A 139,017-nucleotide genomic window follows, 5' to 3' on the forward strand; every position below is an offset into this window, starting at 1 on the left:
ATATATGTCACTAAAATGACAAATAAGGAGCAGGTAAACAGCAACTAAAATCCAGAACCTAGTGCATAACAGAATTAAATTAATGATATATACAACGACCATCGGATTTAAAAGCCAACAAAAAACCCGAAAAATGGAGCTTCCCGGCCTCTGCATAAAAGTGATGCACACAATTATTTTATTGCAAAATTGTATCATTCCACAAATCACGGAACGCACAAAGCGGCAAAACTAAGCTAAGAAAAGCAAAAATCCTGAAGGCGTCTATGCATCCCAAAGTCTACCAGCAATCCGCCAGCCAGTCTGATTTGAGATATTCCGTGCGACCATCTCCATCATGTGCACCTAGAAAGTGAAAGCTCCCACTTGTCCACATAGAGGAGGAATGACCAAAGATGGATCAATGTAGATTGTTTTATGCATTTTTTTTAACAGATTGTTTTGTGGTAGCAATGTTCAAAAGCACACGTTATGTAATTTCTGAATGCACGAGATAAACTATGAATGATCTATGATACCTCCATGTTTCGGTAGATGACTTTTTTTTCGAATGTGTTTCAGCAGATAACAACAGGGGGCTTCTCAAATAAAGAAATTCAGTAAACTATGATTGATCGATGCACGAAATACTTAAAAATAAGCCAACTATTTTTAAGTGCTGCAAGGCTATCATGTGGGGGCGTACCTACCAGCGCAGGGCTCGCCCTGCTAGAAGTCCTCTACCCTAGTTTGTGTTTAATTTAATTGCTTGCTAGTTAAGTTAAGAAATAGGATCTAAGTTGGAAAGGTTTTGTCCCGTAGAAAGTTACGTACCCTGCCGGCCTGATCGAATTAGAGTTCTTTTCTTCTTTCCCAAGTTGTAATTGGCTATTTATAGCCCACCCTAGTCAATCAATAAAACAAGCAGAATAATTAGTCTAATCTCTCATCCCCTTCCTCTGCGCCCTGCGCCTCTCTCTCACCCCGATCTCCAGCCATAGGGCGGCGTGGCTACCGGCCTCACCCTCTAACCTACCACGACTACAACCTCCGTTCCAATCCACAGCTTCCTTGTTCCCAAGCACGTGACAACTTGGTATCAGAGTCATCTTCGATCCCCGCTGCTGCCATGAGTCAACCTCCGCCCCCTCAAACCCTAGCCGAGCTCATCACCAAACAGCAGACAGATCATGATGGTGTGGTGGAGGCCCTCAACAACTTCGCCTCCGACTAGCAACTCGATGCAGACCAGTGCCGCGCAGATCGCCAAGCGGACGCCGCCAAGCTCAACGCCTCGATCAAGCAACTCACCGAGATCTTGCGGTCCGTTCAGAAACAGGCCGCTAAAACTGCACAACAGCAGCACGCGCAACACATGGCCATCCAACGCCTCGAGCAGGGCGGCTCGGAGCTGCGGCTGGGAGGCCCAGGCATCATGCCCACGTCCGGCGACAGGTCCCAGGCGGTGGATCTGACCCACAACTCTGAGAGCAGTGACCGGCCCCCACGCCTTTACAAAATCGATTTTCCCACGTTCGATGGGGAAAGCGATCCGCGTCCATGGCTGACGCGATGCAACTTGTTCTTCCTCGGTCAGCGCACGCAGGAGTCCGATAAGACATGGCTAGCCTCCTACTCATCTCACTGGCGTCGCCGCATTATGGTACGGCGACCTTGAGACCAAGATCGGTCGCCCATCCTGGGAGACGTTCCAGCAACTCCTCTCCAACCACTTCGGGCCTCCCACACGTGCTAATCCATTTGGCGAACTGATCTCCCTCCGTCGATCAGGCACGGTGGCAGACTACACCAAGCGCTTCCTCGAGCACCTTTCTCAGATCCCCCCGATACCCGACTCCGAGGAACGGGACATCTTCACCAACAACCTGGGTGACCCCATGAAGACTCGGGTCGAGATGATGAAACCAGCCACCTTGGAAGCGGCCATGGACCTGGCTGTCTCCTTCGAGCACCACCACAACGTATCAGCGGCTACGACGGTCTTCGTGTCCCGGCCGGCTCGTCAGCTCCTCGCCCCTACAGCACACTCTTCTACATCCAGTCCACGGACGACGACACCGACGACTTTGAGGATTGCGACGAGGACATTCAAATCTCCCTCCTCGCGGTCACGGGCGTCCACACTAGTGACACCATGCAGGTCCCCGTCCGCATTGGCGATCGCAAGCTCGTCGTGCTGATCGACTCGGGAAGCACCCACAACTTCATCAATGAGGACATCGCTGCCACCGTGGGCGCCAATTTCTCGTCAGGCCGTCGCCTTCGTGTCACGGTCGCCAACGGGGACCACGTCACCTGCCGCGGCCTCCTACGGCACGCTGCCATCGTCATCGACAAAGAGCACTTCGTCGCTGACCTCCATGCCATCCCATTGGGTGGCTTTGACGTCGTACTGGGCACACGTTTCCTCAAGACACTCTGGCCAATCATTTGGAATTTCTCTCGTCTCTGGATGTCTTTTTGGCATGCTGACCACCGTGTCGAGTGGTACGAACTGGCCACTCCGGGACGCCCAAATCACATCCACGTGTGCGCCGGTCGTGAGCTCCTCAACAGCCTCCTCGCCGACTACACCGAGATCTTTGATGACCCCACGGGCCTGCTGCCGCCGCGAGTCCATGACCACCACATCCGATTGGAGGCCGGCTCCCTGCTAGTGGTTGTTCGGCCGTATCGCTATCCAGTACTCCAGAAGGACGAGCTCGAGAGGCAATGCATAGAGATGCTAGAACGTGGTCTCATTCGTCGCAGCACATCGGCTTTCTCCTCCCCGGCTCTGCTGGTGAAGAAACGTGACGGCACTTGGCGCTTCTGTGTTGATTACCGAGCTCTTAATGGCGTCACCATCAAGGACAAGTTCCCCATTCCCGTCGTCGACGAGCTGAAGGGCTCCCGCTTCTTCACGAAGCTGGACCTGCGGTCAGGTTACCACCAAGTACGCATGGCCCTAGAGGACATCCACAAGACGGCGTTTCGTACCCATGAGGGGCTCTTCGAGTTCGTGGTCATGGCGTTTGGTCTGACGAACGCTCCAGCAACGTTCCAAGCGTTGATGAACGATGTGCTCCGTCCTTTCTTTGGCCACTTTGTGCTCGTATTTTTTGATGACATTTTGATCTACAACTCATCTTGGTCGGACCACCTTCGTCATGTCAAGACCGTCCTGGAGGCCTTGAGGACTCATCAACTCTTCCTCAAGCGCTCCAAGTGCTCATTTGGTGAGGAATCAGTTGTGTACCTCGGCCACGTGATTACGGTTGACGGCGTCGCCATGGACAGCGCCAAGGTTTGGCCGTCGTCGATTGGCCACAGCCCCGGTCAGTCCGTGCCGTGCGCGGCTTCCTGGGCCTCACCGGCTACTACCGCAAGTTCATCCGCGACTTCGGCGTCATCGCGGCACCACTCACGGAGTTGCTTAAAAAAGAGGGCTTCCTTTGGTTGGAGGAGGCTGGCCACGCTTTCTTCGCTCTCAAGACCACCCTCACCACGGAGCCGGTTCTGCAGCTCCATGACTTCACCAAAGCCTTCACGGTGGAGTGCGATGCGTCCGGGTCCGGTTTTGGCGCGGTGCTGCACCAGGGTGCAGGTCCGATTGCCTACTTCAGCCGGGCTATCGCTCCTCGTCACGCCTCCCTTGCGGCATACGAGCGTGAGCTGATTGGTCTGGTCCAGGCAGTGCGGCACTAGAGGCCGTACCTCTGGGAGCGCTCCTTCATCGTCAAGACGGACCACTATAGCCTCAAGTTCTTGCTCAACCAGCGCCTGGCAACCATCCCCCAATACCACTGGGTGGGCAAGCTCCTAGGGTTCGACTTCACTGTGGAATACAAGCCGGGCCGCCAAAATATTGTGGCCAACGCTCTTTCTCGCCGGGATGCGCCTGCAGGCCACGCCTGTGCCATCACAGGACCGGCTTTTGACCTCTTCGATGCCCTCCGCTAGGCGGCACAATCTGATCCAGCTTTGATGGCACTCCGTGAGCAGCTCCAGTCGGGCGAGCTGAGCGCCCCTTGGGTTCTCATCGACGGTATTGTTACTTTTTGAGCACCGGGCCTATGTACCGCCATCTTATCCATTGATGGCCGAAGTGCTGGCTGCTGCCCAACACTCCCACCACGAGGGCATCCAAAAGTCGCTACACTGTCTCCGTCAGGATTTTCACCTCCCTCGGGCCCGCGTGGTGCTCCAGGATTATATCCGCGCATGTGAGGTGTGCCAACGTAACAAAACTGAGCAGCTTCATCCAGCCGGTCTACTTCAGCCCTTGACAGTCCCTTCCCGCATTTGGGAGGATATTTCCATGGATTTAATCGAAGGGCTGCCTAAGGTCGGTGGCAAAAGTGTCATCCTCACCGTCGTCGACCGTTTCTCCAAATATGCACACTTCATACCACTGGCGCATACCTATACCGCTGAGACGGTGGCCAAGGCGTTCTTCACCAACATTGTTCACCTCCATGGAGTGCCTGTATCCATTGTGTCAGATCGTGATGTGGTGTTCACCTCGAATTTTTGGAAGGCCTTATTCGCAGCTTCGGGCACCCGTCTTCACATGAGCATGGCTTTCCACCCGCAATCTGATGGGCAGGCCGAGGCTATTAACCGGGTCATCGCCATGTACCTACGCTGCCTCACCGGTGCTCGGCCTCGCCAATGGCTCCAGTGGTTGTCATGGGCCGAGTACTGCTACAACACATCCTACCACTCGGCTTTACGGGATACGCCGTTCCGGGTGGTCTACGGCCGCGATCCTCCATCGTTCCGCGATTAAATTCCATGGGAGATTCGTAATCAAGCGGTGGAGCGCCAAATTGTTGATCGTGATTAGTTCTTCCAAGACGTGTGTGATCAGCTCCTTCAGGCAGTGCAACATTACAAGCATCACCCCTTGTCTTTTGACATTGGTGAGTGGGCTTGGCTGCGCCTTCACCATCGGCTACAAGTGTTTCTGGGTTCTGCAACCGAGGGCAAGTTGGCTCCTAAATATTATGGCCCTTTCTAGATCATCGCCAAGATTGACTCGGTGGCCTATCGTCTGGAGCTACCAGCCCGTGCCAGCATTCACGATGTATTTCATGTGGGTTTGCTCAAGAAGTATCATGGGTCACCGCCGGAAGGACCGCCGACACTGCCTCCCCTTTTCCACGGCGTGTGCAGCTAGCGCCCAGCAAAGCCTTGCACGCCCGCCTGTGCAGAGGTCTGCATCAAGTGTTGATTCAATGGGAAGGTCAGTCTGCCGCCAATGCTACATGGGAAGACGTTCCGACATTTCGGGCTCACTATCCAGGCTTCGAGCTCGAGGACGAGCTGTTTCATTATGGAGGGGGAGATGTCATGTGGGGGCGTACCTACCAGCGCAGGGCTCGCCCTACTGCTGGTCCTCAGCCCTAGTTTGTGTTTAGTTCAATTGCTTACTAGTTAAGTTAAGAAATAGGATCTAAGTCGGAAAGGTTTTGTCCCGTAGAAGGTTACCCTGCCGACCTGATCTAATTAGAGTTCTTTTCTTCTTTCCCAAGTTGTAATTGGCTATTTATAGCCCACCCTAGTCAATCAATAAAGCAAGCAGAATAATTAGTCTAATCTCTCATCCCCTTCCTCTGCGCCCTGCGCCTCTCTCTCACCCCGATCTCCAGCCATAGGGCGGCGTGGCTACCGGCCTCGTCCTCTAACCTACCACGACTACAACCTCCGTTCCAATCCACGGCTTCCTGGTTCCCACACACGTGACAAAGTCTCATTCTTTAAATGAGCTAGCTATCTACATTCCCCTTTTGTAATTGCTGTAACTAGGATCCATCACATTGAAACTTAGTTGGCAAACATGTTCAAAAAAATTGACACAGAGAACTAAGATAAGACAAATAAATCTATCACCTCGAGAAGGATTGCTAACTGTAACAACTGCATTTGATACGTACTGCTTTGATCAGTTATTTCTCTGAATACCAAAAGGAAAAGAAAATATATAACACCCCTGCTTCCTGTGTCATCCGAAGATCCAAGCATCAGATTTATTCGGCATAGGCCATAGCAGTTCCCATATCCAATATGCTTCGATTTTGCTCTATTATAGTTATCATTACCCACGAATTCAAGAGCGTATCACATTTCTACAAAGAAAAAAGAAAAATAGCTAACTATTTGTACTCTAAACTAAATATGCTCAGCAGGTACTCTGAACTTGGAATTTGTTAGCTTCAATGGTTAGATGAGCTCAACATAGGAAGATTGAAGTAGTGTCTTGCATTCTGAACCCCAACTAGGAGGTCTTAATTAAACATGTCCAAACCCCAGTATCATGCTAGCAAGTGCATGGAATAACTCATGTGAATCCTATGTCGGCCAGAAGCAAAGTTTACATGAGTAACACTAGCATATATATAATTCATGTTAGCCTAACTAGATGCAACTGAACCTTTGGAGTGAGGACGAAGAACCTACATATGCATGATCGGACTACATTGGAGCTTGGCACCACTTATCTTTCTTATTCAAGTCTGACAGGAGAGGAAGTGTGTGTCTCCCTGACAAAACCCACCTACTCACTCCGTCCAATAAAAGATGTCTCAACTTTGACTAAATTTGAATGCATCTATACACTAAGTCTTGTTTAGATACATCCAATTTTGACAAAATTGAGACATCTTTTGTTGGACGGAGAAAGTAGGTGAAAGAGAACACCTTGTGATGCTGCTCAGCTAACGCAACAACCATGCGAAGCTACTCCAGCAGGCTCCCAGGATTGCAGCAAATGATGAACTAGCGTACTAGAAAAACGAGCACCACATAACAAACATTGGCTGCAAATTCAAAAGGTTTACAGACTTGTGTAGCAATTACAATAAGGTAGAAACAAAAATACAAAATAAGCTGTTCCCATCTCATACTAGTTTCATAAGGTACATGACGGATGTCCATTGCCAAAGAGCACTTGAGAACTTTGAGAGCAACCAGAGCATTTAAGCTAGACATAAGCATATACTAACGTAGCTGAACTAGAGGCGCCTGACACAAGCACTTTGCTGTCCAAAATACTTATTCCTGATATAAAGAGGAAATAAATAATCAGAAAATGGAAAATGAAGTGTGACAATGAGCTTATTTCCACAGTTGCATATGCTTACCCTTTGTTTATATGTACAGGCACCAATAGACCTCAGATCCCTCAGTAGAAGCCAGCAGACATGGGCATGTCATCGAAGGTCCAAAGGTCGACCGCATCCGGAGATCCATCACAGCTTAGCATGCTGTCAATTGACTCATCTGAACCACTGTCCATCAGGAACTTCATGTATGGTTCCAGGTCGGCGATATCAACGTTAGCATTACCCATCACAGGTGGTAGTGCTGCATTATTGGCATTGTTCTGGAGGAATGCAGATTCATCGACCTCTGTCGAAGTGGGAATGGATGCAAGCACAGATGTTATGTCAGGGGTCTTGATATCATTCTCCCAGCTAAAGTCTGAGCAACTGAAGGAGTTACTCCCTTGATCAGAGGAAAGATTCATGAATGGAGCCTCAACTGCATTCATTACAGGCATGAAAGACATGTTCTGTGGCTGCAAGAATGGCTCATGTAAGCTGTAGTCAACAACAGGGTAGGAGTGCGCATTTGTGTTGCCCATGGTGTTGACTATGGGCTTCTCCTCAGTGTTGAATTCAGACACCTTCACAAAGGTAGGTTCAGCATGGCGCTGAGAAGTGACAGGAGCCTCTTCGGGGAAATTGACCTTTGCCTTCTTGCCACGAATCCTGCGTGCTTCAGCATCATAAGCTCTGGCAGCTTCCTCAGCAGAGTTGTAAGTGCCAAGCCAGACGCGGACACCCTTACGAGGATCTCTGATTTCAGCAGCCCATTTACCCCAAGGGCGGCGTCGAATGCCCCTGAATTGGTTCTTTCTCTTCCTTTTAGAGGACCCTGATGCGCGGCCATCAGCACCAGCACTAGTTGCATTTAATCCATCTGAATGAAGCAGTGAGATCAACATAAGAGATCCACTATTCCATAAAAGTAAGCTCTACTATATGGTAGACTATGAGCATACAGCATTAATAGTTGATTAGATGATTAGAGCATGAAATACTTTTTAACACAAGAACTGTATGACAAATAAAAAAATTCATGAGAGAGAACTGATGACCAGCCCAATCAGAAGGTGGAGAAATTTAAAAAGAAATAATCAGAACAAGCCACTGCTACAACACCTATCTTCATACAAAAATTACAACCTTCTCTACAACCAGCGTGGCTGTGGCATCCATCACTTATTTTCCCACATCTCCCAGTCAACATGACAAAAAAATAAGTTTTGACTGGAGTTAGGCAAAGTTCTCCCACAAAAGTAACGAGGCTAAGTCAATTTAACATTGAAAAACTAATTAGATGCAATCTGGGGAAGTTCTCAGAAAAAAGCCCAACTCCTACGGGTGACGTATGGAAGCTCGATCTTAAGAATCCAGGGAAGTACTCACATCATATCATAGAGATGATTACTGATACTCACCAGTCGGAATTTGGGTTGAACATTTAAAGAAACCTACCTTCCTAGTGAACAAATCGGAAAAGAAAACTAAGCTAATCCACCACCAACCCACCTATGAACTCAAATATACTCCCTCCCAAGGCATGAATATGAGGAGCAAATCTACGGATCCACAGACCAGTGACCCAGAACACTAGATATTTCTCAGGACGAAACCAAGGAAACCAACCCCTCTATGTCTCGCCCGAAGGGACCAACAAAGCCACACAGATCGACGCGGACGGCGGAACCAATTCCTTTTTACCTCCGGCGCTGCCGTTCCTGCTGGCGAGGGAGGGCTTGATCTCGTCGCCGAATCCCACCTCCACCTCCCCGAGCTCCTCCTCGAACCCCTCGAAGCCGGCCTCGAACTCTTCCTCCTCGAACTCCTCCTCGGGCACGCGCCGGGGCCTCCCGCCGCCAACGCCCTTCCCCCTCTTCTTCTCCGCCGGCCAGAGGTGGCCGTCGGTGACCCGCCGCGGCGGCGGGATGATGTCGGAGAGGATGGCCCCGCCGCACATGGCTGACGACTCGCGAGAGCGGGACTACCCACCGCTAGAGGAGCAGTAGAGAGCAAGCAAAAACTGCAAAGGAAAACGCCGCTGGGGAACAAGACGGAGGAGATGCGTGTGATGTGTTTGTGCTTGCGCACTTGGGCTTGCGGCGAGGTAAGTAAAAATGGAGTCTTGTGTGGCGCGCATATGTACCTGCCACGGTGGGTGATTTCAGTGAGGTGACGGCACGGGGACGTGGATTGGTCGGGGTGGAGACCGTCCGATGTGTGGGATCGACGGCTGAGATCCAGTGTCACTGACAGGGACAAACTTCATTGGAATTTCCATCAGAGAGTTTGCTCGTATCCAGACAGTGTTGGTACTTAAATTTGACTAAATATGAATGTATGAATAATATGTGATGAAGGGAGTAGTATGCAGCATGACATGGCATGCCAACAAGAAGATTCTATTCAACTCAAACTTTCTTTTCCTTGAGTCTATAAATATATAGACCATGTTCCTAAAGACCATCTCTCTTTCCTTGAGTCCTCAATTCGTGATCAACCATATTGTGCATGCATGAAACTTTACAAAGGTCAACAATTTTCCACGGAGTGTCAAAATGTCCGCGCCAAACACCATGCTTTATTACGGGCACAGCCCGACCCGGTGTCAAATTTCGCATGCATTAGGTGAGTGAGTTTAGATGAGAAGATGATCAACGTTTTACGGTGGACCTAGTTAGTTAGCCTAGTCTAGCTGCTGGTGGTAGTACAAACAAAATGTTCGATTACACAATGCCACACGCCTCCACGCCTTTGTTGGAAAGAAAAGAACTTTTTCCAAGGGGACAGATAACAAAGTGATAAACTCTAGCCAGGGTTGATTCATCGGTATCTGTCTAGCTAGGTACTGTACGGGGTACGTTCTTCTCCTTTGTTTATAGGGGTGGCCGGTGACCGGGAGAAGTGGGGATCTGGGACTCGAGTCTCAAACGAAAGCTCTGGGCAAGTAGGCGGAGGGAGAGTGAGTCCTACTGTCCTAACACGGGATTCCTCCGTTCAGCGCACCGGGGGAGGGGGACAGAGGGAAAGCCGCACGTACATTCACGAGTGCGCGTGGCCACCACGTTTTTTTTTTTTTGGAGGGGAACGCGTGGCCACCACGTGCTTGCCCGCCGTCCGCCCAGGTTTTTCACGGCCCAATATTAATTTACTAATCACCTCGCGCGGACCCACTCAAAAAGAAAAATCACCTCGCGCGGCCCCCGGTGACACCCCGGCCGGTGAAAAAGGCAAAGCAAAGCGATACCCGGAGCCGTAGACTTGCACGTCGGAAGAGAGCACAGCGGCGAGACGTGACGCCGCAGCACCCGATAGTGCAAAAGAAGAGAGCCTCGGTGTCGTGTCGTCCATCGATCGAATCAGATTTACTGGCGTTCCGGAGCGATGCGACGTCAAGATCTTTCTCGTGGCTGCCGTGGCCCCGTGGGATCTTTTTATTTGCGAGGAGCACCGATGCGTATAGTACAGCCAAGTGACGACGAGCCATATATCATGGCATTTGGTTCCGTGAGGCTGTCACGTACCTTTAGGTGGATCGATTGCCCCGATCCTTCGTTTGGCCGTGTGCTGTGAAGCGGCGCAGATGGCACGGGGTTTTTGCCGAAAGCGTATCGCAATAATTGAATGTGCATGATGGGGCGCAGTCGGGCAGATTGCCGTGCATACATACCCATGTCGACATTCCGCCGGGGGGACGATGTTTAAATAACTCATCCGGAGATCGATTTGATTGATTGGATGATTAACTTAGATTAATTTACATTTTAGTTGGGCAAGGGGAGGCGAATTCTGGAACGACTGAGTGGTCTTGTCAGCGCCACAGCTCAGCAACAACTTTGCCTTTGATTCATCGGACTTCTCAAAAGGAAAGAAAAAAAAGGGATTTAAGTTAGATTCCATAAGAAATTGGGATTAAATGAATGTATTCTACGGAGTATAGAATTTTCACAACTCCAATCCTTTGATTCAGAGAGCTCCGACGGAAAAGAAAACTAAGAGTTAGGTCGGAGGGAGATAAAACTTTGTGTACTATGAGCAAGATGTATGATAGTAGAGTACTTTTTTTTTTGGAGCGACCATAGAAGTACAATTGATCAGGAAAACTAAAATAAATACCAGAAATAAAAACGAAAACTACATTCGAAATGAAAAGAGCCCGTCGTTGATGCCTTGTTCTTCCTGTCTCTGTACGCTAAATCGGCTATCGGAGGCAAGGATAACAATCTGACACTAGAATGGTAGGGTTTTCTTCTTCTTCTTTTTTTTGCTGCTAAGGGCATGTATAATGGGGTGACGTCAGCTTTTTTTAGCGACGCCACATAGGATAATATCTGACGTGGAAGAGAGAGAAATGAAAAAAAAGGCACAAGCCTTCTCTTAATTAAAAGATGATTTCTTCACACAAATGATAAGGTAAAGATTAGACAAATTTCCCATTGTACTGGATTTTGCCTTCTCTTAACATTTATTTAGTTAATTTTATTCATATAATCATTAATTCCAAGATATAACATCAAGAGATAACCCAGTGTACAACATATTTTGTTGTTTTTTTAAATGACGTGGAACACCTAAAATAAGTCAGTGTTATCAATCATTGTACATGACCTAAGGATTACGGGGATCGTGGAGCTTGGGGAAACCATAGAAAATAATCAGACAGGGTCCATCCCTAGTTGTCACGCGGCCGGCCCACTCTTTTAGGGATGAAATCGGCCCACCTAGGTAATACAGAAGTACAAGACTACCAGTTGACTTGAGAGCCCAGCTTCTCTTCTGGAGTCTTGAGAAAAAAAAAATATGGTCCGATGTACCTAGGAATGATATTCTTCGAGACATGCCGAAAACAGGAGAGAGAATTGACCCACTGATGAGGTTGTGAAGTCACAAGCCCAATTTCATAACAGTTGGAGAGCCCACAAATCCTGGAAAGTAGCCCAAGCTCGACCGTAACTTCCTTGAAACTACCCTAACTCCAAATCACTATGAACAGAAACAGAGCCATACATGCAAACCAAACAATCCTACATCCAGATCCTCCAAACGATATTTCAAAGCTTGAGATGATACGATATACAAAGCCGTCCCTTGATCCCTTCCAAAGAAAGAAAAGCACAAACACATCGCCACCCACCCTATCCAGGCAAAGAGGACTAGGCTAGCACACAGCTTTGCTCATATCTGCCCTGTACTTGAACGATCGACCAAACACACTGATGAATGTTCCGACGCAAAGACCCACCGTATATCCTTTGCCGCTAAGCATAAGTTTGGACTGACTACTCGCAATCCTCGCATGATTAGTTGACCCACTCGAACACTCCTTTTCTTTCCGAACATGTAAAATGGGGCTGATTTAGGTATCTATGACATATAGTTTTGTTGAGGTGGAGGAAAAAGATTGAGAAAAAAAAGTAAGATGTCTGTGGTTTTACAGACAATCTAATAGACAAACTATAGACAAATTATTTAACATTAGATGCCTGTTGTTTATATTTTATAGTAGAGATTTTTTAAAGGGACAAGTGAGAAAAATCCGCCGCCTCCGGAACCGTCAGATTAGCCTAGACGGCCGTACGATCATCCCATGCAAATCGCCGCACACGCGCGAGCCACGTTTGCTGAACTGACTCCCTAGGGCAGCACCATCGTTTCGGCCGCGCCAGTCGCCGCGTGGCCACGGTCCGCACCGCCTCCTGTTCGCCGGAGCACCGGTCATGGGTGCGACGCTGCCTCCCGTTCGCAGCGTCGCAGGCCGAAGGTCGCGGCAGTGCGGACTGCCGATTGCAGCATCTCTGCCCGCGAACGTCGTTCGCTGCACCGCCGCCACCTCCCGTTTCTGGAGCACTAGCCTCAAAAACCGGCATCGCATTTCGTTTGCAGCACCACCGGCTGGCGGTCGCAGCAGCAGGGGGTGCCAATCGCAGCATCTCCGGTCGCCGGCCACGGCGGCCACCGTCGCTGCCTCCCTTCGCAGCACCTCCGCCTTCCGGTCACAGCAACGCCACCCTCCGGTCACAGCACCTCCAGCCGACGCTCGCAGCAGCGCCGGCTGCCGGCCAGAGCACTGCCACCGCCTCATGTTCGCAGCACCGCCGCGGGTAGTCTCAGCAAAGCCGCCGCCGTTCGCAGCAGGGCAGGTCGACAGTCGCAACACCCTAGGCCGCCGTTCGCAGCAGTAGGGACTGCCAATTGCAGCATCTCCGGCGGTCGGTCGCGGCGGCCATAACACCATCGTCGCCTCCCTTCGAAGTGCCTTCGCCTTCCGGTCGCAGGAACGCCACCCTCCAGTCGCAGCTCCAGCCGACGTTCGTTGCGGGCGGGAGATCTCTGGGAGAGAGAGATCAGGTTGGGAGATCTCTGGGAGAGAGAGATCAGGTTGGGGGATCTCAGAGAGAGAGAGAGAGAGATGAGTGGTGGGGGGTGAGCGGTGGTGGTCGTGAGGACATGTATGCGTTGGGAGATATTTCTGGAGAAATGTGGGACATGTGGAGGACGGGGAAGACGGCCGATGCTAGCGTAGAATCAGTCGGTCTAACAACATCGTTTCTCTTTTTTTTAAACAGCTTACAGACAGACCAATATATGTATTATCTGTAAGATTGTCTATAAACCACATGCAAAACACTATAGATGGTTGGGTATCTGTACCTTTGTACATGCGGTGGCGACGAACGAGGGTGTTGGGATCGACCAAACCACAAAAACCGTGGAATGTGATGCTGATTATCGTGTCTTCTACCGACTGTATCCAGAAAAAAAAACACTGAAAAAGAGAAAACAAATGCACCGCGTCACACTTTTTAATTTGAGAAAAATCACGTTTTAGACACCTGCTCTGAAGACCAAAGCCTGCCCTGCCTGCCACCACTTGCCCTCAGAAACCGGCGGTGGAGTTGGAGATGACTACTAAAATAATTGCTGGAGAAGTCCTCCGCTAGCTTTAGTCAAAGATTTCAGTTAAGGCCTAGTCGTTCGTTAGCGCAAGCAGGAACTTGCGGCAGTTGCAAAACGTACGAGACGACATGCAGAAGCCAAAGCCGATCCGATGCCAGAATTGCCGGGGCACGGCACGGGATGACGGGACGCGTTTCCTGCGTGCGTCTGCGACTTTTACCGCGTCTTCCTCGCGGGATTAACGGTGGACTCGGACCCGTGCTACGTCAAAAAGAGATCGAGGAGATGTTTAATCAAGCTACTGCTAGCCTTGAAAAAGACACAAAAATAACACTCCATTTTCAGATCAATTAATTTGGACACCCTTGTTGATCTCAGATAACCCGACAAAAACATGCGCAAACGGCTCAACAGAACGAGATTGCTCTCTTCTCTTTTTTCTTACTTCTTCCGTCTCATATTAAGTGACTCTAGACGTATTTTACTATATAGATACGTACATATTTACACAAATTTGAATCATTTAATATGAGACAGAAAGAGTACAAGAACGAGATTATTCTGATATATGGCCATGCATGCTAAACACAGTCATGATGTTAGTACAATCTTCAACCTTTCAGTAGCTAAAAAGGGATTAAGGTTTGATGATGAAGCATTTGGTAGACGACGCCACTTGTTTTCTCGGAGGAAAAAAGCGAGGGGGCAAAAGGGCGTCCCCGCGGAAAGAAAAGAAAACGTCACGACGACAGCCTTCTCCTCAAGGTGCTGCCAAATGTGGGTCCGTCGGGGAACGCAGGAAATACTAACACGGGCCCCGCTGGCACAGTGACGTCACAACCTAACCTAGTCAAAACTCGCGCCGTGACGTGGAACTGTTCTTCGCGATTTTCATTTGATCCGCAGCATTGTTATCTCGTTTTAGCCCTCAGCGAATTGCGAAATTTATTATTCTGGGAGCAGTTTTTTTTTTTTGCTTTACGTCTATATTAATACGTGAATATATTTCTCTCAAAATAATGTGAATGAATTGTAAAGTTTGTGCAGCTATGTCTTCTATGAAAAGAAATGATAGGCAATCTCCGCGCACTGGACCTTTTTCTTTGGTTTTTAAAAAGGCTAGGATTAGACCCTCAATGATACAAGAGATTGAATTTGCCGTGGATATTAACTCCTTCTTAAACTGCTGTGTAAAAATCTCCTTTCTAAATACCTTGACTTTTCTGGCTGGCCAAATTTTCCACAAAATAATTACAAATGCAAATGGACAAATAGTGTCCTAAACCCCCCAAAGGCGTCAAGGAGCAACGGATTGCACAAACCCAAAACTATCCACGTAACAGCTGCGGAATTATATCCTCAATTTATACCGTGTTAATTAGGAGGTAGTATGAAAATGAATGTAAAAGAAATTGAACGGTGGATTTTTACATGATATATATGAATATTTCTTCGAAACAAAATTAAGGATAGTTTTCAACTGCAAGCCCAAAACAAATAGCACATCGGTACTCCATTGTGTTGTGGTCATGTGTAGTTGTTCTTGTGTTACATATACATCTAGTTCGTGCCATCCTAGGTGCAAAACAAACGCACATTAGTTAGTCCACTATGCATGGTCCTGTGCCTATGCTTGTGTTACAGCATCACATTGTGCGATGTCACATATATCTAGCCCTTCGGCGATTTCATTACAGGGCCATACTCCCAATAGTACATTGTGCGATGTCATGTGGCTATGCTTGCGTTACAACATCGCATATATCTAGCCCTTCCGCGCTAGTTAGTCAATTGTGTGTTGTCATGTGGCTATGCTTTCGTTGCCATATACATTGTATGTTGCAAGGTCCCCACACCTCCCCGCTCCTCCCGCCTAATACGACAAGGTCTTGTGACCATTGAACATAATGAGCTACACTTTAGAAAATGATACATGTGTGTGCTTGCCAGCTAGTTCTCGATACAATTAGCGCAAAATCACACTTCTATACAAAGCAAAAAGAAAAATTGCCTCTAAATTAGCCTTGAATGGCGCAAACTTGAAGCTAAGTAAATTACATGGTGCAGTGCCAATTTTACGTGAAGGCATGGTTTCCAATGCGATCACGGGAGCAAATCATATAACACACTTATTAGTCTATTGTGCGATGTCATGTGGTTGTGCTTGCATTACAACATCATATATTTCTAGCTCGTGCCTTTTGTATGGGAAAAACAAATGACACACTGTTTGGTCTACTTTGTGTCGTCGTACGCTATGCTTGCGTTTCCATCCATATTGTCCGTTGCAAGGTCATACCTTCCGATACGACAAGGTTTTATGTCCATTGCATTTAATGAGCTATATTTTTGAAAATGCCAGTGGTATGTGTACGCTTGCCAGCTAGTTCTCGGCGTGGTATACACGCCGCCGAATACCAGCGTAGAATCACAATTCTATAGATAGTGAAAAAGCATAAACACCCTTGAATTTACCTTAAATCAAGCAAACTCGACGCTAAACAATAGGCAATTGTGGCGAACTAAATAATCGCATGATATCTTGCATCAAGAAAAAAGAATTTTAAAGAAAAGAGAAGCATGGAAAAGAAAAAAAAAACTATGTTCTTCCACCCAATCCACCACCCTATCCAACCCAAAGCCAAAAAGAGCCATACAAAAATAATCAGAAAGGGGTGCACTGATTCAAGAAAAAGCGCAGCACCAACAGCTGTGCCCCCTGCTACTGACTGCATTTGCATTTACACCCTCCTGGCCTGGGCCATCAGTCCAACGCGTCTTCAGTCTCCTACCACAGCAAGCCAAAGCCTCGCCTTTCTCCTCCTTTTCCGCCCAAACCGCAACTCCTCCTCTCCCCTGCTCTCACCTCCGCTCTCTCCTTTCGGCGTGTCCAGCGCCAGCTTCGGGCTCGCGCCCCTGCCTTCTCGCGTGCCGTTTTCTCCGCCGTCTCTCCGGTGAGTGCTCGGAATTTGGTTCCGCTCCCTTCGCTTGCCTTTCGGTACAATACAAGGTTGTGCATGAGTTGCGTCTGCCGTGTTTACTGCTGGCGCTGTTCTTTCTGGGTCATCCATGTGCGCCTTGGGAGGTTAAGGGGTGTGTGCTTAGTTGATTCCGGTCTCTTCTGCCGCTGCAGTGTGGCGATTGGCGTTTCCGGGTGGGGTTTTAGTTGTGTGGCAGGGGAAGGGGACGGGGGTAATGTCAGAGAGGGACGATCATGTGGGTTCGATTTCGATGTGCGTGTGATGTTAGATTTTGTTTTTTACCTCCTATTCCTGATTGTTCTCAACCTTGTTGTTTGCATGTTTGTTTTGTTTCATGGAAATCCTAGTGGGAGGAATTTGTAGGAAAAGGCGTTGTTGTATGATGGTTCTGAGTACGAAGATGTAAGAATCTGCAGGACGATATTTATTTTCAGAGCGGATATGATCAGACGCTTTTCTTTTGTGTATAGGTAGTATAATGGTTTATTGGCTAAACCGTTTTTTTTTCTTTTTCGCAAGTTACAAATGCATAAAGGTGATATTTATGCCTTTCCTTTTGCTTTTATTTGTTCTCGATAGCCTAGCTCTGAGTTTCGTGATGGAAACTTGGGAATTTCATATGTTGATGTAGTGTTACAGATACCATGACAGTGAAAGTTAGACTTGATGGACATTTACCTGTAGCAGTTAATGTATCAGCATAACTGCCTGGACAAGGAAAAGAGCCGGCTATAAGTACTAGCTTTCATGACAGGAAGCTATCTTAATAATTAATAAATCTAAGAAGGTCAGACTCCTTGTATCGAAAAAAATGGAAGACTGTTAGCCTGCCGTGCTTTTATCCTGGCCGAGTCTGAATCAGTTGCCACTTTCTTCTAAGAGAATCAGCTGCCGAGTTGACTGTAGAATAAAGCAGTAAAGTCTTGCTCATTTGACAGCGTTGTCAAAGGAGAATCATTTCATTAACAGATTTGAATTTAGGCTTTGCAGTTATACTTCAAAATTTCATGTATGTTTTATGAAGTACCAGTACATAACGTCAGATTAAATGTTTGCTTTCCTTATATATCGTTCATAATAACTATCATTTGTTCTTTCTCACTGACACATGGGTCCAGATTAACTACTCTTGGCATATAAGGAATTTTCAGGGAAAAAACTTCCATGTATAGCTGCCTTGTCTTTTTTTTTTCTTCTGAAATGTATCTTTTATAGTTTTGCTACCACTACTAGCATGTAATAACTGTTTGCCATAGCCCTGCAGTCTGCACGGGAAACATATTCCAAAAAGTTGTAATTCTCCAGCTAGCGCTTCTGTAGAAAATGTCTTACCACCGGCAAAGTGTTTCACCCTCAGAAGATTTTGTCAACTGCATGACGTAAATAAAAATATGTACCTATTCATATATATCATTTCAAGATCTTTAGCTATATAACGAGATAACATATTACATGTAATTTCTTTATAGAAAATTAAATCTTTTGCATATTTTTTTGGCCCATGCATGTTCACATAACGTGCGATTTGTGATATCTGACAGCTGTTATTTTGCTGCACAGGATTTGTTCTCTAGAGATCGTTTTCAAAGTTCTTTCAGCATCTGAGGGGGGAACTTTGTAAAAAAGGAACCATTTGGCAATCAAAAAAGATCTAATAAAGATCAAATTACGTTCTGTTTTAATGGAATGACAGGATCGTCAGTTGCAGGCACTAGCAGTATCAGGAAGCCACTCTTTTAGTAATACTTCTGAGCAGAGGTTCTGAAGTCCATTTTTCAGGGTGCAAGGATGGACTACTCTGCTGGTTCCTTCTTTTCATCATGGCCTGCCAATTCTGCTTCTGAGAATTATAGCTTTGTTGATGGTTCAGTGGGATCATATGCAGAAGAAGGAAGCATGAAACCTGCAGGTTATTTCATGAGGGCTGGGTCAGATCACAATTTAATGTTCAATGAGCATGAGAAGAACCCTACTGTGCTTACAAATGGATGCTTGCCATACAGTGCCCAGACTGATCTATTATCTAGCGAGATTCTATCAACGGGTAAGCCTTCAAACAGCATTGTGGAGTTTCAACAATTTCAGGGCAATGGCAATCTGCAAAGTAATTTAATCCCCCAAGGGACTCTTCACTGCAATCCAACACCTGGAACATTTGACCCACCGTTGGATACCTCTGGCCTTCTAGAACTACCTCATGCATTATCCAGTTCAATTGAAAGTAATGATAGTGAAATTTCGGCTTTTCTTGCGGATGTACAAGCTGTTTCTTCAGCCTCAACGTTGTGTTCCACATTCCAAAATGTTTCTTCATACATGGAACCGGTGAATGTAGAAGCTTTTGGTTTTCAAGGGGTACAAAGTGCGGCTATGTTCAACAAAACAAGCCATTCAAATGGGAATCTCCCAGTATTCGATAAGGCTCCTGTGGCATCGATACATGTAATGCTCACTGCAAGGATAATATAACTATGAACATATTGGTGCTACTATTACCTATTTCATTTTGTTAAGTTTTGTTTTTGTGGTAATACAGGATTGCAGAGAGTTTCTGAATGGTAGCATCTCCTCTTTTGCTACTGCCCAGCAATCACAACTAGCTACCGGTGGTTTCAAGGCTGAACAACAGGTTTTATTTTTTAGAGCTCTGCCACTAAACAACAATTTCTTCAACTGCAACTTACTGTTCATTCAAAACTTTACTGATACATTAATTTCCGTTGTTCGTATTCCAGGAGCAAAATACGATGTGTAATATTCCTCTCCCTTCTTTCGTTTCTGGTGGTCAGATGGCAGTTACTGAAGCACAACAGGCACTGATTCCTTCGAAGTTTCTCTTTAGCATTTGTAATCATAAGCAGTGTTCCTTTTATTTTCTTTGACTGAATTCATATCTAACTGAGTTGCACTCTGTCTGCAAATACTCAGATAACATCGCTGGTCCATAACAACAAAAGTGAGTACCCTGTCCCTATTGGCCATTCTTCTGATGTGCAGCCCCAAGCAAATTCAGCTCATGGAAATAGTGTTAGCGCGAAGCCACGATCAAGGGCTCGCCGTGGACAAGCAACTGACCCTCATAGTATTGCTGAACGGGTGAGCCTTCTTTTCAGCAATTTACTTCAGAAAAATCAAACCATTCCAAAGTTTATCTGAATTGGTTGAGTTTTTGTCTGTGTATGTGCATGCCGCCATATCCTAGCATATAGTTTTAAGTGAAATATGTGTTATGGTGCAGCTTCGGAGAGAGAAAATTTCTGAGAGGATGAAAAATCTCCAAGAACTTGTACCGAACTCCAATAAGGTATTTTTTTCCCTATACAGAAAATGCAGAAAATTTTCTTCCCCTCCTATTCAATATGCAGTTGCTATGACAATCATAATATTTAGTAATGAGTGCACCGGGAGCTTTAATGTTTAATGAAGTCAGAAGATATTGAGATATGTTAATAAGTGGTTGCAACAAAATGTGTAGCACCATTACTGTTATCCATGGATGGATTTGAACATTGCTTAAATTTAGTGGAATTGATGTTTTCTTAAGTTTCTTGGTCAGCTCTAGAATCAAATATATAAATTTCTGGAAATTTCTAACCGATAATTAATCTTTTGACTTGACCAGGCAGATAAGTCATCAATGCTCGATGAGATAATTGATTATGTGAAATTTCTTCAGCTTCAGGTGAAGGTAAGGACACAAACAAGTTTCTGAGAAAACCAGAAGTAACCTTCCCTGACGGCTGTTGTTCTTCCTCATTTTCTTTTCTTTGAAACAAATCTTCTTGGTTTCTTCATTACAGGTCTTGAGCATGAGTAGGCTAGGAGCTCCTGGAGCGGTTCTTCCCCTCCTCAGAGAGTCTCAAACCGAGGTACCAAACTTTCTCATTTCTCTAATTTTTTTTACAGTGAATAGCTCTGTCGTAGTTGTATTAGGCTTCAGATGTTGTAGAGTGCTACAGTATAATGGTAGTGGGTAAGGTTAGAGGGGTAGAAGAGAAGCATATGTAAGGAATAGATGTTCATTGCTTCCTGAAAGACTAAATGGACCTGCCCTTGTATACGACTTGAACTTAACAATAACTCACTGGACTCTAGGACCAAACAGACCTACTGCTCCAACTATTATCTGCTAGACCAAACCGACCTAGTCTAACTCATTGGACTCTGGTCTGACTTTCTGGTGTCGATGTCATCTGTTTTCGCTTTACACAATGTTTGCCAGATCAGGTGGATCTTGGCTTTTTACTTGAAATGCCTGCAGCTAGTTTTAGTTTTGTTTTCGCAAAAACTAGAACACTGTAATAACTGTTGGCGGTTTCTCTAATGGAAATCGGTGGGGAGACCCACTGTTTAAAAAAAAAAACTCATTGGACTCTGCGGGACCAGACAAATAGGACTGCAGAAGCAATGTTCAGGACATTGTTTTTAAGTCGACGACTAGTTCATGACGGTTTTGCAGCCCTGAATCAGTGCAGTGACCAAAAGCAGAGTGCCAAACAAAGGAAAGAAGGGTGCACAAGACACTGAAACCTAACCCTGGAGATATATGTCAGCTATTTATCTTTTGTATGTGTAATGCCCACCAAAATAGTAACATGCACTATATGACTTGAAAACCCTGTAGTCGGTTATGCTTACATACTATTCAATAGCAGCCTTTTGGGAAATTTATCGAGGTTATGATTAGATTGAAAGAACAACTATCTGAAACTGGTGTTTTCTAGCTACTTTGGAATCATGTGTTTTATTTGTAGTTACAATGCCTCAAGCCACTTCATCTATGATATGATGGCTTATTGCAGGAGTCTTCATGCTCCACTTGTACTGTAGTTACAATTTAGAATATTTTTTCCAGTGTTTTCTGTTTTCTTTTTCTGATACATGCTTTATCCAAGTCCTTGCTTTTTTTGACAATGCCTATGTACAGATGCACTAAATTATTACACCGGCACACTTCCTGCAGGGCCATAGCAATTCTTCTCTGTCAGGGACAACCACTTCACAAGGCCTACTGGACGTAGCAAACCCAGAAGACAGCGTAGTGTTTGAGCAAGAAGTTATAAAGCTGATGGAAACCAGCATCACCAGCGCAATGCAGTACCTCCAGAACAAGGGCCTGTGCCTGATGCCTATCGCTCTTGCTTCAGCTATATCAAACCAGAAAGGCGTGTCTGCTGCTGCAATCCCTCCTGAACAGTGAAAACCGGAAGCGCATAATGCTCGGAAACAAGTGCAGAGATGTCCCCAGACTCCATAGATGTTAAAACAGACAGTAGGAAGTTATCTAACTAAGCCAAACTTATGGCCTAATCTGCTAGTTTACTTCTAAGACAGAAACCTATATAGCCTTTTCTCTGTTCTGTTTTTTTGACTTAAAAATATTTGTACAGAAGTGCTGCCCAGGGATGGGCCTGCTAAATCTGCCTTTTCTCTGTTCTGTTGCACATCGGCTGCTGCGTATTCTTTTGTTTTTTTGGATTGCATCGACGTGCTAACTGGGTCCAAGTGTATTGGCACCTTGGAATCTTAGATCTATGCCGTTTATTATATTGACTATTTTGCATGCAGAGCACAGCTACATCGATTCAGTTTTTGCTTTGTGGTGCTATGCTCCTGTGCCAGCAATCAGCATGAATCCAATCATCAAGCAGGTGACGTGGACTAGTGGAGGGCTGGGCTTGAACGGGCCGCTGAAAAGGGCAGTTGCTTTCAGTTAGCCCCAGGACGGCATAATTTGGGTGTGTTTGGTTCATAACCAAACCCAACCCTACCAATGTTTTGGTCATGACTAAATATTTGGTTTTCATTTGAATTGTTGTCAAAATTTTGACGAGTCAATGATTCATAATCAACTTTGGTTCATTTTTGTTGTGGACATTGGCCAGTTCTTCAGCAAACAAAATACACTCAAAATATTTACTGACAAAAATTTTATGAGGTAGGGATGGGCTAAAACCAAACAAACCGTTAAGCACCATCGCCCAAGCGGGTTTTGTGAGTCACAGGCGAAGCCGTTATCTCTACCTGGCTGAACAAGTACTTTGCAGAATGACCAAGACAATTCTAGCTAAGCTAGTTTTTTTTCCTTCGAAAAGTATGGGGCCAGTTGCCAGTTAATTAACGGGAAACCGGACAACAGCCGGTACAACACTTCCAAGAGTCGACGTAGAAGGCAATACTAAAACACCAAGAACTGACATGGTTACCAAAACGCACTCCACTAGAGCAATCGAGAGGGGAAGACCGTCATCGATATCATCACATATCATGCCTCTCGAACTGGTGACTCCGACTTCACCGCAAATAAGCACAAACAAAGTCTTGGTCGAGACAGTCGCCAGCTCCAGGGACGTGTGATGACCAGAAGACTTGCATCCCATCAACTCACCTGCCAGTTAACCGCCGTCCACCTGTTCTCAGAACATAAAAAGTAAATCGCCGTCGGTCCGTCCACATTGACATGACCGTTTGAGCCACAATCATGTGACACCCAGAACCGTTTGCATCACAACAAAGCTGCACGCCATGAAAGTTAGAGCGGAAGACAAAATTTGTGTACAGGTTTACGTGTAGAATCTGCAACCTCATTGTCAACTTAGAACTGCTCTTTCCGATCAATGATTTTACTTTCGCAAAAACTCTTCAGAGCCTGTTTGGAATGGGTGACAAAAAACAAAGACGCGCAGGCTTCTGCCACAGGAAGCAATGCAATCATTCTACGGGGGCAGGATTGAAGTGGCCAACACGGCCGAAACAAGTGTGATTGTGATCTGTGACTCGTCACCCAACATTTTCTGATGATCCATGCCCACCTTTTGGCCTCCACTCAGATCGCTCTTGGTCTCCATGGCTACTTATAGCAACGTCTAAATGCACTATTAGTAGCTATGACGAAGACACACCTAGAGGCTGAGATCAACCAGCTATTTTTATTTTCAGGGAAAAAAACAGCAGTTTAATAATTAAACACCTGAAAATGAAATCATGGAAAATACTACTTTCTTCGTTCCAAAATGAGTTACTGTCAAATTTTCTAAGTTTAACCAAGTTATGACAAAAGTTAGTAATATATAATATATCAAATCAATACATTATGAACACATATTTCATGACAAATGTGATTTGGCGATGTAGATGCTAATATTTTTTTCCTATAAATTTGATCAAATTCAAAAAAATTGCACACCTTATATGTTAGTACAGGGAGTATACCGTTGCTCTTGCTGCAAATAATGGAGGTAGATTGTGGTATCGTGCCTTTTTCGTGTAAATAAATGCGAGCAGGTGCGGAGATACACATAGAACAAATGGTACCAAGACATAGACCCATACTTTCAAGTCTAGTAGAGTTAGCTAAATTATAGCCCTAGTCTTTAGAAATTTCTAGCTCCACCACCGAGTACATGTCTAATATACTTTCAAATTAATACACTATTGTGTGTCACACAAAGCACATATTATTACTCCATCTGCTTCTAAATATAGAATGTTCTAAGTTAAATCTACCTGATATATATAACAATCTTCAACATCTACAACTGTAAATCCGTCATGATGTACATCTTCATATTATATTTAGTTGATGTTGTAGAGATTGATAGATTTCATATAAACTTGATCAAACTTTAAATTCGTGACTTAAGACAAAGATAAAACATATCTTAGAGAAAGAGAGGTAGTAATCGCTAACTGAAGCTCGGAATCGGGCAAGTAATATATTTTCCGATGATTGTCATGAGCATCCTTTTGCATCTTTAGATCGTACACACGCTGAAGGGCAAGATGACCATCCTTCCCCTGTTTTCTAAGATCATCGTCCCCTTGCTACCTAGTGACACGGTCAGATGGCAAAGTAATTGTTTAGTACTGCTATACATACATCATCGGATAAGTCTAGCCATTGCTGTCGAGGTGATCAAGGATTATTTATTTCTGAATGCGATTAAAGGATATTATTAACATCTATGATGATAACGTTTTGTGAGGCAATGGGCGGGGCCACCATCGACCCCAACAAGGCAAGACGATGGAGCCGCGGCGACAAAAAACAGCATTAGTTTTTTCTTTTTTTTTCATGAGTCGACATTGCTTAAATGCTAAATCTACCGATGGTCACTTAGATACTGGCTCCCTTTCTAAGAGCAACTCCAATGGGATACTTTAAATTTTGTCCCCAAATGTTCTCTTTTTAGTCATTTGGGGGAGCAAATAAGCATGTGTCCGCCTCATGTCCGCCCTCATCACCCAACTACATCTCCCAAATTTCTCTCTCAAATTAGATTTTCCTTTTATTTATCCTTTCTTCTCTCATTTTACATTTTCTTTTCATTTTCCCATCTCTTGTTGTGGGGCCGGAGCGGACAAAAGAGAGCATCTGAGAGCATCTCCAGTGGCATCCCCCAAAACTATCACAAATGTCCTATTTGAGGGATATGAACATTTTGCCAAAATCATCTCCCATTGGCATCTCCTAAACGGACAAAATGCCATGTTTGTCTGGACACATCCTCCAAACTTGCCCCAAATTTGGGAGAGGTTTGGGGTGTCCGGACATTGTCCGGTGCTCTCTTTTGTCCGCTCCGGTCCCACAACAAGAGATGGAAAAATGAGAAGAAAAAGTGAAAAGGAGAGGAGAAAGGATAAAGAGAAGAAAAAGTTAATTTGGGAGAGGAATTTGTGGGGTGTGGTTGGGTGATGTGGGCGGACATGGAGAGGACACATGTCCACTTGCTCTCCCAAAAGACCAAAACAAGAACAATTTTGGACAAAATTTAGGTGATCCCATTGGAGCATCTCCTCCAATGGCATCCCCCAAAACTATCCCAAATGTCCTATTTGAGGGATATGGACATTTTGTTCCCCAAATCATCTCCCAATGGCATCCCCTAAACGGACAAAATGCCATTTTGTCCGGACACATCCCCCAAACTTGCCCCAAATTTGGGAGAGGTTTGGGGTGTCCGGACATTGTCCGGTGCTCTCTTTTATCCGCCCTGGCCCCACAACAAGAGATGAAAAAATGAGAAGAAAAAGTGAAAAAGAAGAGGAGAAAGGATAAAGAGAAGGAAAAGTTAATTTGGAAGAGAAATTTGGGGGATGTGGTTGGGTGATGTGGGCGGACATGAGGAGGATATATGTCCACTTGCTCCCCCAAATGATCAAGAAAAGGACATTTTAGGACAAAATTTAGGGGATCCCATTGGAGTTGCTCTTGAAGTTGCTCTCAGATAATGTCCGGACACCCCAAACCTCTCCCAAATTTGGAGGATGTGTCTGGACAAACATAACATTTTGTCCGTTTAGGGGATGCCATTGGAAGATGATTTTGGGGGCAAAATTTCCTTATCCCCCAAATAAAACATTTGGGATAACTTTGAAGATGTCATTGGAGATGCTCTAATACCATAAAGACATAGAAAGGGGGCAAATCAAAAGTCATGCAAGTTGCACCAGGATTTCAGTTCAGATTATAGCAAAATGTAGAGAGCAAGGAACTATGTTATGTATGTGTTCTCGGAAAAAAAAAAGATTATGCAGTTGAACCATATGAGATTTTCCTTTAAAAAAATTCATATACTAAAGCCACAATTAAGGTTGCGAGGCAAGATGTCACGTTAATCCACGTCATCCAAACTTATATTTAACGATTAAAATTTAGTAGGATAAATAATATATTTGTAGGACTTGAACCTGAGTGAGCTATTTCCACCACAAGAAACACAAGAAACCATACCATCTGAAATAGGCTCAGTTCACACCCACTAATGTAACTTGGCATAATCTAGTTGTGCGAATGACCAATCGACCAATTCAGCATATTAGTCCTTTTAGGTATAGAAAAGTAGCTGACAAGTGATATGAAGTTTAATTCTAGATACAAAACTAATATCACCTCAAATGATCAACAAATCGGATGCAAACATTGATTGACTAGCCGACTTATGCTTGGAACTTTTAGTTGTGGATTATAACTAAAATCACATAAAAATAAGATTTTACTCCCTCCAATCCACAATAAGTGTCATTGATTTATGAATCAGAGGGAGTATCTCTTTTTGAAAAAAAAATGTTATCTCGCAATCGAATAAGACTCGGCTCTATATACTTCCATACTTCTAGGCTTTTTTTCAGGCCAGAGTTATATGTATCTATAGCAATATGGATTATAAAATGCAACTTCCTTGTAACATGCAACAGTCCAAAACTAATCAGACACCTATAATTGAAAGGACATGAGATACACCAACTTGCAACTAAAAAAAAGAAGCCTTGTTGCTCCTTGCTTCCTATGATCAACAACCCCTACCCTATACGGCTACAACCAAGTACCAACACCTCGAAACGTCAGGACTCTAGTCTGTGGCCAGCCTCCCCTTCCCAAGAAATGCATTTAGAATTCTAGCATATAGCCACCAATTCAGGCCTCTGCTGAGAACAAACCCAGATTCCTCACCAAGCACCAAACACAATGGCTTTCAGAAGCTCCTGCTATCCTCACTCTTCTTCCCCCATGGCCGCCGCTCCAAGATTCGGCGCAAGGAAGCCAGCGGTAGCCTTGAGCTTCAGCGCCTGCGCAGCAGCAGCCCATGGCTGCAACCCATCACCATCGAACCTCTCCTTTGCTGCAGCAACCAGCAACAAGGTACTGCATATTGCTGCACTGATCATCCATCTTTGTGCATGATCCAAGAAGATATCATGGCATCTGCCTGAAAAATCGGTGATGTGATCGGTTAGGTGTTTGAGGACCAGATGAGAGGGATCGTGTGCTACAGGGATGACAAAGGGGAGCTCGTCTGTGAGGGCTACGACGAAGGCCCGAGGCTCGGAATGCGGTTGCCGGAGAAGGCCTGCTTCCCATGGTGAGTTATGGGATCATTAATTATTTTTTCCTCCTCTATGTGCTACTGCTGTGTAGAAGAAAGAAGGATTATTATTGTGTTTGTTGGCTGATGGGAAATTCTTGTGTCTGATCAACCTGAAACTTCCTCCTCTTGTGTTTCTGAGAACAGGCCTGTGGGAGTTCAGGTCACCGATTTCATCCACCTGGCAACTCTCCAGGTCTTCGAAGACGATGCCAACATTCGTTCTTCAACGCGAGGATGATCTGAAGAGGCAGCTCTGAGATGATCAAGGGAACAAGTAAGAAGAGCAATAATTGGAATAATTGGGAGCACATCATGTGTGCCAACTGCCCACTGCCGTGCTTAACTAGCATTAATACTACTCTATTCTGTAAATAACTTGCTTTATCCTCCAAAGTACTTATGGTTTCCTTGTATGTATAGCATACAGTACTCAGTGATCGCTTTATACAGGAACAGTTCTAAAAGGGTGAGATCTTGATACTACTTCTGTCAATGGAGAAAAGAGCAAAAGAGATCTGAATATCTGATCATTGCAACAAACTCATTGCAATCTGTGGCATGCATGTGACTATGTGAGCTACTATTGTTTGTCTCTCATTTGGGCTGGGAATTTTGCAGATCTCTGCAGCACTTTTGTGCAACAGCATTTCAGTTGGCAGAGTCGTCGCTCAAAATAACCAATCAGCTAACGAACCAATCGAGTGGCTCCGGCTGATATATATATAAACCGAGAATTTTTGTTTGGGTTTGGATTGATTTCCATACTGAGATGGATACGAGGAATTTTGGATTTCATACTAAGGAGATTGATTTATTTTAGGACTGTTCGTATTATGTTGTGACAAATTTGGACCGTACGATAACTTTCGGTAAATGTAAACCGTAGAATTTCTTCTACTGAAATCGTGAATAAGGCGGGAGGAAAAGAAAATAAGAAGCAGTGACATATTGATTGTAATTTTAACGAAGTTGATCGACCAACACCGACCAACGGCGCCCACCATCACCACCGATTCCAATTTAATATATTGTAATATATATATATATATATATGTATATATATATAGATAGATAGATAGACACACACGCGCGAGGGGATAATAACTAAATTATACTCTCTCGTGTCTCCTTGTGGGTCTGTAAGCTGGAGGGTTATGTGCATGTCAACATCATTGGAGACATTGAGATAGCAGTATCATCCCAGCCTCTTCTGCATGCCGTGTCATCATCAACTAGTTCTGAAATTCCGGCGAAAGGTCACATGAAAATCCTGCGTGCATATTCCTCAAAGAAACAATTTGCATTTGGAAATTGGAATAAAAACTACTGGCTGATTGTACACATGACACTTTCTGATCCCATTAGATCCTGACACAAACAGTTTCGCAGGAAAGAATCAACGCAGTAAAAAAACTCGAAATTTACCGCTGCATTTCATCCTTGACATTTACACGCAGTTGTTCTGGCCTGTGTGGGATTTAAGTTGAGAGGCCGTCGTCCTAGGGGAAGGAGGTGGCGCGGAGCCAGTCGTCGCCGAGGATGAAGCTATCCACGGAGAACTGGGCCGCCTCGTCGTAGTCCATCTCGTCGAACCCGGCCCAGCCCACGCGACCATCCGTGCCGGCTCCCGGCCCGCCGTTCCAGTACTCGCCGAAGTACACCGTGTCGCCGCGGGCCGGCTCCGCGCCAGGCCAGCCGACCCAGCCGGCCCGGTCCACGAGCGGGCCCAGGTAGGACTCCATGACGACGGTCCGCGCGTGCGCGCCCCAGGGCCGGCCGAGGAAAGTCTGCGTGCCGGCGCCGAGGTCCGGCGAGGCTGCCACGGTGCAGTTGTGGACGGCGAAGACCGTGTCCTCGTCGGGGCTGGAAATAATATCCGAGTCACGCCTCTGGAACCTGGGATGCCCCCAAAACCGTAAATGAGATAGATCTGCATGCATGAGGCATCAGACCAAGATTCCAATTCGGCTCCATGCCTCCATGATGGATCCTTGACGACTAATCCGTTTTCAAAATATTCAATCTAGCCTGGGTTCCGTCTGTGCCGTGCAGATACTACGATGCATGGAAGACGTCAGCCGCAGTGCATGGCATGCATGCAACACGGCTCTGCAGATGTAGCTCTGACACTTGACGTACGTTTGCACTGTGCAAGTACGGAATACATTATTTGCAAATGTGGATTACTACGGAGTAGAGATGGAGCGCAATTATAAGTGACTGGCGGCGCGGGCAGTGGGTGAGCCACTCCGGTGTGGCAGCGAGCGAGAGAAGGACCAGAGTGGCTCGAAAATTGCAGTGACTGTATATGTATCCATGTATACTTCCCAGTACAAGGAACTACCGAGAATAATTTGCTGATTTTCTAGTAACTTGAAACGACAGATAAAAGAGAAAGGAATGGATTTTGCCGTCGCGTTGGTCAGAGATGAAATTCAAACCTGTACTTCTGCGGAGGATCGATACAGGATCAAAATAATCGACGGGAGAAAAAGGCCTGGGAGTTAGCGGCACAAGAAACAATGTGGTGCTTTGTCCTCCTCTGTAAAGATGTACTACTACTATATCTGAGAAACTAGTAAAGTATGTTTTGTCTCCGTCGGGCATGCATTTATCGATACGGACGGAATTCGGCGGTTACACAAGTTTCGCGACCAAACGTCGACTAGGCTGAACGTGACGCGTTTCCTTAGCGCACATGATTAGGCGGAGGATTAATCGGCCGGTGCACGGATGCAACTGTTTTTCAATACACTGTCTCATCATTGTGGCAATTGTTAATCCAGGATGTTTTGGCGATCGAGGACGCCAACGTCGACTTTGTCACGCCTTTTCACAATCGAATCCAAGGTTAATAAATCAGAAAGAAAGAAAAAAAGATCAAACAAGGCATAACGTTTCACTCGAGATAATCTCCTTGCCACGACTAGTGACACGTCGGACCTAGGTCGTAGGAGAAAGATTCTGCGACAAGTATGGCAGCGAGCTACTGATTCAGTCAAACCTGTCTAATTTGTAGCTTGCGTGGCAAAATAGTTTAGGAACTTTATACTGAGTACTGACATCCAAAATCACGCTCATTTTCAACATTCTAACAAAAACTACATTAGAAATTCAACAAATTTGAAGAGGGAAAAAACAAATACTACCTTTGATCCAAAATAAGTGTCTTGGTTTAAGCTTAGTTCAAAACCGAGACACTTATTTTGTATCGAGGGGAGTAGATGAAATCAGAAAATCACATAAACTTATTAGGTCACGATTCAAGCATCCGTAGAAAGTCCTCGTCAAGTTTCCCTCCATGAACGAACTGCACACCTTTGCCACCTATCCATTCGCAATTAGATCATTAGTTTGTCCGATACAACTTCAACCTCCTCCATCGCGAGATCGGAGCACCTACGGTTGACTTGTCCAATGGCGTAATTTGAAGAGGACCAGAAGAAGAAAAGGCGAAGATAGATGAGGCTTATGAGGAGAGGCGGGGCACGGGTAAGCAGATTAAGGTAGTCAGAATCATAATTCTATCGTGCAATTCTACCATCCAAATTGACTCACCTGTTCTATGATTACAGGTAGTGGAATCAATGTTTTTACGGTTCTGATAGTTCAGATCTAGGATCTTGTTATCATAAGTGTTTCATCTGATTCGAAATTACCAACCTGACTACTTTTCAAGTAACGATGTGCAGAAATGGGTTGAGAGGTAGAAGAAGACAACCACACATGGAGTTAAAGAGTTATAAGAGCAGAGAAAAAATGTTTAAAACATTATACGTGGTTTTGTGCAAAGGCGGGGCAAATTTGGAACCGTCGTTTCCCGTCATCGATGTCCCTTATGAAAATATGGCGGGAAATAATAGTTTGGACCATATATGTTTTCAAAAGCCAATTTTAATGTGCTAAATAAACATTTTTCAAAATGTTTTGCACTGCATTAAACTCATTGTAACGCCTGCGTTATTATCTTCTTACCAATTGTGATCTATCTAAAAATCCAAAAAGCAGAAACAGAACCATGGGAACAGGTGGATCGGAAAAGCATTCAGAAAACGCGTGCGACCCAACGGCCCGTCCGCGCCGACTGACTGGCCACATCAAGCCTTTCTCGAATCTCAAAGCAAATCAGGCGCCATCGATAAAATCCGCAGCCGATTGCGGATTGCGCATCCCCTCGCTCTCTATTCCTCCGTACGCTGCCCCTTTGGCCCCCCTCTCTCTCTTCCCCTTCCCACCGGGGGACGCGGCCGCCGATCCCCATCCCCTTTCCCTCCTCTCCGGTTCACCCCAAATCTCCAATTCGCGCCCCGAAATTGGACCCGCCGGATTCGATCCCCAGCACCCCCACTCCCGATTAGCTTCGCCGGGATCGCGTGGGTTCGACCCCCGCGGCGGATTGAGGGTTGCCGATCGAGGGGCGCGCGTGCGGGGGGATTTGAGCTAGGGGAAGGGTTCGGCGGCTGGCGTTACGGCCTAGGGTTTTGCCATGGCCGACAGGGGCTGCCTGAAGCGCCTCCAGAAGGAGTATCACGCGCTCTGCAAGGTGAGCTCGCCGTTCCCTGGCTCGGCTCGTTTCGATTCGATTTGCTGTGGTACCTATCGATTGATGTGGGTTCGTTTTGGGTTTTGGGCGGGCTCTGATGCGATTTGGTTCGGTTGCAGGAGCCGCCGCCGCAGATCGTGGCGCGCCCGCTGCCCAACGACATATTGGAGTGGCGTAAGTAGCTCTCACTGATTGCGCACGTATATTTACCGTCGGTTAATTATCACTGTTTGGAGTGATTGCGATTGGCTTTGTTATTCGTTGATGTACGTGGTACGCATGTGGCTTTGTTGTGCAAGATATGAAGTTTTTGCATCGCGGTTGTACCTGATTTTGTTACTATGTGCTTAGGTTTGCCCATCTGTATAGAATAGAAATATAAGGTTTAAAGTGTGGGGCTAATCTCAGTCTTCTGCTGTTTTTGTGTAAGCTGTCCTTTAAATTCGTCTTATGATTTGCGCAAATTTAGCCTGTAGCTTAGCCCCTTCAGGAAAACCTCAGGAACAGGTCGTAGAGATCCTACCTTGTTTGAAAAGCTTGAGTACTTTTCAAGTCCACATGACTCCTGGCTTGTCATGAATGTGCTCCTTATAGTACACATTACCCAAACTGGATGTTCTCGCAGGACTGGCTGGGGAAGGTTGGTTATTAGGGCATCCCCAACAAGCCATTACTCAAGTTGTTACAAGGAAGAGAGAGAATGCACCATCTCATACAGAGTATCAACCACTCAAATGGATGGTTTTTTAGGCTTGGTACTAGAATCTCTCTAGACTATTTAATTGTTGTGCTTGTGGTTGTTGATGATGATCTTCAATGGAGTTTAACTCTGTGGCCTACCCATGTGTATCTAAAGAAAAAGTGGAGGAGAGAAACTACGGGGCGAATGGGAAGGATGATTCGTGTACGGGAGCCACACAAATTGATCCCATCAGTTTGGTGTTGTGTCCCCGTTTAAGTAACGAGCAGGCGTCGAACAGCTATTTGGATTGCTACCTCTTTCTTGGTATTCGAGTTGACGTTGTTTATCCTGCGACAAACTGTTTCTTCCCTTCTCATTCAATTTTACCTACCACATCATCTATTTGCTGACGCATACATGCATAGTAACGGCTGACTTGTATTATTGGAGATGCGCTTAGCGCACAGAAAGTTCAGTATGGGAATTGGGAAGTATACATGTATAAGGTTGGAATTGCTTATGCAGACATTTGTGTGATAGACTGGTTGCTTGTGTGATGAAGTCATGGGAAAATGCCACACACGTGGTCTGCAGTATATTGGATGCATTTATTGGTTACTTATTCAGCAATCATCATAATAACTAATGCAGTTGCGTTAGTGTCTCGGACCAGTATGTCAGCATTGCTTTGTTGCCCGTTTTGATTATGGAAAATGTTCCATCGCCTCCCATACATTTCTGTAGCTACCGGGGTCTGTACTTCTTCAATGATGATAACCTGTTCCATACTTTTTTGCACTACCGGTATAGTTTTTCTTTCTCATAGCGATAGACCCTGCTAATTGTATGTGCCCATGAGCTAGTATAGTTGCCAGTTGCCATTATAATGCGGTAAATATGTATGTGTTTCCAACATACTGATGCTTAATTCTAATTTATGTATCAAAGTGCCTAATAGGTTAATACGTTTTGCAGGTTCTTGCTAACTTCTATTGACATGGAACTTTGTGTTTTTGGTTGATGGCCCAAAACATTGATTTGCTTCATGCCGCAACTGATGTTGTAGTGTAGATTCTAGTTGTAGAAGTATTTGTTGTAGATTATTTATTAACTTTCCACTAGGAAGGTTAAGCTTCTTTAATTATGAATTATCTAACGCTATTCTAACAACTTACACGCCTAATTATAAATTTAGCTACTCTGATTTAGTAAGTGAAACACCTATCAGGGACAACAGAGTATCCATGGTTTGTGTGATGTCCATCTAAATACCATGCTGCCAGAGTACACGTGCATTTTTACACTAAGCTTTCCCTTAACTCTAATGCCTGCTGGTTTTCGGTTGAATGTCATGGGTGCATTACGGGCAGACTTGTTTTGCTTTATTTCAAACTTCTGTCAGCTACCTATTTATGTTTTTCTTTTTGGCAGACTATGTACTTGAAGGAAGTGCAGGCACACCCTTTGAAGGTAAAGATAATATACATTTGAAACTACTATCTTTTATATACTGTTCTGCCTGCATTTTCTATACTAAATATTTAACATTGTTTCTCGGACTTATTTTTCCTCCTGAAGGCGGATTCTACTATGGGAAGCTCAAATTCCCATCCGATTATCCTTTTAAACCTCCAAGTATCAGGTACTGCAGCATTATCTGTCGGTAGTACTAATATTTGATCAATGGTTGTGTTCTTATTAGATGATGTTCCTCATTAGGAGGACAAATCAAAACTGGGACTAGAAATAGATGCAGATATAGAATTATTAAATCTCTGTAACTTCGGTTTCTATTTGTTACCTGTTTTAGCATGACAACCCCCAGCGGCAGGTTTGCCCCTCACAAAAGGATATGCCTATCAATGAGTGACTGTAAGCGCCATTCTGCAATCAGATCTTAGTTTCCTTTGTATTCGATTGGGTTCGAAATAATTCTCATCATTATTTTGATTTTGCAGTTCATCCAGAATCTTGGAATCCAATGTGGTCTGTAGCAAGGTATGCGCACAATGATATATAGCTTGATCACTGAGTATAATGTGCTTTTTCTCTCCATAGGGAATATTTTTTCGTTGAGGGTCTTTAAAATTATCAGCCCACCCTTTTCAACTCCTAAATCTGAACATGGATTCATGTCCGTAAGCTGTCATTCATTTCAATTTCAGCTAACTTGAGTTTACAATCTTCAGTTACTTGTATTCTAATCGATGCTCAGGTTCAATTATTGTTATTTATGAGCATCCTCTTTTGTGATTCCTTGAAAGTCAACATAACTTATTTAGCATTTATTTGGTGGAACTTGCAACAACATCAAAGTGTACCTTCACTGTTCCAGCGATACAAGTGGTCTTTATTTGTTAAGTCGTGAATGTATTTTCCCATTTACAGTTTTGTGTTTTTTCACTGATGATCTGACATAAACTTCTGTGCTGCAGCATTCTCACAGGACTCCTGTCATTTATGGTGAGTTATTACTTTTTGCATCAGCTACTCTTGATTGTTGACATGCATATGATCTTCCTAGTGTTTAAATATAGCAAGTTTTGGCAATTTACTCACATTGCAGTACTGTGATAAAATATCCAGTTCTACTGACAATCCTATTTATTTGGGTTAATTGGATCTATGCCACTGTCTATTCCACCGGTTGGAGATATGCCATTACAAAATCTTGACTAGGAGAAATGCCACTCTAACTTTCTTTTACCTCTGAATGTCATTCTGTCCACTTAAGACCAATAACTGTTTATAAAATACATTTATTTCAACGTGTACAGCAGTATTTATCATAATACCCCTATTTACAACGTTCAACAGTACGTTTGAGTCTTCCAGGCACCATAAAGGTTCAAAAAAATTCTATGCCTCTTTTTTTTTACTTTGATAAAAAAGTTCTTTTTTGGACCTCCTAGACAGTATACGTTCAGCAGTAGAGTTGGGGACGGGATATTAGGAGCGCGTGGGGGATAAGAGGAATAGAACTGTTTGACTTGGGATGGGGAAAAAAACTGTTCGTATAGAACTATTTCTATACGTATTTAGACAATATGCGTGCTGGTATTGGACAAAAGGGCATTGATAGAGGTATAAGAAAGTTAGAGTGGCATTTCTCCAAGTCAAGTTTTTGTAATGGCATATCTCCAACTGGTGGAATAGAGAGTGGCATAGATCCAATTAACCCTATTTATTTTGCATGCTAGTTACCTAAATCTGGTATTATAGTGCTTATAAATGACAAATAGTATAGTTTGCTGTTATGTATCCCTTCCAGTTATTTCGTGGTTCACCACAGAACATAATTCCTAATTAGTGATGCATAAGCTATGTGCATAACATAATTCTTGTGTTTGCAGATGGATGATGCTCTGACAACCGGTAGCATCAGGAGTACAGATGGAGAAAAGAGGCGTTTAGCAAAGGCTTCCCTTGCTTACAATTGTGAGAGGTAAATGCATTTCTCTGCAAGATAATTTCAGTCCGACCATGTTATTTTGTGTATGATTGAGAAAATGGTTGAGCTTTCAGAATAGGAGTTATGATAGGCTTTTTGCTAACTGTTTGATGTTTATTATGCTTACATGAAGGGACAATTTTTTTTTTAATATGTTCTTCTCAAGGGCAATGGGCGCTTGGCACCAGTACTAAATTCACTCCATTTATGTACTCCCTCCGTCCTGAAATAAGTGACATGGATTTGCATAGATTTTTATACAAATCCACGTCTCTTATTTTGGGACGGAGGGAGTAATTCACTTCCAAGTTCCAAATGATTTGGCATTGATTTTCTTGTGCTGAATGGTCTTATGCTTGTGTCATGTCTTAATTATGCCTTCTGCCATGAGCTATTCCCTGTTTCAAACCATGTGACCGATTAAGCTGCTCTTGTTACACAGCAAAAATTGCCCGCACTTCAGGAAATTGTTCCCAGAGTATGTTGAGAAGTACAACCAACAACAAGAAATGGAGCAAACGGTGGCAGAACCAGAGCCTCAGGAAAACACTGCCCCAGCTCCATCTCTTGCCGTCCAGCCAGCCGCAGCTGTGCCAAACAATGTAGGACAACCTGTGGCAGAGGCCCGCGTCGAAAAGAAGCAGAAGAAGCGAGTGCCTTTTTGGATGATGGTGGTTATCGTTTCTGTTTTTGGTGCTGTGATGGCCTTGCCCCTGATGCAACTTTGACAGTAAAGAGGCTAATAAAAAGTGTGATAGTGGGCCCTTAATTTTGTATAGCTTTCCACAACTCATTCGTCCGTGGGCGGTACACCTTGGAGACATGGTGATGAATTTGTGATGGTAAAAATCTGTAGAACCGTATTCTCAAGTCTTCACGAGATACTCTACGAACTGTGCTTTATTTGGGTCAGTAGCTCTTAAAGCTTTTTTTCGTTTCATTTATCTGCTTTTATATCCTGATCAGCTGCCGCCATCCCCACTTTACTAACATAGGTCGGCTAGCATATGCTATTTCTAACGTTTCTCATATTAGATTGAAGTTGTACCTGCGAACCTTGTCAATTGATCTTCTGCTGTGTAAAAGATCTGTCTCTATCCAAGTGAGGTTGGGTTCTTCCCAAACTTCTGTCGTCTTGCCATTGGCTTCTCTGGTTCTTGTATTCTTGTGTTCGCCGAGAGAGGGAAATGCCGTGGCTTTCGGTGAATGCGATCCGTCGTCAGTGTCATGCAGCATGACCAGTGACATTGACTTGCCAATGGCTCGGGTCTAACACGGTGACCTGAGTAGACTTTGCGCTGAATCTTTCATGTCACAGTGCTCCACATCTGTTGTACTCCGTATCATCTTTTGTTCTCCGTCGGTGCCACTCTTGTGTTACACACTTGACTTGCATTCAATTCCTCTATAAGATATTTACGACTCTGGTGTAAAGGATTGGTTTCTCCATTACCTGACAGATCGGCAGGATTGAATTCCGTCAAGCCACTAAAAAGCAGACTGCCTGGTTAACGATTTCAATTTTGTACATGCACGATCTGTTTGTAACGCAGAAATTCAAGTTTAAGCGGGAATCTGGGTTTGAAACTGTATCCACAAACAGAAGAGTTCTCTATATTCTTTCATTTCATCAACAATGCAAGTCTGTAACCTTGGATACCTTTGGACCAGTGAAGTCAGGACTCGGGACAAAGGATCAAACCGAAGATTGTGTGTATCCTCCGACTAATTCATATAGACTATTATGATTCAACAAATACATATAACAGTGGCAATATAGCAAATACATGTACAGCTCAGTAACACACACATGCTAAAACAATGAAGAACTCGCCTTTTGATGTGTGTGACTGCATGAGCTGATCTCGAATCATCTAAGGTCATACTAAACTGGTTGGCTTCCAGGCCTACACTCAGCCTGTTGCAGTGAGGGGATGTCCAATTGCCACGCTCTCAGTGAAGATATGGAGTATTCTACTTCACCTTGACATGTATTTCCATGCTGAAATGGACCTAACATGTTCTTCAGAAATTAAGCTCTTAGGAGTTAGGAAGCATCTGCTGATCTGAATTCTCTCTCTCTCCGGATAAAGAATGTCAGCTCTCAGGTGCCACCCATGAAAGGAGTTTTTGCTCAACTTCTTGCCAATTATGAACCTTGGTCACCAGGGGATGTGATTGATCCACACCAGTTTTGCACCAGGGATATGAATTATCATAATCAAAGAGCAAGACCCTCATGCCATCATCGGCGCATTCTGAAGCATATCTTGGGTTGTCATCTATTAAAACCTGAGCACCAAAAGATCTGCCACAAGGGATCCCGTAGTGAGGAAGTTAATATTAGATGTAAACATCTAAAAAATGCCCAAAGAGTTTGAAATGACATAGTAAACAATTCTTATGCTTGCATTTTTTTTTAACTCGGCCAACAGGCACTAGCACCTGTGTCATTATTATTTATAATTACAACCGTAGGGCACCACAGGGAAGCTAGGCCTCGAACTCGGTTGAGATGAGCGAGCACAGAAGCAGCTAGCCAACTGAGCAACACTCAGGTCCGGCTTTGTGTATTTAAGCCATGTCATAGTGCATGTAAACTCTCTTAACATGATTGGAAAGACAGAATAAAGTAACCCTTACAACCTTACCTGCAAATCTCTGATTTTGGCCTTGATTGACCTTGCAGAGCAAAATGGTTCCCGAAATGGATTTGCTCGAATAGGCCTGGATAAAACTTCTCGATCCACTCTAATGTGTGATTTTTAATTGCATCCTGCCGAGATCTTCACAATGAAGGATCATTAGACAGGTAACACATAACAAAAGATCAACTGGTTATGTCTCTAAAATCAACATGAAGGACTTACGTTACTACAGATAAGCTACAGAAAGAAGAAAGGTTTTGGAGAGCATCTCGAGCGCCTGGGATAGGATGTATACCATCTTGGAAGTAATGGGTTGTAAAGAACTCGTGGACAAGAATATTAGCTGCAGCGATTTAGATGAATGCTTGACTTAATATTAAAAAAAACCATGATGAAAATGAAGATTAGAGTGTAGACAAACCTTTTTCTCGAGAACAATTCCAAATCTGCACAGTTTTACAAAAAAAAAATCTATTACTACATGTCCGACAAAAAGTTGAACTAGAATAATTTAATAGAAAATGGCATTGACCAAACAGAAATATTACAGGACAAGTTTTAGAAAGGACTCAAATTTACCTTAAAGAACTCATAGACATGGTATTCTGATACTGAATGATTCCAAGAATATCGCTCCGCAATAAATCTGTTCAGAGCAGCAAGAAAGCTTCCAAGAACTGCAAGCAAGGAGAAAGGATGAATTAGAAGAAACAGAAGGACAATGTTACATATGACCCACAGAGGGGAAGACATGTGAGAATGACAATGCAATGCGAGGAACTTTGTAAAGTATGGTCAACATGATATATGCATGTTTTTTGCAACAATTTTGAATTCAAAAATTGGTTCTAGACTAAGCAGCACCATGAAACTTAGCCACTAAATAAAGGAACTAGTTGTCAAATCATAAACTGGTTCTAGACTAAGCACCATAAAACCCAAATACAGTACTAAGGAAACGAACTAGTTATGCAACCAACATGAATGTTCCACCCTGCATAATTGAAAGATGCACAACTCGGTTGTAAATATTTCCTCCGTTCGGAAATAAGTGACTTGGATTTGTATGTAAATACTCCCTCCGTCCGGAAATAAGTGACTTGGATTTGTATAATCTTGTTTCACGATACCTTCATCCACATCAACAGCAACAACCATCTTAGTTGACAGTGCCTGCTCAGGGAAACCAAGGCCCTTCCCACGCCGGAATGTGCCATTACCATTCAGGCTCTTTGCGCTCACCTCCTCCGACAGTAAAACCTCTGAATCACGGATGAACTGCCGCTGAGGGGCCAAAACTCGTGCCTTGATTTCCACTGCCTCACCATCACCACCCACCCTCCTGAACCTGCTGCTATCCTGCCAATCCAGACAGCCCTTCAAGCTCATCGCGCTGCCCGGCGCAAATCTCCTGCCGATCCCCAAATCGAGGGCACCCTTCCTCTGCATCCTAGAGCTTTCGTTGTGCGCATTTGAGTGGCTAAAACTGCAAAAGCGAGCATGATTGGTGCCGGCCAGCGGCGGCATGGCGGGGTTCATCCCCCAACGCGGCGGGCGGAGGCGATCCAACAACGACCGCACGAGTCCTCGGTTTAGCATATTGGTACGAGCATTCCCCGGCCAACCAAAGAAACCTGCCAAACCCGCAGACTGCCCGGATCAGATTCTTTTGCCCAAACAAGAGCCCACAGAATCGGGCGAGATGACGAAATCAAGAAAGCGGCAGCAGGATGCCATCGAATCCCGTACCTGTAGACGCGAGATCAGATCGGTTGGAATTGACTCCGGCAACTCCTCAGCCTCCACGCCTTCCGTGCGATCCGAGCGAGAGGAGAAGGGAATCGCCGCGCATCTTTCAACCCAGATCGCGAGTTGGGGCAGGGGAAACGAGTAGCAAAATTCGAGGGCAATTCTCAGGGGGAGGGAGTATTGTTTTTCTCCCTCTTCTCTTGTGCTGTTTAAGGGTTTCAGTTGTTCGTCGTTTATGCGGTGTGGCTCCCTTCTTGGATTGTTGTTTTTTTCGTTTAATAACTAGAGCTTTTCTTATGCTTTTGCTGCCAAGTCCTTGAGGTTCAAAAATATAACAAATTCTACTAGGTTCGAAAAACACAGGAATATGGAAAAGAAAGAAAATGGTAACGCCGTCTTCACTTCATAAATCTAATCAATCTTATAAGGCGGCCATCTTATAACTGCAAGACTACATGAAACCATAAATTTCGGACTTGATTCTTCGAATGCTCCACAGAGATTGCTATAAAAACTGGATGAGAGAAGTGAGATGCAAGCAATGAAAACTGAGGTTTGACTTTTTGGTTGAAGTCCTATGAATTTTAGTTATAAGAAAGTAAAACCATAACTTTTAATCCAAAAAAACCTTCGTGCAAAAAAAAACTATAGATATATGTACTCCTACATAATCTTTAAAAAAATTACACAAGAGATTTATTATCTGCAAAATAAATTACCCAAGAGACTTAGTACATAGCTTTTTTAGATTTAAACCACATGTTTGGCTTGAGATACTCACGAGCGAATCCCTACAATACTTCATACCATTGGTGACTTAACTCTCAATGCATTAGTGTGTTTCCCCTGAAAATGAACTTTGTGAGCCTCTTGTAAAGGTAAACAAGTAGGTAGCTTAGATACACAAGTGCGCCGTTTAGAATTTCTAAAATGAATTCGATCACATGAAAAGTTCAATTTTTTTTCTTGCAGTCTATAATTCTCAACTCATCTGTCATCCCAACATTTTTTTTCTCCTGCGGATTATAGCGGTCATGCTTTTGTTATCATCCCACATTGTATAAGTGGGAAAAGTCAATCGAGACACATTGTAACGATTAATTTTGTCAGAAATATCGAGAACTACATATGAAAATTTCATAATGGATCTACATGTACTACTTCCGTCCCATATTAAGTGATGAAATATTACATGTATCTAGACGTTTTTGGGTATATATACATTCATATTTGAGTAAATTTGAGCCACTTAATATTGGACGGAGGGGGTATATGAAACTGATTTTTTTTTCTTGTACGCATGTGCCCGGTGACCTTTATAGGCAGCGTTAAATAAGTACCAGCACTTTACAAAAACAAAAGAGATACTTTTGTCAAAAGGAAGAAACAAAAAGGGGTATGGTAGAAGCTCGCTATTGTCCCTCTGTATAATTTCAATGACACAAGGACTGAGATAAAAATAACATGACCTGATTTTCCGGCCGTCTAGGGATTGCTTTTCATCATTTTTCAAGTGCTGCTTTGAGAGTGGAATCCCTGTCCTGTCGCCGTCCCGCAAGATTCATGGCTCTCAACTGCTTTCGGCCTGTGACGTTAATGATGCTGAGCGTCGCTGTGGACTGTGGTGTCGTGAAGAACGTTTTGGGAATACCTTATCCCTGAGACGTGTCAAGGTAGTGAGCTGGTTAGTTGTCGTTTTGTAACATAATAACATGGACGCTCCTGCACAAACAAATAAAAAACAAGGACACATTCCTTTTTGTGAGGCGCCGATCTAAGAACTCACAAGAACAACTAATAGATCTAGGAATTCAAATGGAACTTGCATGAATTGTTGTTGTTGTTGTGATTATCCTCCCATCCATCCATACAGCGAGTTCATTGTCTAATCCTAACCTAGTCGTTCTGTCCTTCCTGCCATTGCAAGCGAACCAGAGATGTACTTATACGAAGGAAGTTACATGCTTAATGAAGCCATTCTCGGCCTGCAAGCCGGCTGGGCACTTGTGTTGTCGAGTAGGCCTTTTAGCCAGCCCATCAGAAGTGTCGTGGTCGTGGCCCATGTCGAGGTCGCTGACACCCCCCCTTCCTTGAGAAGCGGCTTGTCCCCAAGCCGGCGCACGAGGGAACTCCTGCTTCAGCGACTCGATGTCTTCCCAAGTCGCAGCCTCCAATTCAATGCCACTCCAATGAATCAGACCTTGGAGAACAGTATGCGAACCTTGCTGACGGATGCGGCGTTGAAGCACCTTCACAGGAACCTGAAGCTCAACATCAGTAGAAGGCAGGGTCAGTTGTATCTGATGTTTAGGAGAGATACACTTCTTCAGCTGGGAGATGTGAAAGACGGGATAAATATGACTTGTGGATGGCAAAATCAGTCGATAAGCAACTTCACCAATCTTCTGCTCAATCACATAAGGACCATAATAACGAAAGGCCAATTTGTTGTTGGAACGATGAACCACCGAAGCTTGCACACATAAGGTTGTAATTTCAAGAACACCTTTTCACCCACAGCAAACGTATGTTCAGTACGATGCTTATCAGCTTGAGACTTCATACACTGACGAGCTCTCAATAAATGTTGTCTGACGGAAGCAAGAATAACCTTACGACTGTCAAGCCACTGCTGAACATCCATTGGAGCTATAGCAGAATTAGCAGAGACACCAAAATGATTAGGGCTCTGACGATATAAAACCTCAAAAGGAGACTTGTTTAAGGAGAAATGCCAGCTGGTGTTGTACCAAAATTCACATAAGGAGAGCCATTTGGACCACTTAGTAGGATGGGCACTGATGAAGCAACGCAAAAAACATTCCACCTGTTGATTCACTCGTTCGGTCTGACCATCAGTCTCATGATGGTATGCTGTACTCATTTTCAGTTCAGTGCCCACTAGTTTCATCACCGATTGCCAGAATGTGCTAGTAAATATGGGATCCCTATCAGAAATAATATGAAGAGGCATACCATGGAGTTTATAGACATGATCAACAAACGCTTCAGCCACTTTCTGAGCATTAAAAGGATGATGTAAGGGAATAAAATGCCCATACTTAGTAAACTTGTCAATCACCACTAAAATACAATTATAGGAACCATAATTGGGCAGACCATTGATAAAATCCATGGAAACTACGTCCCAAGATAAAGAAGGAATAGGATGTGGAGACAATAATCCAGGATATAGCACCCTTTCAGATTTAGCTTGTTGGCAGATCTGACAAGCTTGAACATAATCTTTAACAAAAGATTTCAGACCAGTCCAACAAAACAGGGAGCGAATGCGCCGATAAGTAACAGGAAAACCAGAATGTCCACCAACTGGACTATTATGAAAAGCATGGACAATTCGAGCAAACAAGGTAGGACAGTGGCCTAACCAAATTCTGCCCTTATAGAACAAAACCCCATTCTGAATAGAAAATGCAGGTTTAGAGGAAGGGGAAACCATGACCTGTTGAAGAAGTTGTTGAGCATGAGGATCATGTGCATAACTAGCAATCACATCTTGCAACCAAGAAGGTTGAACACTGGAGATAGCCAATAGATGATGAGTCTCATGAGGCCTGCGAGATAGAGAATCAGCAGCAGTATTAGTGGATCCCTTCTTATACTGAATCTAATAGGTCAATCCCATCATTTTGGTTAGTGCCTTTTGTTGCCATTCAGTGTGCAAACGTTGATCTTCCAGATGTGATAAACTCTTGTGATCAGTGCGAATGACAAACTCATTAACCTGCAAATAAGACCGCCATTGTTCAATGGCAAGTAAAATGGCCAAATACTACTTCTCATACATAGACAAGGACTGAGTACGAGGTCCCAAAGCTTTACTGACAAATGCTAATGGGTGACCATCCTGCATCAACACAACATCAGTTTCGATAACAAAAGTCTTGGTAAAATCAGGAAGTGACAAAACTGGAGCACTAATGAGAGCATGTTTCAATGTTTCAAAAGCAGTATGAGTATCATCTGTCCAACCGAACATTGTCCCCTTCCTGAGAAGATTAGTAAGAGGTTTACTAATAACTCCACAGTGTCTAATGAATTTTCTGTAATAACCTGTGAGTCCTAAGAAGCCCCTGACCTCTTTCACATTAACAGGCGTAGGCCAATCTCTGATTGTATCAATCTTACTACTATCAGTGGCAACACCGTCTCCACGGATAACATGACCCAAATAAGCAATCTCTTGTTGTGCAAAAGCACATTTAGACATCTTAACCTTCCACTGAGAAGTATCTAACAATTGAAGCACTTGTTCTAGATGCTGAAGATGATCCTCAAAAGTTTTACTATAAATGAGAATATCGTCAAAGAAAACCAAGGCAAACTTTCTCAAAACAGGGGCTAAAGTAGTGTTCATGGCACCTTGGAATGTTCCAGGGGCACCAGTCAAACCAAAAGCCATAACAGTAAACTCAAAATGGCCATTATGGGTTTGAAAAGCAGTTTTATATTCTTCCCCAGGAGCTAATCTGATTTGATGATAACCAGCTTTGAGATCCAATTTAGAAAACCAACATGCTCCAGCTAATTCATCCAATAACTCATCAATAACTGGAAGAGGATATTTGCCCTTAATTATTAAAGCATTGAGATGCTTATAATCCACTATCATTCTCGAAGTGTGATCTTTCTTCTTAACTAAAATCACAGGGCAAGAAAAAGCACTATGACTATGCCCTACTATACCAGATTGCAACAACTCAGTAACTTGGTTTTCAATTTCATTTTTGAGATGGGGAGCAACCCTATAAGGTCTAATAGTGACAGGTCTAGCACCAGGAATAAGAGGAATCGAATGATCAGAGATGCGCCTAGTAGGCAAACCTTCTGGTGAAGCAAATACAACAGGGAATTTATCTATAATTACTTGTACTTGTCTAGGAACACAAGGGGAGAAAAATTTTCGAGCGGAGGAGGTGTCACGCGCACCTCTGGAGTGGGGTGGAACGTAGAGATCCGCTCCCTTGTCCGGGCCACCAGAGTGCTCGCCCGTGGCGATGCCCTTCAACGCGGTAGAAGGCGGAACATGTGTACTGGCCTCGCCCTTCCCGTCCTTCTCAAAATCCATACGGATCTTAGTGATATCGAGGCTCAATTTGTTGCGAACCCCTTCGATCTTGTTGTTGAGGGCGTCGAGCTTGCGTGTCGTTTCGGCGAACATCTTGCGGACGGCCTGGACCGTGGTATCCGTGTTGATCTCCTCAGCGACGCCAGCCTTGAGTAGGTCGTACATCGCCCGCGATTCGGCGGAGAGGCCATCCATGGCTACCGCTCGCCGCCGATCCTTATGCCCGATGAAGTGGCGGTGGTGAGGAATCTTCAGGATCGCTGGCTCTGATACCAGATTGTGAGGTGCCGATCTAAGAACTCACAAGAACAACTAATAGATCTAGGAATTCAAATGGAACTTGCATGAATTGTTGTTGTTGTTGCTGTGATTATCCTCCCATCCACCCACACAACGAGTTCATTGTCTAATCCTAACCTAGCCGTTCTGTCCTTCCTGCCATTACAAGCGAACCAGAGCTGTACTTATACGAAGGAAGTTACAGGCTTAATGAAGCCATTCTCGGCCTGCAAGCCGGCTGGGCAACTTGTGTTGTCGAGTAGGCCTTTTAGCCGGCAGGAGTGTCCCATGTCGAGGTCACTGACACTTTTCCTGTTAAAAAAAACATGCTCCCTCTGCATATATACCTGTGGTGACATTTTTCAGAGCCGTGACACACAAATGTAAAAGACTAAGAAGAGAACGCAGGATGAATCTTGTTTAGTTTAGGGTTGCAACAGATCCAAGCCAACGTATCTGGTGAAAACTCCGGTCCAGTGAAAACCTGAAAACTTCCACCGTGTGCCGTTAGATCAGGAATAGACGGTTCGGATCAATGGTGGGAACCCTCAAGCCACTTAAACATACTTTTGCGCATACACCCCTGCCTTTTCCTCCCGTGCACCTACCGATTCAGCCTCGTTCCCCAAATCCCCACGCACGAGTCCATGACCTCGGCGCTTCCTTCTGGCGACCTCGGCGCTCCTCCTGACCTCGGCGCCCCTCCCTGCGACGATGAATTGGCGGCGGCCCACGCGCTGGAGGCGGAGGCCTCTCCCTGGGAACTCTCCTCCCCTTCCTCCCTGCATGCTAGCGGCAGTGCTTACCCCCACGCGCAACCGGCGGCGACGGTGCTGACCCGATGGCGGCGGCAGCCACGGCCCGGCGAATCGACGACTTGCCGCGATGGGATCTATGCCAACGTGCGACCTGGCGCTTCCCCTCGCGAGCGAGGAAACTACCGCGACGGTGCCTCATGCGACGGCGTCGGTGGCACGCTTGCCCGGCAGCGGCTCTGGCCCCTGGCGTCGTCGGCGGCTTGGTTGCCCTACTGTGGCGCATCCTCCAGACTCCATGGGATGGCGACCCGGCGCTGCGTCATCTGTCCATGCAATGGCGAAGCCTACTGCTGAAGAAAGTTGTTGAAGATAGCCTACTGAACCTGCTATTTTGCTGAAGAAAGCAGACATGCCTGAATCAATGTACAAGTTTTTTGTTTTGTTGTTCGGTAGCTTTGTTGTACAAAGCTGAATGAATCAGGGCATAGATCCTTGCAGTGTTGATGTACCTGAATCAATGTGCTATTTGCATTGGTTCTTCAAATTGAAATACTTGAATAAAAGTAAATTTACAAGGAAATATTTGTTGTTCCATGCCATGATATCTTTCGGCATCTTGAAACTACAATTTGCTTGCAAAACTCCATGGACTTTACCCTGTTAAAATTGAGGCATGGTGCATATAAACCATGAACTAGACAACAATCCTTTGAAACATGCACAGGATGTAGGCACAAAGGCCATGAGCTTCAAAGGTTGACATTTCTGAAGGTGAAATTTTTCTTCTAATAAAAAGAAACACTTGAAGCATCTATCGATCTGCCTCTTTTGGAAGAGCAGCTACTATGTCAAATAAAGCAACTTCTAATGCTTCAACCAGCGGTTAATCTTGGTCAGAGATAGATTTTGTTTGCAAGGTCAGGTCATAGCCACAGCTTCCTGAATCCCAAGCCATGCATTTACATATGATCTTCAGCTATCAACTTAGTTAAGCATGCAGTGGATACTCCTTTGGTAAATGAGTGTACCTTATCTGTCAAACAAGAGGCACATCATCTGAGCTAAATTACAATATGGCTTTTAACTTGACAGCAAGAGAAAGAAATATTTCCTGTATATTCACATTTTTCTGTACATTTACATTGAGGGGCGCCTTACATTGATTCGGGTACAACAAGTATCATTATACATTACATCAAAACATCAAGCTAGAAGAACTGAAACTAAACAGCAAGTATGCCACATTGCTGAAGCTAATTCCCAAGTTAGAAGAACTGAAGAGGCCCTTGTTCATTCGCATTCGAGACCACTGCACACCAACTGTACGTATACAATATCTACTGGTACGGAGCCAGAATCTCCATGTCGATCTCTGAATTCAGAGCTACAACAGGTTCAGCAAAGCAACAAGCATCCAAGTCCAACACACAGCAGCAACCATTTAGAGCATACGGCCCAGGTTGCCGTCGCCTGGGGGCAGTAGCACGCGAGCAGAAGACCGTCGCCTTCACCAGTAAAGTGAGATCGAGGAGGTCGCCGTCGTCACACCTGGCTGTAGGGTGGGGGATGCTCCAGGTCGTGGTGGTGGTCGTCGCGCCCGTCGTAGAGTCTCCGTCGCGCCCACTGAAGGGTGACCGTCGTGGCGGGCCGGCAACGCCGCCTACACAGGCTGGGGCAACGCCACCGCCGCCAGGGCCAAGCCGTGACGCTGGCCGCGCCCGAGCCATCCGCAATAACGTGGGGCTAGCGCCGCCATGACTTCCAATTCGCCTTCGCTAGGAGAGGGGTGGGGCGCCCTGCCACCGTCGCTAGGAGGGATAGGGGTAGGGAGGCCGAGAAGAGGGGTGGGGCGCCGGCGCGAGGACAGTGGTGGATCGCCGGCGACAAATCCAAATCGGGTTGGTGTTGGGGAACAGAAGCCTCTCTTTCTTCCGAATCCTTTTTTTATTGTATCATTACCAAGGTGGGGATTTAGGCAGGGTGCTATGCGCAAAAGTCCGTTTAAGTGGCTTGAGGGGTTCCCACCTCTAATCTGAACCGTCTATTCCTGGTCTAACGGCACACGGTGAAAGCTTTCTGGACGGGAGTTTTTACCGGATACGTCGGATACGTCGGCCATATCCAATCCTGTCGATCGCGAATCTCACAAAAACTGTCGTTGCAAATAACCCATGCGGGCCCAACTACGAAGGGAAGGAACCGCTCAACTCAGCCCACTCACGTCATCATCTTCTCAAAACAAAAGAAGCCCAGGAACAGTCCAATGAAAACTCACTCTCGGCCCAGTGAAAACCTAACCGGCCCCTCGATCGGCGCTTCTACCGTCCGTGGACCGCGCCTCCTCGGCGCCCGCCAGTCCTGAAGTAGGACGTGCGTGCCCGTGCCCCAGCAGCGCCTGACGCCCGACGTGCCGCGCCGCACGGGAGAATGATCGATCGAGCTGTTCGTGCTGCTCCGCCCTAGAGCCGCCGGGTCCAGCCCCTCCGCTGCACACGTGAAGCGCCGGATGCGGGCATCGCCGGGGGCCGGGGCTCCCAGAGCACCACACCCAGGCCCCGCGCCGAGTTTTCCCGGTGGCCGTCCGAACCCTGATTCCAACACCCGGCCCCCCACGCCTGACTTACGCTATTTACATCTCGCCTCACCCGGAAGGGGGTTAGGTGCCTCCTAGTCCTACGCATGCTCGTGTTTTCCTCCGACCTGACGTGGTGCCATGACTCCACCGTCGACTCCCGTCACCAACACAATTTCGTGCAGGCAACTCTAAAGTCCAAACTCAGAATTCTCGCGCGTTCACCAACTCGAAATCAATCACAAGCTAATCATACATACATACATACATACCCAAGGCACCAGAAAAAAAAACATGAAGATATCGGCTATGGGGGTCAACCTGGGGGGGCAAAACGTAGACACGCCTCACACGTAGGTAGTAGATTATCATCATCCACCTGGGGATCGAGGTGGAGGACTACGTGGTTATAGATAAGCTCGTGATTAACCCATGCCAAGAAACCTCAGACAGTGATACCTGACCTACTAACACGGTTCCTTTTGGGATCCCCTGCTCAGAATCTGACTTGTTCCATCTGATACAACGCCATGACTTGCATCCAAGAAACTTCTCATCCGGTTCAAAAAAAAAAAACTTCTCATCATAATCGCATCAAGGCTTAAGGTTAATGCACGGCACGACTTAACCTCAACTTCTTTTTTTAATCATATACAACGACGGAGTGTGTATAGATACTCATGGGAGTATCAAATATCCACATGCCAATTGATTGATCAATTGACTGGGTGCTCGTACGTTTGCCCGGAAAGAGGCATGCCGACCAGTAATGCACGCTTAATTGCTCATGCATGTAGTATTACTATAGTAGTTCATAGCCAAGTCATGCAACTTGTCTCAGAAAAAGAAAGGGGATTAACAAGTGAGACATAAAACAGGATGTATGTGAAGCTTTTGATTAACCAAAGTCAAAGTTTTGCACCGCGTTCTACAGACACACACGCTGACCGCGCCGTGTTTCCATCGGCAAAAGCTGGGTGTGAAACGGGGACTAACTAAAGAATCGCGTTGCTTCACGGGAAGAAGAAACTTCAACACAAAAACTAGTGCCTTACTGATATTCTTTCTGTCTTGGATATTTGGAAACCAACATCTGTGTACTAGTCCAAGCTGCGCATAACAAACTGGCTGAAAATTGACAAGGTTATATAGGCTTCTTTAGCAACTGAAAGTCTGAAACCGCAATGAGAATTAAAGAAGCAGCCGAGGTGATCTTGAAGCTGAAGCTACTGGAACTTGTGACGCAGCCGCCGGGTGCCGAATTCGTTTGTTTCTTCAGTCAGCTGGGTGGGGCCTGCCAGAAAGAAGTTTTAGCCAGCAGAAACAAACTCTTTGCCTGAAAAGAGCAGAGGCCGTCCCTTGCACACTTCGTATTTCTGGTCGATCTACAGTTGAATTGCGCCTTTGTTAGGCAGGAACGCTTTTGGCTCCTTCTTTTTCTCTCTTGCTGATGTGTTCAGGAATCACCTTTCGAGCTCCAGCTGCAATGCAAGACAATCTCGCTTGGGATTTATCTAGTCGTAAGAACAGTGTGATTCAGCTGGCAGATACTCGTATACACAATGAAGAAGCAGAATTCGACTGAATCACAAGCTGCTGACGAGAGTACAGGTGTTGGTCTTCTCTTAATTGAAGCATGGAAGGCACTACTGGATATGACAGCAATCTCATCAACATACGAACAAATTCATTAATTACCATTTCCCAAGATCAACGAACCAATTAATGACGCCAATGCAATGCCATCTTGTTTTGCTTACATCAGAATTTCTGGCCAAAATTCTTTGCGAAATCAGAAAGAGAGAAAAAAGGGGAAGGGAAGGGAAGAAAGAATGAACACATGTATAATACACTCTCCGGTGATCGGCCAGGCGAGCCAATTCGTCTGAGAGCTACGGAATTTCCGAATCAATTTGAACTTGGAGGCGTCTTCGGCGTCTTGGGCGGGCGAGGCGCGTCGGCTCTGCTGGAGAGCCCCTGCTCGACGTCGCCGCCGCGCGGGCTGGAGTTGGATGTGCCCACGACGGCATGCTTGCCCCTGCTCAGGAGCCGCCGCAGCGACCGGAGGCGGGCGGACAAGGGAGACCTCAGGTCGTCGGCTGCGGTGCCCGGCATCCTGCTCGCCGGCAACGGGGACGACGATGCGCCCACCGCGACCGGCCGCGGCGGGATGTCGATCACGAGATTCTCCATCCTGCGCGCGGAGCCCGAGGAGCTCGTGGACGCGGCGGCAATCGGGGGCGGCGCCGCGGGGAAGCCGTGGCCGGTGTTGGCGACGTCGTCGTGGGTGCCCCAGAAGAGGACGTTGGTGGGGAACATGGGGAACTCCACGACGGCCGGGTCCTCCCGCGGCACACGCGGCAGGGACTCAGCGGCGACGAGCTCGCCCGCGCCGGCGTCGGAGCCGACGGGGGCGCGGCAGAGCGGGCATGTGTCGTGGGAGTGGAACCACATGTCGATGCACTCGACATGGAACCGGTGGTCGCACTTGGGCAGCGTCCGCACCTTCTCGCCGGCGGCGACCTCCGAGAGGCACACCGCGCACTCGAGCGGGGACTCGCCGGGCGCGCCGTAGACGGCGACGGGGAGGGAGCGGAGCACGGCGGCCGGGAGCCCGCGGGTCGGGAACGGGGAGTCGCCGACGAAGATGAAGCGCGAGGAGGCCGTGCCACCGTGTTGGAGGAGCGGGTTGGCGCCGAGGAAGCGCTTGGCGTAGAGGTAGAGGAGGAAGACGAAGACGACGACCATGAATAGGAAGATGACCGCCGCCAGCAGCACGCCGTTGCTGATGGCCAGCTGCGACGGCGGCGGGCCCGTCGTCGAGGGGTCCCTGCCGGAGATCGCCGAAGGCGTAGACATGGCGCCGCGCGCGCGTTCCGCCGGCAGTTTGTCGAGTCGCAGGCGAGAAGCGGGTGAGGCAGCTAGCGTCAGAGGCGGCGGCGGCGGGCGATGAGTATGAAGAGGAAGAGGAAGAGCGAGTCGATCGCTTGTGATTCGCGAAGGGCGGTATTTGAAGGGGAGAGCAGCGAGGCGAGGCGGCTAGGAAAATTGCCGCAGCGAGATCTTCTGTGGCAAGCTCAGGTAATCCCTTGACACCAGGGGATGCGTAGAGGATCCTGGGGGATGAGAATGAGGCGAGGAGGACTTTGTCAACTAGTGGTTGGGTTGAGCGGAAGGAGACAAGGCCTGGGTCGCGCGGTTTGACCCGACCCGGCTTCGGCTTCTGTCATTATCGGAGTAGTACGTTCTACATACGAGGTGCTCCGGCGGCCTCCGGGAAGCATCCAACTGGCAGGAGCGCAGCGGGCGCCGCCGCGCTTGCCGCTGGTCACGCCGGTGACCGGCTGACCTCGCCGGTTCGCGGTCAATTGGCGGCATTCGCCTTGCTATATAAATCACACATTTTAGCAAGGGCCACTCGTAATAATACTGAAATAAGGATAAGGATGGCACCTTGGGAGAGAAACCATAGTCAAACGGTATACGAAAAATTCAGGTGGACATGCGTCAGATATGAGCTATGCATGGCCAGGCATGTGCCAAGATCGGCCTTAAGTGCCTTGGGGTTGAGTCCTACGTCAGATATCAGCTGTGCACTAAACATTACTCGATCCTTTGGAGTACCCAAATATCATAAGCCTGGTCCATATTTTTTCGATAGTATTCTGCCAGTGGTTGTGGTTGTAAGTAGCACTCCTTAATGTTGGTCAAAATTTGAATTGTACTAAAATTAAGTAGTCAAAAATTGGATTTTCTTTGTTTTACTTTACCAAAATGGCAATAATTGTACTACGAGCTACTCCTCCTACTGTTTCGCAACGGATCAACGGCAGGGTGATTAACTGCACGTCGAACGGCTGGAACTTTTTGAATTTTGAACCCGAAAATGATGACCGTGTAGAAAAACCCGGTATGGTACCCGCAACCAGCCAGGCGACGTGCTGACCGGTCCGTTGCACTAGCGAACGCACACTGTGAATAAACAGTGCGCGTCAATTTCTTCCAGGGCAGCATAGCCGGACGGAGGAGCCATCTATGCATTCCACGGCGGTGTTCGGAATTCCCTCCTGGAGTGGATTTAGTTTTTTTGCGTGGCTTTTGTCCGTGACAGCGCCACTTAGCCGTGACTACGGGGAAACGGTCGGGAAAGCGATAATTACCCGGGGCTTTTGGTTTCAACATGCTTGGTACTAGTAGTAGGTAAGGAGGAAACGCGTGCCGAGAGAGGCCCGATCGAGACCATTGAAAAGTTCGTCGCGGAATCCTGGGCGGCGCACGCGAGAGCGAGAGAGAGAGATCCAGGAAAATCATCGATCGGCACGGGCACTCGGTCGGCAGGTCCCGCTTCTGTACATGGAGTACGTGCAACTTCTTCCAAATTTTCAGTTCCCACCCCACGTTCTCTCACACCCGTGATCTCAACTCAATGCACGTCCGTGGCACAGTAAAAAGGTCACGAAATCCGGGCTAGCTAGGCTTACGCGCTATCACGGAAATCCCACGGCACAGACGCTAGGGGCATTTACGACGGAGCCTAGGAGTCTGAGTGAGTGAGAGAGAGGTGCCCCGATGCACGAGAGGCCTGGCGCGACGTCACCGGTGCCACGATCGACCCGGGTCTGCCGGCGTCTGTTCTCGTCGTCCCTGGCCTACTCGCCTAGTACCCGGGACTGCAGAAGTCCCTGGAGCACTAGTATAAAATTACGTCGTATCGGAGTCTGTAGGGAGAGCGACGGGCATAAAGGGCTCGCTGCGGAAGAAAGCAGACAGGGAGCACCAAGCTTCATTCGCCTTGAGGGGAGACCGGTGGCAGGAGACGCGGAGAGAAAGCCGGAGAAGGCACTAGTCACACTCACTCAGCGGCTCAGCGGGAAGGTGCAGCCACTGCGAAATGCCGGGGCCTTTTGCGCGGCATCTCGGGCGTCCGCTCGGGTCCGGGGACGGGGAGAAAACATCGCCGCGTGGTGGAAAATAGTGCGGGATCGTGGAACGGAAGTGAAATCGATGATGATATCAGAGAGTGACGATGGGGCGGACGAGGAAGGCGGGTCAGCCGCTCGGTCGGGTCAATGTTTCTCTGCCGTTTCGGGTGGGGCGGGGCACGGAGAGTCGGAGACGGCGAGCGAAAATGTCAAAGGCGATGATTGATGGGCTTTGTTGGCCCGTGGGAGTGGGAGTACACGTACTGGCAATCTGGCATCGAATTTCTGCGAGAATTTGCGTATCGGAAGTAATCATGGAAACGCACCGTTGGTCGGGAGAGCACCCGCGCGACGCATGATGTTCAATTACTGCTGCTTCACTGAGAAAGGATGACCAAAATCACCGAGAAAAGATCAGCCACAAAAAACTAGTGAGCCAAGATTTTGTGCAACATCACCAAAGGTTGTACGAAACTAAATGAATCCGTGGTTACCCGCAAGGTGATTTTATCTTTTTTTTAACTAGTTGGACCCAAGCCCAACACTCTGAGATTTGCGCCTACCATGCGGCCCAACTCACGCATAAGAAGAGAATCGATGGCCAGACAGGTGCCATTAACCTCTCAAAAAAAATGACAGGTGCCATTAATACAAAAAAAAAGATACTATGGCGCTGGCCTGACCGTCTGCAGCTCATTTCCGCCCCCAGTTCCTCTGAGAAAAGACTGATGAAGCTGTGCCGAATGAAGCTGTGAATAGCAGCTGCAGCATCATCCTAAGGAACATCACCAACATCGTCCTAACAACATATGATGCAGGTAGCATCTCAAAAGATTCTGAGCAACGTCATCGTCATCATCTGTCTAGCTTGGTATTTCAATATTCTGAAGATACAATCCAGTTACAATATGATGCAGAAAACACCTCAAGAGTTTCTGTGGGAGAAGAAAAAGGCAGTAACAAACAAACACATCATAGAAAGCCCGAGAGGCAAAGATCCAGGACGCTAGGCACCACCTTGTTGTAGACCATGAGAGGCAAAGATCCAGGAGGCCAGGCACCACCTAGTTGTAGACCATGTACTTCGGCGTGGCGCTGAACTTCTGGTAACCCTTGATAACCTTGTTCACAGCGTCCAGGAAATCCTTCTCTGTGACAGTCTTCCTGCGTGCCCGGATGGCATACATGCCCGCCTCTGTGCACACGCTCCGAATATCAGCACCTGTTGCAAAAGGATTAAGTGAACTAGTCAGATGATGTGAACTTCATATAAGAATCAGGATAAAAAGGTGGTCGGCATGAGAAAAAGACTGATGGCAAATGAATTAGTCACATCATGTAGGAATACCACACTTACCAGTGGAGTTGGGGCAGAGGCGAGCCAGCAGCTCAAATCGGATGTCACGCTCGCAATTCATGGTGCGAGTGTGGATCTTGAAGATCTGGGTACGCCCCTCCAGATCTGGCAAACCGAACTCAACCTTCCTATCGAGCCGCCCTGGACGCAGCAGTGCAGGGTCCAAGGTATCAGGCCTATTTGTTGCCATGAGGACTTTGATGTTTCCTCTAGCGTCAAAGCCATCAAGCTGATTGACAATCTCGAGCATAGTGCGCTGGACCTCATTGTCACCTCCAACACCATCATCAAAGCGAGCACCACCAATGGCATCAACTTCATCAAAGAAGACAATGCATGCCTTCTTTGACCGGGCCATCTGGAAGAGTTCACGAACCATCCGTGCCCCTTCACCAACGTACTTCTGAACCAACTCACTTCCTATCACACGGATAAAACAAGCATCTGTGCGATTGGCTACTGCCCTAGCAAGAAGTGTCTTCCCAGTTCCAGGTGGTCCATAGCAAAGAACTCCCTTAGGAGGATCAATACCAAGCTTGACGAACTTCTCAGGATGAAGCATAGGAAGCTCAACAACCTCACGCATCTTCTCAATCTGCTCCTTGCATCCACCAACATCATTGTATGTCACGTCAGGCTTCTCTTCAACAGTCATCATGGTAACACTTGGATCAATCTTGGGTGGCAAAGGAATTTGAATCTGATACTTGTTTCGATCAACTCTGTATAATACACAGGACAAGAAGCAACATAATTCAAATGACAGTATAATGCAATGATTCGATAAGATCATCTGTGGAAGCGATAGTAAGCATGACAAGCTGTTTAATGCATCCAACTTCCTGTGAATCACACAGCAGCTAAGAGTCATATACATCTATATGACATAGAAGAATGTATGGCTATGTGCTGTAGCTCACCTGATGTTCAAATATAACTGCACTTACATCCTATATGTACTCATGAACTACTTACTCAGACCACAGAACACATAAACATATTTTGCCATGTTTTACACAGATATCTTTACAGCGTGTCATGCAAATTCTAGTGCTGAATCACGCTAATATCTACAGTTTACATACCAGTTCAACAGTTTTACCCTTAAATCAATTACCTGGTTAAAAAATCAAACTGTGTTTAGATCTATGGGTGAACTGAAAGCGTCAAGCATAACATACAGCAAGAAACTACCAACAATTGTTGCTTCTTTACATTGTGCCAAATCCAAGTGCTAATTGCTAAATCATATCAATAGGCAACAATCACATTTAAACTGAAGGGTTGAATTGAGATGCTTCTTAACAAATAGTACCCCATCAGTTGTTACACATCAGTGGTGTAGCTTAGCTGCCAAAACTATAATAATCAGTAAGTTCACTCTACAGTTACGTCAAAAAACAGTTCCCTATTAGAACTATGCATTGACTGGAAGTCTCAAATGCCGATACAAAGCATAGTCAGATGCGAAAAGTATTTCGAGAACAGCCAGATGAATGACACTAGAATATACTAATTAGGGAGAAAAGAAAACTTACCCAACTCGCATTCCTTCCTCAATATCAGTGGGGGAAACTTTATCGCCCAAACCAACCACAAACTGCAATATCCCACAAAGTAAACATTAGAATGGAATCAATATTGAACCACCCGGAGATATGATCAACTAAAGATAGTGGAGTACAATAATAACGCACCTTTGCAATTTGTTTAACGTTGATGACATATTTGGCATCGTCAGTATTGGGACTTATGATCTTTGTGCATCTAGCGACCTTCATAACAAAATTTAATTTATTACTACAAAGACGATGAGGATGTGCAAGATCGCAACATAACTAATCATATGCATTGTAGTGCCTAGCTAAAAGATATCATGTTAACTCACCTGCAATGGTTGCTCCTCCTGCATCATCTGTTTATCTGATACAAGATCCCACTGGCTTGGTGGAGCCAAGCCAGTATCAGACTCCTTTATCCCTGCAGTTCAGTAAGACTTGTAGTTCAGAGGAGCTTGATGCAACAAGGTACCACAAACCAAACAGGTCCAAAACTACTGAGAACCTGGGAATGATGTAATTGCATGACTGGACATAAAGTTAGATAAGTAGAAATCCTAACCCTAGTCCTTAAATTTAGGGACAGTTCAGATATCTCAATGTTCACGTACCACAAAGGTCATTTATCATCTTTGCCTTCTCCTTGATCTCCTTCTCAACCATCTTGATGCTGTTCGAGTAAGGTCCGAGCCCCTGTTAAATAATAAGTCATCCAAAATCAGAAAATTCCACCCAAATCGGCGTGGCGTAATTGAACAAACAGTACATCACGGAGAAACTGAACTTTTCACCACAGAACACGAGAACCTAGCCAATCATTATCTCTCGCGTGGTAAACCCTAATTCCTCATAAGTACACGAACATTCGTTTCTCAAAAAAAAAAACGAACTGAAGTTAAAACCCTAGATCTACCGCTGAGTACGAATCCATCTCTACAAACCAAATTCCTAGCGCTGATCCAGACTTGGTGACCAAGAGCTCTAGCCTAAACGGACGAGATAGATCGATCGGGCAGGGGGGATGGGACGCTTACATAGGTCTTGAGGAGGGCGATGTCGTCCTCGTCGAGGGGCCGGGGGTTCTTCTCGTTCATGATGTCGTCTTCGGGCTCCGGCGCCATGGCTCCGGCTCTGCCCCTTCTCCGGCGACGGCGAGAGGATGCAGATGCTGCTGCGGAGGCCGGCCTGGCGGCGAGAGCTAGATGTGTCGGGTGCTGTGTTCTGTGATGGGTTTGCGCTGTAGCTCGCTTTGCTGCGTATATATGACTCGCATTTTCCCCATTGTTTCCGTTTCCCTTTTCTTTCCTCCTAGGCAAGCAATGCTTATCTGCCGTATGATGTTGATCGAACGGTTAGCGATTATGGCTTGTATTTTCCCATTCTTACCCTCTCTTTCCTCCTAGGCATGCAATGCTTATGTACAGCTTCTTTTTAAAAAAAAAGCAATACTTATGTATAATAAGGTGTTGATCAAACGGTTAGGAATTATGACTTGTATTTTTTTCCCAATTGTTTTTCACCTTCCTCCTAGATAAGCACTTGCGATGTTGATCACTGCTTATGCCGTACGAATTCCATACTGAGTATGAATCCATCTCTACAAACCAAATTCCTAGCACTGCTTATGCCATACGATGTTGATCGAATGGTTAGAAATTTGGGTTTCGAGTCGGATCGTTGTGACTCCTAGAGATGTTGATCAGGCGGTTAGAAATTTTGGGTTTCAAGTCTGAAGCAATCGCTATCTCGGTGCTTATTTAGGTTCATGCTCTTAGTACAAACTTTTTTTTTATAAAGAACATTGTAGAATCCCAGTACAAATGTGATTTAAAAAAAACTAGTATAAATGTGTCGTTCAAATGATGTCGATTTTCCTTAGAAAATAAACAACTACCTTGATTTCACACAACATTTTTCTTTGGCCAACTAGTTATAGTTTCTTTGCAGATCAAATGAAAATCACAGTATCTTTTGCTAGAAATACTCAACACCCCTTTGGAAGACCATCTTCAAAGCCAAGAACTAGTCAGAGCAGTTTGGATCAGAACTGCAACAATACTAAATTCAATGTAACATTCTTGGTACTCGCTACTTATGGTTGTTTCAGGTAAACATTACATTTCTAGATTAACAACACAGCAGCCCTTCGTGGCTTTGCATGTCAACATAACAGAGCCCCACCTGTTACATGATTGTTACAATGAACCATGACTATGGATCAGAAAAAAGAAGTCAGTCCTCCGTGGCGTAGTACTGCGGGGCTGAGTTCAGCAAGCCACAGGGGATCAATCCGGGTCAGGTTCTTGACGTAGTTCTGGGTTGTCCGGACCAGCTCGTTGAAGATGACGCAGTCCGGCTTGGTCCGGAAGAGCACTGACGAAGGATCCATCTGCACGCTCTGGCTGGTTGCAAGAGCCCTACCAATCAACAGATGAAACCATGAGCTTGGGGATACATTCACATGTATAGATGAACTACGGGCATCCATAATACTACATCAGTATTCATGTTTTGGTTCGTAATAACCAAATGCAGCTTAGCTTTTGGTAGTGGTCTAAGAGCGTAAGGAGGAAAGAATAAAGGCGACAAGTTATTTGGATTGAAAAAGGCAGACACATAATTGTAGTTGTACCTGAATGATCCGTCTGGCTGTCACATTGCTGCATTCAAGAAGAAAGAAGCAGTGAGGCATCTCCGAAACTGAACCATGTCATCTCCACAAGAGGACATGCAAAGCCCCATCTGTTGGACGTGGCCCTAAATTTGACTGCAGCAGACAGGAAATTCCTATGTCAGCTCACTATACTCTGAAATTCCTGAACTGGACGAGCTTCTTAGTTTTTTCTTAATGTCTAATATATTGGGTTTAATTTTAAATCTTTGCTGATGGTCCTAGAAAAATGGCAATATAAATTCAACAAATAAATCCATCAACTAAAATATTCTAAGTGCTAATGCTACAAATTCATGGCACTGTTTGAGACTACTACATCATTGTTAAATAAGTTAACAACCTCCAGGAAGGCCATTGTGCTCATCTGGGCTGCACTTACTGTTCATTGCAGCATTGTTAGATAACTTAACAAACTCCGGAAAGGCCATTGTGCTCACGTGGGCTGCAATTACTTTTTATCAAAATTGCGTTAGCAAGAGGATCTGATGCCCTATGGAATTCCATGCACTAACCAGTTCGCCCAAACACGTTAAGCGGGTGTGAAAAGGCGACCAACATACTGATACTTCAACAGTTACAATCACGCCAAATCCATATCAGACATAGTTTTTCCCAACTCATCATTTAAGAGAATGCTTAACTGCATATAATCATGTTCCGTCTAATTGATCCAATAGTTAAAGCCTTCCATTAAGAATAATAATATACGGAGTAATACTAACCTGTGAACATCACGAGCATGTCTTAAAGAGCGGTAATTGATGAAGTTTTCCCAGCACCATCTGTTCAGAGCCTTCTCCATCGTCTTTTCTTTGGCATTTGCATTTTTGCTCTTTTCCAAGCATTCCACAGCAGCTCGATATACATTCACTAAAGTTATATGGTCTCCTTCAGAGCTTTCAAAACTCTTCCTAGCAGCTCTTGCCTGAACGGGGAATAAGGTAAAAGGATCAATAAGTGTACTTGTAGTTTCTCGAGAAAAAGACAAATAGTTGGGAACACACTGGATTTGTTGATCTCAGACTCAACAAGGGATGAGCCAATCAAATATAAGTTGAAGCTTAGAATTCCTCTTTGGTACCAAATGGAAAATCATGAGAAGTTCAAGGCTAAAGGTACCATTTTAGTGTTATTCTAACGGTAAACCCTAAAAAAAAGTAAGGTTCCACCACATAACTATGAAAACAAAATCAACAACCATTACCAAATTCTGTGGCACCAAAAAATTTGGCCTTGGGCCTTAATAATAGGAGCAATGAATGCTTGAATCTTTCTAGCAACAGGGGAAACCAACAGGGGGGTGAGTGACAATAAGTGTTGCAGCAGAGTACTCCATTCTGGTACCGTAACAGTATATGAATATTCGATGAAATTAAGGTTGTGCTGATCAAATATATTTATTAATCAATGATCAAAATCAGGTCACCACGAACCTGAAAACAATGTAGGGCCTGGCCCCAGGATATAAAAACTCGTTTATGAAAAAATAATACAAAAGCCACTCCAGGAGACAGTAACTACCCATCCCTTGACCCAAAGTCCACTCTCTCAATTTTCTTTACTTGCCGCAGCTTTGTCTAGATAAGCATGTCTACACAATGAAGCACGTCTAGACACATGCGTATCTAGACAAAGTTGCGACAAGTAATATGGATCGGAGGGAGTAGCATTTTCAACTTCAAACATGAAAGAACGAATACTACTCAAATCAGTAAAGATACCTCACAACAACCATACGCAACTAGGATACTGTTTATCCAGGACAGAAAAACAGGTAAACGGTTCCACTACTACAAAACGATCTATATGCAACGGCACATCAGTAACGGGTCCGGCGCGACCGTTACTGATGAAGAACATCAGTGTCTGTCGCGGCCTCGACCGTTACTGATGAACCGAGCGGGCACCGCCCGTCCCCGCCCAGCGACACATCAGTGGCGGTCGCGAGAACCGACCGCCACTGATGAACACTCATAGTTCACGAGTTACATCAGTGGCGGTCGGTTAAGGGGCGACCGCCACAGATGAACCATGCATCAGTAACGGTCGTCCCAGCGCGACCGTTACTGATGTGTACACAATTATCTGTAACGGTCGCGAAAACCGCGACCGACACTGATGATCGTCGCGTTTTAAATACGCTGGGCAGAGCCGCAGCTGGTCGCGCCGCGCGTCGTAACGGACCAGCCACGGCCCCTTCCTCTCCGGCGACGGCGACGTGCTGCCCGACCGCGCCATGGCCGCTGGTGAGCCCCCCAGGTAGCCCCTCCTCCCTCCCCGCCGCGCCGGCGGCGCCGCCTCCATGGGCGGCGAGCGGCCATGGCCGCCGAGCTCCGATCTTCGAGCCCTAAGCTTCCCTCTCCCTCCCGATGTCTCTCCCCCCCCCGATCTCTCTCGCCGGCCTCCAATTTCTCTCCGAATTTCCCCAATTTCAAAATTTTGAGCTCCGCGGCCGCCGGCCAAAATGCGGCCTCCTCGTCGTCGCCCGGAGCTTCCCTCTCGCTTGCGAGCTCTCTCTCCCTCCCAATCTTTCTCGCCGGCCTCCAATTTCTCTCCGAATGTCTCTAATTTCAAATTTTTAGTTAGCTCCAGTTAATTAGCACATTAATCTCCTTGTCAATGATTAGGCTAACTATTTTGCTTTTTTGTTTTCTTGTGTATTGTGTTGTAGATCGAAGGACCGTTCTTGGATGTACGCCAAGGAAAGAATCAATGCTCGATGGATAACCGAATGGACGGTCTTTTTTGGAGTCGCGAAAGGTGATATGGAACGAAAAAAACTTTTGATGATGCGTTGCCCATGTCGCAAATGTGGAAACACATGCATGATGAAGCCTGAAGATGTTCAGATGCACGTGCTGGCATCGGGTTTTGTGGAAGGCTATTCTCGCTGGACTTGTCACGGGGAGGATGCGGTTGATGTCGGTAGCGGTAGCGAAGATGATGATGTCCTGCGGTATGATCTGGCAAATGATTCCGAGGAAGAAAGAAGGGTCGATGAGGAGGCTAATGTGGAAGGTGAAGGAGCTCCACGTGGTAGAATTGCCGAAATGCTAGATGACCCGTACCTACAGGACCAGCTGGAGGACCCCGAAGATGAGGCAGAGTCTGCTCAGTTCAAAAAATTGTTGGAGGACGCAAACACACCCTTGTATGATGGAGCTGGCGAAGAAAACAACGTGCTCGAAGTGACGCTCGAACTTTTGAGACTGAAGGTAGTATCATGCTGGTCAGACAAGGGCTTCACGAACTTGTTGAGTTACCTTGCTTCGGTTTTTCCACAGCCAAACAAGTTGCCCAAGAGCACATACGAGGCGAAGAAGATTACATGCCTGCTCGGATTGGATTGCGTGAAACATCATTCATGTCCAAACGACTACATGGTATACATTGGAGAGTACGAGAACCATGAGAGCTGCCACATATGCGGTGCATCGAGATACAAGAAGAAAAACGCCAGAGCTGGCGAAGACGATGGGGAAGAAGTGATGAAGGGCAGGCCGACAAAGACTGTCTGGTATCTTACGGCAGGTGGCCGAGTTGAACGTTGGATGCAGAACGTTAAGGACGCGAGGTATCTCGTCCATCACGATCCGGCGCAGGCTGCATTCGATCCTGACGGGCACTACCGTGTGGAGGAACCTGGGGTCCTAAGACATCCTGCCGATGGGACTCAGTGGAGGAACTTCGACACGGCATTTCCGGATTTCGGGGCAGAGCCCAGAAAACCCGAGGCTCGGTCTCAGCACTGACGGGATAAATCCTTTCGGAAACATGAACAACAAGCCCAGCACATGGCCAGTGATCTTGTTTGTCTACAACCTTTCTCCATGGTTTATCATGAAGAGAAAGTACATCCACATGTGCATGCTCATACAGGGTCCAAAGCAGCCGGGAGCTGACCTAAATGTGTATCTGCAGCTAGTGAAGGATGAGCTGAAGCACTTTTGGAACCCTGGCAGAGTGGTTTGGGACGCAAACAGGAGGGAGTACTTCACGATGAGAGCAGCGCTTCTGACCTGCGAGCACGACTACCCCGCGAATGGAAATACTTCATGCCACGTGACACATGGGTACAAGGCCTGTACAAAGTGCGGGGAAAACACGACATCGGAAAAGTTGCCCGCTTCATCCAAAATTGTTTACATGGGCCACCGAAAGTGGTTGGATGCTAAAGACCCTTGGAGGGATGACAAGGAAATGTTCAATGGGAAGACGGAGCACGGGACAGCGCCGAAGGAGAAGTCTGGTATGCAAATCCTCGAAATTGTGAACGATCTTGAGGTTGTCCCCGGAAAGATTGCTGCGAAGAAATATAAGGAACCTGAAGGCGTCGTGTGGAAAAGGAGGTCCGTATTCTGGGACCTGGAGTACTGGGCACATTTAGAATGCCGCCACAGCATAGATGTCATGCACGTGGAGAAAAATGTATGCGACAGTGTGCTGGGTTGCTGATGAACATTCCAGAGAAGACGAAAGATGGACCCAACGCACGGAAGGACCTGGAACTCATGTCTATCAGGAAAGAGTTGTGGGGCAAAGATCAAGTGTCAGCAGCTGACAAGAATGGTTTCGTGACGGTGACCACGCGGTGTCGTCTTGCATATTACAACCTGTACAAAGACGAGTTGCATAGGATGTGCATGTGCCTGCAGGGCATTAAAGTCCCATCGAACTACTCGTTGAGCATCAAGCATCTAGTTGACATGAAGAGTCACAAGCTATCTGGCATGAAGTCTCATGACAATCATGTCATACTCACTCAGTTACTTCCAGTCGCAATCAGAGGTATCATGGAGCCGCACGTAAGGGAGACAATCATGAAGCTTTCTGACTTCTTTGACAGCATCTCGCAGAAGTCAATCACCGTTAGACGATGCCAGATACTGAAGGATAGTATGATACAGATTCTGTGCGAGCTCGAGATGTTCTTCCCTCCATCATTCTTCGATATCATGGTCCATCTAATGATCCACATATGTGGTGAGATCCTGTCCCTAGGGCCCTCGTTCCTGCATAACATGTATGGCCCTGAACGATACAACGGGGTTCTGAAGCGGTACGTTCGTAACAGATCGCGTCCGGAAGGTAGCATCGTGAAAGGCTTTAGGGCAGAAGAGTGCATCGAGTTCTGCACGGATTGGTTGGCCGATCAGAAATCAATAGGTGTTCCCGAATCACGGCACAAGGGCAAGCTTGATGGCGAAGGTGGCCTTGGACATACATACCTTAATGTTTATGGAAGAGGAAGGGAAGCTGACTTTGAAAGAGCACATTTGGTTGTGTTGCAAACTGTTGATTGCTGCCAGCCTTATCAGGAAATGCACATGGAACAACTGCGAAATGAAAACCCTAAAAGAGGAGAAGTCTGGATCCACTGGGAGCACAATAAAACATTCGCAGCGTGGCTGAAGAATTATTGGTACGGCAGGGAGACGACCAATGTATCAGAAGAGACGGTTGCATCTTTGTCACGGCAACCTGCGTTCCACGTCTCTACTTGGCAATCATATGCGATCAACGGCTATAACTTCTACACTGCGTCTCAGGACCGTAAAAGCACGTATCAAAATAGTGGTGTAGTCATGACTTCTGAGACCGCGACCGACGACAACAGCAAAACCAAAGCGTTCTTCGGCGTTATCGAGGAGATCTGGAAATTGGAGTACTCGATCACAAAGATCCCAATGTTCCGTGTAAGATGGACCAAAGGCGACCGTTACTGATGTTATGTTGGGCATTGCTCACTTGAGCTCATCAGTGGCGGTCGCGTTGTAACCTGACCGTTACTGTTGAGTGAGGAAACATCAATAACGGTCGCCACCCTTAACCGACCGCCACTGATGATACTTGGGCAAACCCTAGCTTCGACAAAGCCCTGCTGGATTTTTCCGACCCCGCGCCGCCGTCGTCTCCCTCCTCCGGCCCGACGCCCTGACCCCGATCCCGCCGCCGCCGTCGTCTCCCTCCTCTGGCCCGACGCATTTGCTCTCATGTACAATTATGCTTCTTCAGTAAATGAAAAACAGCATGGCCTACGTATTACACTTAATAACTTTATTGTTTAACATGAAATCACATACTCCCTCCATCCAATAAAGGATGTCTCAACTTTGACTAAATTTGAATGCATCTATACACTAAGTCATGTCTAGATACATCTAAATTTTGACAAACTTGAGACATCTTTTGTTGGACGGAGGGAGTAGATAATATCATGTTTGTATGAATAGGAGGCATGCTAGTGTTTTTGGGCTCTACGAAAGATCCATAACAGCTTATCGATAATTTCATTTCAAACAGACCACCAACATATAGTTCCTAATTTCGGGTAACGCCTCTTTGTCAACTCTAGTCCATTTTTTCTTCCCAATTAGGGGTGCAACATGGTGACCCTCAGGGTACCCGTTGATCCTCCTTAGTTCAAACAAATGAACTACTTTTCCAAAAAGTTGTGTCATTCTGAAATTTTAGTTCATTTGGTTGAACTAAAGAGGGTCAATGGGTACCCTGAGGGTCACAATTTTGCAGGTCTATTCCCAATAGTGGCCAGCTCATGGGCAAGGCAAGCTTGGGCTCAAACCAAACATACCTTTCATATCTCTTTTGGGGAGACATATATTGGGGAACAGTAATTCATCTGCCTCCTATCAGTGGGCATAAAATACTGTAAGGTAAACATGGGCTTAGGCAAACAGATGCCAACTGCCTGTCAAAATTCAACAAGACAAGCAACACAAACACTCAGAAGCCTACTTCCATCGTGGTTAGGCACTCCACCAACACTCCACTCCGCCTTGATGCCTGCAGTCACTGCATGTAGATCATGGCTTTCTCCTTGAAGCACTCTGTTGTTTCTTTCGTGCCAGATAAACCAAAATAGCTGAACTGTGGAATCCACCATCCAAGTCCTTGCACCGCTGTCTGCTGCTTAGGAGCCAGTTTGTGTCTGGCTAGCCACCAATCTGCTAAAGTGTGCTCAGCCAAGACTAGCTCAATGGGCATATTTCGTTTGCATCATATGGTTTGCATGTCTAGCCGACAACTAATTAACTGGTCCCTCACTTCTCTTTCTTTGCAACTGCTTAACTAATAGAATGTGTTTTTTATTAGCAACATGTTTGCCTCCTACAGCAGTTGTGTCCAGAAGTGTATCGCCCAACCAAACATAAGTAACATCACATTACATCAGATATAAAGAGCAGCAAGTAAAATACTCGTCAATTAGGACATTGAAACATATAGATAGGTTAGAACAAAGGAAAGCTAAGCATTCAAAGAACAAAATGGTCCACCTTGCGGGCTCCAGCTTGTGCTGGTTTAAAAGCATTCATTTGCTGCTCTGATGGAAGAGATGAGTAGATAGGTGTAGTCCATATCTTGGTACTATCAGGTGGAAGTTGACGAGCACGCTCCTGAATAAGTCTCTCTAGTGATTCAATCTCCTCTTGGCCAGTTAAAAATGCAAGAATGTCTCCAGGTCCTTCCTCCAAAAGGATCTACGAGAGTAAACATCCAAATATGAGGTTCATAAACAAAGAGCTCGCTAGATTAAGTCAGTTGAAACAGTATGTTCTGCTATTTGTATGGAATCAAATTTCCTTTCCTCTCCCTAATCCATCCACCTCTTCCATGCAAATAGGATGATGCTCACCTGAAATATCGTAACTAGTGTAGCATCTAGATAATCCGACTCGGGCTGATAAGTATACAGTGTGTCAAGAGGGTATTGCGTCCTTGAATATGTACAGCTTTAGCGCTACCAAAATAATCAGAATAACACTTGGCGTCCAAACTGGCAGACATAATTATCAGCTTTAGAGGTGCATATTTTATTCCCTGGCATGCCTTTAGAGTAAAACTTTGAGAGTGATCTTGACTGTCAGACGAAGTCTTCCCGGTTTTATTGGCACAGATAGATCTGGAACGTTGAACTTTTTTCAACAAACCCAGCAAGACATCTGTATGGACTGTTCTTTCGTGGGCTTCGTCAACAACTATAACACTAGACTTAGACAATAACAGATCAAAAAGTGCTTCCCTAAAAATCCAAAGCAATAATCATTCATCAGATTGAAAAAGAGATTAATATAGATAAACCGATAGCAGATTACTGTCACACTCAAACATAAAAAATAGACCATAAAAATAATCAAATAATAGACAATTGGTTTGGTAAATGCAAAATACCTTAGAAGCAAACCATCGGTCATGTACTTAATCCTTGTTGCATTAGATGTGGAATCATCAAATCTAATAGAGTATCCGACTTTTTTGCCCAATTGATCATTGCATTCCTCAGCAACACGCTTTGCTACTGTAACGGCTGCAACTCTTCGAGGCTGAGTGATCCCAATGACTTTTGCATCCTGACAAAACCCAGCATCATACAAAAATTGTGGCAATTCTGCATGACAAAACCAAACATATGTTTCTTCAAAGAATTGAACTGAAAGAAAGATTAGTGATATTTGTAACAAATTAACTGACAAACAATGCTCCTTAAAAGAAACCAAATCAACATATGTACTTGTTATTGGTCAAACAATTAATAATAATGATTTTTGTAAGATCAAAAACACTGTGGCACAAAAATACAAGCTCACCCTTACTCTTACAAAAACTTCTCACTCTTACTCTTACATACTGTAGTATTGTAGTATGAATAAACAAATGTTACCAAACTAACAGGATACTAAATACATGAATACATCACTTTGATAAGTTGCACAAACCAATAATCACAAGCATGACAAAGCTGCATGCTTTCAGAAATGACTTGATCCAAGCAACAATGAGCAATGGAAGGAAAAAAAACACAGCAACACACTTACAAGTCGTTTTGCCACTCCCGGTCTCAACGACAACGATCAGAGTGTCATTCTTCTTGACCTCCTCGACAAGCCTCTTCTCCACTGCAACCACAACCATGACCACCACCAACATCAACAAATTCAATCTCCCTAACTTAATCCCAAAATGTTGTGCAAAGGAATAAAAGTTTAGCAGTCAAACTGACCTGACGCGATGGGAAGCGACTTCCTCTGCTGACGAATCAGCTGCTTCCTCCTGTCAAAACCAACAAAAATACAGGCTTAGTCCCCAAAGCGAATAGACTGAACAAACAAACGCAAAACTGCAGCAAGGATGGTGAGGGGTTGGCACCGCGCGTTATGCTGCTGCTTCTGCGGTGAAGCGCCTGAAGAGAAGGACGGCATCGCGGATGCTTCTGCAGACTCCCGGGCCCTGAAGCTCGCCAGGGGCAGATGTGGAGAGCTAGCTCACCGATAATTTCCCCGCTGGCGACGGGCAGCAGGAGCAGTTCGGGCCTTGGCTGCTGCTGCTGCTCGGGGCTTTGGAGTTAGACTAATGGAGGGAGAGGGCGGGGAGGGGAGGGGAGGGGAGGCGTTGGGGCAGGCTGAGGCGGAGCCGAGTGGGCTTAGCGGAGGCGGGAAGAACGCCGGCGGGGGGCAGCTGCGGTGGCTGGCGGCGGCGGGCGGCAGCTCTCTCTCTCGCCCGGCCGCGCCCGATTTCTCCCCAGCCCGCCCGATTCCCAATTGCTGCTGTGTGCGTGCGTGCGTTTTTTCGTTAGAGCGCTGGGCTAAGGAGGCCCACAGCAGGCTAATTGATGGTGGGCTGCGTCCCAGCTCAGGCCCATACCTTCTAAGGTATAGATCGAAAATATTTTCTACGACCCGGGCCATGGGCCTAGTTGCCTAGGGCCCAGATCCGCCTTTGGGAGGAGAGGTGGGCTAGAGTGGGTATAGGGCAATGAGCCAATGAGGTCGCTCGGCCGCCGGCGAGGGATACTTAGAGCAGAAGGCGCCGTTGATGGGGCGGTGATGGAAACGAGAACGCGGTGGTGGCTTAGGCATGTGATAGTTTAAAGTATGACTTGTCTGCACATCTTATGAAGCTGAGAGGGCTGTTTCCAAATGTTCTTTATAGTCCTCATCCTTTGCTAAAAAATAGACGTAGAGTTCATTGTCTTGTTATTCTTGAGAGCTCTATGGTTAGTGAGAGGACATGCATTTGATCTACCAAATCCACTTAAATTTGTGAGAGATTGTCGAGAATTTGAAGCCTCCTTAATCCTCATCCTTGTTGGCTTCCATCCTGTACTCTTCATCTCCATAATGAAGCTCCGTGCTTGCTGCCGCCCGTGGTTTCTCCCCGCAAGGAGTTTCCACGTAAATATTTTTGTCTCCTCTTCATTTGGTGTTTCTATTGCTATATATGTGATTGGCCATCATCTCTGGTTGTTATTGCATCTATTGCTTAAGTTTGGTGTTATTTGGTTCAGTTGACATTTGAGGCAAGGCATACCTGCGTTCTTTGATATATGGATGATTCTATTGTGCTATTGATGTTCTAGTAAGTTATCCTTGTAGCTATTATCATTGTGTGCAAGTTGGACAACCCGGTCTCTGCGGATTTGTTGTACCGGTTCAGATTTGTTATGTGCATACAAGTTGTTTGTTGAAATGCTTGTGAGGAGCAGCTCGATGTTTTGAGGCTTCGGCTGCCCCTCTATAACAACTAAATAATGTCCTGAGAGATATACTTGTAACGAGCTGTCCTTTCTATAACAGCTACCCATTGCATATTCTTTCTCTACCACATCTATATATGCGGCTCTTACCACACAATGCGTGTTATTTACCCTGACGATGTGTGATTTCTTCGTCGTCAGAAGAGGAAGACAACATCTTCCACACCACCACCACGAGTATGATAATGAACTAGTGGTTTCTATGCTACGACGGTAGTAGTTCACAATGAAAATATATGCAGTTGAATAATCAGACAATTCACCACAATAGAACAACCAAACATGCTACTGGCTCCGGGTTTTTTTACAGCTAAAGTACCTCTTTATTGATTAGGAACGATAGTTGCATCTTCGATTAAGAGAGGTACAATGCAAGAAGGGGGAGATTGTAACCAAGAAGAATCATGTTACTGGCCTTTTTTCTTTCCAGAATGCAACCCAGCGGGTGCATTATCTATTAAAGAAGAATAGGTCAGACGACCATACAACACCGGCCAAGCGGCAACACACCGTCCAAACGGTTACAACGCCACCAAGTGGCCAAGGTCTCAAACACCTAGCTATGTTGGCGGCATCCACCGACTACCTCTCAGAGCAGGAAAGGAAACCCTGCCCCTAAAGAGCCCAGCCAACTCCCAACGCGCCGCCTCCTCCATGATCTCATGCAGCACCTGATGAACCGAAGGAGTCGCCCCATTGAAGACAACGTCGTTCCTATGACGCCAGATGGCCCAAGAGACCAATCCGAACGCCATCCAGACGTCCTTCCTGTCTCCAGCGGGCACCAACAGCGAAGTTCACCAGACTCTAATATCCACCTCCCCGGCCGGCAGCCATTCAGGACGGCCCCAAGCTGTGAGCAAAGGAGACCAAATCTGACGAGAGAACACACAACCTGACAGCAGGTGAGAGATTGTCTCCTGCTCCTGGTCGCACAGCGGGCAACGAGGCGGAGAGAAAAAAACTAAAGGAGAATACTTAATAATACGGCGAAACATTTATACAAAACACCTGTTGAAGCCCCCTCCTCTGCAGCCGGTCGGCAGTCCAACACCTGTCACGAACCGCCAACCACAAGAAGAACCGACACTTGTTCGGCGCCCGTGAGCGCCAAACTAAGTCAGCCATCGGGTCCACCATCCGTCCCGCGAAGAGGTGAGCATAAGCAGACCTTGCATAGTACTGCCCATTGCTCGCCCAGTTCCACAACAGGACGTCCTCCCCCGTCACTACACGATGGACCAAACATAGGGGCAATTAACTACCGGAAAAATTCACCTGATGTGGCGATGCAACTGCCGGGAAAACTGAACTGCCGGCAAATCAATTTGGAGGCACCTTCACTGCCGGCCAAAATAAACAAAGCAAGGCAGACGAACTGCCGGGAAAGCTCGTAATATTTGACGGCAGACAAACTGCCGACATAACTATAGGAGGCAGTTTATTTGCCGGCAGAACTTCAATGACAAGTTAATCTGCCTGCGGGAAAAAATTCTGAACTGCCGGCAAAACTGAAACTAGCAGGGCAGAAGAACCGCCGGCAAAAATAGAACTGCCGGCAAAGACCTTTGCCAGCAGCGTTATAGGGGGCAGGCAAGACTGCCGGAAAAAACTCTTTCCCGGCAGTTTTTTTTGCCCTCTTTAGTGATCTTTGCTGGCAGAAAATGTGCCATCATGCTTGGTCCATCGTGTAGTGCGTCTCCGCCAGCTGAAAGCCCCTCAGGCGATCCCAAAGGCCCCGTTTCTATATACAAGATGTTCTCTTTTGTTCTAAATTAAATTTCTCCAAGTTTGACTAAATTTGATCAAGTCAAAATCCTGTATATATTTGTTAGTAGTGAAATTGTGAATTATTTGTTGATGGTGTATCCTAACGCACCATATTTGTTGAAATAGTGAAACTAAGTAACAATCACAAGTCGGTCTGGGATTTTGGGTTGCTAGTTCGGCTTTCGAGTTACTGCAGGTCTCTCTGTTTAAAGTATCTCAAGCCATGCTTCGGTAAACTAGTGGATTTATTTCAGCCTATGGGTGTCAGGCTGATGCACATAGACACAGGTTGTATCCAGCGGCGTACAAATCTAGCTAAATTAATTTGAGCAAGAAAGATTGATTCAAAGATATATCCAACTGACATTTCACAAATATTGAAGGCTAAATAACGCCTCCGTTACACTTGTGTATAGTCCAACAACCACAAACTCATAATGTGTTCATCACTTTGGAAGTAAATAAAACTCCGCATCTAATTATACTCTACTAGCTAAATTGGCTTGTTCCAGGCCCCCTTCCAGCAGATCTAGCGATCATGAGAAGAACTTGTAGGTCTTGGCATTGATAATGATAGACCGGAGTCCTCCGATGGGCGCCATCACGGACAGGAGCACGCCGATTGTTATGCAGATCTGCCGGCCAAACCAAGAAAACATCAGCCAGTCCGAACACACAAATCTCTACATTACTTCAAATCTTCAACGGTAATTAGTGAAATCAAGAGGCGGATTATGGGAAGAATGTTGGTGACTTACCCAGTTGGTGCACCATGAGAATCCGAACTTCTTGGGCTTCATGATGATCAGCCACATGATGCAGGGCAGCTGCAGAAACATTTTCAATTCAGTTATTAAGTAAAACAACCTGGCTCACTAACTTATAAAAGAGAGGAGACATTGAAGAAATCTTACGAAGTAGGTCGTTGGGGAAAAGGCAAAGCCACCGAAGAACCCTAGCAATCCACCGAAGAAGGGGATGGCGATGCCAACAATCATGGTGAACACTGTGCATACGAATCACCATCAAAGGATAAAAGCGTTAATCTGCAGGTACTGATTCTCTTTTAGCAGATAATTAATTGTAACGAAGGCATATGTACTATACTGACCAACGTAGAGGGAGCGGGCGATGAGACGGAGAGGCCAGCCAGGGGGAACCGGAGCTTCTTGACGAGGAACGTCTCGAGCATGTCGAAGACGGGCATGGCGTAGATCTGGTAGCTGCCGATGACGTGGACGACGACGAACATGTTGGCGGCGGCGATGAGCCAGCGTGGCTTCTCCAGCGTGATGAGGATATTATCATCCACAGCGTTCCCGAACACGTAGTAACCCACAAACGCCACGGGGAGATAACAGACGGCGACGACAAGGTAGGTCACCATGACGCCGAGCCACATGGGCTTCTTCGACGGCTTGTCGGGGGTCGACGGAATCATGGCTTGGATCTCCAGCACCACGTTATGGCCGGCGTAGGCAAACGCCACGTCACCCAGCGCGCTGAGGAAGTTGAACATCCTCCCGGCCGACGTGGACGCCGTCATGCTGTAATCGACCACGTGGCTGCTACCGCCACCGTGGTGGCGGTGCTCGAGGGAGGCGACCCAGGCCAGGCGATGGTGGAGTAGGAGAGCGACATGACGGCGGCGGCGAGGGAGACGACGGTGATGGAGTTGAAGTTGGGAAGCTGGGAGAGCAGCAGGTGGGCGGACCCGAAGATGACGATGAAGTAGCTGGTCCGGATCGGGGCGGCGTCTGCCGGCGCCACCACGTCGTGGAACTTCTTCAGCGACTTGCCGCCCGTCACCATGCACATGATGCAGACGCCGACTTCCACAATGAGCTGCTGCGGGACGACGATCCACAGGCCCAGCTTCTGCCCGAAGGTGTGCTGCCCCAGCTCGTGGTACCAGTCGAACCGCTTCCCGGGGACGCACTCGTGCATCTCCACCATCTGCCATAGCGTGTACAGGGTTATCACCCATGACAGGATCATCGCCGCCACCCCTGGCCCCTACATCATAATCAAAAGATCGGTTTTTTAAGGCAGGGGAGTTAGTCTTGATCTGTGTGCTTTGATCTTAATTCATTTTTTGTTAGTACAAGATCTAATCTGAACATTGAATTGGGCAGAAGAGAAGGTTTTTTTTTACGTACCAGCCGAGCTCGGACATGGCGTAGGGGAGGCTGAGGACGCCGGCGCCGACCATGGCGGTGACATTGTGGAAGGCGGAGTAACACCACTTGGCCTTCCTGGACGAGGTGATGGGGAGCCAGTCGTCGATGTCCTGCTGGTCCTTCTGCTCCTTGGTCATGTTCATGGCGGACGGCGCCATTGTGGAGTCGATCGATGGAGCCTCAATCCGATGGGATCTAACTCGATCTCACGCGGAAGAGCCGGGGAGGGAGGAGATACTGCTGCGATGCGAGGCCGGCCACCAGAAGTGCGGGGGAGATAGATATATATGGGATTCCGTTGCGGCCGTAACAACCTAACTTCCGTATGGGGATTCCGTTCGGGAACAAAGAATCGTTCCCGTGCGGCCCTACGAGAATCCGGAGCCGACTTGTGGACCCCGTCTCTTGACCCGGCGAGATACCGGTACCGCCTCCTCGCCCCAAAACCCCAAACCCTAGCTACTACTCCCTGGCGGCCTGGCCCAGCCCTGTAGTCCGGCCATCGGTTGGATCGAGACCGTGGCCCTATCTCTTTCTTTTTTTTTAACAATGACCATGGCCCTGGATTTCCTCGTGAATAAGGATGATGGAATTTCAGTTTGTCTCAATTTGTCAGGAAACCTGTTTTATTTCTTTCAAAAAATATATCGATTAATTAAACAGGATAGATTGGGTCCAAGAAATTAATTGGAACAAACATGAACAAATGTTGGAGCATAAAGAGCATAAGTGAACTCTTATATTTGAGAGAGTGGTGCAACACGTACGACATATTTGATAAAGACACCGCTCATTATATGAGTTATTTTACCACCAACCGTAGGTGACATGTTGATTCTAACTCCGTAGATGTTCTAATAATGTCTGGTCTTTTCACTCGACTTAAATTTTAGTGCATTACTTTGGTGCATATAGTTCAATGTGGTAGGGAGCTAAGAGGTCTTGAGTCAAAGGCGGGCCTCCGTTCTTGGCTTCTTGCCCTTACATCACCGGAGCCGGGTAGAGCTTGTCAAAAAAAATCTTACAAATAGGTTATGTTAACTAACAAATGATATTTACGCAAGAAGGATTTGGCATTTTTCTTCCACTATTAGATTTCACTTTTTCTTCAATTTTTTTAATTGTGTTTATTTAATTAATTAAACATCATTGCAAGATAAGATATTAGGAGATAATGTGTTTTATAACATATTTTTTAACAAATGTGAATGACATATTTTTTTAAGGGATGTAATCATCCCGTCGTCGGATGATTACTCCCCTCAGCTCTCGTTGTCCGTCGAGCGGGACAACCGTGCGGTGCCGGGCGAGATCATCGACCTTCTCAATTTGATTCCCCGTCGGCCGTCGCCTGAGCTGAGGATTGAGACTCGATCGAGATTATTTTAGATCACCGGCTGAGCTGTTTAGCGTCCACGGGTGCTAGGGAGAAATTAACAATCAGGTGATTAATTCGAGTTCAGAAGAAATGCTAGGCGACCAAGCAACAGTGACAGCACGCCCGTTTGTTCCCATGCGTTAATTAACCGAGTCTCCACTGTTCAAGCTCCGGCATGTATAGAAAAGTACCGGGAGAGAAGACGACTTTTAAGTTTAGTTAACAAAGCCAATCGTTCGAGTAAACTAATTTACTAATTAAGGATCACATTAGTCGGGTGCCCGGTGCACGAGGTGACGAGGAGTTCCGGAATCTTCCGATGGTACATACGCGCGTGTTCTAGTTCCAAATCCGACGACTTCATTTTTGTAGTATGAGCGATCCATATGTATGTACTGTATATTACTTACTTCCATATCGTTTAGAATCTACTAGTCAACCACGGAGTATTTCGGAATTCCCTAGTCACCAGTGTGGGACCGAATCTCGGGGAAAATGCCCTTGCGGAGTTCCTCTTCCTTTGGGAGAGAGTCCAAGGCTTTCGGCTTGATGGGACTGTTGCCGACACTCTGAGGTGGAATTGGTCTAGCGATGGGGGTTTACTCCGCCAAATCGGCGTATCTAAACCTCGTTGCGGGACGGGCGTTGGACCCGTGTGCGATCGAGATCTGGCACTCAAGGGCTCACCTGAAGTGTCGGGTCTTTGCTTGGCTGGCGGCGAGGAATCGGTGTTGGACTGCGGACCGTCTGGCCAAAAGAGGCCTTCCGCATCCTGACCGCTGCCCACTTTGCGACCAAGAGGAGGAGTCGATCTCACACCTTCTTCTTGGTTGTGTCTTGGCGCGTCAGGTTTGAGATACCTTTTTCTCGACTTGGAGACATCGCGAGTGTGTGCCGTCTGCAGGGGCCTGCCTGTGGGATTGGTGGTCCACTTTGTCCTTTCCGCGCCGGGCACGGAAGGACTTTCGAACGGCCACCACTCTCGTCCTTTGGACCATCTGGTGCCACCGGAACGATGTGGTCTTCAATGGCGTGTCTCCTTCGGTTCAGAGGATGCTCCCACCATTCTTGAGGAACTTGGACGTTGGGAGAACGCTGGGCTCCTTAGGTGTAGGGTTTCGGTGGCGGCCTTTAGGGCCAGTAGGTTGCTTCTCAGCGTGTAAGTTTTTCTCTGTCGTTTGCCACTTTGTGGTGTTGTACTAGCCATCTGACTCTTCTTCTTTAATCGATGATGCACCCGCTGGGTTGCATTCTTGAAAAAACTGTTCAAGCTGGCATACAAAATTACCGGGAGAGAAGACGACCCTTAGCGAACGATCACAGTAGTCGGCTGTTCCCATACATGTGCGTTCCGGTTCCAAATCCGATGACTTCATTCTTGTACGAAATCAATCCATTTGCATGTACTTCCGTTCTTAGATTCTTGTCGTGATTTTAGTTCAAAACAAGCCACTACAAGAATTTAGGAACGAAGACTTAGGAAAAAAAAAAGGAACGGAGGGAGTATTACAGAGTACATCCATATCGATATCGTTAGAATCTAGTCAAATATTTTGAAAGTTGATCATCAATATGGAAGTATTGATACATGTAGTAGGAGTACGACACTACAATGTATTCTTATTTTTATTTGGGAAAAGAATATTTTGAAATTGACAGTCGATCGAAGTGTGATTTTGAATGGTAGTATACTATGCTTATTTAGGAGTAGAAACTACGAGCACGTGGGATTCCTTGCTCCCCTCATCAATTCCATCTTCTTGGTATCAGAGGAGTAGATATCTTTCGATCTGGACTTCAGACGCGTACTAGAGTATTACAGTATTAGTACGTATTTCTCTGTTCCAAAATACTTGTCGTTGTTTTAGTTCAACTTTACACTAAAACAGTGATAAATATTTAGGAACGGAGGAAGTACTGCGGAGATTCAAGTTGTCTCACAGTATTACATTTCCTGTCCCGTGGCGAATGACAGAGCTAGCGGCACCACTCCCATTGCACACCCCCTCTGACCGACCATATATCTACGCACACCCCACAAGCTAGCTCGATCACCAGCCAAGCCAACACAGAATGGCATCCTACTCCTACCTTACGACGAGGCCATCCTATTCCCTCATATCCCTCATCCTCCTCCTCTCCTTCGCCCTCCTCTGCGTCACCTTCCCCGCCTACCTCCGGAACCCGCTGAACCCTGCCGCGGCAGGCGTCCGCGGTTGCTTCACCACCGGAGCCGCCGACGCCGCTCGCGTCGTCGTCATGCCAGCAGCGGCAATGACGGACGACGAAGACCCGGAGCAGCTCCGGATCCTCGTGGGCGTGCACACGGTGGCCAGGAAGCACGCGCGGCGGCACCTGATCCGCATGGCGTACGCGCTCCAGTAGCAGGAGACGCCGGCGCTCAGCGGGGCCGGCACGCGCGTGGACGTCCGGTTCGTGCTCTGCGTGCGGCCGATGCCGCCCGAGCACGGGGCGTTCGTGGCCCTGGAGGCCCGGGCGCACGGGGACGTGCTGCTGCTGGACTGCGCCGAGAACGCCAAGGATGGGAAGACCTACTCCTACTTCGCCGCCCTACCGGCGATGCTCGGTGAGCGGGAGCGGCCGTACGACTACGTGATGAAGGTGGACGACGACACGTACCTGAGGCTGGAGGCGCTGGTGGAGACGCTGCGGGAGGACATGTACTACGGCGTGGGGCTGCCGTTCATGGACCGGGAGCACCCGCCGTTCATGCTCGGCCTGGGACACGTGCTCTCCTGGGACCTCGTCCAGTGGATCGCCGCCTCCGATATGGTCAAGCGGGAGGCCAAAGGAATGGCATTTTGCTTCCTCCTCTTCCTGCAGGCTTCTTGTCATTCTTTGTCGGCATCTCAGTCCTGCCTCCACACACATATCGTGTTTTATCGTGTTTATGCGTTTTGCATATCCGGTTGAAGAGCCTTCTTCATCCCAAAAGCCAGTCCAATGGAAGGATGGTTACTTTCCCTTGTATAAGTTGCCCGTGTTGTGTTTAGAAGTTTTGCGCATCCAGCCCAGCCGATAAGTGAGGACCCTCTCCATCTCAAATCTCCCCCATAAGCTGCCCGTAGCCCCTTTCATTAGCGAGGTGGGACTAAAGTCACCGATGACGTCTAGTATCGTAACATTTTTTTAAATCTACTTGTCCCATCTGTTCCTAATTTAATCTTTGTCGTAAGTCAACCTTTTAAACTTTGACCAAACTTTTAGAAAAACCTATGAACATTTACAACTGCAAATTACTTTTATTAAATCCATTGTGATTTATTTTCATATTCTATAGTTAAATGATATTCCAGATATTGGTACATTTTTCTATTAACTTGATCAAAGTTGAAGAAATTTGAATTAGGACAAAGATAGGACTTGTTATATTTAGGAACGGAGGCAGTAGTAGGTAGGAAATACACCGCTCCGACCGTGTAGAAATGCAAGTATTATCTCTGACCAACAATTTCGTCAATACTTTTGTGTTTTTTTTTTAAAATTGTGAAGGGCAGTACTATGTTGGTTATTATTTCATCAAAATTAATGGATATTTTTCCTGTGTTTGCATCAGGTGTGGAAGATGTGACCACGGGGAATTGGCTAAACATGGGCAACAAGGCCAAGAACAGAGTGAACATTTACCCCAGGATGTATGACTACAAGAGCGCTGAAGCCAAGGATTTTTTGGAGAACACCATTGGCGTGCACCAGCTGAAGGAGGACCTCCAGTGGGCACACACATTGGAGCACTTCAACGCCACCCGGTTGGAGCCTTCCAGCAAGCTCAACATCTAGCCTTCTAGGGAGGGGACTTCACGTGTACAGATCCTTAGGCGAAAGGTTTGTAAATTCGGAGGGTTGTAAACTGAACCTGCTGTTCTGAAGGCATCATGTATTGGATGCGGTAATTTCACATAAAATATCGCAGTGAACAGTTTGATGTCCACAAGATTCATGATAAGACATCGAATAACCAATAAGTGCATGCACTTTGTGTTGCATCGGGCTGCAGTTGCCAGGAGGCATTTGTAGAATTTACAGGTAAGCATGATTTTTCTGCAATGAACAGCCACCACGCATTAATCAACTTACAGGATACAGCATTGGCTCATGTTTTACATGTACACAATGATGGACCCGACCTTCAAAGTCAAGAACAGGATATCTACTCGCGAATTCAATCAAAAAATAGTCCTCACCATCCAACCCTAGCTGTCCGGGTCTTTGCTCGAGGGATCGGATGCTTCCCCCTGCCAATGAAAGCTAGTTGATTTTATGTGCAATATGTCACGCACTACAGTTGACATACACAGGTCTAGCCTCTGCTTCTTGCTGCGCTGTTCAATCATCTGAGAAGGTATATGCGCCAACAAAGTAGTTGACAGGTGTATCTCAAAAACGGGCTGCATCACTGGAGAGTAATCAGCACATCAGAGCAAGTAAAAACAGACTTGCAGAGAGCCATCCAGCCATTGTCATGTGGCGACTGCAGCAAGGCGAGCAGAACATATATCCAGTGCAAAGAAACAAAAGGCTAGAAAGACCTTTAACTCGGGGCAGGGCTCTTTCTAGACCTTCTTGAATCACTGGACTTGTATTCAGCACCCGCCTCTTCCTTCTGCGCTTTAGGTCTTCTGGTTTTTGCCAAGCTAGGTTCACTTGTTCGAGAAGTGGATACCTGTTGGTGCTTTCTAGATCTTGTGCGCTTTGCATGCTCTGGCTTCAACTTTGCTTTGGCAGACCTGGCACTAGAAGATCCATGCAATTTCTCTGGTGAAGTCACACCCTGTTTAACTACATGTACTAATCCTTGTTGGATCTGACACTGGTCATTACTTTCTTGGAACTCTGAACAAACAACTGATGTTGAAGTTCCCTGCACAATGAAATAGGTATCAGCAAACTTGAAGAAGAAAAAAGAACACACAGACGATAAGGAACGGAACACACAGAGATCATAAGGAAAGATATTTTAATTTCATCACCAATCAATGATCGATTGATGACTATAGTATTACAACCTGTGAGCATCAGTCAAAGAAATGCAATACCAATCATTAAAACATCCTGAAACATATGCAGACTAGTGCAATAAACATACTCAACATTCCATAGTAGAAGAGAAAAAATAAAAAATCACAATAGAGTGCTGTGCCACACTAGATTCATGAACACTATAAATTGATCATGCTACCAGACACGGGCCAAGCATTACCTTATTTTGAGTCAAACAGGGTTCTGTGCCCTGAGCTTGCTCCTCTTCAGAATCATCCATTTCCTCACATTCGAACTCAACATGCTGGCTATCTTCCTCGGTATCACTTAACTCTTCTTGTTCCATTACAATGCCTTGAATTGCTTCTTCGCTGGGCCCTTCAGTGTCATGATAAGAACAAACATTTCCAGGCTCTATAATTGAAATACTAGCTCTGTCCTTCATAGATCCTTCTGGCTGAATGCTGGATTTAGTACTTCTAAAGTCCTTTGCACTCATGAAGTCCGTCGAGGAACATAAATGAATGTCCAAGTCAATATTGTTCTCCCTCCCACAAGGGCTTATGGATGCTTGCAAATCAATACGGTGCTCCCCCTCGCAAGGGCTTGTGGATGCTTGCCTAGCTGTTGACTGGTCATCCACTGGAGGTTTCCGCATTCGACAGTCAGACTGATTAGCAAACTGATGGCCATCCTCTTCTGGTACTTCCTCACGCATCTCAGCTTCAGTTCTTTGCAGTAGAGGATGGAAGTCTATAGTATTAGCATTATTAGGAGCTCCTTCTTCCATGTCATCTGTAGTCTGCCTATTACTTTTCTCAACTTGAACTTTCTCAAAAGGGAAAAGATCATAATTTCTTGAATTACTAATAAGATTTTGAACTGGATGACTATATGACAAATTCACTTCTTGAGGAAACTGAAAAAGCAAAGGATGCATCGGAAAATCTTGCTCAGCACCATCGTCCACCGTATTTCTGTTGTTAACTACATGTTGCTGTAACCTATCACTAGTACTATGATCAGGGAAAAGATTTAGCTGTCTATAAACACTTTCTGTAAAGGTTGGAGGCGGCACAGGAAACAGATCCTTAGCAGTGTTATCTGAGGTGCCATTAAAATGAGCTGCACTCTGATGAAATTCCTTCTGAGATATCACGCAGACAGAAGGTGGGAGGTTTACGGGAGGCAAATCTGGGGCCAACTTGACCACATGGCCGCCTTTCTCTTTACGCAATGAACCTTGCAATTCATCCAAAGTGCCGCCTGATACCCTCTTAGATGAAGAAGGGCCATCAGAAGCGCAAGAGCTAAAAGGTATACATGAGGCGCTCACACCATGTTTTCTACCATTTCTGTTATCCTGTTCAAAGCAGCCATGTGCGGCACCACATTCGTCATCAAGGCTATTGCCCATCTGCCTCATCATGCTCATGCTCCTATTATCTGTATCTGCTAAAAATGCTTCATTGACATACGAATCATCATCATTTTCAACACCCTCAGGAGCATCATTATCAGCCTGCGACCCAAAAGCATTATAAATTGTGCTTAATGACATCAGTGTACACGGACATAGATTTTAAAATAGCTTATGATATCTTGTGATTTCAGAAACACACTAACCTCCTGCCCACAAACTTCTTGTGAATCAGGCACTGAAGCTCTTAATTTTCTCCTTTTCGCTTCATATGATCTCCGCTTTTCTTTTAAGGTTTCACTTTTACTGTAAGATAGCTGGACTCCAGTGGCAACTCTCCACTGACGCTGGAGCAGTGCAGGATCTCTATGTGGCAGAAGAAACATCCAAACAGATGTCCAATCATTTTTGAATATCTTGAGTCCCTGCAGCAACAGTAGGAAAGAAGGAAAAAGTAAGCAAGTACTAATTCAACAGGGAAACAAAGATAGTCGGCAGACACAAATATAACCACCTCTTCGATACGCTGCACTTCCTCAACACTCAGGGGAGAATTCTTCATACGGCGCACATCCTGCATTATTACAAACAAGAATATGCTTAGTAGTATGCTAATTCTTTTGGAAAGACAACAGCCAAAGAGATCCACATGTACTTCCTATAGGAGATCACCATAACAGCCAGTACAGAACGAGGGTCCGGTCATCTCAGCCCCAAAACAGTATTGGTTTTTTGGTGCAAGGAAACATGCTCACGAACTCTTTTAGAACACGTAGGAGAGCTCTTTGAAGCTTCCAGTAAAATAGAGTTGGCAAATACTATTTCCCCAGGTTCTGATTACATAACCAAATGTGGTATGATCCATATTACAGAAATTGGCTTATACAGTTTTTCTGGGAATTTTTATCAGTCTTACTTTAATGTCGTCAAGTAAGCAAAATGGAAATGATATGATGCATATAATTTAAATAAAAGAAACTATTAAAATATTGGCATTCGAAACACTGCCAATACCGCTTTACGAACTTCACTACTTCAAATGTCATTATAAGAAAAAGGGCTCTGCTCAAGATTCACATATCAGTTTCAATACTTAATCAGTTAAGACAATGAGCGTATTCTTGAATCCAAATGGACTAAAGGATTCCAAGAATTTATCAAGTATCTTATGTACCAGTAAATGGAAAGGTATACACATACCTTAACTGGATTATCAGGAGCTTTGGATGAGCTGCGGTTCTTTTGTCTCACAAATATCTGCACCGCAAGAAAATCATGTTATCGAACGGGCATAAAGCATACAACAAAGAGAAATCAATATTTTGAGCAACTGAAAACTTGAGACTAGACTAAGCACAAGGCAAAATCAGAATTTTCCCAAAAGGTCAGGATCAGTGGTTGTAAGCAGATACACGGATACACACGAGTATTTAAAAAAATAGTAATTCATATATCATGGTTTGGACAACGGTTAACTTCACGGGTATGTGTTTTTGCTCTTCACCTAAGCAGGCCCTATCCTTTATGGCTAGCTCCTAGTCCTAGTGGTCGGGCACTGGCGCACTGGCCACTGCTTCACTGGGCACTGATGCAGTAAGGGGTAGCACTTATGATTTCTTGTTGGGCCGGGAGGTATCCCAAACATGTCCCAGGTGTATCCACCAAGTATCCATCTTTATATATCTTTGTTTATTTGCCCGATACTCAATGGATACATAAATGTATCGGGTATGTATCCTGTATCAGATATGTATCGGACACGGATATGCAGCCTGACTGACGTATCAGTGTTCCAAGCAACCTGGTGAGCGGTGTGAAACTCTCTTTGCCATGTGCCATGCTAATAAAATCAGAACAGCACCTTTTCTCATACAGATTATTTGAAATGAATTCCGTCCTCCTCGTGTTTTCATATAGTCAGATGAAGTCTGTTCTATCGAGTGAAGCAGATACCAAGGGCACCAAACAAGTGATGAAAAATACTAAGTTATTACATCTACCAATCATAGAAAATTGTGGATTACTCAAAAGAAATAAAAGGATATATGAGGTTTGAAGTACAGTTTTGAAACAAATAAACGACACAAAATAGTACCTGATGAAAACGCTTTTGTATCGCTCCCCAGTCATTATTATATTCCAGAAGCCCTAGAGCTAATAATCTGCAGGAAGAACATAAGCTAAGATAAAAAAATACAGTGAAAAGTATATGATAGCACAGTTGTATTTCAATGTTATATAATCACATCATGCACGTGAAAAGGGATATGCCATTTGGTTAAGCAAGTGGAACAAAAACATAGCAAACTTAAGATGATTAACCACCCAAAAGGAGGTTGCCCTAGTTCGATATGAAGATAAAGGACAGTTTAGTAAAGCCAGACACATGGCATAAAACAATGCCAGTAACGCAGGAGTGCAAACAGTACAACTTCAACAAGACAAACCTCGATACTCAGTGTTCCTTGAATCTTACATTTTAAAGATCACATGGCAAGGAATTCTGATTGAAATTCATGGGTAGATTAGAATTAATAGAAAAAAACGTAGGTGAAGATGAAAATCATACCTGTCCTCTGCATCAGTGAAAAGCACTCTATTGACCATAACTGCAGGAGGTGGCTTATGAGGAAATAGTGAAAAATTGAAAAGTGGATAAAATCTCTGCGCTAATCTTGCAATATCAAATGGAACAAGAGCAACTGACTCCTTTTTAGTATTCTCAACAAGGGTAGCAGCTAATGATTTCTTGGGCTGTAACTGCCCACGTGAAGCTGGTGATGCTGTGGAAACGATATTTGATCTGCCTTGAGAAACATTGGTAGCATCTTTGGTAGTGCTAAGTACCGGTGTAGGAAAAAGAGGTTCTTTCCTCGAGCGGTTCTTTTCAGCAGTGCCATCCAAATGGCTTTTTCTGTACTTCACAACAGCTGTCAATTGAGTAAAAAAATGATGCTTAAGTGATGACAAACAAATGAGAACTGCAAAATTGATCACATACATATTTTATGGTTTCTCTTACCAGCTGCAACATCACTTAAGTAATTGAGGACCAAATGAAATGGTGAGACGTCAAGGATGGACATAATAGGACTCTTAATTAATGGAATCATTGGCATTGTAAGCTCTCAGAAGATGTATGACTAAATGCTGACTGGAGATGCTGCCATTCAAAACAGAATTGTTGACGGACAATGCTTGATCACAGTAGCCAACCAACTCAATTATCATTTTTTTAAGATCAGCAGCCACACGCTGTTTAGATGGGTCGAGAACACATAGAGAGAATATTTGGATCATGAGCTGAACATGTTCATATATCAACATGTGCCATTGGCCAAGTTGCTGATCAGTAAATCCACCCATTACAGCAGCACCAGTTACTGACACCAATGATGAAGGGAGATTGACGTTCCGGGAAGGATATTGCTGTCCACAAGCATGCCCAGGAGCCAGGAGCGCAGGTGAGATATAAGGTAAAATTGGTCGTAAGGTAGAATTAGTTGATTCATGATGACAATTGGTTGATCTAGACAACTCCAGTCTCTTCTGCCTAGTCTGAGGCCTATGGCCATCTTTATCATTCCTGCCATTTCTGTTTTTACAGTTCTCGGCATTTTCATCACCATCACTTTCTAGGGCCTCCTCAATTTCGAGCTCAAAGCCTACATCATTCTCATCTTCATCCTGGGTTTCATCTCCCTGGCAAGCCTGTGAGTCATCACCTTCACCAGATAGGACAGCTGCAAGAAACTTGCAGTATTCCTCTTCCTCATCAACATTCTGCAGGCCACCTTCATCATCTGATTCCTGGAGAAAGGTTTCTAACTCCTCAAGTGCATAATTTGCCAAAGAATATCTTGCCCATGTCCGCCTGCAGATTGCATCTTCCTCCTCGCTACCTGTCGCTTGCTGATGAGAACTCTGCACTGTTGGAGCGAAGGAAGCTTCATTCTGTAAGGGTTCCTTTTCCAATACATTCGAATGACCTTCTCCATGCTCACAATAAAACTGTGTAGAAGTGCTCTCCGGAGCATTTTCTTTGCAGGCACCTTTGGATGACAATCTTTTTTGCGGACGCGCACAGTCACCTGTGTTTTCATTACCAAGGCTATTGTGAAGATACACTTCAGTGCTTGGCTGATTTTCAAAGCTAGTTTCCTCGCACTCAGCCTCTGAGGTGAGGCTTGAAGAGGTCTCAGATGGTGATTCTTCCCTAAGGAAAGGGTTGAAATCCATATCATCGTCCTCCACGTCATCATCGACTTCCATATTAAATGAAGCAAGTATAGCTTAGACAAACAGTGGAATCCCCTACTCTCTGCCATTCATTAGGTGAACACAAATGTGTTAATAACATTATAAAATGTGCTTGCAAGAAATAATGATAAGAGACACAACAATGAAACTTAAGAATAATACATATAACCAGCGGCGGAGCTTAGAAAAAATTCTTGGGCGGGCCAAGCTAAAGGAGAACACAAAATTTTGCTCTGAATCACACCACTTCATAACATATTTGTCGTTCCTCAATTTTTTTGTTCTCATTGGTTACATATATGTAATATTACTACAAACAAAAGAAGCTATACCAAAAGATGCTACCTATGGAGCTAGACCAGCAAAGGCAAAGGATCAACAGATGCTGCCATAGGATCTTCTTCAACTCCACTTATATCATCTCCTTTTCTTTTCAAGACAACATCAATTCTTCTCTGAGTGGGCTTCCCCATGGTTGTTGCAATTTGTAAAATTGAAAATATATTCAAGGAAACAATCCACCAACCTGTGCCTTGCAATGAAATTGACAAATTACAAACTAGGGATTTGGGAAAAATACCTGGATAGATAAATTGGGGAAGAGGAGGAGCAGAGGCGGGGGTGAGCGGCAGCGGCGCGCGCGGCCAGCCGTGGCGGCGGAGCGGGAGGGGCTGCACCGTGGCCGTCGCGGCGAGGCAGCGCACGGGCCACGGGCGCAGGGCAGGCAGGCAGGGGCGCGGAGCAGCGGCGGCGTGTCGGGCTGGCTCTGGCGGTGGCTGGGTTCAGTCCGCCGCCTGGTCCTCACGAGCGCAACCGCGTCCTGGTTGCGGGCGTCGGGCGAGACGACGAGTGGCGAAGCGAAGCAGCCAGAGGCAGCGTAAGGGGCTTATTTCTTCTGCTGGTGGGCTGGGCCTTGAGTAGCACTAATTTTCTTTTTGACAAAAAACCAGGGCGGGTCATGTCCCCAGTTTGGCCCCAACATCAGTGCATATAACCGGTGCGTTAAATAACATGCAGAAACTAGACAATCTTTTATTTTGAGAAAAATACATATTGCATTACAAAATAAGAAAAGTTACCACACCCCGACCAGAAGGGGGATCGAACGCACGACTGGCCCTACGTGGCCACACCTGCTTTGATGGAGAGTGGGATGACATGGGTGGGTGATGTATTGTGTGGGTCCAGCACGCAAAAAATGTTCACGCGAAAGCAAAGACCAATATAAATTCTTTTATGAATAGACTTAGTTACATTGCAGTACATAAAAATCAATAGAATCACCAATTTAGCAAGGATGAAGATGATTATCAAAACCTTCTTCATTTGCCTACAAACAAACTATATCTTTGGACTTTGGAGAGTTAGGCACAATGGAAGGTGACTAGAATGCACAAATACAACGTAGGACGTTTGACCTACAAACAACAACGACCATCACGAAGCACACTCGAACTAGGTTGCACAGATATGGCTATATGGATACGAATACAGACACCACGATACCACGATTTTGCAAAAACACCGATAAGGACCTTGCGATACCACGATTTTACAAAAACACTGATACAGGAATACGTTTGTGTGTATATATCTATACCAATATATTAAATTGGAGTTGGTGAAAATTCGAGTTGTGGTGATGGTATGACCGTCACCGTACGTACTGGACCGTTTCCGCCCGACCCTCTCGCACGGGAGAGTCCCTCGCACGTGGCCCGACCCTCTTCCTCCCCCGCCCCCGAACTCTCCTTCCTCCCCCGCCGCCATGCCACCGCCGCTGCTGCTCTCCCCCGTCGCGCGGCCCTCTCCTTCCCAGCGCTCGCCGCCGCCGCCTCTCCTTTCCCCGCTGCTCTCCCCCGCCCCAAACTCTTCTTCCTCCCCCACCACCATGCTCTCCCCCGCCCCCGAACTCTTCTTCCTGCCCCGCCGCCATGCCACCGCCGCCGCTGCTCTCCCCCGCTGCGCGGTCCTCTCCTTTCCCAGCGCTCGCCGCCGCCGCCTCTCCTTTCCCCGCTGCTCACCCCCGCCGCGCGGCCCTCTCCTTTCCCAGCGCTCGCCGCCGCCGCCTCTCCTTTCCCCGCTGCTCACCCCCGCCGCGCGGCCCTCTCCTTTCCCAGCGTTCGCCGCCGCCGCCTCTCCTTTCCCTGCTGCTCTCCCCCGCATCGAACTCTTCTTTCTCCCCCACCGCCATGCTCTCCCCCGCCCCCAAACTCTTCTTCCTCCCCCACCGCCATGCCACCGCCGCCGCTGCTCTCCCCCGCCACGCGGCCCTCTCCTTTCCCAGCGCTCGCCGCCGCCGCCGCCTCTCCTTTCCCCGCCGCTCACCCCCGCCGCGCGGCCCTCTCCTTTCCCAGCGCTCGCCGTCGCCGCCTCTCCTTTCCCCGCTGCTCACCCCCGCCGCGCGGCCCTCTCCTTTCCCCGATGCTCTCCCCCGCCGCGCGGCCCTCTCCTTTCCTAGCGCTCGCCGCCGCCGCCGCCCTCACTGCACTCCCCCACAACCCGTCTCCTCTTCCCACACGGCACAATCCCAAATCCGAGACAAACTCGAGCAATGGAGTGCCATGGAATCCTTCGCCCGTTCTACAAAATCCGTCTCCTCTTCCCACACGGCACAATCCCAAATCCGAGACAAACTCGAGCAATGGAGTGCCATGGAATCCTTCGCCCGTTCTACAAAATCCGTCTCCTCTTCCCACGCGGCACAATCCCAAATCCAAGACGAACTCGAGCAATGGGGTGCCATGGAATCCTTCGCCCGTTCTACAAAAGGTATTCGATCCCCTTGAACTTCAAAACACGAGATCAACATTGCCGCGCCCAAAGTATTGCAGGCTTCTCGCCCAAACTTTCGTTAGACCGAGTGGCCCGAACTCCACACAAGGTACAGGAAAAATCTTGTTAAGCATCTGCCATTAATTTCAGTAGGTACGGGATAGATCTTGTTTCTTTTTCATTATCGTGTTCATGTTGAATCTTCTTGCTTAAAGATTCTGTTTTTCTTGCTCAAACTGTCTGGAGTATATTTATGTTCATGCTTCTAATGCTTTTTAATTAACAGTTTAAATTGTTGACCCATCTAAGTCTAAGATTATGCTGTTTACTGTTGATGGTGTCATATATCTCTGTTGGGATCTTAACCTTTTTTTCCTTGTGCTTGCAGACCATGGATCACGACGTTGAAACAAACACTCTTGAGGATTTAGATAACCGGCCTTTAAAAAAAGCAAGATGTTGTGAATCAGTTATTTTGGATGATTTACCTTCCGTCTCAGCATTATCTCTGGTTTCTGAAACTTGTTCACAATCAGATGATCTTATAGATGGTGATCCATTGCCATCGCCTCCATCAGCAACCAAGTTGATAGTTTCTGAATTGGCTAATGACGAAAAAGATTTAGATGATGCTTCTCAAATGATATGTTCAGAATCAGCTGATCATATAGATGGTAATCCATTGCTATCGCCTCCATCAACAACCAAGTCGACAGTTTCTGAATTGACGGATGAGGAAAATACAAATGACGTGATATATGAATTGGCGGATGAAGAAAAAACTGACGTGACATACGACTATCTACCACAAGGTAAAATTTTCACTTATTATTTTTATACTTCTGTACTAATGCTTTTCATCAATGGGCTAGAGCTTTTCATCAAGATATAGCACAAAACTGTTGATTCAATCCTTTTGTAGATTATGCATCGACCGAACTGGATGTATGTTCATTATATCTAAATCAGGGTATAACGCAAATCTGTTACTTCCATCTTTTTGTAGATTACGCATTGACCGAACTGGATCTGTGTGCTCATTTAGTAATAGAAGACTCTTCAGAAAAAGAAATATTGGTGAAGATAAATCAAGTCTATGTCAAACAGTGTGATTTGATATGCCTGCTAGATAGTGCCAAATGGCTAAATGATGATGTAAGTACCTTTACTAACAAGAAAAGTGTTTATGATTATTTTAGTATTCATTAACAATAAATAATTTTAAATCTTTTTAGGTAATCAGCGCACATATATATTGTATAAAGGAAGTACATGAGCAAAATAAGAATGACCATAAAGTATATTTTGAGAATACCTTTTTAGCCGGACTGTTAAAACGGGATGGTGAGATTGGAATACATGAAGCAACCTTTATGACAAAGATTGTCGGAAACTATCTCAAGCATGACATGGTAACATCCAGACCCATAATTGTAGGTTCTATTATTTACTTATTATTACATCTCTAAAATTAACTCATTATATTGATTGTAGATTCATCTTCCAATTAACATCAAGCACTCGCATTGTTATTTAGCTTGTATCAATGTTGAAAAGTCTGAGATACAAGTACTCGACTCATTATGTTGGGAGCACAAACGAGTTGACCTCACTAATATGGTTAGTTGCTTATAACTCTTTTCTGTAAAAAAAAATGGTTGCAAATTGGTCTTCCGCTTACATGTGTTATTTTCTACCCCTAATAATTTTACAGCTGCAAGGACTACAATACCATTTGGACATTCTTAAGACTCAAGAAAACTTGTGTAATCATAATTGGAAAGACCTCGATGTCACTAAATGGACGATTACAGAACAACTACATAATCCAATTCAGAAAGACAGGTATATATAGCACATATGTTTTATAATAACCATATATAAGAAATGTTCGGATTCATGTGGAGTACTCAATTTTGTTCGAACCATGCAGTTCATCTTGTGGTCTATTTATGCTTAAATTCATGGAATATTGGACGGGACATACACTGTCCCATCACATTACACAGGTAAATAAATAAATCTACTTTTTAATAAACATATATGTATATAGTGGATGCCATTCTAATTGTTATGGATGCTAATATTGTTCTATCCTTCGCAGGAAATTATTATTGAATTTAGATATAAGTTAGCTGCCATACTACTATGCTGGAAAACAAACACGGCACAAGCGAGTGCAACGATTGAAGAAAGTGATTACAGCGAGGGAGACCCAAATGATGTTGTGATGTTCGAATGCATAGATGAAAATCAATCAAATACATTGAACTCAGTATCTACTGAAAAAAAATACCAATCACTGATAACTGTTCTTTCTAACATGAGCGTACATGAGTTAGAAAGTGGACTTTGTAACTACATCAAATCAATCAATTCTGCAGAAACTTTAGAGTAAGCCATTTATTGCACATATTTTTTTATTTTAGTAATTCAATATAATTGATAATATACATTATCTTAATTTCTTTCTGATAATGATTTGCAGGAAAGTCTGGGTACAAAGCTCTGGCCCATATCCAATTAGCTTGACTCTCAAAAGGCTGCAAAGAATGCTAAATGAAAAACTGCCCATGGAGCATGATTGCTTCAATTTGGTCGTGCGGAAGATCATGTTTGACGATATCCAAACAGCGAAAAAAACAAAAGGACTAATATCGAAACATTATCTTGACATGCGATTTTGGGTAATTTCTTACATTAACTATTTTTTGTGTCTATATACATACTAAATATTTGCCGATACCTTTCTGAACACTTACATATTTATATGTTATAATATCCTAGATGATTACTGATTTTGGGCGACATCCAAACTTCCGAAAAAGTTAGATTTGGAACAACTAGCATATTCTGTTTCTAGCTGGCCTGGTATCAAATATAATGTTTCGTCTTGCAAAACGGTAAGGCCACTTCCATATACATGTCAACACAATTTTTTTTATAATATACATCTAATATCAAGCTTATTTCAGATTCATATTCCAATACAATCCAACAATGGATTTATTCTATCCGTGCTGGCCAAAGATACAAGAGCTGTCTACATTTTAGACCCTACTCCTATTGACCACATCTATCAACGCAACCCATACGCAAAATATGTGCCCAGACTTTTATGGATTGCTGAACACTTACCGAAAGCCATGACAAATGCATGCCCTGGGTCTACATGGAATGAAAATATTTTCCTATGGCATCAACATATCATAAATAATATTCCAATTCGCAACAGGTAACATTTTTTGTTCAATATGTACGATGAACATATATATTTTGCCATTGGTTACTAATTTTTATCTTATGTCATAGGGAATTGTCCGGTTATCTTATTACCCTCTTCATGTCCACTTGGGATGACGAAAAATTGAATTTCCCATTTTTAAAGGTCAACATCATAAGCATTAAATTGTTATTCTTTTTACACATGACATGCTGATCTTATTCATATACAATTATAGGATGGATACGAGCTAAGGAAACAAATTTTGGCAAAGCTATTGACGTTCAAGAAAAATGACTGCGAAGTCAACATGCCAGCCGGTGTACTAGATATCATCAACTGTATCAGGAATATCCAAACCAATATGAATGTGAAGACCTGAGGATGAAAACGCAACAAAGACCAATAAAGAAGCTTCATCTAAAACTCACTGTTTAGTTTGTCTTTGCTTTCAGAAACTACATATGTATAGCCGAGTGTGATGTTTTGTTTTTGTCCAAAACCTGATACTTCACTTGGAGTGAGTTATTGTGGCACTATGTTCTCTTTTAATTAATTCCCACTGATACTTCACTTGCATAGAGCGCTTTTGTTGAATTCGAGGATACTTGCTGTCAGCTTTCAGAAACTACATATGGTTTAGCCCAGTGTGATGTTTTCATTTTTGTCCAGAACCTCATACTTCACTTGGAGTGAGAGTTATTGTGGCATTTTGTTATCTTTTAATTAATTCCTACTAATACTTCACTTGCATCGAGCGCTTTTGTTGAATTTTAGGATACTTGCCGTCAGCTACATTGCGGAAATGCAAGTTAGGCGTGTTTCAGTACAAAAAATTATTGCAAAATTCTGATCACCTCGCGCTAGCAATACGCTAGAAATATGCCCTATTCTATTGCACGCTATTCGGTCATCCATATCGGTCAAGCAGGCTCTACTTAGATTGCGCTTGTTGTGTTGCTACACTATCATACAAAATAATGTCCACAAAATTAAAAATATATATACGGGCCATCCATTTTTCTTATCTGACGGTATATATTTACTGATATTCCCTGATTGGAGTAACCTCACAGAAACGAACAGAGTAGCAGAAAACAGGGGCAAATTAGTAATCTAGCGCTGTAGGAAATCACAGTATAACCTCGATCGGTTTCTGCAACGGCGGCCTGCGTCAGACCATAATCGTGTAGAATGTAGAATAAATTCAAAAGGGATAGTACCACCAACGGAGATGTTGGTTGATAGATCTTGACCTGATGCACCTTGTAAACTGACTTGCATTAAGCATACAATAATCACAGTGATACATCTAAAACGCTGGACAAGGGGAGTGATAACATTATCAATTGATCTGACATAATTAAAAAAACAAATTAACAAGAAAAGATATACGTGCACACAAAAATAATACTACGACTGACCTTATCAACTGAAAATACATAGCAAAATTGTCTAAATTCCAAAATACAAAATAGCAGTCCTAATCCTACTATGTTTTGGCAAACCCTCAGACGCCGAGTCCTAATCCTGCTATGTTTTGGCAACACCTCCGGCGCCCTGGCCTTTAAATCCAGGCGTGGTGGGTAGAGGTACACCGCAATCCAACACTTTCAACTTCAATCCACAACCATCCATGGCGGCAAACGATTCTTCAGCATTGGCAAAAGGTTTATCTCCTCTCCTACAAGCTTCTCTCTTCTCTGTTCCCCTCCGTAGCTATTTCTGTTCAATAATAGAGAGCATATCCTCGTGATCAGAGAGATCAGAATCAGCTTTAGCCAATTCATAAAGTTGCCTTAGCAAGTCCACCACCTATGCATTACAACATATAATTAGGACGGTGACTTCATGATAGAATCAAATTCAAATTTCAAATGCCAGCTGAGTTGTAACAAACCTTTAACTGTTCACTGATTGATGACACATAGTTCAGCAGATCATCTGACGTCCATATAGGAAAACAAAATTTACAGTACCTGGAGCAATTAAGCAGCACTATACATGTTTGAAGTTACGACAATTACTAACCAATGCCAAAAGAAAAAGAGCACACAATTAATTTCCATATCATTGATGCAATGTTGCCCAACAGGTCAGTGTGTACAAGAACCAGCGAAACCTATGAGCTGCAGCTACACAAACTCAGGTGATGATGATCAGGACATGCCAGTTCAAATTGACGTTACGAGCCCAACACATGGTTCACAGTATGATACAGCTCACAATACGAGAGAAGAAAAAAATCGAGCAAGACGGGAACGTGATAAAGCTCGACGAGGTATGATAACACCCAAGCAGAGGGAGGAGATTAATGCCCGTAGAAGAGCCAGCATCATGCCGCAGCAGAGGGAGGAGATTAATGCCCGTAGAAGAGCCAGCATCACGCTGCAGCAGAGGGAGGCAAGAAATGCACGTAGAAGAGCCAGCAATACAGCCGAGAAGAGGGATGAGATTAATGCCCGTAGGAGAGCTATGAGCTGCAGCTACACAAACTCAGGTGATGATGATCAGGACATGCCAGTTCAAATTGACGTTACGAGCCCAACACATGGTTCACAGTATGATACAGCTCACAATACAAGAGAAGAGAAAAATCGAGCAAGATGGGAACGTGATAAAGCTCAACGAGGTATGATAACACCCAAGCAGAGGGAGGAGATTAATGCCCGTAGAAGAGCCAGCATCACGCCGCAGCAGAGGGAGGAGATTAATGCCCGTAGAAGAGCCAGCATCACGCCGCAGCAGAGGGAGGCAAGAAATGCACGTAGAAGAGCCAGCATTACAGCCGAGAAGAGGGAGGAGATTAATGCCCGTAGGAGAGCTTCTAATGCCCGTAGAAGAGCCAATCTTACACCCCAGCAGAAGGACGAGATTAATGCCTGTAAGAGAGAGCAGAGGGAGGAGAGCAATGCACATAGAACAAACAACAGGAAAAATAAGACGTTTGAAGAGAGGAATGCTCAACAGAGGGCTACCAGGAAAAAACTTTCAGTTCAAGATAGGCAAGGCATAAATTCACAGCGAAAAGCACACAGGCAGACAATACCAGCCGGGGAGAGACAGGGACAGCTAGCACGACGTAATGAAACATTTGCAACCAAGAGGAAAACGCCATGTGCCCAGTCCATCGCAATGCCCTGCCCTGATACAGCTGAAGCCAACCACGTATCAAGCACACAAGCATCCATTGTCAAAGAGACAGGTGCTTCTTCGCCAGCAAGCACATCATCCAGCTCATTCACCATCAGAACCGACGGTAATAATCAAATTAGTGGCAAACTTCTTATGCCCAGATATTCTGTTTTGTTAAGCTCGATCACATTGCAGGTGACAAGGAAACCTTCCTTAGGGATATCATGGACAAAGACGTCTCCTCCAATGACTTGATGGATGATGAGTACTACATGTTTGCCGGAGAATGTATGCCCCAACCTTCAAATCTCACCGATTTATATTACAAGATAATGTGTTGTTCTCTTATAAGAATGTCTATCTCAATACCTACAGGTTCTGCAGACATGGACATTGACGGACCAACGGATGCAGCTCCGACAGGCGATGGCATCGACCCATTCGACTTCGTCTACTCAAATATCCCAGACAGCACCCATATCATGAAACACGCTGCGAACTGCGATCACTGCAAGGCCAAGAAGTTTGAGTATGAGAGCAAAGGATCCTGTTGTCGGAATGGGCAGATAGAGCTGGCAGACCCAGATCCAGAGCCCATCCCGGAGCTTATGAGGCTATGGTCTAGCGCTGATGCGGACTCACGTCATTTTCGAGATAGCATTAGGTTCTTCAACGGTCACTTCTCCTTCACAACCCTCGGCGTCAGCCTTGACGACAACTACACAAACATGAGGTCTGGGGTGTACACGTTTCGGGCGCACGGAACAATATACCATAATGTGCATTTTTTTCCGGAGCTGGTTCAAAACCCGAACATCTACAGCTCTACTTCTATGACGACGATCCCAGTCTAAGCCATCGCAGTGAGGCTACCAAGAACCTGGACCAAGATGTCGTCAAAAAGGTGGCAAACATCATGAGAGGTAACCCCTACTCCACGACGTTTAGAAATCTAGGCACCCATGCGGGCAGCCTCGCGGAGTACCGCATCGACCTGAACACCGACAAGAAGCTGGATCAATGGACATACAACACTCCTATTGCATCAGAAGTGGCAGCTATCTGGGTGGAGGGCACCGACCTGGCGAGGAGGTTCGAACGCAGCATCACTCTGTATGGAGACAACGATGAAAGATACATCATACAGGCTACACATGGCTGCTACGCGTGCTTTGGGAGTTAGCACAACGGTCAAGGGACGACGACGATTCAGGTTGGCCTTTCGGAGATGATTTAGCATTTCAATTTCTATACCATTATGATACATTTCTAACTCTCCTCCCACCTTGCTTTTCAGAAGAGACAGGTAACCGTCTGTGCGTATCTATCAGGGACTACTACTGCTACAGGTTATAGACGCGTCCTGCGATATTCAACCCGATACTACACGGAGCACGCCTGTTCCAGCAGTACGCAGTCGACGTGTACATAAAGATCGAGGGCACCAGGTTGAACTGGTTCCGAGAACACCAGCCATAGATTCGAGCTGACCTATACAAAGGCGTCGTTGATAGCATCGCGGCAGGGGAGACTCGAGCGAGTGAGGTTGGTAAAAGGACAGTGCTCCCATGGTCATTCCAAGGAGGGGACAGATGTATGAAGAGAAGGCACATGGACGCAATGGCCTTGGTGCAGAAGTACGGCAAGCCGGACATCTTCCTAACGATGACCTGCAACCCCAATTGGGATGAGATCGTCAACGAGCTGTTCCCCGGCCAAACTCCTCAGGACCGACCGGACCTCGTCGTACGGGTATTCAGAGCTAAGCTTGAAGCCATGAAAGACATGCTTTTCAAAGAACACATACTCGGCGTTGTCATAGCATATGTTTACGTGGTCGAGTTCCAGAAGAGAGGCCTCCCACATGCCCACTTCCTGCTTATCATGGATTCTAAATACAAGCTCAAGGTGCCGGAGAAATATGACCGCCTAATACAAGTACCCGGAACTTTATGCCATGGTCGTCAAGCACATGATGCACGGCCCGTGTGGTGTTCTTAAGCCAAACAACGTATGCATGAAGGACGGGTTGTGTAAGAACCTATACCCGAGGCCATTCAACAGTACCACCATCCAAGGGAAGGATTCTTATCCTGTATATCATCGACGGGACAATGGTCGCAGCGCTCATGTCCGAGGTCAGACGCTGGATAACAGATGGGTTGTGTCGTACAACCCTTACCTCCTCCGTATGTTCAACTGCCACATTAACGTCAAGGTGTGCTCCGGCATCAAGGTAGTCAAATATATTTACAAGTACATCTACAAGGGGGAGACCGAACGTCGATGAATTTTGAGCAGCCTGACAGCGACGGAAACATCGACGAGATCAAGAGATATATTGACGCGAGGTGGGTTACTCCACCAGAAGCTATGTGGAGGATCTTTGGCTTCAACCTGTACGATAACTCGCCGTCAGTCCTATAGCTGCCGCTTCATCTTCCTGGTATGCATATGGTATCGTTCAACGCGAAGGAGGATCTTAGAGACGTAGTCGAGCGGGAGAAGGCATCAAAATCAATGCTCACGGAGTATTTTGAGGCCAACCAAACACACGAGTGTGCAAGAACCATACTATACAAGGATTTTCCAGAATGGTTTACATGGCAGGCGGGAGATAAGTATTGGAAGGAAAGGAAACAACGGCCCCAAGTAGGCCGAATCGTGTCAGCCCATCCTGCGGAGGGAGATAGGTATTATCTAAGGGTACTGCTTAACCATGTTGCAGGCTATACTTCATTCGAAGACATGCAAACGGTTGACGGCGTCCTACATGAAACATTTCGGGAGGCTGCCGAAAAAAGGGGTCTTATCGAGGCCGACAACGCACTCGACGAGTGCCTAACGGAGGCAGAGCAATTCGCGATGCCATCGTCGCTCCGAAGGCTCTTCGCAACAATATTGGTATTCTGCGAGCCCGGAGATCCGCGCGGTCTCTGGGATAGGCACCTTGAGGGAATGTCAGAAGACTACAAACAATACATCACTTGCCCAATCACGGTGGAGCAGAAGGTGTTGCTTGACATCAGAAAAATGCTGCAGTCCATGGGCAAAGAAATAACGTCATTCCCTCTTCTGAAAATGGACGAAACATATGACGACACTGGCGGCGAGGCTAGGGAGATCATCGAGGAGTCCAGTATCGCGGTCGACATTGAGGACGCTTCTCTGGCGTCCTCCCTTAACCCTGAGCAGAGGTCTGCATACGACGAGATACTTGCGGCTGTTGACAGCGGCACTGGAGGAGTGTTTTTTGTCGACGGGACAGGAGGCACCGGGAAGACATTCCTATACAGGGCCTTGCTCGCTAAGCTCAGAGGTGAGGAGAAGATAGCAGTGGCTACGGCAACAGCGGGTATCGCTGCTTCAATCATGCCAGGAGGCAAGACCGCCCACTCAAGGTTCAAGATACCCCTTAACATAGTAGATGGCGCGTCTTGCAACTTCACAAAACAGAGTGGGACGGCCAACCTATTGAGGATGGCTTCGCTTATAATATGGGATGAGGCCACAATGACCAAGCGTCAGGCGATCGAGGCACTTGACAATAGCATGCGCGACATCATGGGTCGACGAGACTGTCCGTTCGGGGGAAAGACCGTCGTGTTCGGCGGAGACTTCAGGCAGGTGCTTCCGGTTGTGAGGAAGGGCACACGGGGTCAAATAATTGACGCAAGTCTACGCATTTCGTACCTATGGGAGAAGATGCGCCATCTCAAGCTCGTGACAAACATGAGGGCGCATAGCGACCCATGGTTTGCGGACTTCTTACTGCGTGTCGGCAATGGCACCGAGGAGGCTGATGGAGAAGGAAACATACGGCTTCCCAGAAGACGTGTGTGTGCCGTCTACTGACAAGGAGAGTGACATAGAGAGGTTGATAGACCATGTGTTCCCAGATTTGAACACCAGCATGGCTGACCCGAACTATATTACTTCTAGAGCTATCCTCACGACGAAGAATGACAACGTCGACAATATAAACATGCGAATGATAGAGCGTTTCAATGGAGAGGAAATGATCTTCCATAGCTTCGACAGTGCGGAGGATGATCCATATGGTTACTACCCTCCTGAGTTCTTGAACACGCTTACCCCGAATGGGCTGCCTCCGCACGTTCTCAAATTGGAGATCAACTGCCCTTTTATACTGCTAAGAAACATTGACCCGGCTAACAGATTGTGTAACAGCACGAGGCTCATAGTACGTGGATTCTAGAAAAATGCAATCGATGTTGAGACCGTGCTGGGACAGCAAGCTGGGAAGAGGGTTTTCCTTCCTCGGATTCCGTTCTGCCCATCCGACGATGAAATATTACCCTTCTGTTTCAAGAGGAAGCAGTTCCCGATTTGGCTGAGCTTTACAATGACGATCAACAAGGCACAAGGCCAGACAATCCCAATTGTTGGCGTGTACCTACCGGAACCGGTGTTCTCCCACGGCCAGTTGTACGTGGCCTTGTCAAGGGCAACAGCTAGAAGGAACATAAAAATCCTCACCGTGAAGAATGATGATGAGAATGCAAAAAAATCAAAGCCAAGGCAACCAAAGAAACAAAAGACATCCTTGGTGTCTACGACAAAGAATATTGTGTACAAAGAAGTCCTCAACGCATGATGGCCCTTGATTGTTGCGTGCAACTTTGTCATTAAGTATTTAAGATATTTACCAGATAATATTTCTCATATTCTAAAATAGATTTAAAGCCAACACCCTACATTGATTTACGAATTTGCCAAGATTTATACCTATTTTTCTTCTGAGGAAATTAGTTTGTGAAATTATTCCATATAGAACATGAGGGGCTGCATAAGAATTAGCAGCCATTTTCTGATTTGGTTTGCTCCTTATGCTTCTAATGATATTTTTTATGGCCTTTGTAAGCTTGATAGTTGGTACGGTTTGGCCTATAAATTGGGTTGCATGGGAGACTAAAGTACTTCATCCGTTCCATAAAAGTGTCGACCACTTAGTATAAAATTTGTCGCATATGATTAATTTTAATAAAATCTAGAAATTTAGATGTAATATTATATATTAATTAAATAATTTATTATGAATAAACTCATTTGACAGACGCTATATGCAAAAATGGCAGCACACAATGTATGTGGCCACGCATGCGTGGGCCGTCGCAACGCACGGGCATCTCCACTACGGCATGATGTATGTGATTACAATGTCAATGGTGTGTATGTGGGCTCGACATTGTTTATATTCAGCGAAGACTGAAGAATATGAACACCGGTAAAAGGAAGGAAGAAGCAGAGATCATTCTTATTCCTTTTGTTGACGAAAACTTTTCATGTTAAAGAAGTGATACATGTGTAAGGGACGGCTCACACTTACACGCATCTGCTCTGTTCTACAGGCAGCCACAGGACTCTCATGCCATGTGCATCAATGCATCATCAGGGTTTCATACATTGGAGCAAGACCATGGTCCATGGATCCTAAAAAGTGTACCACTAGATTTAGTTACACGCAGCTAAACTTCTAATATATGAATGTATCAATTTACACAAACTCAACTTCCTCAGGAGATTAACGTCGAACACATGCCGCCCAACCCCCTTGGAGCTTGGGCGATCTCTTCCCCAAATCTCATACTATTTTTTTACTTATGATCTTAGCAAACGCATCACTATTAACTCGCGGAGGCGGCGCTGACCTGTTGGTCCTAACGCTTCTTGGAGTCGTGTACACCTGAAGCGCCTCCATCTGCTCCCTCGTCGGCGGCTGATCGTTGTTCTTGATGGACCGGTGCACGTCGTATGTCGTCGCCCCGAAGAACACGAGCCTGCAGATACCAAACCAAGAGAATACACCGCGTGTCACCATTGAGGAGGGAGGGAAAAGCAAACGGGTAAGAACAACACGGTAGCACCGGCGGCGGCGGACGGTGGCGACTTACCCTGCGGCGAAGAGCGCAACCTGCCTAGGGGAGACGTGCTTGCCCAACGGCCTCATCTTGCTCGTGTCGGTACAGCCCGTAGCAAGCGGAAGCTCGATACTTGTAAGAAGCCCATGGGCTGAGCTAAACCTGGATAGTGGGCTAATGGGCTAGTAGTCACTATTTATAGGCTTTCTTCTATAACTTGGCTCATTTCTACGGCAGTTAAATTTTGGGAGTTGCGTTGCTTAACCGCGTGCTGCTGCTGTCTTCGATGCTTGCACCGGCAGCAGCCGTCGCCTCCCGCCATGTGCTTGAACCCTAAACTGGATCTCATGCATGGATGGCGGACGACGGCCACCGGTTACTTCAACTGTCCACGATGTCCTGCCATGCCACAACCACAGATCATTTGAAATGTTCAGTAAATGACTCGATGTTGATCAGAGGAGGTAGAGCAAACAGGAAATCAATAGCTGAAAGAGTATTGTTTTTTTTAAAATAACTAGCAAAGGAAACAGTATGGCGTGGATGCTATGCGTAACGGATGAAAAAACATATCTAGCAAGCACATCTGGCTTCCTACATCCACGTTGCCGAATCCATACCTGCGCCAACAGCCGTCGGACAGCGGTAGCTGCCTCACAACAAAAACATCAACCGAAAGCCGATCTACCATAGATGCACCCAAATCCACTATCACGACCGCAAATCGGACACATGAAGTCGAACAACTCTCGCTCCTGGACTCCCAGTCAGCATAAGCAGCAATAACACCAGAAACAACACAACAGAATGAAAGACTCTACTGAGACAAAAAGATGGGCTGTCAAAAAGGTAGAGGAGGTAGGATGGGCAGTTGGTCAGATCTAGTATGGATCGTACATGGACGATAGTTGGAGTCGGCGGCTCTCCTAGGCTTCCCTCATCTGGGATCCCTGGGGAAGAGGATCAAGTTGGCCCTTGCGAATAACTTGATGCACTATCTCCCTTCAACCCTTTGAGCGAAATGTAGCAAAAGGAAGCAAAATCCATGGACCGACCCCATTGTCTCCACCCTGTAGGAACTACGAGATCACCCTGTTCAATAAGTGGAACACATTAGCCGTCCGCTCTCCGGTTGTAAGGAAGATTTCGTGTTGAACATCCACGGAAAAAGTCGTGACGTGTGCGTTGGGCTGTGGCAGCGCATGGGCATTTCCACTAGTATATATTAAACATTGACAATATGTATAAATTTGTGATTTCCCAATTCAAGAACTACCTGTACTACCACTGGTGCCAGTGCTCAGCATTATATAGCAGTTACATTAACAATATGAATAAACTTGTGATTTGTAATTAAGTAGACTGAATAGAGAAGCTATCAGAGAAGAAAGAACCTCGAACGGGGAACAGAGAACAGAGAACAGAGAACAGAGAAGGAGAAGTGGAGATGGGACATGGGAGGAGGCCGGATGGAGCAGGGGGAGCCGAGGAGGAGGGGAAGGAAACTGAACCGCGTCGCCTCGGCGGAGACCGGAGAGGGCGGCGGCAAGGCAGCAGCAGCCAGCAGGAGCGGCGAGGCGACGGCAGCGGCGCAGCAGCCAGCAGGGGCAGCGAGCCGGTGGCAGCGCAGCAGCAGGGGCAATAACACCCGAATTCACAAAAACTTTCGTGTGATTTGTGAATGAGAAACAGAAATGGAAATTTTCTGGGAGAAAATTCCAAATTCTCTCAGTGCCCTTCTACAATCGCTGACAAATTGATAAGAACAATCAGAAATAATCAGGGCAAAGAGGTGAAATTAGGGCTTACAAAGTAGAGACCCGGTGGCCTGCACCCAGGGGCGAGAAGCGCGCTAGATTGAGTATGGTTGTAGCTCCGCTCTTCGGAGGGCTCCGCACCTGTGGCCTCAGGGGAACTGTGGCTTCAGCGGCGGAGGCGGAGTTGTGCGAAGACGTCACGACGGCGACGGGGAAGGACGATGTGAGCCGGCCGTGGGCGGTGACGAGCAGAACGAAACGATCTAAACCGGGCTGTCGGATGTGTGTCTTTTTTAACGGAGGCGGCATTTGATTCATTTCGTGGCCTGTTTAGTTTCCTCACGGGCCTCGTGAGGTCCACTTGGGCAGAAGGAACGAGCGCAGCCCATACGGCCCATATACCCTACGTGACGTTAAACCCTAGCCCACCGTGCTGAGACGAATCTGCGTCGTTTATCTTGGCGATGATGCGATCTCAACCGTCCAAATATCGGCCGCCTCCCATATAAAGCGCCTCCAACGCGCGCCGTCGCATCGCCCTCAAGAAGCCTCCACCAAACTCCCCAGCTCTCGTCTCCGGCGGCGGAAGGTAAACAGCAGCAGCCATGGTGAAGGGACGCACGGGACAGCGCGTCAGGCTCTACGTCAGGGGCACCATCCTCGGATTCAAGAGGTGAGGCAGCGCTTCTTCGCACACCCACAGCGTTCTCTGCGGCTGGATGTAGTCATTTCCTTGTTGCGATTGATTGAGCCTTTGCGCTAATGGCGTGTGGTGTGTTGCAGGTCGAAGTCGAACCAGTACGAGAGCACTTCGCTGGTGCAGATCGAGGGGCTCAACACCAAGGAGGACGTGTCGTGGTACGCCGGCAAGCGCATGGCGTACGTCTACAAGGCCAAGACCAAGAGCAGCGGCACCCACTACCGCTGCATCTGGGGCAAGGTCACCCGCCCGCACGGCAACTCCGGTGTCGTCCGCGCCCAGTTCAAGTCCAACCTCCCGGCAGAGTCCATGGTGACTTACTGACTGCCCCATCCTTTCTTGTACCGATACTACAACCCTCATTCTTTTTTGCTGAGTCTGTTGTTTTGTTCCGTGTGTAGGGGCGCAAGGTTAGGGTGTTCATGTACCCAAGCAGCATCTAAGGTTAGCATCAACCTAATCACTCGCGTTTATGCAGCTGTTCGATGTATAATTTTGATTTTTTTGTCTTCATGACATTGCATTACTAATTTTATTCTATATTTTGCGTAACATTTTGTCCTCGGCCTTGAGATTCATAAGGTTGAATGCGTCTTAGGACTTGGTACTTCATGTGTAGACTTGATATTGAGTAATGTCAATTGAGGATCATAATTTGTTATGTCACATGATATGCTGCTAATACATATGGATTCTGTGAGCCTCGGTTGTCTGCATCTTAGGAAGTACTGTCAGTGTGTGTCAATCTGTTTTGTTCTATGGCCATTTGATCTGTGTTGTCAATTGCTCCTGTCAGTCAGAAATGTATGGCGTTCTAGACATTGACGTGCTCTCCCGCATAAATCCTTATGTTTTTTATATCGGAAAACGTCGCTGAATGTTATTTTCAAAATCTCATAGTAGTAGTAATAGTATTTACATCTTACCAATCTGAATGTTATACTCAGTGCAGAATGCAGGGAGTATTAGTTTTTGAAGTTGGAGAGTTCTACTCGGTACTTTCTAGGAAGTCATGTAATTCACTAATGGATGCAGTATTTCTCAGTGCAGAATGGATTAACAATTACAAATTGTTTGTAGACAAGAATGAGTCAGCATGTTCTGATGATTGAATAGTATCAAAATCAAATGTTTGGAACATAATACATAGTGCATTTGGCAGTACCAGTTATAGGACACTGTTTATGTAAGATCATTCTTTATTTTCATCAGCATACATTCGGCTCTATTTTGGTGTAGCAATACAACAAATAAGAAATATGATCCTGTATTAAATTATTATTGGCACTGTATGAACGTAAGTTGCTATCTGTATTACTCACGCATCCTTACTATAGCTTTACTAACATTGGTTATCTCTGCTTTGTTGCATGCAGGTTTTATTGAACTAGGGCCAGTAATGCTTATTTCTTACTTTTGCCGTGAGCCCAAAATGTGATGAATCTATGCTATGTTGGCAATTGAAACTGTTCGCCATGTATTCAGGGACCCTGTTGAAGTTTTGGTTAGACTCGTTGTGAAATGTGCGGACCATTTTAGTATTGTTATATCAGCACTGAAGCGTAATTTGCCATCACTTTATTTGCGTTGTTTGCATTTTTTACCACCAGCCGTTTTTGGTTCTCACCAAGTTGATTTCGATGATGGTTCAGTGCTGTTCTTTTGTTTATAAATTCCTTTTGTGGATTAACGCTCATGGTATGCCCAGTTTCTGACCATTGGGAATCGGCATTGCTGACCAGTGACCAAGTAGTTGTATCTAAATAATCATATTGTATGCGCCGGCTTTATTTTCTACTTAATCTTTTCATTTGGAAAACCTTCATCTAAGTTGAATTGCCAGGTAGACGCCAGCTTAAATATAGTCGATTCAATAACTGTGTAAAGCAAGTATCGAACTATTTCTCATCCCATTAAGTTACACTGTTGGATTAGCCAAGTTCCTTGCAGAAGTGCGTCTACCAGAAGGCGTTTTAATTTCACAACTGAAAACAAGCATATTTACATTTACATTTCCATTAAAAAGACTCTGGCTTAACCCTGCAAATGCTGCATTAATCAATTCAATCTAAAAATCTATTATATCTAAGTAGGAGAATCTCACGTCTTGATTTTCCTTAACATACAAGCATATGCATGTGAACAAATTTTATTGATAACATGTTGCACATGTTGCAGGTTGCAAAGCCTTGAAAATACACTTTTGTGGACTACTTTTTGAAATAAAATTTGAATTGATGTGTTCTATATATTTGGTTTGAAAAAACTAAAAGGGCCCTACTAGTAAAAATATAATGTGTGTATCTGACTTTTGTTTTGGACCAAATGTGTATATCTGATGGAGTATAATCAACATTCATATATTTCAATCTTCTGCCCTTATTCGTGCTAAAGAAATGGGTTGTTAAATTAACAGTCATCTCGTAGGAACTGTGTATATGTGATGTTGTTTCTCACGTCATGTACCAAGATAAATTGTTGTTTCTATCTCGTAATAATTTTACACAAGAACTACGCTGCAGTTAATTAAGTCGATCCTTCGAAATTGAGTTTTCACCTTACAGAGTAAGAAGCTGAGGATCCACTAACGCTTTCAAGCAGAGTTGCTTCGCGTCCGATAGTTTATCGAAGGGCCATGTGCTTCATCGGACCAACGTCAGACACCAATTCGTCGTAGGTGCAGCAAAGTACGTTGGTTTTCAAATTGCTAATCTGATCTGCATAGACTCCTCTTTTTCATGTTGCTTCCGTGCTGGATGGTACTAGCTAGCTTGACTAGGATCTCAGCGAATTCTCGGCATGGAAATTGAAAGACATGTTGCTGAACGTGTCTTTATCAGTTTCACATGTTGCTCCATTTTTTAGTGACTGAGATGTGAGTTTGGATTTCAGCCTCTCCATCTGACCACTGATGTATTCTTGGGAGAAGACGCTCGGACGTATGATGTATGATTGGATAGGTATCTTTCCTCATGCCTCCAACTCCAAGTCCAACTTACAAAGTATATCGGCCAGTGGACTATGGGTTTCAGAGGCATCACACCAGAAAATCAAAACTGAATTGGGATTTGGGAATGGCCCATGACCGTGTAGTGTAACATGCACCCGTTCTTTTCATATCTCCGACGGGATCTCTCAAGCATATATGGGTTCTTTGACATCCTGCAATGCTCCTCCTCCGGCACTTAAATAGGGAACGTGATGGATTTAATCTGGTCCAACCATACAAGGACATGATTGTACCGAATCGTAGTTTCTATTTCTTCAAACAGCTAAACATCACTTGTTAGTCTCTCGGATATTATTTTTTTGTAATCACCAGGGGAAAAATCTCTCCATTTGAATATATTAGCTCAAACTAAGAGTTTCCAAGAGCAGACAGTTAGTCACGCCACAGATCGAAGTGTACCGATTAACCTGATCTCAATGACCGGATTCTAGGGGAAATATAAAACTGTAACACCTAATTAAACTACAAAGTCGGAAAACAATAGGAGTAGAGGACCACCACTATAGAAACAATATCTGGCATGCACGAGAGGAGTACCTCCGACGTTGTCGAAGGGCAAACCACTGCCCAGTCAACACGCTTCATCTATTTCATCATCCTTAGACGGAGCTGTTCATAAGTGAGACAAATTTTTGAACTCCCCAATGCCTGCTCACATATAGGGACGCGGCCTCATAGGTGTTGCAAAAGAAGTTTTATATGAACTCAGAGTATGGTATGCTATGATGCTTAGATATTTATCTCCTCTCCGTTCAACTGTCCGCTGCAACTCAACAACAATGACAATGCTACGAAGCCATGAAAAAAAGAAAGGGGACAATCAGCTTTCAAATGTGACAAGGAAGAAGTGATTCCCAAGCAGACTTCTGAACAGACTACCAGAGATGGAGAGAAGACCAAGAAGCAACATAAATAAAGTATAATGAGGACTCATCCAATTCGTATTGGACAAGCACTTTGTGGGATTGCAAGAAGTGGAGCATTTTGCTGAATTTCTATTGATGTTGTAAACTCGTACTAATGCAGAAGAAAGTTACGTGGCTAGAAAATTGAGTCTGCATTCTGCTTCCAAAGCAATCAAATTCTGTTGAGGATCCCCACCGCAGCGAGCTGGCCCTTAGGCTGTGGGGAGAGAGAAGAGGAAGAAGAAGGGGAGAAAAGTGTGCAAAAATTACCGCAAACTGTGATTCTTGAGAAGTATGCCTCAAAGACTATGATTTCTTGAAATTTACTCAATATTTGACTAGCGCATATTCTAAAACGACATAAATACATGGCTGGAGTAAGTAATTAAGTTAGACCACTAAAGATTTGTTTTCGTCTTGCTCCACTCGACGTCTCGACCCATTGGCACTTGATAAGGCTATTAATAAGACGCAACGGGTTATACTGCAACTACGTTTGGCCTTTCGCCTGTCCGCCGCATCACCAACCCCCATTTGACAGCCAACCCCTGCTCAACCAGAATATTGGAGTTGACACTGCTGGACACGATTTCTGCATCATATCTCTAGCTCTCTTAGCTAATAAAGTTATTCAGTACATATGGGGTCGCTGAACCTAGAAGGAAAAACAAGAGTTGTGATATTGCATTTCCCCATGCGTCCTAACCCTACAATGCCTATTCGACATTGGTGACTGGGATTCAGTGGAGGCAGCAAAGGAATTTCTAAAATAAGATAGCAAATGCATACTCCTACGCGCGGAGTTGTATCAGTATATATCTTCACACTTGTCTCCACTGATGGACAAGGGAGAGTATTTATAGATAGCATATAACAAGGACTACTGTATGAGTAAAATTTAAGAGGGTTGATTACCCTTCGAAAATTTAAGAGGGTTGATTTAGTACACGTTGTCTCTGTAATTAAGATGGACAATATGGCCTCTTTGGAGCCAAGTTACAAATGTTTTCCATCCACACAGTCTTCAAATTTACTAGTGTCAGGTAGGCAGGTCCCCATAGAAAGGAATTTTGCTGCCTCCATCAACATATACGTTCTGCATGTGTGTGTTCTTGTAAAACTAATTTCAATCTTGTGTGTTTTCACCTCGATGTCCAATCCATAGGAAAAAAAATCAGCAAAGGCAAGTTGCGCCACCTTTTTGCTTAGTCTATGGCTAATCTTAATTTGATGGTAAAAACTGATGCTGGATTTAGTAAATCTGTGATGCACCGGTATGATTTCTGGTCGAGATAACTATATATATAAGTGAACTTGATTCTGCTTATGTTATGGTAGAAGACTTATTGTAGGGTGACCGCTATACTATGTCTCCTCTCAGACTTGAATAAGAATTGAAGACTAATACGTCGGATGAAACGGAGCTACATGTGGAATGGGCATGTATGCATAGCATCTTGTAGGGACGTACTTTGGACCTCATTTGACGCGAAGAATTAGTCACGACGATGTGTTAGGCTGACATAAATTCTATGATTGTGTAAATCATGTAACTATGCATAGTTTCCAATACCGAAGGGCTTGGTTGATCTAAATCTAGAATCATGTGGATTCCAGCCAGGCTGACCTGTCTGACCTGGATGCTCCCTTCACGGAGGAGGAGGTGTGGGAGGTGGTTCGGCACATGCCCTCTGGCATGGCGCCGGGGCCTGATGGGTTTACCGCTGAGTTTTTCCAAGCTTGCTGGGCTATGATGAAGTCTGATGTGATGACAGCCTTCGACAAGCTTCACTCGTTGTGTGGACGCGGTTTCCAAGGCCTGAACCAGGCCTTATTGGTGTTAATTCCAAAGAAACCGGATGCCGCAACCTTGAAGGAATATCGGCCTATTAGCCTGATTCATTTCTTCGCCAAGTTGGTTGCCAAGGTTCTGGTTTGTCGGTTGGCCTCGAGGTTGGGCGCTCTGGTGGGGGACAACCAATGTGCCTTCATTAAGAAGCGGTGCATCCATGACAACTTCATATTGGTTCAGCAGACGGCCCGCTACCTTAATCGGCTTCGGGAGCCTCGGGTCATGCTCAAGTTAGACATTGCCCAGGCTTTCGACTCCGTATCTTGGGCCATCCTTGTTGCGGTGCTGCGACATGCGGGGTTTGGGGCTCGATTCCGCGAGTGGATCGCCATGCTCTTGTCCACTGCAAGCACCTGCATCCTGCTGAATGGGGAGCCAGGACCACCGATCTGGCATCGGAGGGGCTTGCGGCAAGGAGACCCGTTGTCACCTATGTTGTTCGTGTTGGTGATTGACACGCTCAACCGACTCATTTCCAAGGCCTTTGAGATGGGGATCCTCCGACCGCTCGCACCTCGCCAGTTGTCCACTGGCGTGTCCCTCTACGCCGATGACGTGATCTTATTCTGCCACCCGGATCGCTTGGAGTTGATGGCGGTCCGCAGCATCCTTGACCTGTTCGGGCATGCTTTGGGTCTGCGCATCAATTTTTCCAAGTGTTCCCTTTCTCCGATTGGCTACTCTGATGAGGAGGCCGTGGGGGCGGCAGCTACGATGGGCTGCCAGCTTGCCCCCTTCCCGGTTCGTTATCTCAGGATTCCCTTGGCGCTGCGAAAGTCGTCCCCTGAGGCCTTCAACTGCTTGGTGGATAAGATTGCTGACCGTCTCTCATCTTGGAAGGCAGGAATGATGACTAAGGCGGGGCGCCTGACTTTGATCAAGTCAGTCTTGTTTGCCATGCCTCTACACCAGTTGACGGTGTTGGGTCTCTACCGGAAGGTGCAGAAGAAGGTTGAGAAGATCATGCGGAGTTTCCTTTGGTCAGGACGGGCTGAGGTCAGGGCCGGGAACTGCCATGTCAACTGGGTTTAGTGTTGCCGCCCGTTGTGCTACGGTGGGCTCGCTATCCCGGACCTCGCCAGGCTGGTTGTCAGTCTACGTGCTCGCTGGCTTTGGCGCATGAGAACCGATCCCCTTCAACCTTGGCGTGGCTTGGACCTCCAGTTCACCCACACGGAGCGAGGCATCTTCTTTGCCTCTACCAAGATGGTAGTCGGCAATGGTGCCACCGCCCTATTCTGGGAGGACCGGTGGGTGGACGGACGGGCTTTGTCTGAGTTGGCACCGGATCTCCACCTTCTTGTCTCGAGGCGCATTCGGAAATCCCGCACGGTTTGCGAGGCCCTCACGGATAGACGTTGGCTCTTTGGCATTACATTCAGATTTGGAAATGGATCCGTGCCGTTCGCCTCTCAGACTCGCCCGATGTCCTTTCCTGGTGATGAACGACGGATGGCCAGTATTCTTCCAAGTCTTGCTACCGTGCCCTCTTTCAAGGTGGGATCACCTCTGATTCCTAGAAGCTGAACTGGAAATCTTAGGCTCCACCTCGGGTGAAATTCTTCATTTGGTTGGTCTGCCAGGACCGTTGCTGGACTGCTGAGAGGCGGGCACGTCATGGCTTGACCCATGCTCCACGTTGCTCGCTGTGCGACAAGACCTTGGAGACCATGAATCACCTTCGGGTGGACTGCCCGTTCTCCCGCGCCCTTTGGCATGAAGCACTCTCGTGGATCCGCTCCACCTGCGTCCTGCCGACCGCCGGCATTCCTTTTGCGACTTGGTGGCAGGAGTCCCTCCGTGCCTCCCCTCCCTCCACGTGCACGTCGTCCTTGATCATGCTTACGGCGTGGTCTATCTGGAAGCACCGCAACGCCGCCGTCTTCGACAATGCAACCCCCAACGTCGCCTCCCTCCTTGACCAAATCAAGACTGATGCTAGGTGTTGGGCGACTGCGGGTGCTGCGGGCCTCAGGGCGTTACTGCCGATAGTCTCTAGTTAAGCGCGTCGTGTTGTATTTGGGGTGTGGCCCTCCATGGTGTTGTACATAAACTTCTTTCTATCAATGCATCAAGACGCAAAGCTTTTGCGTTTTCTCGAGAAAAAAAAGAAAACGTGATTAAAAAGAAAGTCGATGAGGATGTGAAGCCTTTCGTTTTTTAACTTAAAGTGTGAAGCCCTTTTGTTTTTTAACTTAAAGTTGTCAATTTTAGTATCTTTGATAGTTGCATTCTTTTCTATGGCGTAAAGGAAAATGTTTGTCAAGTCACCCACCAAGATAAAATTTTGTTTCAATCTCGTAATAATTTTACACAAGAACTACGTTGCAGTTAATTAAGTCCTTGCAACGGCAACTAGTACAGCACAATGACCATCAATCCTTAAAAATTGAGTTTCACCTTACAGAGTAAGAGGCTGGGGATTCCAATATTCCATCACGTTTTCAAATGGCTAGTCTGATATGCAGTTCCTCGGAGGCACAAACTCCTCTTTTTAAAGTGCGCGATTGAGTCCTACAGTATATAGATATATAATTTTACAAAATGAGACCTTCAAGGTTTGAATTTTGGTGGGCTACCTGCACACACCACCAGTTTTCAACAAACTCCTCTTTTTCATGTTGCTTCCGTGCTGGACGATGCTAGCTAGCTTTACTAGGATCTTAGCAAATTCTCGGCATGGAAATTGAAAGACATGTTGCTGAACGGTTTCTTGATCAGTTTGTCATGTTGCTCTGTTCCTTAGTGAAGGAGCATCGAAGTAGGCAATCAGACTCTCCATCTGACCACAGATGTATTCTCCGGAGAAGACACTCAGATGCGTGATGGGCGATCGGTTAGGTATAGTTCCTGATGCCTCCAAGTCCAACTTACAAAGTATGTTGGACAGTGGACTCTGGCTTTCAGAGCCATCACCACAGGAGAAAATCAAAACTAAATTATAGGAATGGCCTATGACCGTGTAGTGTAATATGCACCAGTTTTATTCCTATGTCCGACGGGATCTCTCAGGCATATATGAGTTTCTTTGATATCCTGCAACGCCCCTCCTCTAGCACTTAAATAGGGAATGTGATGGATTTAATCTGGTCCAACGATACAAGGACATGATTGTATCCAATCATAGTTTCCATTTCTTCAAACAGCTGCACATCACTTGCTAACTGTTTGCTCTCAGATATTATGAGTTTGCCACACATGTGACCTGACCACACCGCTGCGTCTATTGCAGCCTCCGTGGAAGGAGCTAGTTACAGTGTGCATTAAGCGAGACAAGTTGTTGCAGTCCCCGATACCTCCTCATTATATAGTGGTCCGGCCTCACAGGTGTTGCAAAAGAAGTTCTATATGAACTCACAGTATAGTATGTTATGATGCTCAATGCTCAGATATTTAGCTCCTCTCTGATCAACTGAGTTGGCAAGGTTTTTAGAGATATACATCTTTAATCCTCTACTTTTAACGACCTCACAATGTCCTTAACTATCTGGTTCAACTCAACAACAATGCAAATGCTACAAAGCCACGAAAAAAGAAGGAAAGAGAAGGGGACAATTAGCTAGCCAGTGACAAGGAAGAAGCGATTCGCAAGCAGTCCAAGACCAAAGATGGAGAGAAGATCAAGAAGGAACCTAGATAAAGTAATGAGGATGTACTGATCCAATTAGTTGCAGGATGCATTTTGTTAAGACTTTTGGTTATCATTATGTGTTCCGGAAAAGTACTTTGTGGTATTGCAAGAAGTGAAGCCTTTTGTCAGGCCTGTGACGAAGGAAGAAAGTCTGATGTGGCTAAGGAAAATTGAGTTGCATTCTGCTTCCAAAGATTTTGTTTTTTTTATAAAGTGACAGGGCCACCAATAAAATTTTGAGATGGAACATATGATGCAAAGAAACAAACTCTGCCAAATGCCGGTCACACTCTCCAAAAAAAAGTGCACAAAGTGTTTGTGATGCCGCCTGCGAAAACCAAAAGATTTTTTTTTCAGTCAGCTTATATCAGAAATGTTTGCACAGAATAAATAAGTTGACCTTAAAAAAAGAGAGTCAGCTCTGTGCTAAAGCCTCTGGAGATGCTTACTACTGCCTGGAATAACAGAGCCCGGAATAACAACACTTCACATAGACAACCCATTTTCTTAGAATGAACTGATTCAGAGCCACCTGAGTCCTCACAAGTCACTAATTTAGGGCCCTTGTGAGTGAAAGTCTAGGGTGAACTTTTCTTGGTCAGTTGGTTGTTGGTTCTACAACATCCATATGCCTGATAATGTGGACATACTCATAATTGGGGATTTCAACTACTCCCTCCGTTTCATAAAGATTGGCACAATTTGAACTAGAGCTAATTCAAAGCCGTGCCAATCTTTATGGAACGGAGAAAGTACTAGCATAGCATATAGGAGTAAGATATTTGAGAAAGGAGCGGTATATGACATGCTTGATTTTAATGATGCAAAAGAAAATTTGAGTACAATGAAAATACCGCTGAAGGGAAGAAGGTACATTTGGAGTTATATTGAAGAGACTGCTCCTCTTCTAGAAAAGCTAGGTTGGTGTTCATCTCTTAATCCTTGACTTTATCCTATCCTAATTCTACCCTAGCACTTGAACAATCCTCTGGGCAAATCCAACCACTAATCAGTAATCACACTCCCTGTATCATTCAGATTGGTGGCAAACTTTCTACTGGAGCAACCTCTAATCCTTGACCTGAATTGGAGCTTTGTAGGCTTGTACTACTGTTAACAAGATGCAGACCACCGATGGCTTCCCATGGTTGGAACGCTAAATTAAACCGTGGCCGCGGCTAACTGTGGAGGGAGAAGTTTTCATCACACACCGCAGACTATCTTAACAAACCTGTCCCCACAGCCTCCGCCACGCCCGCGCTCGTCATCGCGCCCTTGAACGCCAACCCGAGCCCGCACACGCTGGTCACAGACCGGGCGTTCATCGTCTGGTCGCCGAAGAACGATGGATGAACTAGTATCTCATCAACTTATTGTTGGAAATATTGGCAAATTTAATATATATTCCACGATAGATGAACTAGTATATCATCAACTTGTTGCAAATTATCTATACTAATTATGAGATCAAATATTTGACTAGCGCATATTCTAAGACGACATAAATTATGACATGACTGAAGTAAGTAATTAAGTTAGACCACTAAAGATTTATTTTCGTCTTGCACCAGTTGACCCATTGGCACTTGATAAGGTTATTAATCGAGCGCAACGGGTTATACTTCAACTCTGGTTGGCTCTTCGCCTGTACACCGCATCGTCAACCCCCATTTATCAGCCAACCCCTGCTCAATCAGAATATTGCAGTTGACAATGCTGGACATTATTTATGCATCATAGTTGTGGCTTCCTTAGCTAATAAAGTTATTCAGTACATGCGGAGACCCTGAACCTAGAAGGAAAAACAAAAGTTGTGATATTGCATTTCCCTATGCGTCCTAACCCTACAATGCCAGTTCGACCTTGGTGGCTGGGATTCAGTAGAGGCACCAAAGGAAATTCTAAAATAAGATAGCAAATGCATACGCCTACTCGAGGAGTTTTATTAGTATATATCTTCCACTTGTCTCCACTGATGGACAAGGGTGAGTATTTATAGATAGAAGTAGTATATAACAAGGAGTACTGTATGAGTAAAATTTAAGAGGGTTGATATAGTACACGTTGTCTCTGTAATTAAGATGGATGATATGGTCTCTTTTGAGCCAAGTTACGAATGACTTCCATCCACACGGTCCTCAAATTTACTAGTGTCAGGTAGGCAGATCCCCATAAAAAGGAATTTTGCTGCCTCCTTCGACCTATACGTTCTGCATGTATGCATTCTTTAAAACTAGTTTCAATCTTGTGTGTTCTCATCTAGCTGTTCAATCCATAGGGAAAAAACTGCAAAGGCAAGTTGCGCCACCTCCTTGATTGGTCTATGGCGTATCTTAATTTGATGGTTAAAACTGATGTTAGATTTAGTAAACCTGTGAAGCTCCGGTAGAAGATATCTTTTCTCGTCGAGATAACTACTGCATACCTGAACTTGTTTGTGCTTATGTTATGGCAGAAGACTTTTTGTGGAGTGACCGCCGTACCATATCTCCTGTCAGACATTTTGTTTTACCTGAACAATAGAAACCGTGAAGCCTTTGTTTTACCTTAAGCGCGAAGCTTTTTTTGGTTTTTGTAGGTTTGCAAATCGTCATATTAATTAATGGAGTTTAGTATCTTTGGATAGTTGCATTCTTTCCTACGGCGTAAAGGAAAAACTTTTGTCAAGTCATCTACCAGACAAAATTCTGTTTCAATGTCTCATAATAATTTTACATAAGACAACTGCGCTGCACTGAATCAAGTCCTTGCAAACGCAACTACCACAAAACCAAGAAGGCAAGGACAAAACCAAGGAATCAAGTCCTTGCAAACGCAAACGCAACTACCACAAAACCAAGTACTTGAATAAAAACACATTACATATAGAACCCATTTTTAGAATTACTTTTCATTTCTGTTGTTTTTACCTCAACTCATTCAAAGCCTCCTAGGCCCTCACAAATATTTATGGCCCTTGTCAGCTAAGGCTAGAGTGAACTTTACAATTACTTGGTTCTACAACATCTATATGCCTGATAACGTGGACATACTCATAATTGGGGAATTCAAGTACTAGCAAATAAAGATATTCTGAGAAAAAAGCAGTGCTATAAATAATCTCTGCTTACATAAGTAAATTTGAGTACAGTGAAACTAGAACTGAAGGGGAGAAGGTACACTAGGAGTTATATGCAAGAGGCTCCTCTTCTAAAAAACCTATAGATTGCTCTTCATCCTATCCTATCCTTGACTTTACCCTATCCTATCCTAATCCTACCCCAGCACTTCAACAATCCTCTCCAAAATGATCAAATGGATAGGGCCTGTGAAGTGAAGAGCCAAAACATGCCGCCTGATCGACCATGAGCGAAAATAAAAAATGCCGCGCGCTTAACTCACAAACAACCGCAGACTATCTTGACAAACCTGTCGAAGTTCTCCCTGCATCCGCCGCCGGGTCTGAATGCCGCGCCCACCATGGCCTGCAGCTCCTTAGCTCTGGCCCTCATCCGCTCCCCTTCCTCCCCGCGCAGCAGCGACCCCACAGCCTCCGCCACGCCGGCGCTCGTCATCGGGCCCTCGAACGCCGACCCGAACCCGCACACGCGGGCCACGGACCGCGCGTTCATCGTCTGGTCGCCGAAGAAGGGCCGGCACGCCATGGGCACCCCGTTGGACAAGCCCTCCAGCACCGACGCCCACCCGGCGTGCGTCACGAACGCGCCCGTGGACGCGTGCCGCAGCACGCCGACCTGCGGCGCCCACGGCACCACCAGCCCGGCGGGGAGCCGGAGGAACCCCGGCGGGAGCAGCGGCCACGCGTCCTCCCGCAGCGACCACAGGAAGGGCGCGCCGCTGGCTTCCAGCCCCGCCGCGAGCTCTCGCAGCTCGTCTTGGCGCGGGGAGGCCACCGTGCCGAAGCTGACGTAGGCCACGGACCGGGGCGGGTGGCGGTCCAGCCAGGCCAGGCACCCGTGCGGGTCGGATGCTTCTTCTGCTGCTGGTGCTTCGTCTGGTGAGTCGGCGGCGGCGGCGGCGGCGGCTGGGAGGAGGTGGTAGGGCCCGAGGGGTAGGCAGTTGGGGAGCTCGGCGGAGAGGGCGGCGGCGAGGTCGGGAGGGTCGAGGCCCGGGAAGGTGTTGAGGGCCACGGCGGTGGCGGATTGGGGAAGCCGCTTCGCCATGCGGTAGAGGAGGCGATTGATGACGTGGTTGAAGTCGCCGGAGACGACGCCGTCGGAGAGGTCCCGCACCCGGTAGCCCCCGAGGCCTGGGTGCGCGGTCAGAAGCTCGTCCCCTCGGCTCGCGGCTACAGAGGCATCCAGATTAGTTAACGACTCAACGCAATCTCTAGTCAACGAATAATTAAACAAAGAGGATGATATCGATCCATTCTCTGATAATCAATTTCTGTCGAGGATCCCAACGAGCAGGTAAACGCACCGTGGTCGCCGACGTCCTGGCGGAGCGCGTCGGTGCGGAGGTGCGCGAGGAGGGCGCAGGGCGCGGCCGTCCAGACCGGCACCCAGGGCGCCCCGGCGGCGGAGGCGGCATCCGCTGCCACCCACACGAACGCGTCCCCGACCACGCAGCTCACCGCCGCGCCGCCCGCGGAGGCGCGGGCCGCCTCCAGCCCATCCCTGATCCCGCCGGCCTCGGCCGCCGCCAGGAAGAGCTCCATCCGGCGCGGCGGCGGCAGCACGGCGCCTCCCGATGACACCCCATCTGCGATCTCCACGAAGCGCAGGTTCCCTGGGAGGCGCGCGCCCTTCTGGAGCTGCGCGATGGATTCCGCGGTGGTGAGGAACGAGAGGGTCGTCCCGGCAGGCGCCGCGGCGGCGAGGGCGCGCGCGAAGGAGAGGAGCACGGCTGCGTGGGAGCTGAAGGGGAAGGCCACCACCGCGACGTGCGGCGGCACCGCCATTGCTGTCCTGGTAGCGCGACGGCCGACGGGTTTGTTTTGCCTCGTGCTGTCGGGTTTCGGCGCGCGTGCGGAATGGTTTTGTGGTTACAGGGACGGCGGCGGCGGCGGCGCGCGTGATGATAGATCAGATCGATATCGTGGGTGCAGTTATTGGGCCGGTCCGTGGGCCGTGGCGCGTGGACTAGATAGCGAGGGTGGAAATATGACGCAAAGGCCAAATACTATGTCAAGGAAACAAAATTTGGATGGTGGAAATATAATGCACCGGTTAATACCTCCGTGAGTTCCCAAATCTGATTTGAGGAAATTACATTGCGGGTACATGAACTTGGCAGCGATGTTCAATTTCATCCATTAACTTAAAAACTCCTCAAATGACTTACTAAACTTGACAGCTTCGCTCATTTTAGTCCAAATGGTTAGATCCGGGCGAAATTCGATCATGAAGCATGTGACGTAGATATGGCCATTCGAGTAGCCGCCGACGAACCCATCGATGGAGCCATTCGCGTGGACGCCGAGTATTCCGGCCCGAAGTGGGTTCACCGGCAAGGGCAGTGTCTTCCCATTCTGGAGATTCGAGGGGATTAAACAGAAAAGGTCTATAACTAGAAAATTATGAAAAGCTCCCTCACACGTCGGCCAGGTCCACGACACATGCCAACGTGGCCGATTTTCACCTGATTTTGGCCATCTGGACTAAAATGAACAAAGCTGCCAAATTTAGTGAGTCATTTGAACAGTTTTCAAGTTAATGGATGAAACTGAACATCGTTGCCAAGTTCATGGACCTGCAGTGTAATTTCCTCATCTGATTTGCACCTTTTTATTCTCTTGATTTCAACCATATAGCTCTTCAAACGTACGAAAATAAATGGATGTCAGACATGGTATACTCGATAATAAAATGACACCATCAACGTCACCTGAACCAGCTCTGCCAAAACCTACTTAAAGTACCTTCGCAACCTGTAAGTGATCCTTTGAGCATTCATCGACTCTTTCCTATCTTCGCACCTGTAAAACCATAAGCAGCACAGCCTACACCACCAAGTTATATCACTCCATTTCGTTAGCTCTCATGCACTAATTCCTAAGTCTTTTAACAAGTAATTTTGATGCTCGGATCATTCTAATCATGTTTAGTTGTTTCCTGACACTACTACCCTTGTAATTTCTTCTCCACCCACCAGGGAAAGAATAGTAATACCTAGCACTGGAGGGCTGAAATAGTGTATAAATTCATAATCAGAGTACAGAAATTGGAAGACATAAATATTGCACTATTCGGCTTCCAAATTCAATGCAGTGACAGTTCCCTGTGACTAATTTAATTAAAGATCACAACTGATCACCTGACAGTTCTCTACATCAAGTGTCAAGAAGTCAATCCAGAAGGTATTGCAATTAGCTAGACACCATTCATTAGACGTATAATAGCACTGCAATTTGGAATCTTCTTGGCGCTTAAAGAGATAGGACAGGGGAAAGGGAGGAGGATGTAGCAAGAAACTCACCTACAGGCGACTGCGGCTTCTGCTTGCGCAAACGTGACGGCGACTCAATGGTGCACCCGCGCGGCTGGGCACATCACGAGTCTTGGCGGTGGGCGCCGCGCCGTGGCTGGGCACATCACGAGTCTTGGCGGTGGACGCCGCGCCGTGGCTGGGCACCTCGCGAGTCTTGGCGGTGGCGGGGCGGAGCGACGGTGCACCGGCGACCGGATAATGTGGTGGAGTAGCTGGTCTGGTCGGCGGCGGGAGGAATATAAGCGTTGCGGCGTAGGTCCCGATGGGATGGGCGGTGGTGGGGTGTGGGATGGGCGCAGGCGAGCGACGTTGGCGGCTGGATGAACAAAGAACAGTCGCGTTACTGAAACCCGCCCCCACACGCGCAATACATCGAACACCTGGGCGGCGGCAACGTCCCTGACAAAGAGGAGAGGGACGTGTGTCTAATGATCTCATCCGTGATGACAGGAGAAGAAGCAGGGAGAGCAGGACGGAACGGAGCGGGCGTGGGTAACCCGTACCGAGGTTCTTGCCGCCGGAGATGTCAGTGAGGAGGGGCTGGAAGTCCGGCTCCGGGAGCAGGACCCGCGAGAGCAGCACCATGGACCCTCCTCGCTCTCGCCTTGCTCCATTCCTCGGGTGCGCTTCGGCGTGGGTGCCCGGAGGGGGTTGGGAGGAAGGAGGACAACGCGGGGCTGCGGCGGTCGGTGCGGCGGCGGGCGGAGACAGGAAAGGCGGAGGCGGGGAGTTTGGTGGAGGCGAGCAGGAGAGGCGGGCTGAGGCGCGGCAGAGGAGGGCCGCGGAGAGGAGGAGGCAGCGGCCTTAGGGGAAGGGAAGGAGGAGCCGAGGAGGCCGCGTTGGAGGCTCGATGGGTGAGGAGAAAAAGAAAAAAAAACGTTTCGGGGCTGAAAAGATTCTTCTTATGGGTGGAATTTCAACCTGACCAGGTAATCACGGATAGCAAATAATCTGTGTTTAGTGAGTCTGACTGTGAGATTATTAATACTCTGTGTTTATTTAGTGGGATGGACGTTGGAATGAATATGTTGATGACTTTGTGTTTAGTGAGTCTGATTGTGAGATTATTAATACTCTGTGCTCATTTAGTGGGGTGGATGTTGAAATGAATATGCTGATGACTTTATAAATAGTAAAAATAGAGACAGAGATTAAAAAATTCGCCGAACCGTATTCCTGAGATCACGAATGCCGCTTGTTTCGAAGGCTGACACGTGTGTCATGCGGGGTGTAAAAGATCCGGTGGTCACCCGACGAAACAGCCAAGAACTTGGAACACATGGCTCATTTCGAATAACAGGCAGCTAAGCCAGTGCCACAACAAAAAAAAAGACAGTGCGCCTAATAATAGACAACAAAGAACGTTTAGCAGAATTAAGAGATTCTCCAAAATTAAAGAGACCCTGCCCCCGGCCACCCTCTCCTCTCGCTGCCCACCTCCCCGGTCTCCGGCAACGAAGTCGCCGGCAAAGACGACGACGACGATGGCCAGATAGACATACATAATAACATAGCTAGAAGCTACAAAACAAAACAATCTGCAGGAGGATACCCAAAAGGAAATCAGCGAGAGGGGGTCAAGGATGGGTCGGTACGACGGCGGGAAGGAGGCGGCGGACACGCTGCTGGGTTACCCGCTGGTGGGCGTGTGCATCGACAAGGACAAGAACAGCCAGAACGCGCTCAAATGGGCCATCGACACCATCGTGGGCAAAGGCCAGACCATCGTCCTCGTCCACGTCAACACCAAGGGCGTCTCCGGCGGCGTGGAGGACGCCGCCGGGTTCAAGCAGCCGACGGACCCGCACCTCAAGGACCTCTTCCTCCCGTTCCGCTGCTTCTGCACCCGCAAGGACATCCAGTGCAAGGACGTGGTCCTGGACGACGCCGACGTGGCCAAGTCCATCGTCGAGTTCTCCGCCCACGGCGCCATCGAGAAGCTCGTCGTCGGCGCCTGCACCCGCGGCGGCTTCGTCCGCTTCAAGGCCGACATCCCCACCACCATCTGCAAGGGCGCCCCCGACTTCTGCACCGTGTATGTCATCAACAAGGGAAACAAGGTCTCCGCCCAGAAGAACTCCATCCGCCAGGCGCCCCGGGTGTCCCCGCTCCGGTCGCAGATCCAGAGCATGAGCGCGGCCGCGGCCGCCAGGCCGCCCGAGCCCGTGCCGATGCCGGCCGCGGCGCAGCAGCAGAGCAAGTGGTCGACGTCGTCCAGGGGCAGCGAGAATGGGGGCGAGACGCCGAGGGTGGACAACTTCCGGTCGCCGTTTACAAGGGGATCCATGGGCCCGACGAGGAAGTCGTACGCTGATCTCAGCCACATGTCCATGCCGGACTCGGCTGACATCTCCTTCGTCAGCGGCGGCGGCGGAGGCGGGCGGCGCAGCATTGATTTTTACCAGCAGCCGCGGATGTCCAACGGCTCGTCGATCGACAGCTACGACCACAGCTTCGAGATGCGGACGCCGAGCAAGTGGGGCGACTCCTTCGGCGGCGGCGGCACGGACCTGTCCTTCTCGCAGAGCAGCACCTCGTCTTTCTCCTCCATCGGCATGGACGACTTCGAGGCCGAGATGAAGCGGCTCCGGCTCGAGCTCAAGCAGACCATGGACATGTACAGCACGGCCTGCAAGGAGGCGCTCAACGCCAAACAGAAGGCAATTTCAATTCAATTCGCTGTCATATATCACTGATCGATGGACACAACCAGTAACAAACAAGCAGCGAATCAATGAATGCAGGCGACGGAGCTGCAGCGGTGGAAAGCGGAGGAGGAGCAGAAGAAGCAGGACCAGCACCTGACGGAGGAGTCGGCCATGGCCATGATCGATCGGGAGAAGGCCAAGGCGAAGGCGGCCATGGAGGCGGCGGAGGCGTCGCAGCGGATCGCGGAGCTAGAAGTCCAGAAGCGGATCAGCGCGGAGAAGAAGCTGCTCAAGGAAGCCGAGGAGCGCAAGAACCGCGGCGTAGGCGGGGGCTCGCACGAGATGGTCCGGTACCGGCGCTACAGCATCGAGGAGATCGAGCACGCCACGGAGCATTTCAGCGACGCGCGCAAGGTGGGCGAGGGCGGCTACGGGCCCGTCTACAAAGGGCAGCTCGACCACACCCAGGTCGCCATCAAGGTGCTCCGCCCGGACGCCGCCCAGGGCCGGTCGCAGTTCCAGCAGGAGGTGGAAGTCCTGAGCTGCATCAGGCACCCGAACATGGTGCTCCTCCTCGGCGCCTGCCCGGAGTACGGCTGCCTCGTCTACGAGTACATGGCCAACGGCAGCCTCGACGACTGCCTCTTCCGCCGCAGCGGCGGGCCCGTCATCCCGTGGCAGCACCGGTTCCGCATTGCGTCGGAGATCGCCACGGGCTTGCTGTTCCTGCACCAGAAGAAGCCGGAACCGCTGGTGCACCGCGACCTGAAGCCGGGGAACATCCTGCTCGACCGGAACTACGTGAGCAAGATCAGCGACGTCGGGCTGGCGAGGCTGGTGCCGCCGTCCGTGGCGGACACCGTGACGCAGTACCGGATGACGTCCACGGCGGGGACCTTCTGCTACATCGACCCGGAGTACCAGCAGACGGGGATGCTCGGGGTGAAGTCGGACGTCTACTCGTTGGGGGTGATGCTGCTGCAGATCATCACGGCAAAACCGCCCATGGGGCTGTCGCACCACGTCGGGCGCGCCCTTGAGCGCGGGTCGTTCGGCGAAATGCTTGACCCGGCCGTGCACGACTGGCCCGTCGAGGAGGCGCAGTGCCTCGCCGAGATGGCGCTCCGCTGCTGCGAGCTCCGGCGGAAGGACCGCCCGGACCTGGGAAACGTCGTGCTCCCGGAGCTCAACCGCCTGCGAGCACTGGGCGAGGACAACATGCAGTTCTGCGGCGCCATACCGTTCCGGGGCGGCGGCGGCATGCACAGCTCCGCCATGTTCAGCAATATGCCGCCCGCGTCACACGCTCCCGTGAGATCTCATCCCAACCGATCTCCATTAATTTGGTGTCTCCCCAACAAAATCTCATTAATTTGGTGCGGAATTTTGCAGGAAGTCATGAACGATTCGCATGATTATCCGATGAGGTCGGTGTTCAGCACAAGAACGGGCGATTCAGGTATGCCTCCGAGAAGATCCAACGTTTGACTGACGCATCCATCAACTGGCTGTGGTGTGTTCCATTGTGTTGGTGCTGACATGGAGGGGAGGAATCAAGTAACAAGATGGCACCTGTGCTGTGGATCGTGTTCGTATAAAAAGGGTACAATTGGTAGCTGCCTAGCATGAGGATTGAGGTGAGATGGAGCAGGTTTCACTCCAGTTAGCCCAAGAAATGTGCAAAACTTGTCCTTGCACAAGCTGTTGCTGATACAGAACCATGTGCTCTGCCATTGCAGTGTACGTCTGGTTGTAATTTGCGAATCTGTACATTTTTGGGGGCAGTGGGGGAAGGTTCAGTAATATGGAAATTGCTAACTAGTACTTAAGTGTTTCTTCACCATCAAAGTACTTGAATATCCATGATTTGATTTCTAGGCAAGAGGTGAACGGCGGAGATCCCTCAAATAAAATCTCATAAGCTCAGAAGTCAGAATTTGAGTATTCTATAGGAAATTATATCGTCGAGGTACTCGCTACTCGGTATGGCTCAAACTAAGAATTTCATGAACACGATACTCCCAAAATGGATTAAAATATGTCGAACGAAGTAACAAGGTTTGGTCCACACTTACAAATAAGCCGGTGGTCTCAATTCTCAAAGCTAGTTCAGATCCAGCCATTGGGTGGATTTTTTTTTAGAGCAAAAGGGTTTCCCCTGTTCCATTTATCATCGGACAAATGAAACAATGTCTCAGAACTTGACGGTGACGCTCTCTCTCGGCCTACAAGCCTTCCTCGTCGAACAAAAGCTAGTCTAATAAAAACATTGGGTGGATGTATGGTACAATTTGTAGTTTTGTACATGCCTAGCATGAGGATTGAGGTGACATGGAGCAGATTTGTGAAAATAAATTTGTCCTTGCACAAGCTGTCGCTGATACATCTGCTCTACCTTTGCAGTGTAAGTTTGGTTGTGATTTCTGAATCTGTGCTCTTTTGGCTGCAGTGAGAAAAGTTCAGTAAAATGGAAATTGCTAACTAGTAGTACTAGTGTTTCTTCACCATCAGAGTACTCTTTTCTGAGAAAACCATCAAAGTACTCGAATATCCATCATTTGATTTCTAGGTAAGAGGTGAAGGGTGGAGCTCCATTAAATAAAGGGTGTAGCTATCTCTAAGTCGTCTGTTTTTTAAGAAATAAGTTTTAAATATCAGTCGACGTTTCAAAGCCACTAGAATATGGTCTGAAGGTCATGTCCATTCTCTCATCTCTCACTCGGTATTGTTGGATTAAGATCCAACGGCTAACTTGTCAATTGATCTCTAACTAAAAAAAGGGTGACTTATCAATAGCAAAACCGTTAAATAAAACCCCATTTCCTCAGAAGTCAGAATCCCAGTATCCTGTAACAATTTGTATTGTTGAAGTATGCGCGGGCGAGGCACTAGCGGGCTGTAAAACAGCCTAGTAACTTAATTAAAAACTAAAGCATTCCAACCCAATAAAAAGTAGTCCAACTCAGTCCATTCCATAAATATGAAAGTTTCTAAAAAAAATGCATTAAGTTTTTCCTTGAAATTTTGGAAGTTACAGAAATGGAAGTCTAACTGAATTATTGTAAAAGTTTGTCCCAAAAAAAGTTTGAAGTCCATCTCAAAAAATTGAAAAATTATCAAATAAATAAATAGAACGTGTATTCCTGAATTTTGAATTTTTGAATATATAAATTCTCTGAAATTTGAAACTTCACTTTTTGAAAATAAGAATTGAAAGTACGTCTAAATTTCAAAGCTTTTTTAAAAAAACTCTAAAGATCATCCATATCAACTTCCTCATAAAACTGGAAGCTCATCTCTGGAATTTGAAAAGTTAGTTGGTATTTTCAGAAGGTTTGTTACACAAAAACTGGAAACTACAGGAGAGGTAGCAGGCCGGCACACATTGATCTAATCTACCACCGCATGGAAATACATAAATCAATTCTCAAGATCAAGAAGTAAAAAAGAAAAAAGAACGAAGAGAAACCATATCCACATTCTAGACATATGCATATATCATCAATGATCTCACGAAACTCCTGAACGGACACCAAAAAGCAGCACGAGTTCGTCAGCAAAAGAAACAGGCCGGCCGGGTAAGCTAACATATGATCTACCACCGCATGGAAATACAGAAATCCATTCTGAAGAAGCCAGTCCTGGAAGAAGCAAAAGAAAAAAAGAAAGAAAGAAGGGAAACCATATATCCACATTCTAGAATACATGCATACATCACCAATGATCTCACCAAAGTCCTGAACGTACACTGAAATTCGTCAGCAAAAAGACAGGCACAATGATCAGCTGACCCCTGTTAAACAGACAAAGATGTCGCCTAGCTTGCACATAGTGATCGCAGCCTGCAACGTCGCTCTCATCCGCGGCAATTCCATTGCTCGGCCGGTTTCCTCCGCGATATCGCCTGCCTGCCACCCTCAAACCTATAACTGCAAAACCCAAAACCCAAGAGGACATCGTACTGTATAAATATCTAGGTGTCCGTACGCCGGACATGGTCATTACCAAAATCAAGCATTTCATTCTAATCGATCACAATGGCGGTAGCGGCGTTGGGGCTGGTCGTGGTGGCTGTGGCGGCGGTGTTGGCGACATGGCTGTGGGCGGCGGCGTTTCACCTGGTGTGGCGGCCCTACGCCGTCGGCAAGGCGTTCCGGCGGCAGGGGATCCGCGGGCCGGCGTACCGCTTCTTCGTGGGCAACAACGAGGAGACCAAGGCGATGCGTGTGGCGACAGCCGGCGACGTCCTGGACCGGGCCTCCCACGACATCGTGCCACGCGTGCTGCCGCAGTACAAGGCCTGGATGTCCTCCTACGGCAAGGTGTTCCTGTCCTGGACCGGGTTCACGCCGTCGCTGTGCGTGGGCGACCACGACATGGCGAAGCAGATCCTGTCGAACCGGGCCGGGCTGTTCGGCAAGTCCGACCCGGGCCCCAACATCATGGCGCTGCTGGGCAAAGGGCTCGTGTTCACCGACGGCGAAGACTGGGCGCGCCACCGCCGCGTCGTGCACCCGGCCTTCGCCATGGACAAGCTCAAGTCGATGGCGAGGACCATGGAGGACTGCGCCGGGGAGGTGGTGCGCGCGTGGGAGGCGAGGGCTGAGGTCGTTGCCGGTGGCGGCGTGGGTGTGGCCACGGTGGAAGTCGGGCAGCAGTTCGTGGAGCTGACTGCCGACGTGATCTCGCACACGGCGTTCGGGAGCAGCTACAAGGAAGGGAAGGAGGTGTTTCTGGCGCAGCGGGAGCTGCAGGGGATTGCTTTCGCCACCATTAACAATGTTCGTGTCCGGGGCCTCGGGAACCTCCCCACCAAGATGAATGTCCGGCGGTGGCAGCTGGAGCGCAAGGTCCGCGGCACGCTCATGGCGATCATCGACGGCCGGCTGGCTGCCGCCGCCAAGGAAGGCGCCACGGGCTACGGCAGCGACCTCCTCGGCCTCATGCTCGAGGCCAACACCAACGCCTCCTCCGGTACTCACAAGGGAGGAGCTGCCATGATGAGCATGGACGAGATCATCGACGAGTGCAAGACCTTCTTCTTCGCGGGCCACGACACCACCTCGCACCTCCTCACCTGGGCCGTCTTCCTCCTCGGCACGCACCGGGACTGGCAGTCCAAGCTCCGCGACGAAGTCCTCAAAGAGTGCTCCACGGGGACGCCGCTCCACGGGGACGCGCTCAACAAGCTGAAGCTCACAACGATGGTGCTCTACGAGACGCTGCGGCTGTACGGGGCCGTGATCATGATGGCGCGGACGGCGACGGCGGACACGGAGCTCGTTGGCGGGGCGATGAGCGTGAAGGTTCCTAAAGGAACGATGACGATGATCCCGATCGCGATCATGCACCGGGACGAGGCCGTGTGGGGAGCGGACGCCGGGGAGTTTAACCCGCTCCGGTTCAAGGACGGCGTCGGGAAGGCGGCCAAGCACCCGAGCGCGATGCTGGCGTTCTCGTTCGGCCCCAGGGCGTGCATCGGGCAGGATTTTGCGATGCTGGAAGCCAAGGCCACGCTCGCTGTTATCCTTCGTAAGTTCGAGTTCGAGGTCGCGCCCGAGTACGTGCACGCGCCGGCTGAGTTCCTCACGCTGCAGCCCAAGACCGGCCTCCCCGTCCGGCTCAGGCTCTTGGATCGCTAGATGAAACGACAAGTCTCGTTTTCAGTGATCGCTCGATCTGGTGCTAATTAAATTACTGGGCTTGTATTATCGCCGCGTCTACTATGTACGCTTTCTGCTTTAATAATCTCAGCAAATTAAGACGTTGTACGAGATTTCCTCAACAACAACAAAAACAAGTTGTACGAGATTTTGTTGTTTTAGGGCGCGCCCACACACACACGTCCGGTTGTTTACAGTGGACATTACTGTAAAATTTGCTTAGACCAGCCAGATGCACGAGAAGTACTAGAAATATACTATAACGGTTATCAGGTTGGTCCTAATATTATAAAAAAAATACAAATTTCAGTCCTAAAACATATAAAAAGTTAAAATATAAATAATATATACAACAGATAAGATAGGTGGGCCAAAAAGATAGGTGAGAAAAATGAAAAATTCTGATCGGGACTATATCTTCCTTGCAAGTCAAACATGATTGAAGAACATGATGGATAAGGTTTGGGCTCTGATTTCAGGAACCAGAGAGTCAATGTCCATCTGATACTTCGTCTATTACGTCAGGATTGAAAATGAACTTTTCTCGCCTCTTTACAGATGTCTCCTATTCCTAATGCTTTTTTTTCATGTTGTTTTTCTCTCAACCTCTTGGAACCTGAGTGGCAGAAGAGAAGTTTTGTGCATATAGCTGCCCCCTCTGTTTGTGTGTGCGTGTATATATATACACAACATTTATCTGCATGTTAATTGGAGGTCTGTGTGTATGCATTGTACTCCTACTGTACTGTTCATTGATTTCATGTCATAATTTGTTGATATATTGAATCTGGAATAAGTTTGGACCCAATAAATTAAAAAATAAATCAAATCTCCTTGTTGTACAACATCAAAACAAATATCTCACAAAATTGATCTGAGATAAATGTTCCCACCAAGCACAACATGCATTGACAATTTATATATACCCGACCAATGGTTGAGTGCATTTTCTCGATGCTTCTTCACAATTCATTTGAGTTTTAGTTGGCACCAGAATTCTCTCATACAAAATCCACTATTAGCGAAAACAGAACTGGGGTTAGCTGAAGATAGGAGGTGCCGGGAAGGGAACGCTTGGGCCGAAGAAAAATGCTTGTGCTCCATATTTTGCAATGCTGTATTGGCACGATCTAACAAATGAAGATGATCGTGAGTTTAGGTAGACTGTCATAGTACAATTTAAACAAACTTAATAACTATTGAGAAGAGACTTGTGTTTCGTCTGTGTGACGAGTATGTGTTTTCAAACTGCTTCGTGACAATAATGTACGTAGTAGATCTATTGATAATTAACTAATAATATTGAACGACTAAGGTGATACATTAGGTTCTGCAGTTCCAGACCATGATTGTCGATCAAACCCTGCAATTGGGTCATAATAATGGAATCTTTTGATTTGCCTCTCCCTAATAAAAAAAACTAAAGCATGTTCTACCAAGAACTTGTGCCAAATTTTTTTTTCACAGAACCACAGGTTTTGGGGTTTAATTTTCACGGAGACACAGATATAAGGGTTCGTAATAGTTTTGCACAGGTTTTGGGATAATTATTTTCAACAAACCCAAAACATTTGGATTAGTGTTTGTGACAGCGAAACCGACAACTCAGGCTCGCATGTGAGACGCCATGTCATACAGTCTCTTTTTTCCCAACACCCTCATCTCAGTCTATGTTTGCACCCAACTCCAAACCACGTCTTAAAAGAAGGGATCGATCGTCTTCTTCCTTGACTCCGGCCTCTTCACCAACGTCGTCCTGCGCGACGTGGTTCGGCTCCTGTAAAACGGCGTGTTCACGGCGGCCGGACCCAGCCCGTGGAGACGGCGGCGCGACCGGCTCCAGCCCGACAAGCTCCGGCAGGGCAGGCGGCGGCGAAATCCACCTGGATGCCCGACCTCAAGGCCGGCGCCCTCTCCCTCGTACCGCGGCCGTTCGTTCCCCATCGAATCCTCAAGCCCCAAGCCTGGCGCCCTCTCCCTCCTTCCGCAAGATTCACCTGGAGTTCCCCGTGTTGGAATTTTGGGTTAGGCCCAAGGCCCAATCTGAAATTAATTCCTGGAAAATCTCAAAACCCCATTCATGGAGTGGGATGAGGAAGTGGGAATAGTCCCACCTTACTAGTTTAGGGGGAGTTGGACCAATATATAAGGTATGTTAGTTCTCACCTCTTGAGCAAGTGAGCAAGGGAAATCCCCACGCGCGCTCCTCCTCCTCACGACCCGCGCGCGCGCCGCGTTTCGTGGATCGATTTCGAGTTCGAGTTCGAGCCGTGCCGAGTCGGGGCGGGGCGGGGCGGAGTCGTGCTTATCTTTTTGGCAGACGGAATCCGTTGCGGACACGTAACAAATTCCGATAATTGCGGAGTCGGTTTTGGTTTCCTAAACCGAACCGAAGTCCGCCTGCGTGCCTATATAATAAGACGAACCCTAACCGTCACGTCCACGATCGAATCTCGCTGTTCGCTGCCAACTGCTACTCCATCCCGTCGACTGCGTGCACAGATCGCCGGGAGAACAGGCCTCCGGAACCCCGACCTTCGAGATCCTGCCCGTGAGACGGTCGATAAGGTTTTTGGGGAGCGTTCTCACGCGACTACTCGCTTCTTCACCACCCTGTTTCGTCGGCATCTTCATCACCAATGGCCGACGACCTCAGAGATCCCGCGGCTTAGGCTGCCGCTCTATCTCAGCAGCAGCAGGCTGCCCAACTCCAAGCCCAGGCAACTGCTGCTGCACAGGCACTGGCCGCTGCCCAGGAGGTAGTCAAGGCTGTTGTTGCTACCGGCGTGAACATCGACGCCGTCGGACTCGTCACCGACCTCAACAAACAAACACAAGAAAAGAGTACAGTACCGTACGTAATCTGCTCTTTCTTGTTGATTTTGATTAGTAGTTCTATTATTCATGCCGTGAAATTAGATGAGTTCTATTATTGTGCGTTGCTATTTAATTTGTCTAGTTTGCATGATATAATATGCTACATGTTTTACACATTGTTTTTCTGGATTAAATATTCATCCAAATTACCTAATTATTCAACAATCCAAAAACCTTAATCGTGTAGGCAATTTTTGATGTCTCAATTTGCTGTCGCATTGAAACCACCTGTGTTTACTGGACTGCACTTTAAGAGGTGACAGTATAAATGTCATATGTGGCTCGTGGCTATGGGCGCATGGTGGGCAGTACAACACGGGAAGACTCAAACAATTGCTCCTCAGCAGTTGTATGTTGAGGCTTGTGTTGTAGTCGTCGGTGCGATCTGTAGTGTGCTGGGAGATAAGCTCGTTGATGCTTATCTGCACTATCAGGATGCCAAAGAGTTGTGGGATGCGCTCGATGCTAAGTTTGGCGCATCTGACGCTGGCAGTGAGCTGTACGTTATGGAGCAGTTCTCTGACTATAAGATGGTTGCAAACCGATCTGTAGTGGAACAAGCTCATGAGTTACTGACTATGGCTAATGAACTTGAGCAATTCAAGTGTCCACTACCCGACAAGTTTGTCGTCGGGGGCATCATCGCCAAGCTTCTTCCCTCGTGGAGGAACTTTGCTACTTCACTAAAACACAAGAGACAAGAAATCTCTGTGGAGAACCTGATTGGGACTCTTGATGTTGAGGAGAAGGCGAGAGCAAAAGATGCTGGCCCTAAAGGCAACACACAAGAGGGTACGCCCACTGCCAACATGGTTCAGAGGAACAACCACAACAACAGTAACAACAAGGGAAAGGGAAAGGCATTCAACAATGCTGGTCCAAAGAACACTACCACTTTCAAGAAGAAGAAAAAATGAGGCAACAAGGACAAGGATCCTTGCTTTGTGTGCGGAGGACTCGGCCACTGGGCGAGTAACTGCAAGGAGCGCAAAGGAGAACAGATTCGGCCAAAGTTTGCTAATTTGACCATTGGCAACAATGAAGATGCAGGCGGGTATGGTAATTTATTTACTGTATTTTTTATATGTCAGTCCACCGATTGGTGGGTCGATACAGGTGCAACTATTCATGTGTGTGCTGATATTTTCTTGTTTTCTTCATATCAGGCCATCAGCTCCTCAGTGACGATGGGGAATGGCGCCCATGCTTCTGTTCATGGTGTTGGCACGGTGGATCTGAAGTTTACTTCGGGAAAGATCGTGCATCTGAGGAACGTGCAGCATGTGCCCTCCATTTAGAAGAATCTTGTTAGTGGATCCCTCCTTTGCAAGGACGGATTTAAGTTAGTGTTTGAGTCCAATAAAGTTAGTGTGTCTAAGTATGGACAATTTATTGGTAAAGGTTATGAGTGCGGAGGCTTGTTCCGCTTATCCCTTTCGGATTTTTGTAATAAGGTCGTGAACAGCGTCAATTCTATTAATAATGAGTCTAATGTTTGGCATTCACGACTTTGTCACATTAATTTTGGTTGCATGACGTGATTAGAAAATCTGAGTTTAATCGCTAAAATCACTGTGGCTAAAGGTTCGAAGTGCCAAGCTTGTGTGCAAGCGAAGCAGCCTCGCAAGCCTCATAAGGCTGCTGAGGAGAGGAACCTAGCACCGTTAGAGCTCATACATTCTGATCTTTGTGAGATGAACGGTGTATTAACCAAAGGTGGAATTCGTTACTTTATGACTTTCATTGATGATGCGACTAGATTCTGTTATGTGTATTTATTAAAATCAAAGGATGAAGCATTGCATTATTTTAAGATCTATAAAGCTGAAGTCGAAAATCAACTTGAGAAGAAAATTAAACGTTTGCGGTCTGACCGTATTGGAGAATATTTCTCCAGTGAGTTTAATTCATTTTGTGAGGAACATGGCATAGTCCATGAGAGGACGCCTCCCTATTCGTCCCAGTCAAACGGGGTTGCTGAGAGGAAAAACCGCACGCTGACTGACTTGGTCAACGCCATGTTAGACACTGCTGGTTTATCCAAAGCATGGTGGGGGGAGACGCTATTGACTTCGTGTCATGTCCTAAATCGTGTTCCCACAAAAGATAAAGAAATCACCCCATACGAGTTATGGGAAAAGAAGAGACTCACACTTTCTTACTTACGGACTTGGGGTTGTTTGGCGAAAGTCAATGTGCCAATTACCAAGAAACGTAAGATTGGAACAAAAACCGTTGATTGTGTCTTTCTTGGCTACGCACTTCGGAGTGTTGGCTATAGATTCTTGGTTGTAAATTTTGGAGTACCTGACATGAGCGTCGATACAATTATGGAGTCCAGGGATGCTACATTCTTTGAGGACATATTTCCCATGAGAGATATGCATAGCACATCTAGAGAGGATCATGATGTACCTGCTGAACCCGTCAGTTCAGAGGAACATCAGGATCATGGTGTAGCTCCTGAACCCGCCATCCCAGTGGAAAATCTTGAACAAACACTTGATGAGATTCCTGAGGAGCCCTATTAGGGGTAAGCGACAAAGGATTGCTTTTGGTGATGATTTCATTGTGTACCTTGTGGATGACACCCCTAAAACCATTAATGAGGCCTTTGCATCTCCGGATGCAGACTATTGGAAGGAAGCCATTCGTAGTGAGATGGATTTTATCATCGCTAATGATACTTGGGAGGTCGTTGACCGTCCGTACGGGTGCAAACCTGTAGGATGCAAGTGGATATTCAAAAAAAGCTTAGGCCTGATGGTACTATTGAGAAGTACAAGGCGCGGCTTGTGGCCAAGGGTTTTACCTAGAAAAAAGGTGAAGATTTCTTTGATACTTACTCACCTGTAGCTCGATTGACCACAATCAGAGTATTACTATCACTGGCTGCCTCATATGGTCTGATCGTCCATCAAATGAACGTTAAGACAGCTTTCCTTAACGAAGAGTTGGACGAGGAAATTTACATGAACCGGCCAAATGGATTTGTAATAAAGGGTCATGAAGGCAAAGTGTGTAAGTTATTAAAGTCTCTATATGCTCTGAAACAAGCTCCTAAGCAATGGCATGAGAAGTTTGACAAAACTTTAACATCTGCCGGCTTTGTTGTAAACGAAGCTAACAAATATGTATACTACCGCCATGGTGGGGGTGAGGGGGTTATACTTTATTTGTATGTCGATGACATACTAATATTTGGGACTAACCTCAAAGTGATTGAAGAGGTTAAGACTTTCTTGTCGAAGTGCTTTGACATGAAAGAGCTTGGTGTAGCTGATGTTATTCTGAACATCAAGCTTGTGAGAGGCGACAATGGTGAGATCACTTTGTTGCAATCTCACTATGTGGAAAAGATCTTGAGTTGAAAGGGAAACCTTGCCCCTGTATGGGTTTTGATGAATGATGACAACATGGTTGAGCAACTAATGAGTTACACTGAGTGTTTCAGGTTTTAGTTCCTCAGAAGAGTTGGTTTAACCAGCATCGATGACCCCTAAAAATTGAAGTACAGGTACTGGCGTGAAGTATGAAGAACTCAGTGAAGAACGTGAAGCATAGCATTCTTCATAGGTCTTTCCGTAGCTTTTTCTTTCACTTGAGTATAGGAACGCCGTACTATTAAGGAGGGTTTGAAGTGTTGAGCTGGTTAGGTGAAACCTTATTCTTCATGTTCAGCTTAGGCGAAAACCATTTTCTGTGTGAGTGTTTTTCGTTGGAGTGAAGAATGAAGCATTTCAGGCTTCACAGAAACTTCCGCGTGAAGTCTTCACTCTCAGTTCAAATGTGTTTGAAAATTTGTCGCTTTCGTGCTTGGCCACCTAATCTAACCGTTGTGAGACAGTGATAAAGTGTGAGCTGGAGGCTCAAAGTTCACTTTCTCCAACGGGTCACAACGGCTAGATCAGCCGTGGCCAAGGCTATATAAGACGACCCACCCCGAAGGAATTCGGTGGTGATCCCGAGTGACTTGTTTTGAAGAACACCTAATAAAACCCTTAGAACTGAACTGAGCGTGAAGAATGTGATCCCCTCTCTAGCTGAGCACTTGAAGCTTGTTACTCTTGGTGATTGGCATCACTTAGATGGCTAGGAGTCAGTGTTGAAGAGCAATCGAAGATTGTGATTTGCCATCAACCAGTCTGTGAAGGTCCGGAGATCACCTCAAGATCTACCACGAGTAACTGGGCGAGACTTCGGTCTTAGCTCAGGAAGATTGGGTGGACTTGTGTGTCCGCGAGTCTTGTGTGACTTAGCCCTCTCAACGGAGACGTAGGATTGTGCTAACAATCTAAACTTCGGAAACAAATCTCTGTGTCTTCAGTCTTGGTGATTTCGTTCCTCAACTTTTACTCTCGGTGAAGTATAATTGATTCATTGTGTTCTGTTTTCATTACTGCTGCTATAAACCTGTTCATCTTTTTTCTTTCCCCTGCAACTCTAAAATTGATAAGTGTAATCTAAATTGTTGAAGTACTGTGACTATCTTCAGTCTTCATTGTGAAGAAAGAATTAAAACTGGTCACATTCACCCACCCTCTGTGACATACTCGATCTTTCACTTGGTATCAGAGCAAGGCTTTCTTGTTTTGGTTTAACCACCTGAGGAAGAAGTATGTCTAAGGAAGGGAAGTTACCTGTTCTTAGTAGTACCAATTATGCTTTTTGAAAAAATCGCATAAAGACTCACATCATATCTACCGACCCTTGTGCTTGGGAAGCAGTCACAAATGGCTTTGTTGTTCCTCAGGGACCCATCTCTGGATATGACTCTATCTCTCTGAAGAAGTATCAAGCAAATGCCAAAACTTGTGATATCATCTTCTCAATTGTCAGTGATGGTGAGTTCAACAAGATTAGCAATTTTACTGACGCAAAGAAGATTTGGGATCTTCTCGCTGAAGTCCATGAAGGGACAACCACTGTCAAAGATTTTAGAGTTAATCGCCTCATCAGTCAGTTTGACCGTCTCATGCTTGAGCCCAATGAGACCGTTTCTTCACTCTACGATCGCATGAGTACCATCGTGAATGAGCTGAATACTCTCGATGATCACAATATCACTGACTTGATGCAAAACAGAAAGTTTCTTCGAGCTCTCCCCATGGAGTACTATACTGTCTGTGAGCTGATCAAGCATAGGCCAAACTTCAAGGAATTGACTCCCATGTGGGTTCTTGGAAGAATCGTGTCCTATGAACTTGACCAAGAAGAGAAGAGATTGATCCATGGTTCGGGATCCAGTTCGAAGAAGAACAATGTTGCACTCAAGGCCAAGAAATCGTCCAAGAAGATTGTCAGCTCTAGTGAAGAATCTGAAGAATCATCTTCGTCTGATGAAGAATCCAATGACGAGTTTGCTCTTTTTGTGAAGAGGTTCAATAAGAAGTTTGGAAGTAAGTTTGGAAACAAACTGAAGTATCAAGATGAATCCAGCTCCTCCAAGTTTCAGAAATCAGCTCATCGGAAGAAGTCTAATATGGCCAAGAGAGCTTGCTTCAACTGTGGCAAGAAAGGCCACTTCATTGCTGAGTGCCTCGAGAAAGCTGATGAAGACAAGGAGATGAAAGGCTTCAAGAAGCACTCTCACAAGAAAAACCATGATCGTCACAAGAAAAAGGATCGGAAAAAGGACTTTGGTCACAAGAAGAAGGGCAAGTACTACTCTAGAGCACATGTTGGTGAATGGAACTCAGATTCTTCATCATCTGAATAATCATCTGACTCTGTGTTTGAAGACGGTGTCGCCGGATTGGCCATAGCTATTACATCTGCCAGAGAGAAGACTTCACTGTTTGACTCTGCAGATTCATCAGAAGATGCCTCCGGAGACGATCGTTCCTCACCCTCATGCTTCATGGCAAAATCCTTTAAGGTATCATCTCCTAGTGAAGAAATAAACTCTAGTGATAATGATGAAACTGATAATGAAGAATCTGAACCCATGACATATGAAAGACTTCAGTTCATCGTTGAGAAGCAAGAAGACCTGCTTATCACTGAGATCAAGAAGAACACTAACATGGGTAATGAACTCAAAAGACTCAAGTCTAAGTTTCGGGCCAAGGAAGAGGCTCATAAGGATCTGAAGAAAACTCATGCTGAGATTAGTCTTAACTATGTTTCGATTAAACTCGAGCATGAAAATCTGAAGATTTCTCATGAGGACCTCAAAACTGAGAATCTTGATCTCAATGCTAAGCTAGTTGACTTACCTCAACACGGTGATTCCTCTAAAGTATGCCCTAAATGCAATTCTTCATTGAACAACATTCCTCAAATCACTACTTCACATGCTGTGACTCAAACTGATTTTCCTGATTCACCCGATATTGCTTCTAGCTTTACTACTATTGGTGAATCTTGCTCTGTTGTCACTAACCCTTCACCTAGTGATCTTTCACTGGCTGAAGAAAATGCTAAGTTGAAGAAGCAGATTGAGGCTGGTATCCTCAAGTGTCACCAAGGGACTGAAACCTTGAACCAGATTCTTGGTCTTCAAATTCCTCGCTAACGCAAGGATGGTATCGGTTTTGAGAGGAAGTACAATGTTAATGGTGATGCTTGGCTCCCTGAGCAATATCCCCTACAAAGTTTGTCCAGGGAAGAGGGAAGTATACTGAGGTTCCTCCATTTGTGGGAAATCTGAATCCCCGCAAGGATGCTTCAAAGCGTCCTAATACTTTACGTGCTTACCCGATATTCCATGTTAATGAATCTTACATTCTGAAGATGGGTAAGGATAATAAAGTGAGAGCTAATTTCACTGGAACCATAATGCGTGGAGAACATGCAAAACCTCAAATCTGGGTGCCAAAATCTGTCATTACATTTTTCCGTAATGCCTTATGTTCTTCAAGTTCTACTAACGTGCAGGAACCCATGAAGACATGGGTGCCTAAACGAGCCTAACTTTCTTCGTAGGCATATGCATCCGGAGGAAGAGAATGGGTCATGGACTCTGGATGTACGAATCACATGACCGGTGAGAAGAAAATGTTTAGCTCTTTAGAACTTGGTCCTCAACATCATGAGAACATCACTTTTGGTGACAATGGTAAGGGAAAGGTAATCGGTCTCGGCAAAGTTGCCATTTCTAAGGAAAATGACCTGTTTATCAATGAAGTACTTCTTGTTGAATCACTTGGAAATAATCTTCTATCAGTTGCTCAACTATGAGATAATGGACTAATCGTTTGCTTCACAAGACCATATGTGTATGTTACTTCAGAAAAGGATAACTCTTTTGTCTTCACAGGGCGAAGAAAGGGTAACCTCTATCTTGTAAATTTTGAAGACTCCTCATACTCACCCCCTACGTGTCTAGTTGCAAAATCCTCACTAGGGTGGCTCTGGCATAGAAGACTCGATCATGTGGGCATGAAGAATTTGAACAAGCTTGTCAAAAGCGACCACATCCGAGGCTTGAAGAACGTTTCTTTTGAAAAAGATCGTTTATGCAGTGCGTGCCAAGCTGGGAAGCAAATCGGAGCGTCTCATCCCATGAAGAACATCATGTCTACTTTAAGACCTCTCGAGCTGCTTCACATGGATCTTTTTGGTCCTACAACTTACATGAGTATAGGAGGTAACTCATATGGCTTTGTGACTGTTGATGATTATTCACGTTTCACTTGGGTGTTCTTTTGGATGATAAGAGCACAGTAGTTGAGATTTTCAAGAAGTTTGCACGAAGAGCCCAAAATGAGTTTGAAGTATCCATCAAGGGTGTGCGGAGTGACAATGGAACAGAATTCAAGAACCTGCTGATGGAAGAATTCCTCGATGAGTACGGCGTGAAGCACGAGTTCTTTGCACCTCATGTTCCTCAACAAAATGGGGTGGTAGA

General features: G+C 46.2%; 14 protein-coding genes, 2 long non-coding RNA genes and 3 pseudogenes across 20 annotated transcripts; 9 read left to right on the forward strand and 10 right to left on the reverse strand.

Moving 5' to 3' along the window:
- Positions 1–6,768: 6,768 nt before the first annotated feature.
- Positions 6,769–9,202, reverse strand: LOC100840803 (ethylene-responsive transcription factor 1). 2 transcript variants are annotated; one of them, XM_003564109.4, is made up of 3 exons: positions 8,790–9,202; positions 7,125–7,965; positions 6,769–7,041 (listed from the first exon to the last, which is right to left on the reverse strand). In XM_003564109.4, exons 1-2 carry the CDS (start codon positions 9,043–9,045, stop codon positions 7,166–7,168), a joined length of 1,056 nt encoding a protein of 351 aa, XP_003564157.1. In that variant the 5' UTR covers positions 9,046–9,202; the 3' UTR covers positions 6,769–7,041; positions 7,125–7,165. The 2 variants fall into 2 exon arrangements, with proteins under 2 accessions (XP_003564157.1, XP_024313163.1); XM_024457395.1 differs by lacking the exon at positions 8,790–9,202 and adding an exon at positions 8,232–8,760.
- Positions 9,203–16,745: 7,543 nt separating this feature from the next.
- On the forward strand, positions 16,746–22,407 carry LOC100841109. Its single transcript, XM_010229609.3, has 9 exons — positions 16,746–16,936; positions 18,524–19,405; positions 19,500–19,592; positions 19,699–19,776; positions 19,892–20,059; positions 20,202–20,267; positions 20,586–20,651; positions 20,764–20,832; positions 21,927–22,407. Exons 2-9 carry the CDS (start codon positions 18,752–18,754, stop codon positions 22,161–22,163), a joined length of 1,431 nt encoding a protein of 476 aa, XP_010227911.1. The 5' UTR covers positions 16,746–16,936; positions 18,524–18,751; the 3' UTR covers positions 22,164–22,407.
- A 4,815-nt stretch (positions 22,408–27,222) lies between these two features.
- LOC100841409 lies at positions 27,223–28,375 on the forward strand. The gene is made up of 3 exons (XM_010229610.3): positions 27,223–27,605; positions 27,701–27,825; positions 27,976–28,375. Exons 1-3 carry the CDS (start codon positions 27,432–27,434, stop codon positions 28,067–28,069), a joined length of 393 nt encoding a protein of 130 aa, XP_010227912.1. The 5' UTR covers positions 27,223–27,431; the 3' UTR covers positions 28,070–28,375.
- A 955-nt stretch (positions 28,376–29,330) lies between these two features.
- LOC100839572 (probable pectinesterase/pectinesterase inhibitor 12) lies at positions 29,331–29,573 on the reverse strand. The gene has a single exon (XM_010229612.3). The coding sequence runs from the start codon at positions 29,571–29,573 to the stop codon at positions 29,331–29,333; it is 243 nt and encodes an 80-aa protein (XP_010227914.3).
- Positions 29,574–31,979: 2,406 nt separating this feature from the next.
- LOC100842016 (ubiquitin-conjugating enzyme E2 34) lies at positions 31,980–37,449 on the forward strand. Its single transcript, XM_003564112.4, has 9 exons — positions 31,980–32,374; positions 32,494–32,548; positions 34,488–34,526; positions 34,635–34,698; positions 34,867–34,928; positions 35,015–35,054; positions 35,492–35,519; positions 36,410–36,501; positions 36,950–37,449. The coding sequence occupies exons 1-9, from the start codon at positions 32,318–32,320 to the stop codon at positions 37,233–37,235; spliced, it is 723 nt and encodes a 240-aa protein (XP_003564160.1). The 5' UTR covers positions 31,980–32,317; the 3' UTR covers positions 37,236–37,449.
- A 749-nt stretch (positions 37,450–38,198) lies between these two features.
- LOC100842936 lies at positions 38,199–41,173 on the reverse strand. The gene is made up of 7 exons (XM_003564115.4): positions 40,905–41,173; positions 40,286–40,789; positions 39,735–39,832; positions 39,577–39,601; positions 39,378–39,498; positions 39,159–39,293; positions 38,199–38,815 (listed from the first exon to the last, which is right to left on the reverse strand). Exons 2-7 carry the CDS (start codon positions 40,752–40,754, stop codon positions 38,605–38,607), a joined length of 1,059 nt encoding a protein of 352 aa, XP_003564163.1. The 5' UTR covers positions 40,755–40,789; positions 40,905–41,173; the 3' UTR covers positions 38,199–38,604.
- Positions 41,174–51,231: 10,058 nt separating this feature from the next.
- LOC100842318 (RING-H2 finger protein ATL3) lies at positions 51,232–52,581 on the reverse strand. The gene has a single exon (XM_003564113.4). The coding sequence runs from the start codon at positions 52,459–52,461 to the stop codon at positions 51,511–51,513; it is 951 nt and encodes a 316-aa protein (XP_003564161.1). The 5' UTR covers positions 52,462–52,581; the 3' UTR covers positions 51,232–51,510.
- A 2,769-nt stretch (positions 52,582–55,350) lies between these two features.
- On the reverse strand, positions 55,351–58,673 carry LOC100841713 (26S proteasome regulatory subunit 7A). Its single transcript, XM_003564111.4, has 7 exons — positions 58,475–58,673; positions 58,052–58,133; positions 57,770–57,861; positions 57,579–57,656; positions 57,420–57,481; positions 55,882–56,603; positions 55,351–55,746 (listed from the first exon to the last, which is right to left on the reverse strand). Exons 1-7 carry the CDS (start codon positions 58,559–58,561, stop codon positions 55,589–55,591), a joined length of 1,281 nt encoding a protein of 426 aa, XP_003564159.1. The 5' UTR covers positions 58,562–58,673; the 3' UTR covers positions 55,351–55,588.
- A 720-nt stretch (positions 58,674–59,393) lies between these two features.
- On the reverse strand, positions 59,394–69,674 carry LOC100839877 (annotated as a pseudogene).
- A 3,298-nt stretch (positions 69,675–72,972) lies between these two features.
- On the reverse strand, positions 72,973–76,843 carry LOC100843242 (annotated as a pseudogene).
- A 1,224-nt stretch (positions 76,844–78,067) lies between these two features.
- Positions 78,068–79,795, forward strand: LOC100840176 (annotated as a pseudogene).
- A 156-nt stretch (positions 79,796–79,951) lies between these two features.
- Positions 79,952–87,515, reverse strand: LOC100840482. 2 transcript variants are annotated; one of them, XM_010229614.3, is made up of 9 exons: positions 87,256–87,515; positions 85,438–86,736; positions 84,985–85,345; positions 84,511–84,577; positions 83,616–83,672; positions 82,930–82,989; positions 82,622–82,840; positions 81,216–82,517; positions 79,952–80,876 (listed from the first exon to the last, which is right to left on the reverse strand). In XM_010229614.3, the coding sequence occupies exons 2-9, from the start codon at positions 85,532–85,534 to the stop codon at positions 80,547–80,549; spliced, it is 2,493 nt and encodes an 830-aa protein (XP_010227916.2). In that variant the 5' UTR covers positions 85,535–86,736; positions 87,256–87,515; the 3' UTR covers positions 79,952–80,546. The 2 variants fall into 2 exon arrangements, with proteins under 2 accessions (XP_010227916.2, XP_024312722.1); XM_024456954.1 differs by lacking the exon at positions 87,256–87,515 and adding an exon at positions 87,021–87,036.
- A 1,867-nt stretch (positions 87,516–89,382) lies between these two features.
- LOC112270055 lies at positions 89,383–89,977 on the forward strand. The gene is made up of 3 exons (XR_002962368.1): positions 89,383–89,447; positions 89,502–89,559; positions 89,839–89,977. It is a non-coding gene; the product is annotated as an uncharacterized LOC112270055 (long non-coding RNA).
- Positions 89,978–91,445: 1,468 nt separating this feature from the next.
- On the forward strand, positions 91,446–91,997 carry LOC104581622. Its single transcript, XR_001405137.1, has 3 exons — positions 91,446–91,459; positions 91,555–91,645; positions 91,939–91,997. It is a non-coding gene; the product is annotated as an uncharacterized LOC104581622 (long non-coding RNA).
- A 2,031-nt stretch (positions 91,998–94,028) lies between these two features.
- On the reverse strand, positions 94,029–103,719 carry LOC100843543. 2 transcript variants are annotated; one of them, XM_024458138.1, is made up of 6 exons: positions 103,500–103,712; positions 102,311–102,782; positions 101,724–102,089; positions 101,481–101,609; positions 94,574–94,652; positions 94,029–94,488 (listed from the first exon to the last, which is right to left on the reverse strand). In XM_024458138.1, exons 3-6 carry the CDS (start codon positions 101,777–101,779, stop codon positions 94,393–94,395), a joined length of 360 nt encoding a protein of 119 aa, XP_024313906.1. In that variant the 5' UTR covers positions 101,780–102,089; positions 102,311–102,782; positions 103,500–103,712; the 3' UTR covers positions 94,029–94,392. The 2 variants fall into 2 exon arrangements, 1 of the variants encoding a protein (XP_024313906.1); XR_002962619.1 differs by lacking the exons at positions 94,029–94,488; positions 94,574–94,652; positions 102,311–102,782 and having other exon boundaries at positions 101,063–101,609; positions 103,500–103,719.
- A 239-nt stretch (positions 103,720–103,958) lies between these two features.
- On the forward strand, positions 103,959–105,728 carry LOC100843853 (60S ribosomal protein L35a-1). The gene is made up of 4 exons (XM_010229616.3): positions 103,959–104,120; positions 104,231–104,459; positions 104,549–104,591; positions 105,524–105,728. Exons 1-3 carry the CDS (start codon positions 104,053–104,055, stop codon positions 104,588–104,590), a joined length of 339 nt encoding a protein of 112 aa, XP_010227918.1. The 5' UTR covers positions 103,959–104,052; the 3' UTR covers position 104,591; positions 105,524–105,728.
- Positions 105,729–116,591: 10,863 nt separating this feature from the next.
- Positions 116,592–120,799, reverse strand: LOC100841090 (anthocyanidin 3-O-glucosyltransferase). 2 transcript variants are annotated; one of them, XM_014897748.2, is made up of 3 exons: positions 120,481–120,799; positions 117,968–120,376; positions 116,592–117,833 (listed from the first exon to the last, which is right to left on the reverse strand). In XM_014897748.2, exons 2-3 carry the CDS (start codon positions 118,446–118,448, stop codon positions 116,923–116,925), a joined length of 1,392 nt encoding a protein of 463 aa, XP_014753234.1. In that variant the 5' UTR covers positions 118,449–120,376; positions 120,481–120,799; the 3' UTR covers positions 116,592–116,922. The 2 variants fall into 2 exon arrangements, with proteins under 2 accessions (XP_014753234.1, XP_024313830.1); XM_024458062.1 differs by having other exon boundaries at positions 117,968–120,799.
- Positions 120,800–121,415: 616 nt separating this feature from the next.
- Positions 121,416–124,486, forward strand: LOC100844153 (U-box domain-containing protein 52). Its single transcript, XM_003564119.3, has 3 exons — positions 121,416–122,637; positions 122,722–123,936; positions 124,018–124,486. The coding sequence occupies exons 1-3, from the start codon at positions 121,561–121,563 to the stop codon at positions 124,111–124,113; spliced, it is 2,388 nt and encodes a 795-aa protein (XP_003564167.1). The 5' UTR covers positions 121,416–121,560; the 3' UTR covers positions 124,114–124,486.
- A 2,028-nt stretch (positions 124,487–126,514) lies between these two features.
- LOC100844445 (cytochrome P450 709B2) lies at positions 126,515–128,410 on the forward strand. Its single transcript, XM_003564120.4, has one exon. The coding sequence runs from the start codon at positions 126,663–126,665 to the stop codon at positions 128,265–128,267; it is 1,605 nt and encodes a 534-aa protein (XP_003564168.3). The 5' UTR covers positions 126,515–126,662; the 3' UTR covers positions 128,268–128,410.
- The last annotated feature ends 10,607 nt before the right edge of the window (positions 128,411–139,017 follow it).

This window comes from Brachypodium distachyon, chromosome 1 (genome assembly GCF_000005505.3).
Source record: "Brachypodium distachyon strain Bd21 chromosome 1, Brachypodium_distachyon_v3.0, whole genome shotgun sequence".
NCBI lineage: Eukaryota > Viridiplantae > Streptophyta > Magnoliopsida > Poales > Poaceae > Brachypodium > Brachypodium distachyon.

Excerpts from the sequence above, each read along its gene's own strand:
- LOC100840482 (XM_010229614.3), bottom strand. The coding sequence starts at position 85,534 with ATGCCAATGATTCCATTAATTAAGAGTCCTATTATGTCCATCCTTGAC. Across the intron at positions 82,990-83,615 it reads CTCCTGATAATCCAGTTAAG|GATGTGCGCCGTATGAAGAA; the intron begins GTATGTGTATAC and ends GTAATAATGCAG. Across the intron at positions 82,841-82,929 it reads AAGTGCAGCGTATCGAAGAG|GGACTCAAGATATTCAAAAA; the intron begins GTGGTTATATTT and ends CTGTTGCTGCAG.
- LOC100843853 (XM_010229616.3), top strand. The coding sequence starts at position 104,053 with ATGGTGAAGGGACGCACGGGACAGCGCGTCAGGCTCTACGTCAGGGGC. Across the intron at positions 104,121-104,230 it reads ACCATCCTCGGATTCAAGAG|GTCGAAGTCGAACCAGTACG; the intron begins GTGAGGCAGCGC and ends GGTGTGTTGCAG. Across the intron at positions 104,460-104,548 it reads ACCTCCCGGCAGAGTCCATG|GGGCGCAAGGTTAGGGTGTT; the intron begins GTGACTTACTGA and ends TTCCGTGTGTAG.
- LOC100844153 (XM_003564119.3), top strand. The coding sequence starts at position 121,561 with ATGGGTCGGTACGACGGCGGGAAGGAGGCGGCGGACACGCTGCTGGGT. Across the intron at positions 122,638-122,721 it reads CGCTCAACGCCAAACAGAAG|GCGACGGAGCTGCAGCGGTG; the intron begins GCAATTTCAATT and ends CAATGAATGCAG. Across the intron at positions 123,937-124,017 it reads CGCCCGCGTCACACGCTCCC|GAAGTCATGAACGATTCGCA; the intron begins GTGAGATCTCAT and ends GGAATTTTGCAG.
- LOC100841409 (XM_010229610.3), top strand. The coding sequence starts at position 27,432 with ATGGCTTTCAGAAGCTCCTGCTATCCTCACTCTTCTTCCCCCATGGCC. Across the intron at positions 27,606-27,700 it reads CTGCAGCAACCAGCAACAAG|GTGTTTGAGGACCAGATGAG; the intron begins GTACTGCATATT and ends GTGATCGGTTAG. Across the intron at positions 27,826-27,975 it reads GAGAAGGCCTGCTTCCCATG|GCCTGTGGGAGTTCAGGTCA; the intron begins GTGAGTTATGGG and ends TTCTGAGAACAG.
- LOC100840803 (XM_003564109.4), bottom strand. The coding sequence starts at position 9,045 with ATGTGCGGCGGGGCCATCCTCTCCGACATCATCCCGCCGCCGCGGCGG. Across the intron at positions 7,966-8,789 it reads CAGGAACGGCAGCGCCGGAG|ATGGATTAAATGCAACTAGT; the intron begins GTAAAAAGGAAT and ends TGCTTCATTCAG.
- LOC100842936 (XM_003564115.4), bottom strand. The coding sequence starts at position 40,754 with ATGCTAAACCGAGGACTCGTGCGGTCGTTGTTGGATCGCCTCCGCCCG. Across the intron at positions 39,833-40,285 it reads TGCTGTTGATGTGGATGAAG|TTCTTGGAAGCTTTCTTGCT; the intron begins GTATCGTGAAAC and ends CCTTGCTTGCAG. Across the intron at positions 39,602-39,734 it reads ATGTCTATGAGTTCTTTAAG|ATTTGGAATTGTTCTCGAGA; the intron begins GTAAATTTGAGT and ends AAAACTGTGCAG.
- LOC100841090 (XM_014897748.2), bottom strand. The coding sequence starts at position 118,448 with ATGGCGGTGCCGCCGCACGTCGCGGTGGTGGCCTTCCCCTTCAGCTCC. Across the intron at positions 117,834-117,967 it reads CCAGGACGTCGGCGACCACG|CCGCGAGCCGAGGGGACGAG; the intron begins GTGCGTTTACCT and ends ATGCCTCTGTAG.
- LOC100839572 (XM_010229612.3), bottom strand. The coding sequence starts at position 29,573 with ATGGAGTCCTACCTGGGCCCGCTCGTGGACCGGGCCGGCTGGGTCGGC.
- LOC100842016 (XM_003564112.4), top strand. The coding sequence starts at position 32,318 with ATGGCCGACAGGGGCTGCCTGAAGCGCCTCCAGAAGGAGTATCACGCG. Across the intron at positions 32,549-34,487 it reads CAACGACATATTGGAGTGGC|ACTATGTACTTGAAGGAAGT; the intron begins GTAAGTAGCTCT and ends TCTTTTTGGCAG. Across the intron at positions 34,699-34,866 it reads TTTAAACCTCCAAGTATCAG|CATGACAACCCCCAGCGGCA; the intron begins GTACTGCAGCAT and ends TACCTGTTTTAG.
- LOC100841713 (XM_003564111.4), bottom strand. The coding sequence starts at position 58,561 with ATGGCGCCGGAGCCCGAAGACGACATCATGAACGAGAAGAACCCCCGG. Across the intron at positions 58,134-58,474 it reads TCGCCCTCCTCAAGACCTAT|GGGCTCGGACCTTACTCGAA; the intron begins GTAAGCGTCCCA and ends ATTATTTAACAG. Across the intron at positions 56,604-57,419 it reads GAGGAAGGAATGCGAGTTGG|AGTTGATCGAAACAAGTATC; the intron begins GTAAGTTTTCTT and ends TGTATTATACAG.
- LOC100844445 (XM_003564120.4), top strand. The coding sequence starts at position 126,663 with ATGGCGGTAGCGGCGTTGGGGCTGGTCGTGGTGGCTGTGGCGGCGGTG.
- LOC100841109 (XM_010229609.3), top strand. The coding sequence starts at position 18,752 with ATGGACTACTCTGCTGGTTCCTTCTTTTCATCATGGCCTGCCAATTCT. Across the intron at positions 19,777-19,891 it reads CAGTTACTGAAGCACAACAG|ATAACATCGCTGGTCCATAA; the intron begins GCACTGATTCCT and ends GCAAATACTCAG. Across the intron at positions 20,060-20,201 it reads CTCATAGTATTGCTGAACGG|CTTCGGAGAGAGAAAATTTC; the intron begins GTGAGCCTTCTT and ends GTTATGGTGCAG.
- LOC100843543 (XM_024458138.1), bottom strand. The coding sequence starts at position 101,779 with ATGAGGCCGTTGGGCAAGCACGTCTCCCCTAGGCAGGTTGCGCTCTTC. Across the intron at positions 101,610-101,723 it reads GTTGCGCTCTTCGCCGCAGG|GCTCGTGTTCTTCGGGGCGA; the intron begins GTAAGTCGCCAC and ends TGGTATCTGCAG. Across the intron at positions 94,489-94,573 it reads CAATCAGTGAACAGTTAAAG|GTGGTGGACTTGCTAAGGCA; the intron begins GTTTGTTACAAC and ends TGTAATGCATAG.
- LOC100842318 (XM_003564113.4), bottom strand. The coding sequence starts at position 52,461 with ATGTCTACGCCTTCGGCGATCTCCGGCAGGGACCCCTCGACGACGGGC.